Source organism: Anabrus simplex, chromosome 4 (assembly GCF_040414725.1).
Source record: "Anabrus simplex isolate iqAnaSimp1 chromosome 4, ASM4041472v1, whole genome shotgun sequence".
NCBI classification, from domain to species: domain Eukaryota; kingdom Metazoa; phylum Arthropoda; class Insecta; order Orthoptera; family Tettigoniidae; genus Anabrus; species Anabrus simplex.
Window position 1 is genome coordinate 58463736 of NC_090268.1, and position 144179 is coordinate 58607914.

The 144179-nt window shown below is 42.1% G+C and overlaps 1 protein-coding gene and 1 pseudogene across 1 annotated transcript; one reads left to right on the top strand and one right to left on the bottom strand.

The window, feature by feature from the left end:
• Positions 1-12674: 12674 nt before the first annotated feature.
• On the bottom strand, positions 12675-120814 carry lft (lowfat; the record flags this gene model as incomplete). Its single annotated transcript, XM_068227165.1, has 3 exons — positions 12675-17397; positions 26642-26782; positions 120644-120814. Coding segments are annotated over 3 exons (723 nt in total), but the record flags the coding sequence as incomplete, so codon positions are not given.
• On the top strand, positions 19672-19790 carry LOC136872998 (5S ribosomal RNA; annotated as a pseudogene).
• Positions 120815-144179: the final 23365 nt, after the last annotated feature.

Genomic DNA, 144179 nt, shown 5'->3' on the forward strand with positions numbered 1-144179 from the left:
TCAAGGCGTGGGTTCGATTCCCCACCAGGAAGTCGAATGTAAGAAAATATATTTCAACTTCCGAAACGCACTTGGTTCTTACTCGGAAGTTCCGGGTTCGATTCCCGGACAGGTCAGGTATTTTTACCTAGATATGAGGACTGGTTTGAGGTTCACTCAGCCTACGTGATTACAATTGAGGAGCAATCTGACGGTGAGATAGCGGCCTCGGTCCAGAGAGCCAAGGATAACGGCCGTGAGGATTCGTCGTGGTGACTACACGACACCTCGAAATCTGCAGGCCTTCGGGCTGAGCAGCGGTCGCTTCGTTTATTATTTATCTTCAGCAGTATGTACGACACTACGAGGATTTGACATAATTTGAGCTTCTATTTGTTTTCAATAACTTTGATCTTGGAAATATGGAATCTTGGCAATTACGTACTGAACAATGAGATGTAACGAGCGCTAGAGTGGAGAGATGAATTTCCAACTGGTAATTATGACTTCAACATTCTTGGTTACCGGTCTCTTTACTATGTAATCTTCACTCCTACAGCAAGAGAGGACGTTATTTAAGTTGCAACACCGTAGTGGGAAGGCGTAGTCACACATCAATAATCAAGAGAGGCCAGGCGAGCTGCTATATATATGTAAAACTCTGGCGTGGGGGACTTTGTTTTGCTTGATTTTTCTATATAATTTTTATTATATTAATTTTCCAGGCCTCATTATTGGACATATTAAGCCACATTCCAATCAGTGCGGGTCACTGCTCACTGGCTCACGAGTTATTATGCAAATCTGTGAGGCCACCGCCGCCAAGTTTCCTTTCCTTCTGCTCTTCTTCGTCGTCTTCTTATTTGCAATCGTAATTTCCCTGACATGCAAATCGCGCTAGCCCAAGCAGGGCTAGTCCACCACTCGCTACCCGCTGGTGTCATTGCCTACCATTAAACGTTGTGTACACGTATCAAGTGCAGTTGTGGTCCCCAATTTACAACCTGCGGCTCCTCATTAATACGCCACACTTTGTCAGGCCTCCCTTCAATTTTCAGCGAAAACAGCAAGTAACAATAATGGCCCTTGCATATTTGCACTTAGTGAAAGAGTGACAAAGTCCGCCTCCGTGGTGTAGTGGTTAGCGTGATTAGCTGCCACCCCCGGAGGTCCGGGTTTGATTACCGGCTCTGCCACGAAATTTGAAAAATGGTACGAGGGCTGGAACGGGGTCCACTCAGCCTCAGGAGGTCAACTGAGTAGAGGTGGGTTCGATTCCCCCCTCAGCCATCCTGGAAGTGGTTTTCCGTGGTTTCCCACTTCTCCTCCAGGCAAATGCCGGGATGGTACCTAACTTAAGGCCACGGCCGCTTCCTTCCCTCTTCCTTGCCTGTCCCATCCAATCTTCCCATCTCTCCACAAGGCCCCTGTTCAGCATAGCAGGTGAGGCTGCTTGGGCGAGGTACTGGTCATTCTCCCCAGTTGTATCCCCCGACCCAAAGTCTGAAACTCCAGGACACTGTCCTTGAGGCGGTAGAGGTGGGATCCCTCGCCGATTCCGAGGGAAAAACCGACTCTGCAGGGTAAACAGATTAAGAAGAAGAAGAAGAAGAAGAAAGAGTGACAGAAGGGAGCAGAGCAGCCGACGTTCTTTTGTAATTACCTTCAGAAACATGCCACTCGTCATGGTTGAAAATAGAATGTTTGTATAGAAGGGGCTATGTAAGGTCAGTCCTTGTTTACTAATTTTAAAACAGGTAAATTCGTGTCTTCATCCAGACGTGGTGCAGTTATTTTCAGGCACACCCCCAATGGAGGTGAACTCCATGTACCATTCCAACCACACACCAGCCTTCCTGCCATTTTTAAATGTCTGGCAGTACCGGGAATCGAACCTGGGCCCCCGAGGACGATAGCTAATAACACTAACCGTGCGCTACGGAGGGGGACTGTTTACAAAACATTATTTTATAGTGACCATCCAAATATAATTGAAACTCCACAAGCTGTTTCCAGTCATTCGACCGGATCAGGAATGGAATGAATGATCCCCCATCTAGCGGCGAGGATAGGAATTGTGCCGCCTGCCCAAGCCTGTCGCACTCCTCTAGGGCAATGATGAATTACTGACAGAAGAAATGAAACGGGGGTGTTACCGAACTGGTCCGACGGTCAAAATATTCCAAAGATATTTTTGTTCCATAACGAAGGTGTCAGAGGATGCAGAGTGGGTCTCGGCCCGCAAGTGGTCACGGCTAGTCCGTAGTCCGACAGCTGAGTAGTCCGACCGGCCAACTGAGCAGAGGAGGGGTGGACACGGCTCTACCGTCGCTCTACGCCTCTGTATTCGGGAGACGGGACAGGGCTGGACCTCACGGCTGGCCCCAACCGTCGGCTGTCCTGAGAATGGTTTTCCGTGGTTTTCTATTCTCTTACACTAAGGCGAATGCCGCGACAGTTCTTAGTATAGGACACGGCCACCAACCCCCTCACCTTCTCCGTGCATCTCCTTCACCGTAACAAATTTCCCGGCCTGAGAGACGGCGTTACCGGTTAGGAGGCCCGCCTCCCCCTTCAGGGGAGGAATGAAAACGGTAGTAGTAGTAGTAGTAGTAGTAGTAGTAGTAGTAGTAGTAGTAGTAGCAGAAGCAACATAATGAAAAGTCACGGTTTAACTGATCCGATGGGTATTTGGCAGGCAGAGGCAGGAATTACCGAATGGGTTACTAACCTAACCCCCAACGACTGTCTCATTTCTCTAGACTCAGTGTCAGTGCAGTGCAGTACTAGTAGAAGTGTACAATGTTTTCCGTGTTAAGAGAGAGGGCTTTAAGTTAGTCGTTTTTGAGGAATTTAAATATTCAAAAGGTGTCAAAAGTCAAAAGTGGCGACCTTAATCTAACCCAAACGAAAAGCCACTACATATATACGTTATCTAACAAGACCGAAAAGTCGCCACGTATATTAACTATATAGTCTTGTGTTACTTTATTGGGACAGTTGGTATAATATAGACCTATGAGCGGATGATAAGACTTCTTCGATCTTTGGTTTTGATATTTTAACGACAGACCAATTCGACCCCACCCCTCTGCTAAATGTGGGTGCAGTTCGACCCCACTAATTGGTTTATCTCCAAATTCCTATAACCATCGGACCAATTTGACAACATCCAATAGAATGATATTTGAAAATGTCGCCAGAATGAATGATGACAGAGAAAACAGGAGTACCCGAAGAAAAACCTGTCCCGCCTCCATTTTGTCCAGCACAAATCTCACACGGAGTGAGCGGGATTTGAACCACAGAACCCAGCGCTGAGAGGCCGGCGCGCTGCCGCCTGAGCCACGGAGGCTTATAACTTTACTACTGTATACTTTTAAAACTGATTTCGAAACTGTTGACGTAATATCACACTTAGCGTTCTGCTGGCATCTGATGCACGAATATCTGCCATTATGTACTCTTTTAAAGGCACAGCCAAAGGTTCAACCTTTACAATACTATTTTTTTAAATTAGCAATTAACAAATGTCGGAACATGTTTCGCCCTTCTTGGTGGACATCATTAGGCGAAATACTTGTAAGATAAGTAAAATAGACAAAGGCTTATCTTACAAGTATTTCGGCTGATGATGTCCATCAGGAAGAACGACATTTGTTAATTGCTAATTGAACAAACAAAAAAAATTAATATTGTAGAGGCGGAACCTTTGACTGTACCTTTTAAAAAGTATACTAACGACAATACGGGCTTTTCAATGAAATTCAGTTTACGCAATCTGCCATTGTGTTCTAGAACAAGATGAAAAACCAGATACCGGTCTCATAATCTTGTTTAATACCTCATCTTCACTCTCAGACATTTACCGCTGCACAACTACATTAGAAAGACAATTAATTGGAGAGGAGCGAGATAGCTTCAAGAGACTGATGATCAAATTCAGGAAATTAAGGGTGCGACGTGACAGCAGAATACAAGAAGAAATAGACGACAGAGAAAACGATGTGATGTAGAAAGAAGAAAATGATCAAAGATTATAGCCATAATGTTACTCTCGACAACTACTATTTAAGTCACCATCGTCGTCGTCTTTTTTGGAACTCTTTTAATCTCGTAGAGCTTATTATAAACGCAAGTTTTAGTCCGAATAGTGATATTAACTTCTAGATTAGATTGAAACAGTTGATAGTTTACAGTGATAACACACCTGTAACAAAAAATACTATTATATTTTTATTTCATACATTTGTTTGGAATGGTAAGATTAGATCAATTTATTCGGACGGTAAGTATTACTACACTGTTAAATTTAACAGTAATTCATCAGCGCGGACTATCGGTGAAGGCACTTAAGTGTCAACACCAATATTAAAGATGTTATTTCCTTTTAACGACGGACTTCTGTGTTGTTAGTGAGTAGGGGTGGGGAGGATGTGGATTGCCTCAAAGGACGTAAATTGTCTCCCATTTGCCTAGGACGTCGAATCCTCCAATCCGTCGAAGGAGTAAGAGAATTCACTGGCAATATTTTGGACCTCTACATACGTATCAGAAGTCCCCAGTTTCCAGTCTATGATACGGGCAGAAGAATTGTCAATTACAAGCACCAGCAACAACTGCGAATCCATGCCAAATCCAGAGTGACACTTATCTTTCACTTAGAAGCCTGGACACAAGGAATAAGTATGTTTTGTACAAAGAATTATTTAAAAAATAAAACACTTGCACTTAGACAACAACTCGAATTGAGAACTGTTTGTTTAAATACCTGCCTTTTTAAAGAAGTTGGTATTTAATACAGTAGAAGCTCGGTAATCTGAACACCATGCGTTTGAAATTTCATGTAATCAGAACAGATTCCGTGATAAAGGAAAACGAGAATAAAATGCCACTTGCAACGTAAAGAAAGGATTTAATCATAGTACAGTATTTAAAAAATCGGCTTCAGGCAAGAAACTCAGTGTCGAAAACCTCCCGGGATATGAGCTACGAATTTTAGGTAAATAAAATATTATGAAGTATGAGAATATAATCTTTATTCACTCCTAAACATTAAAATCCTTTCCTTAATTATCGTTATCCTGTCGATTAGATTAGCAGTTTGCCTTTTCCTACCGTTACGAGCGCTAATGTGAGTCAATGCATTGTTTCACTTAAGCACCACTACGAGCGCTAATGTGAGTCAATGCATTGTTTCAGTTAAGCACCACTACGAGCGCTAATGTGAGTCAATGCATTGTTTCAGTTAAGCACCACTACGAGTGCTAATGCGAGTCAATGCATTGTTTCAGTTAAGCACCACTACGAGCGCTAATGTGAGTCGATGCATTGTTTCACTTAAGCACCACCACGAGCGCTCATGTGAGTCAATGCATTGTTTCACTTAAGCACCAATACGAGCGCTAATGTGAGTCAATGCATTGTTTCACTTAAGCACCACTACGAGCGATAATGTGAGTCAATGCATTGTTTCACTTAAGCACCACTACGAGCGATAATGTGAGTCAATGCATTGTTTCACTTAAGCACCACTACGAGCGCTAATGTGAGTCAATGCATTGTTTCACTTAAGCACCACTACGAGCGCTAATGTCAGTCAATGCATTGTTTCACTTAAGCACCACTACGAGCGCTAATGTGAGTCAATGCATTGTTTCACTTAAGCACCACTACGAGCGCTAATGTGAGTCAATGCATTGTTTCACTTAAGCACCACTACGAGCGATAATGTCAGTCAATGCAGAGTTTCACTTAAGCCCTTATAACTACATTCGGTGATGACATTTAAAAAAATAAAAAATAACACATGAGGGTACTGAACCACGGAACACATTGCTGAAAGAATTATGTAAATCAGTTAATATGGCTAGGATTTCATTCAAAAAGAAAACGAGTAAAGAAACAAGCGATTTTAGGCTCTTTGTCCGGGACTGCATTCAGAACGGAAGTGATTTTCGATTTTTTTTTTAAATTGATAGAGCTGTCCAAGACACAATTTGAAACCTTTTTGGACCCTTTAGCCCTACAACGTTCGACACAATTGAGGAAATTGCTTAATTTTACGTTTTCTTAGAATGGGAACCCCTACTGTGTCTACTAAGAAATGTTTTCAACATTGAAACGATTAATAATAATAATAATAATAATAATAATAATAATAATAATAATAATAATAATAATAATAATAATAATAATAATAATAATAATAATAATAATAACAATAATAATAACAATAACAATAATAATAATAATAATAATAATAATAATAATAATAATAATGCTATTTGCTTTACGTCCCGCTAACTACTCCTTTACGGTTTTCGGAGACGCCGAGGTGCCGGAATTTAGTCCCTCAGGAGTTCTTTTACGTGCCAGTAAATCTACCGACACGAGGCTGAGGTATTTGAGCACCTTCAAATAACACCGGACTGAGCCAAGATTGAACCTGCCAAGTTGGGGTCAGAAGGCCGGTGCCTCATCCGTCTGAGCCACTCAGCCCGGCATTGAAACGATTATTTAAGCTAGAATTTAGCGGAAGAGAATCCAGATAGAGTACAGTATATTGTTCATTAAGTTCTAGTATACTGTATCTCTAATAGGGGCTGCCTGGCCGAGGCGGTGAGGCGTGCTCGGTTTACCCGGAAGGACGTGGGTTTGATTCCCCGTCAGGAAGTCGTAAAAATTTAAAAAACGATATTTCCACTTCCGGAGATGCACATGGCCATGAGGTTCACTCAGCCTACACCAAAAATGAGTACCACGTTAATTCCTGGGTGCAAAGGCGGCCGGGCGTAGAGCTAAGCACTCTACACCACCAAGTGTCGAGGTTATGGATAGTGGAAGCCTTTATCTACCTCCCCCCCCCCCAGGGGCCTTCACGGCCTGTACGGAAATGCTTTGCTTTACTTGTGTCTCTAACAGACGTCAAGCTTCTTCTTCTTCTTCTTCTTCTTCTTAATCTGTTTACCTTCCAGGGTCGACTTTTCCCTCGGACTCAGCGATAGATCCCACCTCTACCGCCTCAAGGGCAGTGTCCTGGAGCTTTAGACTCTGGGTCGGGGGATACAACTGGGAAGGATGGCCAGTACCTCGCCCAGGCGGCCTCACCTGCTATGCTGAACAGACGCCTTGCGTGGGGATGGGAAGATTGGAAGGGATAGATAAGGAAGGGGGAAGGAAGCGGCCGTGGCCTTATGTTAGGTACCATCCCGGCATTTGCCTGAAAGAGAAGTGGGGAAACCACCGAAAACTACTTCAAGGATGGCTGAGGTAGGAATCGAACCCACCTCTACTCAACTGACCTCCCGACGCTGAGTGGACCCCGTTCCAGCCCTCGTACCACTTTTCAAATTTCGTGGCAGAGCCGGGAATCGATCCCGGGCCTCCGGGGGTGGCAGCTAATCACACTAACCACTACACCACAGAGGCAGACAGACGTCAAGCTATTTAAAAAAATGTCACATGCTGCAAGCAATTTTGTATAGTATTCTGTAAATATCATGACTCAACAGCCCCGGAGGGCCATGGCCTACCAAGCAACCGCTGCTTAGCCCGAAGGCCTGCAGATTATGAGGTGTTGTGTGGTCAGCACGACGAATCCCCTCAGCCGTTATTCGTGGCGTCCAACACCGGCGTAGTGTTCTGTAAGTCTAACGTATGTACAAAATACGTTGGTTGCATAACTACATAATTACTCTATTTTACCTCATTTGGCTTTTAATTTATTTAACTCCTATATATTTATTTAAAAAAACCAGTAATTCTCACTTAAGCAGAAAGCGATCATTTTATTTTGGCGTAAGGAACAAAACCTGATATGTTGCCTTATGGTTACCAATACTGCCATTATAACTGTGTCCTGATCTGTACATACAAGAATTACATGCTTTTCTTTTTTCTGAACCGGGCGAGTTGGCCATGCGCGTAGAGGCGCGCAGCTGTGAGCTTGCATTCCGGGAGATAGTAGGCTCGAATCCCACTATCGGCAGCCCTGAAAATGGTTTTCCGTGGTTTCCTATTTTCACACCAGGCAGATGCTGGGGCTGTACCTTAATTAAGGCCACGGCAGCTTCCTTCCAACTCCTAGGCCTTTCCTATCCCATCGTCGCCATAAGACCTATCTGTGTCGGCGCGACGTATAGCCCCTAGCAAAAAAAAAATCTTTCTGATAATACGAACATGTTCCGATCCGAACAGACCACAGCAGCGTTACACTCCACGCACTGCTGCGCATAGCTTTAAAGCACGGATGCCTAATTTATTAATTGGAAACTTATTACCACATCCGTCAAAATGAATATATGTGCAATCAATAGTGTATGCTTTTTTTTTGCATCAATATGAAAAGCCGAGTACTCAGTAATTATTATAATTTTCGGACGAAAATTAACCATTAATCTAAACGTTGGTAAATTACCTTGATAGAATAGCATCATTCCTTTTAAAACAGGTGCTTAAAATTCTTCTTCGTCTCAGCGAGTGCAACTATAACAAGCTGTAGTCCGGAACGATGGTTCATTGTTCCTTTACCACAAGGTATTTTGTTGCTATAAAGAGTTATAGTGCAGTTAGACAGACTTGTTTCCAACATTTTTTATAAAAACCGTGATTTTTTCTGTTAAGTTGTAAAAACGGCGTGTGTGTGTGTACGCGCGCGCGCAAGCTGGCGGGTATCGGATCGAGTTAGTTTGGCTCCGGAACACAAGCACTATCCATCTCTCTCTCTCTCTCTCTCTCTCTCTCCTTGGAACTTGGAGATTTGCCAGACGAGTGGGGGACAACTTCTAAACAGGTTTGCCCTGTGCATCTGCACACATCCTTCCTCCTCCCGTACCTCACAGTGTCCCATGTGTCCTGTCTTCTTGTTGTTCGCATGATCTCTCATCAATATTAGAAGTCAAATCTACTTCGATGCAACATTTCTTTTTCTGCTTCACACTTTTTTGAGAACTTCGTTTTAAGTCTCTTGGAAAAGCCAATGCCCACATATGCCCTCCGTGCTGTTTGTAAAGAGAAAAGCACCCGATCAAGATGTCAACGGGAACCCGGAAATAAGTCACATTTGCTATATCTTTACCACTTCCGTAGATACGAGTATTTCTTTTTAATCTTCAGCTTGTTCCGGGTATTTGTGGGGTCACTAGAGCCACCTGACTAATTTTTGGTTTTGGTCAGGGGTTATTTATCAGGTGAAACTTACAACCCACCCTCGAGCGGGAATCGAAGTTTAACCGGGTAGAAAGCCACTATGCTAAATACGCACCACTGAGCAAGTTGGCCATGCGCTTAGGGGCGCGCAGTGGTGAGCTTGCATTCGGAAGATGGTGGGTTCGAACCCCACTGTCGGCAGCCCAGAAGATGGCTTTTCGTAGTTTCCCATTTTTACAACAGGCAAATGCGGGTACCTTAATAAAGCCAAAGCCGCTTCCTTTCCACTCCTAGCTCTTTCCTATCTCATCGTCTCCGTAAGAGCTATCTGTGTCAGTGTGACGTACAGCAAGTTGTAAATACGCACCCATCCCACCCTCTTCCGTAAAGAAATCAGTTTCGTGTGACAATTACAGCCTGGTGCAGTCCTTCGAAGAGAGATCCTTCGGCGATGGTAAGGGGCGTCTGCCGTTGGATGTAAACTGTGTGCGAGTCTAGTGCAGTGTGCAAATAGCAGTTGGGTATTCAGCCCGAAGGATGGTTTTACCCTCCTCAGCTCCGCCAGCACCTGTCACAGATAGCCTGAAGAGGCATACTAGGAAATGAGGAGTGAGGTAGTTTCCCGTTGCACCAGAAGGTGCTATTACATATCATTCTGCCAAGCTCACTGAAATGCATGCACCAGCCAACCCTATGAGCGATATTTTCACATAATTCGTAACAGGTACTGGCTGCATAAGGAATGGAATTACTAGCATCGCTCATACCTCGGTCAATTTAATATTGTCAAAACCAAGGATGGGCCTGAGACAGGTCAATGAAAATAACAAATTTATTCTAGCCCATACCAGAAGATATAGTGCAGTGTAAACATTACATGTGGCCAACATAATCTATATATATAAAATACGAGTTTTGTCTGTACATTGCTCAGAATTTGAAAAAAAAAAAAAGGTATTTCTTTATCGCTCATGTCCACAATAACAAGGAAATGCACTTCTTACTTTTCCGTAATGTCTGTCTGTCTGTCTGTCTGTCTGTCTGTCTGTATGTACAGGCATTGCGAGGAAACGGCTGAAGAGAATTTCATGAAAACTGGTATGTAAAGTCATGGGATGAGCCACTACAGTCTAGGCTGTAAATCATTTTACTCACGCTGAGTGAAATGGTAGTTTAGGGGAAGGCCTAAAATTTAATTCTCAAATATTTATATTATTAATGGTCCTATCGATAAATACTACTCCGATCATTTATGTCTTATACATTTTTGCCGTACCGGCTATGATAACACAGATATTCATGAATTTGTATTTTTGTTGCTAAGTCCATATCAACGCCAAGCCGCGAGAAAATGGGTTGACAGAATTTAATTAAAATCGGTATATAGAGTCGGGGAATAAGAAACTGAATGAAATTGTAGTTTAGGGGAAGGCGCATAAAATTTAATTCTTAAATATCTATGTTATTGGTCCTATAGAAAAGTACTACATAACAATAGCTATAGAGAATACAATTTCCGATCATTTATGTTTTATTCAGTTTTACCGTACCGACTATGATAAGAGTAGTATTTCAGAGTCGGAAGAAAACTAAATGTGAAGACCTACAAAATCGAAAGCGCATAACATTGATCAACAATAATATTACATTGACCATTGTTTGTTGTGATGTTCTTTGCCCTCAACTCCAATAGATAGGATTACTGTTGCGTATCGAGTATAGGAACTTGACTGAATATTGGCGAGAAATAGCTGGAGAGTTAAAAAAAAAACTTTTTTCTTTAGCAAGCCAATCCTCTGGTTCATACATTGTCTGATACTGCTGGTACGTAACACACTGGTTCATCATAGTATTCCAGCTATTCGATCCCTACTCTGATACGCTGTTTTGAATGAGCAGTGTGCATGTTTGGCAGAGGCTCACTTAGAAATACTGTACTGTAGTAGTATGACCTGGTCTAGAATTACAATTTAGGCCTATTCCAAATTATTCCACTACAATTCACTAAACAATTCAAAATTCAACCCTGAAAAGAGGCGTATGTTAAGAAAAGCGTCTTCCTCTTCACTTTTATTAAATTCTACAATCATTTTATTCCAAATTAGCAGTGAAGAGGGATTTTCTCCTCTGGCTTGGAGGAAAAAATTGCCACCAAGTCAGATAGATTTTTCCGCCGCCAGTGTACTGAAATGAGATTTTCCGACTCATCGGGTATTCCTAGGAAACAGATTAGTAAAAGGGTATAGATTTGCCCTGGGACTCTCCACTATTCGACCACCACCCCCCCCCCCCCCTTGGAAAAAAGACGAAAAGTGTTCACGGATCATGACTGTCTGCGGCTTGGTCATTCTTCCAGCTCTGGAACTTTGGACTGTTAGATCGGCAGCGTAGTAGCCTACTGTTCGTTAAAAGTGAGAAAATGCATGTTTTTCATTTGATCGAGTATTTCATATTGCTTTTAATCGCGCCATTCTTACTGACGTCATTGTAATGGCCTATGTTAATTTCACTTGGGAAAACCACTAAGACAGTCTTTCCGACGATGCAAAAAAGCAGGTGGAGAGTGAGTGTCTGCCATTATAATGAAAACTCCCCAACCTGATTGTGACTGATGGTAGGCAATCAGGCCTACCATTACAATTAAAATTCTCTAACCCAGTCTTCATATGAGAAAAGACGTTTGGTGACTTCCCCGTCGCGTTTCTAGGGTAACGTTAAGAGCTATGCAATATAATACAATCTTGCTCACTAAGTGTACACAATCTAACCTAGAATTCTGTATAAAATGTAGAATTCCGTAGCGAAGCACGGGTACATCAGCTAGTAACAAATAACCGTATGGCATACGCGGTTAAAATTCCACAACTCGACCAAGAATCGAACCTAGAACCTTGTGGTCCGAAGACAATGATGGTGACAATTTGGCCACAGAATCAGTTTCTTTTTTTATTGCTGGTTTAATGTCGCACTAGCACATAGACGTTTTTTTATTGTTTACACTAGATAATGAATAGTCTGTATTTGTAGAAATAATATCAGCGGCTTCAGGAATATCATCAACATGAGGCAGCAACACACATTTCAGAAACTTTCACGCTCACAACCCCACCAAGGATTGGGAAATAGGAGGGGGGGCGGGGTGGTAAATCCACCTCGTCATAGTGACTGGGAATGTTGCACTATTTCATCTTTGCTGAGACTGTTGACTATGAAATGTACGTCACGGCGCTGAGAGGGAAAATGGTATGATTTTTCCAATGTAAGGGCCTATTTCTTTGAAATTGTGATGCAAAGAGAACTGTAAAATACTTTTAGATGTTTATTACAATTCCACCGGTGAACCGGAGGAACAGAACAAGAAAGTGCTAAGGGCTCGAAGAAAGCCCTACGTTACTCAGCTAAAAGTTATAGAGAGCTACCTCATTCAGTTTCAGATTGTGATAACTACTTTTAATATTCATGTCATAATAATGGAGAAGTGTGAGGTCTTTTCATTACAAAATATGTTTAAGAAACGAAAATATTATATTCAACATTTATCGCGCTTTATTTTTCAGTAATTAAATTAACTTCCAAGCGACCAGAAAAACATTTCTTTAACGAAGCGATTTACAATATTAAAAAACAGAATTATAAATTCATGAGATCATTAATAAGTACACAATATTCATCTCTCCTTTCACTTTTAGCAAGGTTACAAAATATTCGTAACTATAAACAATACATCTCACTATTACAAATAAACATCAAAAAGCGAACATATCAGTGCACGTTTGAAAGTTATCGAGAGGATATCATCAAAATTTCAATCTACTAAAGCTATGTACAGTAGTAACTAGGGCTGTCAATCCATACAATGTTCTCACCTCGATGTCGATGTTGAGACCGTTCAGTCTTTTCATTTGAGAAAAGTTGAAATCAACACCGAAGAAACATAAAATAACCACAAATCTGAACTGAAATAAACAAGAGATTGGCGTGCGGCTAACTAGACTGTGCTAGGGAGGGTGAGCGTGTTCTGCCTTCTAGGACAGAGAGCTAATTACGTCACTGTAAGCTGTTGACTAATCGTGGAACGGCGAGAAAGTCTGCTCCGTCATTAAATTTGGCCTAATACTTCGATATTTTTAGTGGGTAAAATATTAAATATTTGAACTTCTTGCAATATCTACGTCAAATTTTAATTTTCTAGGACACTGCAACACGGCGTCCGCAATTCTGTTTGGGGGGAGCGGAGCAAAAATTAAAAATTTGAATTTTTGGAAATGTTTGTAGGTTACAGGCTAATAGCAATCACACTGCCAAATTTCAAGTTTCTAGCTCATGCCGAAGTGGGTAAATATTTATGTGAGTCAGTGAGCCATTGCGTTATATATATTCATAACAGAGCCAGGGAATGTGCACGCTAAATAGTGGAGACTTTCATTTGGAAATTTATTGCGGCCAAACGGTACGTCGTATCGAGGAGAGGATTGCGCATCAGACGACCTTTTACTCGTTTCGAGCTATTTTGTAGCTAAACGGTAATTGCTATCAACAAACGAATTGCAGAATACTACACGCGTTGAACGGCGTATGATAGGGTTAAGAGATATTAACTGACTGACAAGGAAACCCTTTCAACTGTAAGTTTCATATCTGATTGAGATTTCGTACAATGACTTCAGTGGAAATGTTTTATTCAGCCATTATCAAACTTAGATGCCATTCAAGGTAGAATACAATTCAGAACCTTAATTCACAAACAAAAATTTTCTGTAAAGCCCACCCGACGAAATACGGAATGGACTGATTAACGTAAAAAGGAACAAAGCAAGAAGATAAAGAGGCATTGGGAAGAGAAGAAGACCCCCCCCCCCAAAAAAAAAGGCTATTAAGTTCAAACACGCTCCTTAGTTGGGGATAACGAATCAAGAAGAAAATTAGATGTCCTATCTTATATTTACCACCAGTTTTGGGGTGTCAAAGTTTGCTCATTTGGGCATCGCATAGACAGGAGTGTAGAGGTGGGGAAGTAATGTATGTGTGTGAGAGAAAGAGTGAGAGCGTAGCAGATGAACTGGCCGGCCGCCCCGCCTCTGCCTGCTTCCCGCCGCTCACTCCTACCTATTCGGTGCTTAAAGGAGCAAACTTTGACGTCACAAAACCGGTACTAAGTATACGACTGGACATCTAATTTTGATATGGCTGAATGAAGTATTCCTACCAAAGTCGTTGTACCAAATCTCAATCAGATCGGAGATTTACAGATGGAAGAGTTTCCTTGTGAGTATTCACTCTGTCAGACTACCTCACCTGTAGTCAGAAGCGCTATTGATGTGTCAGCGAGAATAAACACAATAGAATGTTGAGATGGAACATCTTAAAAATATCCGAACCAACCAAGGTGAAAAGTGTTTATCTCAATTAATAATTTTACGAAATTTATAGATTAATCAATTTACATTTTATGAAGTTTCTCTTAAATGGAAAGGAAATTAAGTATACTTAATTATTCAACTTACAATGCCGATTAAAATATTTTGAAAAACGATATTCTAAAACCAATCACGGCTGATAAATTCTAACTTTCTAGACAAGCCAATGTTTTGCTTAGAAATTTATTTACCATACTTAGTAAGATGCCAAGAAGAGAACATGTCTAAAGTAAAATTCACCAGACAGAAAATTCTTGAATGAGAATACTACGTACATTTGTCTTATGCAGCAAAGTGTTACTCCTCCTGTTTTATCTCGACTCAATGGTAGTTTGTTTGCCTACTCCGTCAACGTACACGCAGGCTCCCGAGCACAGTTTAAGTCGTTCTGCCAACCTCTGGAATAAATAGTTGTTTTGTTATTTTTAGTTCTTCTATGTAGCGCAGAGTACCAAGCCTTAAATAAATTTATAAATTCAACAACTTTCTCCATATTTGACATAAGAGAGTTCTCAACATAGGCAGTTCTTCATTTGACCTTACTAAGCCAAAATTTCCCACCAGCTGAAAGCATTCCTCTTGGTTATATGCATACATCCTATTCAGCACTATACTGTGTTCAAGTGAGATTTTCAACTGTATAAGTGGTGTATTCAGCAAATGCGTGGTAAGATTATCATACTGATCATATTAAATACAATCTACTATATAGTTATCGTTTTTTCATGTATATCGCCTTCATTTAAACATTTTATACTGTCATTAAATGTCTGAATTCCGTATATTTAAAAATGTTACTAATCTTCTGCCAAATAACGTGTAATGTAAAAAATGGAATTTTAATTTGAAAAACAGTCTTGCGTTTCTAGAATACGGAATATTTCATTCCTATTAAGTATTCTACGATCTTAAGTTAAGGGAAATTATAATCACGAGTCACTAATACATTTGAAAAGTCTGGAGTAATACTACACACATTATACGACATTTTCACTGTATGATAATTATGATACCATTCAAGGCGCCACGCTACTTGAAAAAAGAAATTTTAGCAACAAGTAGATAAATAAGAGTATGATTGAATGAATTATAACACGAAGGAACTGAATCAACTTTTTCGATATGATATTTATTCAATGACCATAGGCTACTTTAAAATCAAATTTACATTAAAGCAATTCTACAAAGCAGCAAACTGCGGGCCTATTCATTGAATATTCTACGAGGTTATACAGTTATCAATTTCATCGAAATTTGTAAATTACTAACACTATAACGAAAAGAATGGAATATTGAAATTTATTTTATGACCTATACAGGCGTCAAGGTATAGTTTCTGCTGAAGATCGAAAGTGAAATCAATTATGTTGCACTTTCAAGCACATTATACTTTATTAACAATTTCTCTCACCACATATTTGTGAACATCCACTAATTCGCTGATGGAAATGTTAATGAAGAACTACTTATAGATATGAAATTTCACACGAGGAGTATCGTCACAAACCTTACTATGTACACCCATGGACAAAATTGAGTTTTATGCGGTTTCGTGTAGTTTTTCATGTGCTCTTTCATGCTTTGAAATTAAACTGTGTAACGCTGTATGTTGTCCTAGTGTAAACGAGACCTGAAAATTGACTACAATTTCATATCTATCGTTTCCAACAAAATGATTGGAGCAGACCGCGTTATGTCCAGGGACAAATTTTATTCGTTGGATACAATGGAAATTTGTTGCCACCTTACGTTGGATGTTCTGCAAATTAGGGACTATTCACTTACGACTACAATGGACAGACCGGGCTCAGTTGTAATGTGATGATGGAGCAAGATCTGAGCACAAAACATGAATGTCATTTTACACACGTTTTTATCTATAATATCAGTATTTCTTTTAAAAGTATTGAACCCATGACCTTTTAGACCATCAAGGGTTTAGTAGTCGTTTCATTTAGTTATAATAAGTTTCGTGATTTAAGTAATTCGATGTAATTGTATTGAATCCTATTACCATACTGTGTGGATCAAACAGTATTATGTTGGAAGTGCTTTTTTTTTTTTCGAAGAAAATCCAATTCTAAAATGATATTCTGTGGTTCCTGAGCGTATACAAAACCTGGAACAACTACGTTTTTACTACTTCGTGATTACTTGCGTAGTTTGGCTATAATTAGTTTTCTGTTTCTCGTGTCAAATTTGTTCAGTGGGCATAATAAGCTTTGCTAGATACTCATCACATCATCTGCAGGTTTAGACGGGAAGGCAGATGATACATTCGACTTAAGGCTTGTTGAACTCTTCTCGACTGTAGAACAGCACATCGACATCAAATTCTTAAACGAAGTTACCGACATTCTTTGTGACTGACATTGTTTTCACCAAGTGTGTGCATACAGACAGCCGCTTCCATCGTTACGGCAGTCTTAGTGGTCGCTCATTAGCTAGACAACGAGCCGTTGACCTGCGTGTGAGCGAGCATGAGGATGTCTTTCTTCTCCTTCGGGAAGCGCAGCTCCCGTCCGGCCAACCTAGCAGCCTCCAGTTCACGCTCCGCCAGGCCCAGTTCGCGGCCCAGCGCTCCCGCATTCTCCTGCTCGCGTGCGATCCAGTCTAGCGCCATTTGGGAGCGCATATCGTCGTCCAGCGCGCGATTCGAGTAGTGCGCTACCACCTCTTGACGAGAACATTGGCGCTCCCGCATCGCCTTCAGGCTGCCATTCCAATGTAACAACTGGAACACGGTCATCAGCTCCTGGAACTCCAACATGGTGCGGCCTTTGTTCGTTTCCAGCATGAAACGAAATGCGCCTATGCCCGTATTTGGATTGTCTGCTTCTTCTGGATCGCCCTGGAACAAGGAATACAAGCATGAACTACTAATATAAAGAAAATTGACAGCATAGATCAGTATTTCCCAACGTTTCTCCACGAAGAACCAGATACTAAACATATCTACACATGGAAAACATTACTCACCACATCATCTCAAAAACCTCCAAACCGAGAAGAGTGAAATATGACAAAGAAATTCCTATTACCTTGTTTGATAAAACAATAGCAAGAAGAAGTCAAAGACTCAAGAATCTTTGGTGAGAGTGTAAAGAGAAGGGTATCAGTCTGCGTGACGGAAGGAAGATTGTGTAAACGTGGCCCAAAGGTGGCCGTATCGATAAATAATAATTAATAATAATAAATAATAATAATAATAATAATAATAATAATAATAATAATAATATTATATTATATAATATAATATAATATATTAAAACATTATAAAAGAAGAAAAGTCCTTTCAGTTTTAATTATTGTGTTGATGGGCCTCTGCCTCAGTGGTGTAGTGGTTAGTGCGATTAGCTGCCACTCGCGGAGGCCCGGGTTCGATTCCCGGCTCTGCCACAAAATTTGAAAAGTGGTACGAGAGCTGAAACGGGGTCCACTCAGCCTCGGGAGGTCAAATGAGTAGAGGTCGGTTCGATTCACACCTCAGCCATCCTGGAAGTGGTTTTCCGTGGTTTCCCACTTCTTCTCCAGGCAAATGCCGGGATGGTACCTAACTTAAGGCCACGGCCACTTCCTTCCCTCTTCCTTGTCTATCCCTTACAATCTTCCCATCCCCCCGCAAGGCCCCTGTTCAGCATAGGAGGTGCGGCCGCTCCTACTCCTAGCCCTTTCCTATTCCATCGTCGCCATAAGACCTTTCTGTGTCAGTGCGACTAAAGCCACTAGCCAAAAAAAAAAAGTTATTTTGAGATTTTGATTCGATACTATAAGATAAAATTTTTACCTAACGAACAAAATTACACGTATCTTACAATTACATAGAAGTACGGCGTGAATAGCCAATTAAAAATAATTTAGTATTAGATAACACACTAAGAAACTAACAGACACTATAGAGTCTGCCAGCAGGCGAGTTGGCCGTCCGGTTAGGGGCGCGCGGCTGTGAGCTTGCATCCGGGAGATCGTGGGTTCGAATCCCACTGTCGGCAGCCCTGAATATGGTTTTCCGTGGTTTCCCATTTTCACACCAGGCAAATGCTCGGGCTGTACCACGGCTGCTTCCTTCCAACTCCTAGGCCTTTCCTATCCCATCGTCGCCATAAGACCTATCTGTGTCGCTGCGACGTAAAACCACTAGCAAAAAAAGAAAAAGTCTGCCAGATTGGCGAATGCGCGCGGCAAGTGGGTGAATCATACCTCAGTGTCCATGACCTTGGCAAAAAATATACCCCTGCTACCCTTCCTCACAGCACATGTAGTTTCCACTACTTGCTGTGGCGCTATACAAATCGGTTAGCCGCGACAAACGACATTTGGTGCGTATTTCCGCTAATAATTTTGTTAATAATCAAATAAAATGAAGGAAAAAGTAGCTGATAAGAGAACAGGGCTTGTACAAATTGCTTTTTTTAATAATGCCTAGCTTCAGCCTGCTAAATTGTAACGTTTTCTCCACGAAGTGAGGAAACTGACCCTTCACCCTCATAATCGTCGCTAGTGTTTATCTTCTACTAATTATTGAGAGACTGATATCAATCAGCACTTCTGGTTTGGTGAAAAAATTAACGGAGAATTCACTTCTCATTTCCTTATTCCATCTCTTCATTTCCATCTAGTCTAACTATGAAATCTGATGGTGAATCTATTAGGGATCGAATGAGCCTTTGTCCTCAGGATTCAACATACAAAGTCCAAGAGGATCTAAACTTGGGAGCGTGGGTTGGCGACCACGGGGCCCTTAGCTGACTTCTGGCATTGCTTCCACTTACTTGTGCCAGGATCCTCACTTTCATGTGTCCTATCCGACCTTCCTTGGTCAATCTTGTTCTTTTCCGACCCCGGCGGTATTAGGTTCCCGAGGCCTAGGGAGTCTTTCATTTTCACGCCCTTCGTGGCCCTTGTCTTCCTTTGGCCGATATCTTCATTTCATCTCTTCTGTTTTTTCTCTCCGATTAGTGTTATATAAAGGATGGTTACCTAGTTGTACTTCCTCTTAAACAATAATCACCACCACCACGACTTCAACACACACAGTAGTAGTAGTATGAGAAGAAATTTTATAGTTTCACGTGATTGTTGAAATAATGGGATCTCCAGTTTTACGTGGATTTAGAACTACTGCGCCAACGGCCAGACCATGTTGAATACACTGGTTTTCGTCCGAACACCGCAGTTAAGCAACATCGGGTGTGGTCAGTACTTGGATGGATGACCGCTAGGGAAAAACACGTCCCGTTGGCTCAATTTCCTTTCGCCAACGGCCGTAGCCGAGTTGAAACACCCGATCCCGTGAGATCTTCGAAATTAAGCAACATTGGGCGTGGTCAAGGTTTGGATGGGTTGCCACGCGCTGTTGGTGGTGGGTAAGGGAATGGAGGAACGGAAAGGATCTGGTCACCCTACCGTACGTAAACTCCGGTTCAGGCACACCTCTGCGATGGTTCGGACCTGCCTTCGGGCAGAATACACCCTTACCTTAGAACTACTACGACAGGACCTTTCATTTCAAAAACCCACATACACTGGATGGCATTCGAACCGAGATCACCTTGGTGAGAACCCAATCACAATGTCACTCAGCTGTCAAGCCCAATTTTATGTACCGGTAAATACTAGGTGAAAGTATGGTCGAGGTTGGTTCCCTGTCAATATAAGCATCTAACACTGAAACAGAGAAATATACAGTAAGTGTGAGCAGAAATTAAATTCAGAGCATGGTCGCAGAACTCACCAACATTCAAGAGAACTGCTCGAACCTACCTTCTTGGGAACTAGAGGGGTAGGAATAGGTTACATCCATATTTCACGACAACAAAGATAATAGAATAATTAATTTACAAGTGTGTTGAAGAGGTTGCAGTTCCTGCCAAGAATAACATTACTGGTTTGTCACATGTTCTCTTGACAACTACTACAATACTCGATAAAATGTACAGTTTCCTTTCTGTGCCAAGAATATGTCGAGCAATTAATTAGAAAAGGGCTATTTATATGGCGGACTGAAGTAATTCTGATTCCGTTCACTTGTTCACGTTCTTCGTGAGAAGCCCTGCTTTGTATGGGACAACAGCAGTGTGATGTCACATTGCACGAGACGCAAAATGCATACGTAAACATATTCAAACGTCGCTAAACGATTCAGGAACCTCCTGTTTAGCACTGTTAATTGACTGCAAGTCGTTCATTATGTTCAGACTACTTTCAGACAAATTAAATCAACAGCAGGTAGGTGAGTGGCTTCCTTACATGCCTGGGATGCGATGCGTGGCAGGTCTCGTTAGTTCTTTAAGCCAGTGATTCCTAAACTTTTCCGTTTTCTTTTCGCAAGCTGTTTTACGTCGCACCGACACAGATATGTCTTATGGTGACGATGAGACAGAAAAGGGCTAGGAGTTGGAAGGAAGCATCCGTGGCCTTAATTAAGATACAGTCCCAGCATTTGCTTGGTGTGAAAATGGGAAACCACGGAAAACCATATTCAGGGCTGCCGACAGTGGGTTCGAACCCACTATCTCCCGAATACTGGATACTGGCCACACTTAAGCGACTGCAGCAATCGAACTCGGTAAACTTTTCCAGTTGGCGGTGCCCCCTCTCCCCCACCTCCACCTCTGTAAGCTTGCAAGTTCCAATTTTAGGAAAAGTGTTTTTCAGAAAATAATAATAATAATAATAATAATAATAATAATAATAATAATAATAATAATAATAATAATAATAATAATAATAATAATAATAATAGTTGTACTGGGGTACACATTCTCCGTTCCGTTGAACTGCGCGCCTTCTTGAATGCCATCTGTGCTAGAAATCTTGAACTAATGTAACACAAGATACTTAGATCTTCAACCGTTAAATGTCTCTGCCATCGGCCGATGTGCCCCCTCTGGCAGCATTAAGGACAATTAATTCTGAAGGGAATTTCAATTTTTTGAAGGTGGTAAACCTTAAGTTTTGTAGATTGTTTTTTTAAATGTATCTAATTTGTCAACACTCGTACTGTTTCTTTCTTCCTTTAGTTATAAACCAGTCAGGAATTTCGTGTATATTTATCCAGCCAATTAAAATTGGGGGTTTGTACAGGCCTCTGGAATCTTCCCCTCTGAGATGCTATAAAAGCTGGGCGCTTTAGGGCGGTATTGTCATCTTCATCGCTCCGATCTAGTGTGTGTGCGGTGTAATGAGGAGGCAGGGGCTGCCTGGCATCGTTTGGAAGGCCCAACTACTCAAGGTAATGACCGAAATTTCTTAACTTGTGATAGCTCCAGGCAGATAACTTGAAGGGAAGGTTTCAAACTTCTTTCCTTAATGTAAAGTTCTAAAGTCATTGTTTAAATGTAAATTTTCGGCAAGTCTGTAGACTCTGTTCAAATCCCTGCAGGGAAACATGTAAATAAATGGAACAGAGAGTTCATCATCTGTCCAACGTGGTATGGGGTGACTAAAATTTTCTGAACTAAATTCTTCACTCGCCTTCGGCATTTAATATTCTTCGTTTAGTCATCCCTCTGCAGTATATGCATAGCCTCTGCAACGTCGGAACATAAGCCCATTTAGGATATTAAGTGTTTTTCTAAAAGCAACTGTTTCGCCTCCTAGCCTTTTGTTCATGGCCGATCGTCTTAAGACTCGAATCGCGGCTGGGTTATTTGTGACCCAGCTGTTATTTCTTTCTTCCCTATCTTCTACAAAAAATAAAAAAAATAAAAAAATAAAAAATAAAAAATTGTAGCATGTGTACAGCTACGAAATATTATGTATTACTAGCTGAACCCGTTGCTTACGTGTTATGTAGGTGAGAAGTAGATGATGATTATGATTATCATAATTGTGTGAAGTGCCATTCCTACAAATAAGCTATATGCAGCATAATGTACATCGTGTGTACTGATGTCAGACGATTGGTCTCTTAAAAATTGACGAGATGGAAGCCTTTCTTGCTGTACTGTACATTCGCGGTGCCATAGGAACAAGGGCTTAGAACTGGACCCACTGTGGGTCAGCGAAGTGGGACAATCCTATTATCCACATATTAATTATTTGTATGGTTAATATTCTACATCAAAATAAACTATGTGTATTAAATTTCCAAAAAGATATCCAGCGCAGGTACTGGTATATTCATTGGCTCTACACTTGCTACAGATAGTTCTTTTTCAAAGTATAGAGAAGAAAGAACTAACAGCTGGGTCACAAATGATCAGTCGCGGTTCTAGTGTTAAACCTTTTAATTTTACTTTAAGGCCATTTAGTATGGGCACTCATTGCCCCGGTTTAAAGTGTAATTATTGATAAACGAGCGCGTAACAGACTGGAGAGCAGAAGTGACTGCAATCACTGTTTTTGAATGTTGAATTTTTTAAGAAGTTTCAGCCCCTTAGAGGCTGGACTACAGTAAGAATGTAAGTGAGTCGAGCAAATGTGCTCTTGTAAAATAGTGTACCTTCACAATGCTCATCCCTTATACATTATCTTGTTGATAATTCTATCCAGTTCTTGTACCTAATTTTTGGACTCATAGTCCGCTGTTGTTATCAGAGCTGATGAGCTCATTGTTATTCCATTTAACTGTTATTTGTTGTTGTTGCTTGTTCAGATTTTCTACCTACCAAATACTGGAATTTAAAAAAAGAATGAAAGAAGTAAAATTTCAAGGTTTAGTCCTTTAACTTCTACTCTGGTCATTTCCCTGTCCACCCATTCACCCCAGCATCTTCTTTACACCTCTGCGTTCCACGAAATCCCCGGAATAATAACACAGTAATGATAATCATAATCACCATCTACTTCTCACCTACATAACAGGTATGCAACGGGTTCAGCTAGTAATATATGAATAAGATAACTGGATGCAATGTAATTAGGAAGTCCATTCATAAGACACCCATGGCAATTGTTGAACATGTGCCAAACCAGTGACGTACTTTTTACCGAGAAGCCTAGATCTTGATAGCATTCGTTTCGTAGAGGGTCGTGTGTGGCGTGCTTGTTAATGTACGAGTGTGTACAAGAGCTGTCACTCAAAGCTAGACGTGAGTAGAAAGCGAATTATCAATTAGCAGCTATGTGATTCTGCCACTTCAGCAAGATTCAGCAAATTAAATAATATTCTTGAAAATGTTGTACACGGAAAACTAAAAGGATGGTTGTTAATTGAATCGATTATTTCTGAAAGGGCTCAAGAGACAAAAATTAATAAAGAGTTAGGCACAAATTACTATTCCTTGGATCGTTTAGTGCAGAAACGAGTCAAGTGCCATTGCCGTAATGATGTTGAAAAGACGGGGGAAATATTGTGTTTATTATTGAGAGGAGTCATGATCGCTCTTGCCCCTTTCAAATCCAAACCGTTCTTACGTTGGTTGCACTACACTGGCATTCATTGTCTCTCTCAGTTTGTTCATTTGTTTGTTGTTTACATTCAATCAATATTTAGTTACCATTTTTTCGAAACATTTTCTCTGTTGTGGTTATCAGTAAAGGTCGTTGTGTTTGTTAGTTTAAAGTTTACAATGAGCATTTGTGTGAGTGGTTTTGTGTGATTAAAGCTGTGCGTACACGTTAATCATGTTGGGTTCAGAAGACGAAGAACTTCATCCTAGAAGAAGGCGTGGAGTGACCCACCAGGAATCTTACAAGCGTAATAAAATACGTGATGCAAGAGTAGGAGAGACATATGTTCATTATAAAAATGTTCAAGTTCCTCAAAATGTATAACCTGTAAGTGTCCTCACAAATGTAGTTTGAAAATAAATCAGTTAGTGATAGATGTTACATGGCATTCTTTATTCTTTAGAAAGCAAAGTTCTTCAAGATACGTATTTAAAAACATTGATAGAAGTTGTTGAAGTCAAACACAAAAAGGCGTAAGAATCCCCTACAGCCTGATGACGAGTGATGACAATGACAATGAAGTAGGCATACCGCTCAATCTTTTAAGAGAAATATTTCTTATGTTTACAATGTTAAAGTAAACGGTGTATTACAAGTCGTGTGCAAAAGTTATTTTTGCAGATACACGGAGTTGAAAAAGAAAAGGATAAGCAGGATTTGTAAACTACTTGGAAAAAAAAAAACCGAAATGCCAATTGATTAAAGAGAAAAGTACAAAGGAAACCATGCCAAGCCTGGCGAGATTAATGCTCGTATCCATGATCACATATCAAAATTTGAAGTCAGAGAAGACACATTACGGTGGTACGCCGAAGAAGTACCTAGATGCCGGATTAAATATTAAAGTTAAGCATGAGACATTTATTTCTGAAAATGAGGACCTAAAAGGTGAAGTAAATTACAACTATTACTTCACGTACTATAAAGAAAATTTCGGTTACTTATGCGGACGGCCACAAGTGGACGCATGTAATGTCTGCGAGAGCTTACATGCTAAAATAAAGGACAAGGCTCTAAACGAAAATGCTTAATGCTAAACTTGCCGCTAAAGCAGAGTTAGTTATTCATAAGCGAAGAGCTAAAAAATATTACTCAAGTATGAAAGCTGCCAGTACGAACAAAGATGAAGGTACTTGATGTCTATGTTTTGATTTCATGCAGAACCTTCCCCTACCGCGCATTCCTGTTCAATACCTTTTTTATATGCGGCAACTATGGGTTGATGTATTCAGTATACATGACTTGAAAACAAATAAATACAAGATTTATAAATGTATCACGAGGGGAAGCTAATAAATCGCCAGATGATGATGTGTAGTATGCTTTTAGACTGCATCAAAACAGAAGTACCCAGCAATGTCAAACACTTGGTACTGTTCAGGGCAGAATAAAAATCACACCGTCTCTCGGTTTCTGATGAATCTGCGTGATAAGGGAGTATTTACCACCATCACACACAACTTTCCAGTGAGGGGTCATTCATACTCTGCATGTGACCGTGACTTTGGTGGTATAAAGTGAAACATCAAGAACCTGGATCGAGTTTATACACCAGACCATTATTCTGAACTAGTGTTAAAAGCAAGCAACAGTAACCGTTTTAAGGTCCACCTGTTGACAATCACAGTCCTTCGTTTCAAGAAGTGGTGGCCACGATTCTATAAAGTGATGAAACATAAAACATTCCTTTTTTGGTGAGATACTTAGTATTCTCTGTACCCTAAGTCAAAACCATCATCAAGCTATAAAACCATAAACATATTCATATGAAACCTATGGCAGAGCAACACCTCAAGCCCAAAAGGAGAGCTGTAAGTTTTCTGCTTACAAGCAATTCCATTACAACAAAGAAACAAAAGGAAAAGTAGTGGTCAGTAAGTTCATAGACGGAGCAGTTAAGTCTACATTCATTCTGCTGAAAACCACAGAGCCTCCCAACTTACCAGAAGAAATGGCTAATTCAGAAGGAAAGGTAAGTGTTTTTATTAACATTTTATCACTGTTACATTGGAATCTTTTAAGATAATTAGATTTTAACTGCAAACATACAACAACTGCTTATAGGCCTTAAAGAGTTATATTGGTGTTCATTTTTAGGTACCCATACACGTAAGATGATGGCAGATCTGAAAGAAAATGGAACCTTACCTTGCTGCCTACGATGAGTTTTATAATCAGATTTTTGAATGGCCTACTACAAGCAAGGACGCTCCATTAGATGAAAGCATACCATAAACTGCTTGGACCATGAGATAGGCGTAAACTGTGTTTTTGTTTTTATCAGTAATGTCTTCTAGGTAGTGTGACAACAACAACCTATATTTAAAATGCAAATACACTATTGCATATTAAAATGTCATATTCTTTACTTAAAACATCAACAAACTGGTTAGACATTTTTTTAGAGTGTAAACAACTTCAACTTTTCTTGTTAATTACTTAAAGGGGTCAAGTTCACAATTTTCAAATACTTTTTTCTATAAAGTAGTGAAACATAAAACATTCCTTTTTTGGTGAGAAACTTGGTATTCTCTGTACCCTAAGTCAAAACCATCATCTACCTATAAAAAATTAACATTATGATTTGTGCACTTGACCCCTTCCGAAAATAAGCGATTGAATTGCGATTTTAAACCGATCTGACTCACGTGCATGCAGAAGAAGTTAATTTGAAAAATATGTATGTGTTTAGAAGTTACCTTAAAGGACGCTCTCGCTTCAGCCACCGCCTTCTCGATGAAGTCGTCCGATATCCTCCTAGATGGATGTTCATTGAATACTGAGTTCATGAGTGCAATTTTGGCAGCACTACGTCGGGCCTCCGCTTTCGTAGGGCAGTTCTGGAAAAAAAAAATCAAATTGCAATAACATATAAAAGTAATAATAATAATAATAATAATAATAATAATAATAATATAAATCCTCAGCCTGTTTTCAGTCAATCGACCGGGTTAGGAAAGGAATGAACGAAGTTCCGTCTAGCGGCGAGGATAGGAATTTTGTCGGTCTGTCATACTCCTCTGAGCAGTAATACATTAATGACTGACAAATGAAATGAAATTATACTAGAGAGCGTTGCTGGAATGAGAGATAACAGGGAAACATTAATTCTCACAATATGCTAATATTGTATATACTTAAGACTCTCTATAGGCATTGTGAAAAACTATTTTCGGCATGTCGTTTATTGCAGTGTACACTGAATTACAGACATTACAAAACAGTAATAGCAACCCGGGAGAGGGCGCGTAAAAATAATAGCGCGAGGAGGCGCGCACGGTGTTTTAGACCGGGTCAGGAAAAAAAATAGCACAAATTAAGCAAAAACTGTTTTAATGTTACAAAACTAGTAAATAATTTTGAATCAACTTGTAAATAATGTTGAAATGTATTTTAACAATACAAAAATTGGATGTTTAACAATCGACGTCCATTCTGCGTCATCACTTGATTCTTGACTTTTCGCACCGCACCGAACACATATCAGTGCCGAGGATTCTTTGCAGATAAGTCGCTGCCATACACGGCATCCAGACTTGTTTTTGTGTTGGTTTTTTCCAGTTGTAGTAGGCGCATCTTCCAGGTCCTTCTAGTTCTTGTGGAGCTGCAGAGGGCTGCACTTCTTTAAACAATCGTAACATGTGGCGAATCTTCCTTTTCTAAAAGTCTTTCGATTTCTCTTCACTATTTCTATCCATGATGAGTTGAACTTCAGTATATACGAAGGCACTATTTCATAAGAAAATTAAACAGAACTGACAATTCTTACTACATTAACTAAAAAGTAAAACGCATACGTCTTGGGGCGCACCAGCAGTTTTAGATCGGATCCGTCAAACAATGCACTCAGACAGAAACTGAGGAGTGTGAGGGGTGAATTGTTCACGCACATTGATAGTGGATGAGTACAATGTAAGGCACTGAGGGGATGGGAGCTAGCAGCGCGCTACGTTAAGAATTATAACTATTTATCCACGGCCGACTGGATACCTCGCTGCGCTCCGTAAGGAGCTAGCTAGAGCGACGCATCAAGTCGGCCGTGATTTATCTCTAAATCCGGTCTAACAGACCGTGAGGCGCCCTCTCTAGAGTTAAAAGCAACTGATGTCACAAAGTCTAAACGGCCCCAAACACTCTCAGACTTCTGGAAAACTTACCTGCACAGTCTTGCCTCCGGGAGGTATGTCGGAGTACGCAGTGGTCCACACACGCTCAGACTAAATGATTATTTACCGAGGAAGTTGAATACGACGCCCTCAGCTGTTTTCCGTTTAAGATTATGCGCTTCGGATGGTTGAAAAATGTATACGGATTTAAATTATTTAGATAGACGGTATAGAAGATGACTCGTTATTTGGACATAATGTAGCGCTCTGCACGAAGAAGACGCGCAAAGAAAGATTTCAGTTTTCATATTTGTAGGTTACCATGTTTACATTTTCTGCGCAACTCTGAGATAGCGCTTTCGTCGTAGTCTCCGGCTGAATTCAAGCAGCGCCAGAATGTCAGAGACTTGCCTGCAGACGCATACACACAGAGGCATGTCTGAAGAGACTGGTTTGCGCAGACTTATCTCCGACTAAGTTTGCGCGTGTATGGGGCCCCTGTTACGTAACTACCCACAGGTAGCACAAGAAGTCAAAATATAGAAATGCAATTTTTACACAACAGGGTTCCTTTCCGTGCAGCGGGTCACATATTGGTCTATTTGAGCTTTAACCAAGTCATATTTTGATAGTATTTCATTTTTCTCATAAACCTGTGAAGACAACCGTTTGGATATTTAATTCTTCGAACAGTGAAATATTGCTACATATTTCCGTCTAAGGGACGCATACCTTCCTTCGGCAGCACTACATTTCAAAGGCTTTTATGCCCTTTTCATCTCTTAATTTGTTAGTAAAAACAAATACATGTTCCATTATATTGTTGTGTAAACTAAGCTCATTGAACAAAAAATTAGTCACCCTAGTGCGCACGTACAGATGGATCGTTAAGCTGTCACAGCGAACGAGTCCAGTGTTCAACCGGACGCGCACTGCCTCTACGTGAACATACGACAATAGCGATCAGTGAGACATTGAAGTTTCAACTGGACAGTGTACGTCAAGGTAGATGTAAGGACGTGACAGAGTGGCAAAAAGGGGCAATCGTGCTTGGCCATACGGTGCGTGAAGTTGCTGGATTTGTTGGTGTTTCGAAGAGAAGTGTTCAACGTGTCTACAAACTGTTGTGTACTACACGTGGCCACGAAACACGACGTCAGAATTGTGATCGCAAAAAGATCCTGACTGAGAGGGACCGGAGACGCGTTTCACGGCTTGTGAATCAAAATCGCTTCCAAAACCGACAGGAATTGCTGCAGTCAGTGAATGAAGGTCCATCCCGACCTGTTAGCGATAGAACATTGCGAAGAGAACTGCATGCAATGAACATTTGGAGTCTGTCACTTTGCAAGAGGTCATTGCTCACACAAGCTGCGCGTCTTCAATGGGCTAGAAATCATCGAACGCGGACAGTAGCTGACTGGAGGAACGTAGTGCGGTCTGACGAATCACGTTTTGGCCTGTATTCCAATGACGCATGTCGTCGAGTTCACCGAAGGCCAAATGAAACATATCATCCTCGATGTGTGTAAGTCGGAGGTGGGTCTGATGTTTTGAGGGTATTTTGCGTATCATAGCCAACGGCCGTAGCCGTGGTGAAACACCGGATCCCATGAGATCTCCGAAGTTAAGCAACATTGGGCGTGGTCAAGATCTGGATGGGTTATCACGCGCTGTTGGTGGGGGTAAGGGAATGGAGGAGCGGAAAAGAACTGGCCAACCTACCGCACGTAAACTCCGGCTCACGCACACCTCTGCGGGGGTTCGGACCTGCCTTCGGGCAGGAAACACCCTTACGCCCCTTCGTATCATAGATTGGGTTCGCTCACTGAGGTGGCCACTAAGATGAAGCAGCATTCTGGATGATCAGGTGTTGCCTTTCAGTCAACATCTGCATGATGAGTGTGCTATCGATACCTCGATTTTTCAAGATGAAAACAGGAAAGTTCATCGGGCTGGACGCATATGAGAATGGTTTTATGAATGCTCCCTCACCCTATTATATCTCGACTGGCCCGAAAAATGACCTGAATTGAACCCCGCTGAAAATCTGTGGGACACGTTAGGACAGCGAGTAAAACGCACACATCAGCATTCCCGCAATTTGATGGAACTGCGCGATCAAATCCTCAACAAGTGGCCTAACCTGGATGCGACGCACTTGCACAACCTCGTGGACTCACTTCCTAACCAAATCCAGGTGGCCATCAAGTCCAGAGGCGGACTTACTCGGTATTTAATGATGCTTGTAATGATTTCTCCAGGGGTGACTAATTATTTTGTTCTTATGAATTCTTGAGTGAAAATAAAATCCACCAGCACACCTCTGAGGTATAAATCTAAGCTGCAGTATTTATAATTTTAAAAAACGTTCTGGTGAATAAGATCCCAGTGTGTAGAGCAGGCCTTTCCAACTCGAGCACTTAGTGCTAGGGCGCACCAGTGCTGCACTCAGCAGCACCTTTCCCCTCCTTCCCCACCTACCCCGCGCAGTGGTCGGTGCATGTGTGCGTAAGAGACAGTACATTCATTCTCATTCTCTGTGTATGTGTGTGTGTGTCATTCTCGGCAGGATCCATTCGATAGAACAGACAGTGGAGCAGTTGGTTTCTCCTTCGTCAAAAATGTCGTTTAATCCTTCATGGGTGGATTCATATTTTGTTCTCAATACCGAAGGGAAAGCTCAGTGTTTAATTTGTCATGTCATTTTAAGTGTAAAGTCTTCAACCGTGCGACGATACTACCACAATAAATATGTTTCCACATGTGATGACATTGTTGGCGCAGCAAGAACCGAACAAATTGCTAAGTTAAAATCGGAATTGCTAAGTTCTGCAGAGATACGTAATAACTTACTCATTAGGAATTGTTTTACTTGCAATTTAGGAGATTTGTTTTCGTTTTTGGTTTTGTATTATTAAGAACAGTTTAGAATTAGACTTAGTTTTGCTGCTAAGATAAAAAACACCGGGCGAGTTGGCGGCGCGGTTAGGGGCGCTCAGCTATGAGCTTGCATCCGGGAGATAGTGGGTACGAACCCCATTGTCGGCAGCGCTGAAGATGGTTTTCCGTGGTTTCTCATTTTCAAACCAAGAAAATGTTGGGGTTGTTTCTTAATTAAGGCCACGGCCGCTTCCTTCCCATTCCCCTACCCTTTTCCTATCCCACCTTCGCCATAAGACCTATTGCAAAAAAGAACCCACAATGATAATTATTTTAAACATTTTATCTCCCTGTCCCACAGATACTTGAATCCAACACTTTAGAAGGCTCAGTTCAAGGACGTTATGGGCTATTGTTGCTCTGAAAATTGCAAAAAAACAGATGTTTTCTATTCTGAATTTAAACAAATGGAGAACTAAGACTTCTTTGTCTGATGCGGACTTAGAGGCTATACTTAGAATTTCTACTGCCAAATCGATTGTACCCATTATTGGTAAATTAGTTGCCGCAAAACGATGTCAGTAATCGACTTAAACGTTAAATGTACATTAAGGCGAACGCAAAGTAAGTACAGAATAAATTGTGTGTTTATGTGTTTACAGAACTGTCATAAATACTATTGTTTTCATAAGCTGCGCGCTGACTTGACGACCTGTGGTTCTGCCTCTGCCACTTCCCCTCCTTCCCCCACCACCACAACGGTGCTATAGCACAGAACCGGGGCCGGCCGGGGCCGTGGGAGCACCTCAGTTGGAATCGCTTGGTGTAGAGTATGCAACTCAAAATCTTCATGTCGCACCGATACAGATAGGTTTTATGGCGACGAAGTGATAGGAAAGGGCTAGTAATGGGAAGGAAGCGGCCATCGCCTTAATTAAGGTACAGCCCCAACATTTGCCTGGTGTGAAAATGGGAAACCACGGAAAACCATCTTCAGGGCTGCCGACAGTGGGGTTAGAACCCACTATCTCCCTGATGTAAGCTCACAGACGCGCGCCCCTAACCGCATAACCAACTCGTCCGGTCAGTGTGAATTTGCAGGATGAAGTATGAATATAAACACCATAGCTCAATTGGTAGAGCAACCGACGCGAAATCGGGAGGTTGTGGGTTCGGATCCCACTGGTGTCCGGCTGGCCATTTTTGTTCTGTACTTAACATCTCTTCAACACGTACTGTACTGCATGTACGTAACACGACCTAATATGTTGAAAGTCTGTTTCGATTACAATGCGGTCGTGAAAATTCAATATTCATTGACATGCCCCACAACGGGCGACTTAAACGCACTCTACAGTGTGCTAGCAGCAGTGCCAGACCTGTAGCTCAGATCCTTTCAAACAGAACAAAGATGGTCTAGGCCACCATAGCTCAATAGGGAACATGCATGATCCGGGGTTTTAATTAAAAATATGCTAATCTGATTCAAAATTTCATGCAGAATTCAAAAATGTGATCAGAATGTACAAATAATAACTCCAAACGTGATAAAAATCTACGAAAATGTCACGTCACGCAAGCACGCGATCTCATTGGTCTGACGTCATCGTACAGGTTGACTGCATTAGCAGACGAAATAACACATAGTGTGCTGTGAGAAGCAGGATACACTTCGCGTATTTCTACTTTACGTTAGTGTCTAGTATGGTTAAATTCGAGGTCTATACATTGGATAATAATCTGAGTGGTATATTTTAGACTTAAAATGAATCCTGCGCAGACAGTGAGGCAGAAAACTTATAAATGGTGTAGAGTTCCGATGTGCAATAGCACATCGCATACCGTACCAAACAAATTGTTTATAAATGTTCCAAAGACGCTAAAACGAGGGAGAAATGGATTTTGGCGAGCCGGAGAAATGCTGGTGATATATCGAAAAAGTCTACAGTTTTTTTTTTTTTTTTTTTTTTGAAGATTTTAACGTAAGATGAATTTGTTTGAATTTTCAAATCACTTTTCCATGTCAGCTGTTCTAGTGGTAAAACTTTAAATTTTAATGTATGATGCTTTATTTAAATGCTTCAATTACATCTTGGAATATGAAAGTAAAAAACAGTGCATTAAATAATGCTGATTATTAAAGTATTCTCCAAACCTAACCTATGTTTTTGGTGATCCATGTCAAGATAATAAATCAAAGGGGTTATGGACCATTTTGACAGCTCTAATTCTACCAATATATCTTGGCATGGGACAGTTATGTATGTCTTTATTGAAGAGCTTAATTGGTAAAGAAATTTAGGCTATATCTAAAAACTCTATAATGTAACGAAGGATAGGCGTGTACATTATGAAAGGAAACAACGTGAATTTAACAAATGTATAACTCTACACAAAACCAATGCTTGTCTGTTGGGGTCTTATAAGTTAACAATGCTCAATTATAATAATTATCATAATATTAATGAAATAAATAACATAATTGCACACAGGTGAAAATAGTGATGTAGGTGTTTAAAATATTATCCAACTTAGCCTAAGTTTTAGGTTATACAAGCCAAGTCAATAAACCGAAGGGTAAAAATACCGCGCGAGTTGGCCGTGCGGTTAGGAGCGCGCAGCTGTGAGCTCGCATCCGGGAGATAGTGGGTTTTGAACCCCACTGCCGGCAGCCCTGAAGATGGTTTTCCGTGGTTTCCCATTTTCACACCAGGCAAATGCTGAGGCTGTACCTAAGGCCACGGCCGCTTTGTTCCCATTCCTAGGCCTTTCCTGTCCCATCGTCGCCATAAGACCTATATGTGACGGTGTGACGTAAACAAAAAAAAAAGTAAAAGTCACAGCACCCAAAGACATTCCTGTATTGAGCGACTAAAATGTCACCGGGACACTTTTCTTTCCTGATATGCTCAGCTTGTTAAAAGCCAAATGTAATTAACGTTATTGGGTTCACGGCCCGCTAACTACTTCTACGATTTTCGGAGACGCCGATGTGCAGGAATTTAGTCCTGCAGGAGTTCTTTTACGTGCCAGTAAATCTACCGACACGAGGCTGACGTATTTGAGCACCTTCAACTACCACCGGACTGAACCAGGATCGAACCTGCCAAGTTGGGGTCAGAAGGCCAGCACCTCAACAGTCTGAACCACTCAGCCCGACTTGTGAAAACTAGATGAAGTCATATTTATCTTTATCATGTTTAACTTTTTCCCTCCACAAAGATATTTAATTCTCTTTCATGGGCCCTGGAAGTGGGTAGGCCAGTTGTCCCAACCATAAATATATATTTTTTGGGAATGATAGATTATAGCCCTATAGTACTATGATCTTTCTTTCTTTCTTTCTTTCTTTCTTTCTTTCTTAATCAGTGTATCCTTCAGGGTTGGTTTTCTCTCGGACTCAGCGAGGGATTTCACCTCTACCACTTCAAGGCCAGTGTCCTGGAACGTGAGACTTTGGGTATGGTGATGAAACTGGTGAGGAGGGCCATTACCTCGCCCAGCGGCCTCACCTGTTATGCTCAACAGGGGCCTTGTTGGAGGATGGGAGGATCGGAAGGGATAGACAAGGAAGAGGGAAGGAAACGGCCGTGGCCTTAGGTGCCTGGAGGAGAAGTAGGAAAATACGAAAAACCACTTCGAGGATGGCTGAGGTGGGATTCGAAACCTTTCTACTCAGTTGACCTCCCGAGGCTGAGTAGACCCCGTTCCAGTCCTCGTACTATTTGTTTTCAACTTTCATGGCAGAGCCGGGAATCGAAACCGGGCCTCCGGGAGTGGCACACATTAACCACTACATCACAGAAGCGGACTAGTACTATAATGCTACCTATATGTTTATGTTAGTGCTAAAATCCGATTTCTTACTTTACTAATGCTGAAAGCCCGAAAATGTAATGTTATTCTTTAATAGGGGAATCAGTCTAGAAGGAAATGTTGAAAGTGATGTGATATCTATCCAGGTTCGTTGTTATCCTAATACTATGGGTTACAGTACATTGCACGTATATAAAAGACGCCACTTACAAACTTGCTTGTTATCCGCGAATTTCTGCGGCCACAAAAGTCACATTTTTCAAGAATGATGACATCTACACATGGTAGATTGTCTGACTGTGCTGTTTAGAACCTTTCTTCTGTCATTTCGAAGTTATTCGCGATCGTGAATAATAAACAATCGGCTTTTAGCAACGGCTGATGCACAACGGCTGGTAGAGCTCCATGCGGTACTGGATCGTGACGTCACAGCGCGCCGCTTACGTCAGAGGCCGTTTCACTCGCCTTGCGGAAAGGCACTATTAAATATTTTTTTAATGGTAGAAAACAAGGCAACATACCACAATGTAATACGTTTACGTACTATTTCATTGGCGTACTTTTCAAAAAAAATATTTTTGAAAATGATGCATGTTCCCAATTGGTAGAGCAACCGACGCGAAATCGGGAGGTTGTGGGTTCGGATCCCACTGGTGTCCGGCTGGCCATTTTTGTTCTGTACTTAACATCTCTTCAACACGTACTGCATGTACGTAACACGACCTAATATGTTGAAAGTCTGTTTCGATTACAATGCGGTCGTGAAAATTCAATATTCATTAACCCTTTGAGTTGGTATTTAAATGTTTGTTTTGAATCCAATGTATAGTCAACTGCAGGATGTTGTGGCAGGGTCTACAAGCTCATCGATGGCCTCAGCATTATTTCCGCTTTCTTGTGTCAGGCTCCTCACTTTCAATTTTCCTATCTGATCTCCATTGGCAAACTCTTGCTCTCTTCCAGCCACGACGATATTAGATTTGCGAGACCCGAGAGTCTTGCATCTCAACGCCCTTCGCGGCCCATCTCTTTCATTTGCCGTTACCTTCATTCTTTGAGGGGTTCGACCTCTTCGCTTCTGATCAGTGTTAAGAGAGCTTGGTTGCCTAGTTGCACAATAATCACAACCACGCCACCACCAAATACTAAACTGTTTTCATCTTTATTATGGTCATAACTACTCGAATGCCCCGAATGATATTATCACTTCCAATGGCGCACACATCTCTCTCACAGCATCCTTTTTAATAGGACTGAGGTCGGGTGACCTCAGGGGCCAGGCAAAGCGACCCCATGTGCATGGAGTGCTCATGGAACCAATCAACCACAATTCGAGTGACTGAACGGGGCATTGTCTTATTGTATGTATAGGTCTCCAGCAGTGTACTGGAGGTGAACAAATGGGTGGACATGAGGACATGATATGACAACAGGTTCCTATATCGTTCGTAGGTGAGGGACGTTCTCAGATTTCATCCCCTTAGCAGATTTGGACTTGTAGAAATTCAGAGATATTATGCACAATGCTAGAAATTGGTGCATACAACATTACTGAATATATTCTCCATTTACAGGCAAGTTGCAATGAAACTGTTATAAGGTAGTCAATATTAGACATAAACATGTATGTATGTTGGGTATTCAGCCCGAAGGCTGGTTTGATCCTATGCAGTTCCGCCAACAGCTGTCATAAATAGCCTAGGCGTCACTGAAGAGGCATACTAGGGAAATGAGGAGTGAAGTAGTTTCCCGTTGCTTTCCTCAGACATAAACATACACACTGCAAAACTAAACTACCAAAAATGTGTTCGTAATTTCGTCCCCCACCAAATGTATGACGAGTACAATTAATATATTTTTTCTTTCCAACTTTGTCAAACACTTTTCCCCATAAAGAATTACTTGAAGGCCATTTATGAAAAAATGTTTTCTTGGGATTCTTTTTAACATAGTCTTTTAGCGTTGCTTGTGGGATGTCAAACTCTTAAATTGGACGTTTTTAACCCATTATTTTGTACCTCGCTGCCTTAATAGTCTTTTTCATAGCCTCCTTATCCCGCTGCTTGCGTTTTCCCATCTGAAAATAATAATAAACTTCATAAATCTTATAAATAAAGTTATTCGTGTCTGTTTGTCTGTTTGTTTGTTTGTTTGTTTGTTTGTTTGCTTGTTCCACCATCACGTCGAAACGGCTGGATAGATCTCAACCAAACTTCATATTTAGAGTATACTCACCCCGGGCAAGGTTTCGATATGCATATCATTTTAAAATCTTTGAAAAGACGGGGGTTTTATAGGAAAACCACAACGGTTTTATACTATTATAGGCAAAATATCGAATTTGTCGTATAAGGACGAGACAAAGCTCAATTTAATCCTCTTGACGCAAAGAACAAAACTCGGTAAGCCCTACGGGCCCGAAAACCATGTTTTAAGGCCCTAAAAACAACCGTTACGGAGATATTGGCACCACACTACCCCTGCTCTAGGAATCGGATAAAGAAATGAACTGCCGTAACCATGGCAACGTCAGCTCCAGGATTCTAGAACAGTGAGATTATGTATGTACGTTTGGGCATAGCTGCCAACCAAAATTGGTACAAATAAGACTTAATATCTGGAAAAAATATACTGTTCTGTTAAGGCACTCATAGGACTCCTTTGGGCCGGGATGGAAAGGGGGTGAAGTACGAGTATAAAAATCTTACTATATATAGAAATGGAAGTGTGTGTGTGTGTGTGTGTGTGTGTGTGTGTGTGTGTGTGTGTGTGTGTATATATATGACACATCTCCTCCTAAACCACTGGAGAAATTTCAACCAAACTTGGTACACGTATTACTTACTATCGGGAGACGATCACTGTGGGGGAGGAAGCCATCCCTAGCGCCCTTAAGGGAGTGGGTCAAGGGGGGGGTAGTTACAATAATAATCGAGAATAGTGTCGAATTCATCGTTTGCGGGGTCGCTGAGTTGAAAAGTAATACTCTAGAATTTTTTTAAGTCCAGCCCCCTTTTAGGTGGGGAGCAAAGGGGGGGGGGTGAGATATAGAAATAATTAAAAACAGTTTCGAATCCATAGATTTCAGGGTCTCTGAGATGAATAGTATTACTCCGGATTTTTTGCAAGTCCAAGTGGGGATCGAAGGGGGTGAGATATAAAATTAATCGAAAAACTACATATAAAAATATTATCTTCTTCTTACTATATATAAAAATTGATGTATGTGTGTGCGTGGGTATGTGGGTGTGGGTGTGTAAATGACACATCTCCTCCTAAACCAGTGGAGCAATTTCACCAAACTTGGTACACTTATCAATTAGTATCAGGAGACAAATCGCGTGAGGGTAAGACACCCCTAGCACCCTTATGGGCAGGGGGCTAGCGGAGTGGTATAAAATAATCTAGAATATTATCGAATCCATAGTTTTCGTGGTAGCTGAAATAATTAGTGACACTCCGAATTTTTTAAAATTCATGTTCAGCCCCCTTTGGGGTGTGGATGAGGGGGAGTGAGATATAAAAATAATCGAAAACAGTGTCGAATCTACAGTTTTCTGGGTCACTGAGATGAATGGTGACAATCCAGATTTTATATCTCTTAGTGGTGGAGGGCGGGAGGGGGACAGTCTCATTGACAGTTGAAATCCTGTACATCGTATCTATAGTGCGACGGCTAAATACATATAGTTATCACTTATTAATTTTTGACAGATCAAATACTTCCCAGTCGATTCGAGCTTCCATAAGGACGAAGTTTTACTCGAAAATGAAATAATCTAAAACTTGAAATCAAACACATCTAAATAATTTTGAAAGTACATAATAGATCATAACATATTAATCTGCAAGTCAAAAAGGAATTCTATAAAAATTCACATCACACATAACTAACTGGTAATGCAAATGTTAAAGGTAAATATTCAGAAACTATCCGGGCAACGCCGGGTACTACAGCTAGTAATAAATAAAATGAAGGGGGGGACGAAATTACGAACATTGTCTGATTTATTATAATGACCGTTACAGTAAAACTCACGCCAACCATCACAATGTAGCCATTACACGCCAGGAATTACACCACACGACTGAAATGCAGTTCGGTATTGCACACACATATCAGTGCTCACTCTAGGAATAACAGGTCCTTCATTTGAATGCTGCACTAACTCAGATCAGCATGAAAAATGAATCCTCCTTGTACACGGAAACTAAATGTGGTGCATACAACTAACTCTCACAACTAGACAACGGGATGAGGCTACACGTGTCCGCGCACCTAAACATTAGGTACCAACCGTGCAAAGTGGAAATCACTAGGGAGACGAAATTAGGTAAGGTGACGGAATTTGGCCCCTACCTTACCAGGGGTCCTATTTCATCCCACATAAACAATCCCCATACTACGATATAACCATCTCCGGTCTCAACTGTACCCTGTTGACAAGAGAATACATTACCTCGAGTGTTTGATGACGTACTCCCAAACTGCCATCAGCGTATACAAGCCGGTACCACGATTCATTTGACCAGGCGATCTTTCTCTATGCTTTGAGAGTTCAGTGGTGGTGTTCCAGTTCCAATGTCATTCTATATGTCTTGTGGCGTGCGGTGAACAGTGGTAGCCAAGTGGGACAGTGCCTCATTGCGAGGTGGTGGTCCTGGATGGTGCGGTTGCTCAACTGCGACCGCTCTTACTACCCAAGTCAGTCGACGGTGACCCCTGTCAACAACACGTTTTGCTGCACGGCAATTGACTCTAGCGACGGTGGTTATGTCCCAGTCGGCGTATTCATTGTGCAGTCTGGACACGGTGGTCCATGGAAGGCCCACTGTCTGCACTACTTCGTAAATGGAACAGCCTATACCTATGGCACCGACTACGTGGCCGCGATCAAACGCGCCGAAATTTCGTGTCTTACCCATCCTATGCTCACCTGCTATTCATATGACTAGTACGAGGTCTGACGTCACGCCGGACTACTACATTCGCCAGGCCGACCACAGCGTCATTTCCTAAAACAGCAGCTACGTACAGTATCTCTAATTCAATTGCTCATCAGTGTAACTGATCGTCACTTGCGTGCATGTTCTTCAGGTTTCGGTAAACGCCTACGTTGACTTTATTTTGCCGTGCCACAATAGGCTAAAGGATGAGAAATATAGGATTATAAACCTAATTCATTGGAAGTTCAAAGATCTATACTTAATTTCGGTACATTCCAGCAATTAATATGGACCTCTTTCATGATATTTCTTGGAATTGTCCACAAATGTCGGAAAGGCGAACTTATTGAGCTAAATTACGTAAACATTTTAATTTATTCGGAGTAATTTACGAGGAAGGAAGCACTGATCTTTGGACCATGCTCGGCATGCATGTAACGTCAAATCGGATCAAAGAATTATAATTAACTAGGGGACCCATGCGAGAAATCTCGCATGTTCATAAAGTACTGTATGTGGTGGAGTAGCCCTCTGGTGAACTACTGATAAAGTCAAGAACACACAAATCAGTACAATATTAGACAGTCTTACTTAGCCACTTAATGCAATCTTTGATTTTTTAACATTTATGGTATCCACTTGAACGGAAGCAAATGCAAGTGCATTATTATACTGACGAATGTACCGAAAGTAACTTTTTTGTTTTACTATCATTCTTTTTAAATGATAATTACAGCATATTATAATGACATAAAACAGGCGTCCCAGCGGCCAAAATGTGAAGTGGACAACAATGATGACGCGTATTTTCCTACAGCAACAGTATTTGCAAATCGCACACTTCGTACAATTTTTACACTCATTTTAAAAAGAAATCAATATTTATGAAATGAGAGTGCAATTCGTCACTGCTAATATCTATTATCTTCCTTTTGAATGTTCATTTGTCACGATCGGTTACTTGTGAGCGCCGCAAAAGGGATCTATACTACTGAAGTAATATAAATGATTTTACTACTACTACTACGGTCATCTGAAGAAGAGTCGCATGGGTGCGGGGTAAGAGGTGTGAGGGGTTAGCATGGCTGCTGGCATGCGCCTATGTCAAGTCTTAAGGCCTGACAATAAACATCTGTTCCGTCCGCGGTGACTCTTACGAATGGGGTGTTGTCGTGAAGTTTAATAGCAGTAGTGCAATTGTGCCTTAGTTATACATGTACGTATGTACTGCATAATGCTGCTTGCTGTCATTTCCTGATGGAAGTAGTACTTTTGCATCCATCTGCTGGCACAGGCCAGAGCAAGGTATAGCTTCCATTGAAATCCCAGTCTCATCCATGGCTGTGACAATACGGAAGCTGCTGGGGTATGGGTGGTGCTGAGTAATGACATTCAGAGCGAAACCAGTGTCTCTGAGTGTTGTGAAAGGTGTTGCTCACAGGGTTAGTCGTGCTGCTATAGCACTTTCTTCTCCAGAGAGGAAAACAATGGCAAACAACCTCACTCCTCATCTTGCCCAGTGGGCCTATGTCTCATTTTGGTGCTGCCGTTGATTCTTGTGGTATTCCTATAGCTGCATAGACTTTGGTGGCGCTATTTGAGGATCCAACCAGCCTCTCGGCTGATGACTTAACAGACAGACAGACAGACAGACAGACAGACAGACAGACAGACAGACAGACAGACAGACAGACAGACAGACAGACAGACAGACAGATTGCATAATGAACAGTTTGATAATGAATATGCATTGAGTCAGAGAGCTCAAATTTCTGCCACGACTAATGTTTGTAGCTAAGAGTGTAGTATCTGCTATCCGTGCCGTACCTACAAGCTGCCGCGACTTATCTTCACACGCAGGTGGTAGTAGTAGTAGTAGTAGTAGTAGTAGTAGTAGTAGTAGTAAAAGGAGGAGGGCCGGCTGAGTGGCTCAGGCGATTGAGGTGCTGGCCTTCTGATCCCAACTTGGCAGGCTCGATCCTGGCTCAGTCCGGTGGCATTTGAAGGTGCTCAAATACGTCAGCCTCGGGTCGGTAGATTTACTGGCACGTAAAAGGACTCCTGCGGGACAACATTCCGGCACCTCGGCGTCTCCGAAAACCGAAAAAGTAGTTCGTGGGACGCAAAGCCAATGACATTATTATTAAAAGGAGGAAGAGGAGGATGTCCTCTTGTTTGGTCGAATTTGGTGTTAGCTACGATTGCGCAGGGCTCTAATTATACTGACTTTGATTTATATGCTTGGTCAATTCTAGGGTTGGTTCTATACAGTGAATCGACTTTGGAGCGCCTTGGTAGATTAATCACCGTTTTCATCACCCTCTTCAGTGTAACACCACCACCATCAATTACGGAGCATTACTCAAATAGCTAGTTTTGAGTCGCCACTTAATGACCACGAAACATGTTATTTACTGCAATGCACCATTTCACTTCTAGTTCTTGTACCGGATTCCTTTCCGATATGGAAACACGGTCCACAGTGATCGTTAAATTACTGCGTGAATCCTCGATATTGGATTCGCAATGCCTGAAAATGTGTCGTAGTCCCTGTGAAACAAGTTGTGTTAGATCAGTGGTAGAGTGTAAAACTCATGACACAAAGTTCGCGGATTCAATTCCGCTCGATGGAGTCGATTTGTAAAAGGTGCTTGACCCTTTAAATCCCAGTGTACTATTCTGAGGAGAGTCTTTCAATCCTACTTTTTCAGAAAATTGCAAGGTCCTAATTAATTAATGTATTCCTGAGTTCTATAACCATATATGTTTTAGTGATAGTTGTGGAAATTAAGACGTTGTTTTATCAATAATAAAGTAAGCCTTCAACAAAACTGAATTTATAACGAACATTAAAAATATTCCAAATCAAATTATGATGGACTTACAAGAAATCCAAAAGACATACAGTTATAAATACATGAGACCGTGCGAGTTAGCTACGAGGTTGAGTCATGTAGCCATATGCTTGACTAACAAATAGAAATCTGTGAGTTTGCATCCGGGAGATAGTGGGTTCGAACCCCACTTTCGGCAGCCATGAAGATGGTTTACCGTGGTTTCCCATTTTCACACCAGGCTGAACTTTAATTAAGGCCACAGCCGCTTCCTTCCCATTCCTAGGCCTTTTCTATCCCATCGTCGCCATAAGACATATATCTATCTCGGTGTGACGTAAAGCAAATAGCAAAATAATAATAATCGGAAGGAAGCAGCCGTGGCTTTAATTAAGGTACAGCCCTAGCATTTGGCTGGTGTGAAAATAATAACCAGAGCTCGGTAGTTCAGGCATTTATCATCATCATCATCATCTGTTTACCCTCCAGGGTCGGCTTTTCCCTCGGACACAGCGAGGGATCCCACCTCTACCGTCTCAAGGGCAGTGTCCTGGAGCTTCAGACTCTTGGTCGGGGATACAACTGGGGAGAATGACCAGTACCTCGCCCAGGCGGCCTCATCTGCAATGCTGAACAGGGGCCTTGTGGAGGGATGGGAAGATTGGAAGGGATAGGCAAGGAAGAGGGAAGGAAGCGGCCGTGGCCTTATGTTAGGTACCATCCCGGCATTCGCCTGGAGGAGAAGTGGGAAACCACGGAAAACCACTTCCAGGATGGCTGAGGTGGGAATCGAACCCACCTCTACTCAGTTGACCTCCCGAGGCTGAGTGGACCCCGTTCCATCCCTCATACCACTTTTCAAATTTCGTGGCAGAGTCGGGAATCGAACCCGGGCCTCCGGGGGTGGCAGCTAATCACGCTAACCACTACACCACAGAGGCGGACCTCAGGCATTTATTTTTGCTAAAATAGACAGGCCAATAAGCACTTGACATTTAGGAAATAGGCAGCAAAATAATTAAAATAGGCATTTATAATGTCAAAAATGGGCACGAAAATAATAAAGATGCTTTTAATGTAAGCTGCGTAACACATCACATTTTAGCAGGCCCTACTTAATCTTACATTCCCCTGTGGGACAATTGAGTCCTGGGAAGTCTTTCGTCTTCGTGTTCTTCGTGGTCCTTTCCTTTCTTTTGCCGATACCTTCATATTTCGAAGTATCGGCCCTCTTCCATTTTCGTTCTCATTAGTGTTTTCAGAGGATGGCTACCAAGCTGTTCTTCCTCTTAAAACAATAATCGCCACCAGCACTTAATTTTACGGAGCAAGGATGGAACCTGGCAATCCTCTCGATCATTTGGCTTGTGAAGTTTTCAGTACAGATTTGTGTTATATGAAAATATAGTTTATGTAAATGCTATTTTTTATCTATTAAGTTAAAATTATTTTTCTTTATTATTAATACAGTACAGTGCGACAGGCTTCGGCAGCCGGCACATTTCCCATCCTCGCCGCTAGATGGGGGCATCATTCATTCCATTCCTGACCCGGTCGAATGACTGGCAACAGGCTGTGGATTTTCATTAATACAGTACATTGGAATTATATTTTTCCTTCTATTGATTAATTTTAATACATAAATAACAGCAGAAAATATCTCCAACAAATTAAGAAATGGCAAAAAAGGCATGAACAAATGGAATACGGAAGCTAAAATAGGCAAAATAATAACTGGTCCTGCCGTTCTCAAACGTACGGAAACATGTTTGTCTCTACGTGACACTTCGATATATCCACCCAGATAGTAAAAGGCATTTTGCCTAACTGTCCGCCTCTGTGGTGTAGTGGTCAGCGTGATTAGCTGCCACCCCCGGAGGTCCGGGTTCGATTCCCGGCTCTGCCACGAAATTTGAAAAGTGGTACGAGGGCTGGAACGGGGTCCACTCAGCCTCGGGAGGTCAACTGAGTAAAGGTGGGTTCGATTCCCACCTCAGCCATCCTGGAAGTGATTTTCCGTGGTTTCCCACTTCCCTTCCAGGCGAATGCCGGGATGGTACCTAACTTAAGGCCACGGCCGTTTCCTTCCCTCTTCCTTGTCTATCCCTTCCAATCTTCCCATCCCTCCACAAGGCCTCTGTTCAGCATAGCAGGTGAGGCCGCCTGGGCGAGGTACTGGTCATTCTCCCCAGTTGTATCCCCGACCAAGAGTCTGAAGCTCCGGGACACTGCCCTTGAGGCGGTAGAGGTGGGATCCCTCGCTGAGTCCGAGAGAAAAGCCGAACCTGGAGGGTAAACAGATGATGATGATGATTTTGCCTAACTTCCAGACTCTAGTCATAATCTTCAATGGCATGAACGCGAAATTTGAGTGAATTATCTGCATCAGTTTTTATTTTATCAATATTTTTCTGTGTCAAGTACGCTCAAATTACGGGCGGGAAAATTCAATCTGATTCCAAAGTCAACAATACACCCATTTATTATTACTTGAGAGGGTTTTGATTCCCCGGTGCGAAGGAAAAACCAGAATATGACAAGAACATCATAATCATCCCAAGGTTAGCTGGGAGAGAAAACACACACGGTGTTGAGCTCATAAAGCCAAGCCACGAGAATATATTACATACTCTGTCAACAGCACTAGTATTTACTAAACTCATTAAAGGGCTTAATTCGTAGAGAAGGCGGAGGAATACACTGATTTATGGATCTCTGCGACATGTATTATTTGCATGATCACATGCTTGATCGAGACGACCATGGCTATATATCCAACAATTGAGCTGGGGGAATTATATTGTCAACACCTGCTTCATTCGACTCCTCCCTCGTACGCAATTAATGGGCACAAAAATAAAGGATATGCATTATATGAAAAAACATTTCTTAAGAATACTCATAGTTCTAAGTTGTATCATTATCCAACTTGTGCTCACGGCCATTACGAATATTAGCTATTTGTTTTACGTCGCACCGACACAGATAGGTCTTATGGCGACGATGGGACAGGAAAGACCTAGGAATGGGAAGGAAGCAACCGTGGTCTTAATTAAGGTACAGCCCCAGCAGTTGCCTGATGCGAAAATGGCAAACCACGGAAAACCCATCTTCAGGGCTGCCGACATTGGGGTTCGAACCCACTATCTCCTGGATGCGAGCTCACAGCTGCGCGCTCCTAACCGCACGGCCAACTCGCCAGGTACGAATATCAGCAAAACTGGCTACATTAACAGTGTTCTATACTTCCTTCCATGTCTGAGGCCTATTTTATTCGACAGTAGGAGAGCAAGTGTGGTGCATTCTCCCTCGAACGTAAGCAGCTATTATCTATTTATTTCTATTCTAGTCGATCTGTATGTTTTAAAAGACATTTAATAATAATAATAATAATAATAATAATAATAATAATAATAATAATAATTTTCAAACATTCGCGTGGCTATTCCTAGCCTGGTGCAGCCCTTGTAAGGCAGACCCACAAACGAGGGCGGGCGGCATCCGTCGTGTATTCTGTAGGAGCTGCTTGTTTTTGTTGAGTAGGATAGTGTTGTGTGTGAGTTACAGGGTAGTGATGGGATAATCGAATACTTTTAATAATCGAATAACCTCCATGCCGCCTCTGTGGTGTAGTGGTTAGCGTGATTAGCTGCCACCCCTGGAGGTCCGGGTTCGGTTCCCGGCTCTGCCACGAATTTTGAAAAGTGGTACGAGGGCTGGAACGGGGTGCACTCAGCCTCGGGAGGTCAACTGAGTAGCGGTGGGTTCGATTCCCACCTCAACCATCCTAGAAGTGGTTTTCCGTGGTTTCCCACTTCTCCTCCAGGCAAATGCCGGGATAGTACCTAACTTAAGGCCACGGCCGCTTCCTTCCCTCTTCCTAGCCTGTCCCATCCAATTTTCCCATCCCTCCACAAGGCCCCTGTTCAGCATAGCAGGTGAGGCCGCCTTGGCGAGGTACTGGTCATTCTCCCCAGTGGTATCTCCGACCTAAAGTCTGAATCTCCAGGACACTGCCCTTGAGGCGGTAGAGGTGGGATCCCTCGCTGAGTCCGAGGGAAAAACCGACCCTGGAGGGTAAACAGATTACGAACGAAAGAATAACCTCCATCCGATTACTTAAATAATCGAATGAATAATCGAATAAAATAATCGAACGAGTTTCAAATAAAATTCAGTTGTAGTGATGGCATAATCGAATACTTTTAATATTCGGATAACCTCCATCCGATTATTTAGATAATCGAATAAATAATCGAATGAGTTTCAAATACAGTATCACTCAGTTGTGTCGCATAGAATATTCGGATGCCAGCGAAATTAACGAATTATGGTTAAAATTCCCGATCCTGCCGGGAATCGAACCCGGGAATCCTCCGTCCAAAGGTCAGGGCGCTAACCATTTAGCCACGGAACTGGACGTAATACGTGCTGGGCGGCTGCGAGGCAGCTTATGACCAACAGTAGCGGCGATTGGGAATTAGAAGTGGGGCCACATAAATGTATAGAAAACAAACAACAACAAAAAAGTAGTACAGGGGGCCTGGGGAATATAGTCGGGAGTAGAAAACAAAACTGGAACGAAATAACGACATAATGGTAAAGTATTAATGCTCTGAGCAAATTTCGACGGAGAAGTAAATAATAGTTTTTTGAGATTTTTATTCAATAATATACAATAAAGCTCTCACCAAAGGAGTGTCTGTTCAAAAAGTGTTATTTCGACTTCCAACAGATGAATCAGTATTTCGTCCACGTCCATTACAGTAGTTGTATATTATCGACTGCCATGAGCAATCCAGACTACAAAAATGTGATTCCTTAAAAGAAGTACCAAACCAGATCATGGGTACGTTCCACGTGCCTTTTATTTTACGTTTCTTGCACTTTTCCTGAAACCGAGCTCGATAGCTGCAGTCGCTTAAGTGCGGCCAGTGTCCAGTATTCGGGAGATCGTGGGTTCGAACCCCACTGTCGACAGCCCTGTAGATGGTTTTCCGAGGTTTCCCATTTTCACACCAGGCAAATGCTGGGGCTCTACCTTAATTAAGGCCACGGCCGCTTCCTTCCCACTCCTAGCCCCTCCCTGCCCCATCGTCGCCATAAGACCTATCTGTGTCGGTGCGACGTAAAGCAAATAACAAAACAAAACAAAAAAACTTTTCCTCAACTTTCGTAAAGTGGAAATAGCTCCTTTAGAACAGTCACTCCTCAATTACACACGTGGGCAACTATTCGCACTTCAACACGCTGATGAGCGTGACTCTACTACCTGCCGTGACACCGAAAAATCGTTTAACTGCGTCGAATAACATTTTGTGCGTAATTCTGCAAAGTATTCTTTTAATCTATACTATTAATATTGTACCGGTTACGACCTGTACATAAGTATTTTTTGAGCATAAGTTACGTTTATTTACCACGCGTAATGTTCCGAGCGCGCCTGGTTTGTTCACCAGCAGCGAGGACCAGCTAGCGAGTGTATGACGACTGTGAGCTGTGACGTAGCCACAGGGGCTAGCTAGACCGCCCGCTCGTCTCAACACGTGTTACCAGCCTTGACTGGTATTTTCTGGATTCCACGTCATTTGTTCTAGAGAGTTCGATGGAGAAAATTTTGAAATTTCTATAATAATGATGCTAGCGAATCGAGCGATATGTCATCTTGTTTGGGATCACCTAAACGTCCCAATGCTCGAGTTTCAAGAAAATCCATCGAGGGATTCGGGAGATATTCAATCAAACCGTATTATGACGTTAGACATCCCGGATTGAATAAAAGGAGGACCTACTGTAGCCTATTCACACAGTCTCAGCTGAGTAGTCAGCGGGGACACTCTTGCTGCTACTATCATCGTGGAACTCTGTCATTATACAAGTGTGGGAAGACGATTCTTCCAAGTACTATAAGTGGACTCATAAGACTTCGAGTGTTGTAGAAAATTTTCTAAGTCTTCGTAAATGAACTTAGAATATTTACAAGTGTTAATTAAATGGACTTGTATTATTTACGTGTCTTCGAAGCTGGGATTTTTCTAAGTGTTCGTGAAATGGACTTGTATTATTTACATGGGTTCGAGACCAGAATTCTTCTAAGTGTTCATTGAATGGACTTGTATTATTTACGTGTCTTCGAAGCTGGAATTTTTCTAAGTGTTCGTGAATGGACTTGTATTATTTTCATGTGTTCGAGACCAGAACTTTTCTACGTAATCATTGAATGGACTTGTATTATTTACGAGTATTCGAGATTGGAATTTTTCTAAGTGTTCGTGAAATGGACTTGTATTATTTACGTGGAATATTTGAGACTGTTGAGGATCTCATCCTTCTTATAGACAGCGATTGATTAACATTACTAGTGATGAACTTTAACTTTCCAACGGCTCTAAACAAAGTTAGGATTTCACTTGCATTTACTCAAAGACTTGTACAATTGCCAGTGTTGGTTTAAAAGACTCATAAATTTCGTCAGTGAATTTATTTATGTGGAAGGACTTGTGTTTCCGTCAGTGGTCACTCAAAGACTTTATGAATTTCACCAGTGATTAACTTTAAATATATTCAAACTTCCAAGTGAATGGACTTGTGTTTTCATTCGAGTTTAGGCAAAGACTTGAACCTTCGCCAGTAATGAACTTTGAGTTTAACTATAATTTCACAAGAAGGGACTTGTATTTTTCGTTGCCAAAAGTTATTCAGGGAAGGGGATTTTCCTAGTGATGAACTCATATCGTTTTAGGAGTGTTGGAAGTCTTGATGTACAATTATCAAGAACTCTGCTTATAAGTTGATCATCCAAGGTTTTCATGGACTCAGTGCTAATAGTGACCTTGGGAACATCAATCCTCTCAGTCTCATTGCCTCATCGCCTGGATCACCGGGGTTCGACCCGGGCCTCAGAGTTCGAGAGATCTCTACTTGCCGTCAATCCAGACAGTCCAGCTGCCTCTGTCTGGAGTATCTGGATTCCCTGGAATCCCTGGAGTCTTCTGGAACGTGCTTCAACAAGCTTGGCTTGGTGAGCTGGAGAACCCGAGCCATACTATTAGAATACGAGGAAGACAATCCATTTCTACTTAGAGGTGATGTGCCAATTCATGACTTATTTGAATAAACTCTTGTGCAATCAGAGTCAAAGTTTTTCTGTAGATAGGACCTACCTCCTGTACCGAGCCCTAGCTACAATTAATCCAGTTTTTCGCCCTGAGAACTATTGTTATGCTACTTTAACATTTAATCTGAGAGTCGGGCTCTTTTACCGGTACAATATATAAAGAGGTAAAATTTGTTTGTATGTAATGGTTTATCTCTGGAACTACTGGACCGGTTCTAAAAATTATTCCACTAACAGAAAGATACGTTATCCCTTACTGCTATAGGCTATATTTTATATTCAAAATCATTCGAGGGCGGGAGTGGGGGGACGACGACGACGTGGTCAGATATAAAAATACTAGGCTAATATAGGCGAAATATGGAATTTGTCTACAAGGACGAGAGACAGATCATTTTAATCCCCTTGACGCAAAGAACAAAACTCGGTAAGACCTACGGGCCCGAGAACCATGTTTTAAGGTCCTAAAACCAACCGTTATTGACATCATACTACCCCTGCTCTAGGAATCGGATAAAGAAATGAACAGCCGTAACCATGGCAACTTCAGCTCCAGTATGCTTACAGCAGCGAGATTATCTACAATATATCACAAGAACCAAACGTGTTATGGTATTTGGAATCTCCCTTAAAATAAAAGAACACACATTTTTGTTTTCAGAAAATCCACTTAAGGGGTGAGGGTTGAAAAGAAGTGAGGAAGGAGGATACATATATCTCAGAAATGGAAGATGTTACAGACATTAAAATTGGTAGGCCGTACTTGGAATCTCCTTTAAAAAGAAATGAACGCACTTTTTCTGGAAAATCCACTTAAGGGGGTGAAATTTTTTTTAAAAAGCGGGTGATATTTTAAAATGAGAATATATTCTTCTCTTCTACCGGTTTTCCCACACCTGTGGGGTCGCGGGTGTGTCCCACATGTGGGTTTGACGCTGTTTTACGACTGGATGCTATTCCTGACGCCAACCCTATGTGTAGGGATATAATTACTATTGCGTATTCCTGTTGTGGTTGGTAATGTGGTATGTTGAGTGAATATGAATAGGAGAATGTTGGGATAAACACAAACAACCTGTTCTCGAGCCAGAAGAACTAATCACACGCAATAAAAATATCCGACCCAGCCTGGAATAGAAACCGGAGCTCTGTGAAGCGAAAGCCTCAACGATGAACTCTCAGCCAAGGAGTGGGACAGTATATCTTATAAACTTAACGTTACAGGCGTGAAAATTGGTATTTGTTATCTCCTTCAGAAATAAGGAAAACCCTTTTTTCTGACTGTTTCCCTTTTTTCTGACTGTTTCTCACATGTAGAGTTCCAAGTCGCATGTTCCAGATTTAGCTCTGCTAGTAACTTGGTCTTCTTTTCTCGTTTTCATTCCCCGTCCGAAGGGCGAGGCGGGCCCGCTAGAGAGTGACGCTCTCGCTCGGGCCGGGAGAAGTGAAGAGAACTGGGAGGTGTGAGAATTGAGGAAGGTGAGTAGTGCGAATTGATATTAGGTGGAGAAGTGATTAGGGCTTCTTGGTTGAGAAGATGTGGGCTAGGGAGTAGTGAAGGTTCAAACTGGAGTTCCGATGTGTGAAAGGAGGAGGTGAAGCGTGGCTGAGATGTTGCATAGGGAGGTGGTGAGAAGTCGGAGTAGGTCAGCTGTTAGAGGTGATGGGATGAAGGGGGACGTTGGAGGAAGGGGTTGACTGACACTGGTGGTGGAGGTCGATATAGGGTGGCAGTTCGGGGTCGATGACGTGAGGTGTGTGAGGGTCTGGGAGGGGAGCGGGAAGGTTTCACGGTGAGTTGTCGACCATAGAGGCGTGCGCCGTTGGTGATGAGGCGTTGGACTTCCTCTTCAGTTTGCAGGTGAAGACGGACTAAGTATGTTGGTCCCGAGGTATTCCAGATGCGGAAGGCTCGCCGGGATACCTTCGTGGTTGAGCTCGTAGATGACGTCTCGGTCAGAAATGAGGGGATCCACGCCGCGGAGGACACAACTATACATGATGTTGCGGGCTGGTTGTAGCTGTGGCGATTGTTGTGCCGCATCTGCTTGAGGTGGTGGCTGCGATGCTGGTGGCGTCGTAGAGCTTTCTTCGGCGTTGGTTGGCAAATGGTTGAAGTCTTTCTTTCTTTATTCGTGTCAGAAGTATCAACTTTACTTATAGATATTTAACAAAAAGCAACAAGATGTCTACATTCCTACTATACAAATATACAAGTCTATTATACAATCACAGATAGAGCAACAATATTCGAGAGCTAGATGATGCTTGCCCAGTATTGGGCGACGTCAATAGCGTTGGGGGAGGCTGCAATCAAGTCTTTCATAGTGCACGTTGAAGGACATAAAACACACTGACATAGGTGTTGGATCGTCTGCTGCTCTCCGCAATCACAAAGTGATGAATCACTTGAGAAGCCCCACTTCCGCAAGTTTACTTTGGTTCTGCCGACTTCTGTACGGAGTCTGTTAAGGGCTTTCCATACTGTCCACTTCTCCTGGTGTCCACATGGAAGACTTTCCTTTGGCTCTATCCAGTTGGAAAGGTGGTGGGTGAAGTAGCGGGGAGGGATGTAAAGAAAACTGGGTGGATAAGGGTATGTTGGCTAAGGAAGCGTCGAAGTAGCAATAGGTGAAAGGAGGGAGGACGTAACAGTTGTGATAGGAATGGGAAGAAAGGTAAAAGCGGAGGTCGTGGTTGCGGTGGTGGTGGTGGTTGTGGTGGTCATGATGGGTAGGCTAACTTCCAGTGCGGAGTCGGCCTATATGCTTCATTGGGTCGGCGGGGAGCTGACAGTAGAGATGAATGAAGAGGCACCCAGCCGATCAAAAATGAAGAAGTGTTGCGTCGGAGGTCGGAGACGTCCAGTTGCAAGAGAGATCTCACTAAAATCAGAGATGCGATGCTAGTAACTTGGTCACTTTAGCCCCATAACGCGATGCCACAAACGTGGTTTACAAAGAGGTTCTTGCGTAAATGACATGCAATTTTTTGGCAAGTTTTTATACTTTAGGGATTCTCAGATAATGTATTAGTGCAGTACTGAGGAACAATTCTTATCAACTTACTAAATCCTCGCCAGGGAAGCCGTGGGTAACAGCTAGTATAAAATAATTGAATGAGTTTCAAGTGCAGTATAATTTAGTTGTATCGCATAGAATATTCGGATGCGTCATGAATCAATTTTTCGGTTTAAGTGTGTCGGATGGATAATCGATTGAAATAAGTTAATAGATGAACTCTTATGAAAAATGGAAATACGCCTTTTTCCAAACGTATCTCCAAATATAAATTGAAATAGCGTATGGCTTTTAGTGCCGGGAGTGTCCGAGGACAAGTTCGGCTCGCCAGATGCAGGTCTTTCGACTTGACTCCCGTAGGCGACCTGCGCGTCGTGATGAAGATGAAATGATGATGAAGACGACACATACACCCAGCCCCCGTGCCAGTGAAATTAACCAATTAAGGTTAGAATTCCCGACCCTGCCGGAAATCGAATCCGGGACCCCTGTGACCAAAGGCAAGCACGCTAACCATTTAGCCATGTAGCTATCTCCAAATGTTGAAGAAATACGCCTTTTTCCAAACGTATCTCCAAATGGTGAAACTAAATGAGTGAATCAACTGACTTCATAACATCACTTTCTATTCGATTATTCGCTATTCAATTGCCTCATGCATTAGAATGCAGTTTCGAATGAATAATCGAAAAAATAATCGAATGGAAAATTCACTATTCGATTGTCTCATTGATTGAAATGCAGCTTCGAATGAATAATCGAAAAAATAATCGAATGGAAAATTCACTATTCGATTGTCTCATTGATTCAAATGTAGCTTCGAATAAATAATCAAAAAATAATCGAATGGAAAAATTGTCATTATTCGATTGCCTCATTCATTAGAATTAATAATCGAAAAATAATCGAATGGGAAATATAATCGAAAAACCGAATAAAATAATCGAATAAGCGATTATTTTGTATTCAATTATCGCATCACTACTCGGGTCCTTCAGTTGTATATGGAATACTAACCAGAGGGACTTTTCATTTAAAAAATCCCACATGCAATGGTCGGGACTCGAACCATAGCCGCCTTGGTGAGAAACCAATGATTATACCGCTCCCCTATCATCACACCCTCTGATTTAAGAAAAAAATCACTGCACTTATCACGTAAGATCATGAAAAGCGAACACATTCGGTGAAGAAAGCAGTTCAGGATCATCATCTTTGTACAGCGCGATGATTTAATATGCGTTCCTCAATAGTGGCTACATATCATTAGCTATTAGACTATTATTTGGCCAGGATGAGTGGCTCTGGCCTTCTGACCCCAACCTGGCCGGTTCGATCCTGGCTCAGTCCGGTGCAGTAGCGCCGATTGAGATTTAGAAGTAGGGGGAAAAGAAATGCACAGAAAACAAAACGTGCCCGGGTATGTGGTATACAGCGCGGGGGAGGGGGGGGGGCATATACATGAAAATTGAAACAACACGTTAATTTTCTTATGTTCTCTGAGCGAATTTCGACAAAGAGGTAAAGGTTGATTTTCTGATTTTCATTCAATACTATACGATAACATTTTCACCAAAGGAACAATATTACACATGTATTGCAATTAGAAGTACGGTGAGATTAAACAATTTAAAATCATTTGGTATTTGACTACACACTAAAAAACTAACGGACACTAAAGAGACTGTCAGACTGACGAGTGTCTATGACCTTGGCAAAAAAGTATACCCCTGCTACCCTTCCCCACAACACATGCAAAGTTTCCACTACTTGCTGTGGCGCTATACAAATCAGTTAGCCACGACGAACGACAGTTTGTGCGTATTTCTAATAATTTTGTTAATAGTTAATGAAAATATTTTTTGCTATTTGCTTTACGTCGCACCGACACAGATAGGTCTTACGGCGACGATGGGATAGGAAAGGCCAAGGAATGGGAAGGAAACGGCCGTGGCCTTACTTAAGGTATAGCCCCAGCATTTGCCTGGTGTGAAAATGAGAAACCACGGAAAACCATTTTAGGGCTGCCGACAGTGGGGTTCGAACCCACTATCTCCCGAATACTGGTTTTCCCCACTAAGTGGAGGGGCGACTGCTCTCCTCGCCCTCTTTAATCACTGCTACTGGTCCGGTGGTATTTGAAGGTGCTCATATACGTCAGCCCCGTGCCGCTAGATTTACTGGCACGTAAAAGGAACTCCTGCGGGACTAAATTCCGGCACCTTGGCGTCTACGAAAACCGTATAGTAGTTAGTGGGACGTAAAGTCAATAACATTATTATTCCATCATTTGGCGTAGAATTCCTGTATAGTTTCGTTCCATTGCTGGGGCCTTCGGTAAAAATCTACGTGATCAGACTTCCTTCAATAATTTCACTTATTCTTCTCCTTCTTCTACCGCTTTTCCCACACTTGTGGGGTCGTGGGTGCGAACTGTGTCGCACATGTGGATTTGGCCTGTTTTACGGCCGGATGCGCTTCCTGACGCCAACCCTATATGAAGGGATGTAATCATTATTGCGTGTTTTTTGTGGTGGTAGGCAGTGTAGTATGTTGTCTGAATATGAATTAGAAAGTATTGGGACAAACACCCAGCCCCCGGGCCAGAAGAATTAATCATACTCGATTAAAATCCCCAACCCGGCCGGGAATCGAACCTGAACCGAAGGCCTCAACGCTGACTATTCAGCCAATGAGTCGGACTCCTTCAATAATTTCACTACGTACGCTTAAAAAGGCCCAAAGAATCTATCCAAACAGCTTTCAACGTCAGATGGCGCAATTATGAGCGACGCGTGTAACATCCATTTTGTGGTGAAATCGGAGCTCGTAGTGTGCAGTAAAAGGTGTAGGACCGCAACTGGATAGCATGTGCCGAGTTGTAGTTCGTTTCGTCTATGCAAGATATATAGATATATGTAACAATATTTGTGGGAAAACGTCGTTAGGTACGCCAAAGTTGTGAAATAGTTGTTTCTTTGCGTACATCTCCGAAATGTCTCAGTACCTTAATTTAAAGAAGGTTCAAGCCTTGCGCAAACGGTAAGAAGAAAAAAAGAATGAGTCCAAAGAAAGAGAAGAAGCCAAAATATCCGAGGCTAAGCGTAAGAGAGCCTACACACAAGGTGAGAAAGTCGTCTGGGTCTAATGAAATACTCCCGTCTGGCCTACATAAGTAGATACGCTCATAATTTCTCAAGAACCGGGCGAGTTGGCCGTGCGCGTAGAGGCGCGTGGCTGTGAGCTTGCATCCGGGGATAGTAGGTTCGAATCCCACTATCGGCAGCCCTGAAAATGGTTTTCCGTGGTTTCCCATTTTCACACCAGGCAAATGCTGGGGCTGTACCTTAATTAAGGCCACGGCCGCTTCCTTCCAACTCCTAGGCCTTTCCTATCCCATCGTCGCCATAAGACCTATCTGTGTCGGTGCGACGTAAAGCTCCTAGCAAAAAAAAAAAAATTCTCAAGAAGATGTAATCGAATTGATGAAGATGGGAAACAGTGTGATTTGAAAACATTCGCCGAAGGAAAGCCCAGGTAAAGGAAAGAAAATCATTTTCTAAACCTAAATTCAGGGCGTTCACGTATTTCTAACAACCAAGCGACGTATTCTATCTAGAGCCCTGCGCGGATATGCAAAATATTATCCGCATCCGTATCCGCGAATATTATAAATATTTAACTATATTATACCGAAGGTATTAAAATGGATATATCTGTTAACAATAGGCCTTATACCTGGCACCAGATCCCCTACAATCACAGGTATATGAGGGATTTCTTCTCGCGACAGCTACAGCTATATTGAGCAGTTTTCTTTCGGAACCATTGTTCCTTCCTTCAACTAGCTGCAGTGAGGATCCAGTTAGGCTTCGGTCAGATTTACGGCTTCATGGACTCTCTATACATCACCATTCTCACACATCAATGTAAAGGGTCACTTAATCGCAAGCAAAAATAAAAAGAATACCTTGGTAAAAATCAATAAATTTCATTAAATTATCCGCAAAATTATCCGCACTGCCACACAGTCCGACTTATTGGCTGAATGGTCAGCGTACTGACCTTCGGTTCAGAGGGTTCGATTCCCGGCCGGGTCGAGGATTTTAACCTTAATTGGTTAATTCCAATGGCTCGGGTGCTGGGTGTGTGTGGCGTTTTTAGCATTAGAAATCATCCTAGGTAGGGCCCTCATCTTCACAGACATGCAGGTCGCCTAATAGGCCGTCTACGAGAAAAAGACCCTCACCAGGCTTCTCCGGAGGCCATACGCCATTATTATTATTACTGCCATACAGATTGCATCCACTAAGATACTAACTTCACGGAAATCCGCATCCGTCTATCTATGACCCCAAGACCTGTCACCGTGGCTCCCTGGTACAGCACCCGCCCATTCTTTATTGCTACCTTTTTTTCATCTCCCTTTCCAAGTGTCCTAATTACTGCCTTGCTTTTATTCACACAGATTACCATTTACTCCATCAATATTTTCTTGGGACTTCTATGCCATTCTTTTTTTTCTTTAAATATGATATCATCGGAGACTAGTACCATGTTCATGATAATCCTCTGACGTGTTACATGTATATAAGATTTATAATTTAATCCTACAACACATGACACCGTAACGAATATAGAAACAGGCAGCATGGCATTAATTATTAAAGCCATATAATTCGTCAGCAGCATGACACATAATATGTAACTTTAATATTACCAAATCACTATCATCAGCAACAAACGAACACACCTTTATCACTGAATTATGACAAGGCGACTGAGTGTGTTATAATTTAGCATCTGATACTATAATGACGGTGTAAGGACCACTTTAATTATACCGTGATACTGTAATACACTTCGCACAAAAGTTTTTCACCTGACCAGTAGATAAAGTATCTGCCACGAACCGTTACTGTATAATAAAACTTACACTTTGTGGTAACGGAGAGTTGATAAATACGCCATCGAGGACTTCTAAAAATAAGCGTTACTAAACAGACTGATAAACCTAACCTAACCTAACTCCATGGCACTACAGCCCTGAAGGGCATTGGCCTACCAAGCGACCACTGCTCAGTACGAAGGCCGCGTATAAATGGCGATTTACCATTGACTATGAATTACGTAACGGTTGAATGCTAATACAATCAACGCTCGTTAATACTTGTTTATAATATCACCAAACTCTGAATCATTGATAAGATTCTTTCCTTCTTTCTTTAATCTGCTTACCCTACAGGGTTGGTTTTTCCCTCGGACTCAGCGAGGGATCCCACCTCTACCGCCTCAAGGGCAGTGCCCTGGAGCGTGAGACATTGGGTCGGGGGATACAACTGGGGAGAATGACCAGTACCTCGCCCAGGCGGCCTCACCTGCTATGCTGAACAGGAGCCTTATGGGGGGGGATGGGAAGATTGGAGGGGATAGACAAGGAAGAGGGAAGGAAGTGGCCGTGGCCTTAAATTAGGTACCATCCCGGCATTTACCGGGAGGAGAAGTGGGAAACCACGGAAAACCACTTCCAGGATGGCTGAGGTGGGAATCGAACCCACGTCTACTCAGCTGACCTCCCGAGGCTGAGTGGACCCCGTTCTAGCCCTCGTACCACTTTTCAAAATTCGTGGCAGAGCCTGGAATCGAACTCGGGCCTCCAGGGTTGGCAGCTAATCACACTAACCACTACACCACAGAGGCGAATTGACAAGTTTACGCAACATAAACAATACTGTACATATATACGCATGATCTAAGTGATTTGATAGAATCTGAGGATGTTCTTGTAGAACGAAACATGTCATTCTTTGAATAATAGTGTGTATTTTTATAATGGATGTTATAGTGTTATCATATATATTATTTCAGAAGTATAAATCCCTTCCGCCTGTTGCCATTTCTTGATGGCTGGAGTATTTTTGTATCCGTCTCTTGGCACAGGCCAGAGCAAAGTGTAACTTTCACCGAAGTCCCAGTCTCATCCATGGCTGTGACACTATGGAAGCTGCTGGGGTGTGTTGGTGCTAAGTAATGAGTGATGACATTTGGAGCATAACGAGAGTCTGAGTGTTATGAATAGTGTTGGTCATAGGATCAGTCATGCTGCAGTACCACCTTCTGGTCCAATGGCAAACTACCTCACTCCTCATCTTGCCTAACACGCCCCATTTATGCTCTGCCATTAATGTTTGTGGTTTCCCTATAACTGCATAGACTTTGATGGTGCTATTTGAGGATCCAACCAGCCTCTGGGCTGATGACCTAACAGACAGACATAGATCCCTTTTGCGGCGCTCACAAGTAACCAATCGTGACAAACGAGCATTCAAAAGAAAGAGAATAGATATTAGCAGTGATGAATTGCACTCTCATTACATAAATGCCAACAATTTCTTTAAAAAATAAGTTTAAAAAATTGTACGAAGTGTGCGATTTGCAAATACTGTTGCTGTAGGAAAATACGCGCCATCATTGCCGTCCATTTCACATTTTGGCCGCTGGGACGACTACTTTATGTCATTATAATATGCTGTAATTACAAAACCCAGCATTTTCAAACTCATTTTTTTTTTTTTTTTGCCGCATGAGGTGTGATAGGTGATCTTAACTAATTTTGGTTCGCTGAACATGAATCCGTTGTCCGTTTCTACGTATCACGTCAGGTTTTCTCGCAATAGGTATATCGAAATAAGAGATAGACCTGAATATTGCATATAGAAAGTACTGAAAAATGTTCATAATTTTGGAATATTGATAATTTTTTGTGTTATTATATCTATTTTGAAACAGTTGAATATTGTCTTGAATTATTATATAAATGAATAATTACTGAGTGTACAGTTACAATGAAATATTTAGCATTTATTGTAATATCATGCTGATTTACACAAAAACACATAAACAAACGACTCTGAGGCACTGTTAGTGTTGTAACCAAGGTTGAAATTTACAAACACAACTTTTATTGCTTCACTTTATGATATTTACACAAATAACTGAAATTTATTTTGAAGCAAAAAGGAATATTGAATCTTGAGAAAAGTCTATCTTTATACAATATGTACAGGTTTGCAGTCTTTATATACACTTCTATCTTGAAAAGATAGTCTTTGTGAATTGACACGTTGATAGTCGAAAACTATCTGGCACACTAACATAAATGTCTTTGAGAGTCCTTGTTGGTTGAAGTGCCTGAATTCCTAAAAAGCAAGTTCAATTGATTGAAGAAATTCCACCTAGCGAAACTAAGGGAGCTTGCATAAATTAGGGAATGAAAATGGCTTGTAAAAGAATTACGGAACATAGGCAGCGGAAACAGGTAAGGGAGCGGTGACCAGAGGTGAAACCTCGTACTGCCAGAAATTCAGTCCACCTGGTCGAAGCACATTTTCAAGAGGAGTAGCCTCCGTGCTCGACGTAGGGTGTATTCTGGAGCTGGACACCGGGCAAGTGGGCAATTGAGCAGGCAGGGAGCTCCTATTTATAGTACACTCGATGGTCAGGCACGCGCACTGAGGGCTGCGCGTCGAAGCTAGCAGAATGATACACAGGCGCGCGTGCAGCTGGCTGACGGAGCGAGAAGGGGAGCGCCGGACATACAACAGTTAGCAATTTATTTTGATAATTAAACGTGATATGCAAGCAAACAATGTAAGTTTTATTCAGCATCTTTATGAATTCATAAATGTGAACAAAATAAACTTTAACAGTCCTAGATGTCCCCTTGGCTGCCCAGCGTCTGACTGCATCAAGTTTGTCTCTCCTTTCCAAACACCAACAGTAGCTGGCCATCATTGGTTCATCCCACCTCCCCTGGTATCTTCTTTCTGCCTCCTTGATGCCCTGGTGGAACCTCTCTCCCATCTCTTCACTAACAGCCTCAAGATTTTCCGGAAAGTGATCGAGATGAGAATGAAGGAAGTGCAGTTTCAGACTCATTGTACACCCCAACTCTTTAACATCATCCAACATCCTTTTTTACTATTGTTTCATATTGTTCGTCCTTTATATTTCCTAGGAACTTCGTTATGGCATCTCTTATTGAATTCCATGCAGCAAGTTCCACGGCATTCATAGTCTGTTCAAAGTTTCTGTCTTTCAGAAGCTGTTTAATGTGTAGTCCATTAAAAATGCCTCCCTTGACTTTTGCATCACATAAATGTGGAAATTTGCTTGCAATGTACTTGAAACACGGGTTACTTTTGTCCAAGGCCTTAATGAACTGCTTCATGATTCCCAGTTTGATGTGTAGCGGTGGCAAAATAATTTTTTATGGGTCAACTAAAGCAGCATTTGTAACATTTTTCACACCAGGTGTCAAAACTTGTCTCTTGGGCCAGGAAGGTGTAGACCAGTATTTGTCCCTAGCTCTGCTGTCCCATTCGCATAAATAACACGGCAATTTAGTGTAGCCTGTTTGTTATCCTAATAGAATACCACACACCTTCAAGTCACTACACACATCCCACAGTGCTCATGATATTTGATTTTATGAACAGTTTGCACTGTGATATAATTTTCTTTTAGTGAAACGGAATGAGCCACAGGAATCGAAGCTAGAATGTTGCCGTCATGAAGTAGTACAGCCTTTAAGCAAACCACGGCCACCCTAACAACAGCCGATTCGCTCTTATCACAAAGGAGCACTGTGCCGCAATGACACATTTTCAGATAGTAAATGGCAAATAACACGAAAACTAGATGTGATACAATAGAACCAATGACATTTCTGAAATCAGGAGACCTCATTTAGTTAAAATCGCGTATCAGATGCTTTGCAGCAAAAATCATGCTGAGTAGTGTTATCAGTTAAGAAAAGAATGATAGTAAAACCAAAAATTACTTCCAGAACATTCACACTTGCATTTGCTTCCGTTCAAGTGGATACCATAAATGTTAAAAAATATCAAAGAATACATTAAGTGGTGAGACTGATTTGTGTATTCCTTATTTCACCAGTAGTTCACCAGGGGGCTACTCCGCCACATACTTTATGTACATGCGAGATTTCTCGCACGGGTCCCCTAGAAATGTATATTGAAATTGTGTGCTTGACAGACTGGAGAGATTTTATGTTACATTTAACTAAGTTGACACTGGAAAGTATGACTCGCTTCTCAACAAAATATCTTCAGTAGAAAAGCCAGGTCCGCCTTTGTGGTGTAGTGGTTAGTGTGATTAGCTGCCACCCCCGGAGGCCCGGGTTCGATTCCCGGCTCTGCCACGAAATTTGAAAAAGTGGTACGAGGGCTGGAACGGGGTCCACTCAGCCTCGGGAGGTCAACTGAGTAGAGGCGGGTTCGATTCCCACCTCAGCCATCCTGGAAGTGGTTTTCCGTGGTTTTCCACTTCTCCTCCAGGCAAATGCCGGGATGGTACCTAATTTAAGGCCACGGCCGCTTCCTTCCCTCTTCCTTGTCTATCCCTTCCAATCTTCCCATCCCCCCGCAAGACCCCTATTCAGCATAGCAGGTGAGGCCGCCTGGGTGAGGCATTGGTCATCCACCCCAGTTGTATCCCCCGACCCAGAATCTGAAGCTCCAGGACACTGCCCTTGAGGCGGTAGAGGTGGGATCCCTCGCCGAGTCCGAGGGAAAAGCCGAACCTGGAGGATAACCAGATTAAGAAGAAGAAGAAGAAGAAGAAGAAGAAGAAAAGCCAGTCCGGAGACAAACTAACAACTAAACAACCGACAGATTGAAAATGTAACCAGCTCCTAATATGTGGGCGCTATTATCCCGGTACAACTTGATCCTGAGAAAGAAGTGAAACAGAGGATGCCAATATAACGAAGAACGTTTACAAAAATATCTTTCAAAATGACCGCCTACATTTAAAACTTAGGCAAAAGATGATGAAGTGCTATGTCACTCATCCCAGCGAAAAACAAGATAAGTCAAAAAGTTAACGTTCTCAGGGGAGGCATTTTGTTTTTTGTTTGTTTTTAAAGAGTACGAAATCACCGATTCATCAAATGTTGTCAAACCATTCTGAATTTTATGAAACCGCTTTTTAAAATAAAGGGGCTGCCTGGCCGAGGTGGTAAAGGCGTGCTCGGTTCGCCCGGAAGGACGTGGGTTCGAATTCCCGTCAGGAAGTCGTAAAATTTAAGAAAAGAGATTTCCACTTCCGGAGGTGCATATGGCCCTGAGGTTCACTCAGCCTACACCAAAAATGAGTACCAGGTTAATTCCTGGGGGCAAAGGCGACCGGGCGTAGAACTAACCACTCTACCCCATCACGTGCCGAGGGTAACAATGGTGGAACCCTTTACCTTCCACTCCTCCAAGGGCCTTCATGGCCTGTACGGAGGTGACTTTGCTTTGCTTTTTTTCTTTTTAAATAATGGTTTTGGTTGGACTTTGTTTGATTCAAAAAATTAATGAAGTGTCTGCTTTGGATCGTGAATGAAACTAGCTTGACCTATATTGCCCAGGAATTATTTTCTGATGTGGATTAGTAAAACAGAAGCTGTGTAAATTCACTGCCAATAATTCATTTACAGGATAATAATATCCACGTCCACAACAACCAGAGAAAATGTATTACGCATAAGACAATCTGTCTTATCTGGTGGAAGGCACTTTTATTAACAATATATTCGGAATATTAACAAGAAAACTCAACTTATCTGATTCTTACCGGCGACTCTTTTGTATTCTCGAACTATATGGAAGTAAAATTTGACTATTTTTTCATTATTTTGACGAAATGACTTATCCTGTTAATGTCAAAGCATAGCGAGCATTGACCTTAGTAAGTTATTGCAAAAATTAAAAACTGAAAACATTGACTTGTCTGGATTTTCCCAGGGAAGAGTGAAATATGATCAATTTTTCTCTATAGTGTGGAAACCTGAACCCTCCAGAGCATATCAGTAAAATGGTTGGAAGTTTTTGAAATGTGGACCGACCACAGGATACTCAGAATTTCGTGGCTTGCTCGACTAAGGAACCAAGAGGTGCTCAGATCGGCAAGGGGAGGTCGGGAACTCATTCGAACAATAAAGCGGCGCAGGATTTCTTAGTCCGCCTCTGTGGTGTAGTGGTTAGCGTGATTTCCCAGCTCTACCACGAAACTTGAAAAGTGGTACGAGGGCTGGAATGTGGTTTACTCAGCCTCGGAAGGTCAGCTGAGTAGAAGGGGGGGGGGGTTCGATTCCCTCCTCATCGAAGTGGTTTTCCGTGGTTTCCCACTTCTCCTCCAGGCAAATGCCGGGATGGTACCTAACTTAAGGCCACGGCCGCTTCCTTCCCTCTTCCTTGTCCATTCCTTCCCATCTTCCCATCCCTCTCACACGGCCTTTGTTCAGCATAACAGGTGAGGCGGCCTGGGCGAGGTATTGGTAATGGTCCTGTATCCCCAGACCCAAAGTCTCACACTCCAGGACAGTGCCACTGACGCAGTAGAGACGGGATCCATCGCTGAGTCCGAGGGTAAAACCAACCCTGGAGGGTGAACGGATTAAGAAAGAAAGAAAACAGAAGGATTTTTTACCTTGGCCACATCCTCAGAAATTACCGTTAACAGCTCTCACAACGGACTGTACAAAGCAAAATACAGGGTCGAAGATGGAGCCGAACTCCATGGCTAGGGAACATTAAAGAATGGAAAGGAATTCACAGTACTCACAATACTAAGACTTCCGTATGGCAAAAGAACGCACAGCATCCGCCACAGAGATCGCCAACGTTACGAGGATCTAATGTGGCACTTTGATAAAAGAAGAAGGAGGATATATTCCATTGGAGCTTTGTCCGATTAGTTGGCTGAACGGTCAGCGTACTGGCCTTCGGTTCAGAGGGTCCCGGGTTCGATTCCCGGCCGGGTCGGGGATTTTAACCTTAATTGGTTAATTCCAGTGGCACGGGGGCTGGGTGTATGTGTTGTCTTCATCATCATTTCATCCTCATCACGACGCGCAGGTCACCTACGGGTGTCAAATAGAAAGACCTGCACCTGGCGAGCCGAACCCGTCCTGGGATATCCCGGCGCTAAAAGCCATACGACATTTCATTTCATTTCATTGGAGCTTTGAATAAACGTTAATACTCCCGACATTAGAATTTTCAGCACTCAGTTCGACGAACAAGGACGTTTTGACAGACAAACTACGTTCTTCGCACTCGAAAACCTACGTCTGATCACCGAGGTAAATAATGAAATCCATAGAGACGTAGGGCTACACTATCCTCAACACACACACAGTGCATCGAAATTTGGACCTGATTACTGGTCGTGGCGACAGGAAGGTTATCTGACATCAAATCCTCGGCCATATCCTGAAGTAAGACTGGTTGGTCCACCGAGCCTACGTGGGAAGGCAGTGTTGAACATTATTTATGTCTGTAGGTAACCAATTGTTCTCGAGGTCCACACTTTCTCGCTCAGTCTATTCGCTAGTTCTGTCCTCCTCTGGTGAAACGTAATTTCTCTGACGGGCTGCCATACCCATTCGTTTAAATTCATTGTCTGATTATGCCCTTCTCCATGGCTAAATGGTTAGCGTGCTGGCGTCCCAGGTTCGATTTCCGTTCAGGGCGGGGATTTTACCCTTCAATGGTTAATTCCGATGGTTCGGGGCCTGGGCGTGTGTGCCGTCCTCATCATCAGATTTCATCATAAGTAGGGCCCCATCTTCATAGACGCCCACGTCGCCCATAAGATGTCAACTCGAAAGACCTGCACACGCCATTATTATTAATATTGTTTGATTATGACGGAGAATTTAATAGAATGTCCGGCTCCTTAACTGAACTGTCTGAGTAGTTGTCTTCGGTTCGGAGGACTCCGCGTTCGATTCCCGGTCCCACCGGGGATCTTGGCAACATCCGATTAATCCCGTTAGCTAGACGTGAGTTCGTCTTAATAACTCTATTTTATTTATTTATTTATTTATTTTTATGTTTATTTATTTATTTATTTATTTATATTTTTATTCTCAGTATTGTCCCAATGAGCTATTAGCTATTGGCTTTACAATTCGCGGTAAAAGAAGTTTAATATTCTTAACATAAGTTATATTTAACTGTGATAATAATAATTAGTACATTTCTATATATTTTTTTGTTAAAATTACTTCAAAAGACTTCGTAAATAGTGAATTTAAAAAATATTTAACTTAATTGGCAATTCGTTATACGATGCTGCGGCAGAATAAGCTGTACTTTTTATACTCATCCGCACCCGCGGATAACCATTGTAACAAATTTGATTATATTATATTCTATTCTAGTTTTATGAGGGATTTCCACTTGCGACAACTATCGACATATTGATCGGTTCTCTTTCGGAACCTTTGTGCCTTCCTTCTACTGATTGCGAGCCGGAGCCAGTTAGTCTTAGGTCAGATTTACGGCTTTATGGTCTCGGGACTCTTTATGCGTCACCATTCTCCCATAACAATGTCAAAGGTCACCTCACCATAAGCAAAAATGATTGTATGAAATGTATGAAAGACTAACCTATCGAGATTTATAGAGTATACCTGAGCGAAAAATCAATAAAAATCATTATTTAAAAATTATCAGGAAAATTGTTCGCACTGCATTACAGTTTGCATCCGCCAAGACACTAACTTCGCGGATAATCCGCGGATATCCGCATCCGTGCAGGGCTCTACTTATCTGATTATTGGCTTATTGGTAGTTATCAATGTCTTTCTTGTACCTAATTTCTGTGTTTAACGAGATCATGCCACTTTTAAGTTTGTACATGAGTAGTGCTTCAGAGTATGTCTTTTGCATTCTGACAGGTAAGATGTTCGTGTCCCTCTGTATCTAAATGGAACGTTTCAAACAGTTGTATTTGTAAATTAATCTTTAAAGTATGTCAAGATCATTTATTTATTTTATATTTCCATACAACACTTCACATTGCATTACAAGACTACCACAGAAACACGCAATAATTCTTCCACATGGAGTTGGCGCCAGGAAAGGCATCTCGGCGTAAAACTTAATCTACATTGCCCATCTCAATTAGGTGGGAAAAAGACCACAGGAATCGAATACGAATGAATGTCTTTGAAATTCCACCAGATAAAACTTAATGAAATGAATATTCCCCCCACTGCCTTTGAGTACTGATTTATCGACAATTTCCCCCATTCTTTCGATTACGTTTCGTTGCGCTGGCCAATGTAGCTTAAAGCTAATGACAGTGAAGTCACATTTACATATACAAACCCTAGCGAACTACGTATCTTTAACACCCAGTGTGATATGTTTATCACACACATAATTCGAGGTACAGCATACTGTGTATAAGACATAATGTTTCCACTTATTCCCCACTGCGACTGTTTTAAAACAGCCCTTTATTGTTTTCCATTCTTTATGTCCAGGCAAATAATATACTCATCAACAGGCATTCCTCCGGTTAGGTTATCTATTGCATATTCTTTGGTAACACTTGCCTTCAAAATTAAATATAGTTTGGCTCGGGGGAAAATAAAACTCAAATTCATCAGTAATTCATCTATTCCTGACCATGCAACACGGTAATCTGGAAACGTACATATCTCTAGAATGAACAGAGTGAAGTATGGCACTAATGATGTATTGTATAGGGCTATAATAGCATTTAAATCCATCCCAGACTCGATAAAAGCTTGTCCTTACTTCAATGAATTCAAACGAAATAGTAGGAAACATTTATGGACAAAATGTCAATGCTCTTGGATTTAGTCTATTTAGATGAACTTATTATCAGGTTTCATTTCGAGCTATGTTGTTCTGTTTATTTAAATTTTAAACACTCAATAATTGTGTTCTTAAAAAATGTTGAATTTTAGATTTAAATTATTATAAACATTTATCAGCTCTGTATTATGACTAATTCAAATTGCCTTTAATATTTTAACCGTACCAGCTCTTTATCAGTAACAAACATTAGCTTATGGTACCTTTGAAACAATAATATAAATAAATAAATAAATAAATAAATAAATAAATAAATAAATAAATAAATAAATAAATAAATAAATAAATAAATAAATTATAAGTAGCCTGTGGTGGAAATGTTTTTAAAATTCGTATTAATTCATTTATAAAGACCGCCTTTTTGACGTGACAACGTCAATAAAATCAGGCTACATACATTTGAATTTCAGTGTAACAAAATCATGTGTTCACATTCGAACGTGTAACTCCGTAACTAAACATTCGATCCGAATCTTTTAAGTATATATTTTATTGGAAATGGGAGACATGAGAGAAAATAGTGTAAGACACTCGGGAGGCCCCAGTTAAATACGGGGAGTGGGGTAAAAATCCGAAATACATACAAGAGAGTGAATATATCTGAAGATAGAGCACCTGACGCCCTACATTCGCATAATAAAATGGCCCGAACCCCTAAAACACGGCATGCGATGTAGTCCAATTTTGAAGTTGATTTTTTTTTTAATAATAAGCGATTTGACCGACTAAATGTCAATTCCCCTATATTTGGGTTACCATTAGAAAGCCCTCTCTGGCCTCGACATGACGGGCTGTTGCCCTACGACCATTAGCGAAAAAGTTATACGGTGGGTCGAAAATATTAACTTGTCTTAATTTACTTCATACCGATTTCTGAATTACAAGTAACAAGCTTTAACAGCTTCATTTTTTAAACCGTATTGAATTTAAAATCAAGTAGCGGATATTTAAGAATACGCTCAAACATTGTTTTTAAGCGGTCCGCCTATTCGATACATAAATGCAGTCGAACCCGTTTATTGCGACATCGCTTTTAACGACGTACTGTATATAACGGCGAAATCTAACGATCCCGTCTAAATCCTGTATAAAAACTGCATTTTTAAAAATTCGCTTAGTACGACGTCGCTTATTACGACATATCGCATACAACGACGGATTTTGATCGCATTTTCAGATAAATGTATCGGCTATAACGTCCAATCTTGATTTTTGATTGTTATGTGTTTGGGGATTGCTGCCAACAATGTAACCCTTATTACTGTAGATTTCAAATCAGTCAGCCTATTAAATAGTCAAGGCAAGTATCAATGTGAAGATGTCGCAAAAAAAAAAAAAAAAAAAAGGAATGCGTTTAATATATAAGAAAAGTCACACATAACATGGCGATTAGAAAATGGAGAAACACATTGCAGCATCGGGAAGGAATTGTGTGTATCACACTGAACGATTTCTACAATTTGGAAGGACAGAGAGAAAAATACAGCGAAGTGGGAAACCACGGAAAACCATTTCGAGGATGGATGAGGGAGGAATCGAAACCCCCTCTATTCAGTTGAGCTCCCGAGGCTGAGTGGACTCCGTTCCAGCCCTCTACTTCTAAAATTTCGTAGCGGAGTCGGAAATCGAACCCGGGCGTCCGGGGGTGGCAGCTAATCACACTAACCACTACACCACAGAGGCGGACTCTTGTTACATTAACTTGGAATTTTGAGAGAATGTTTCAATATGTACAGGAATTAAAAGTAGTTCTGCATCGTATTATCAACTGAATATTACCTTCATATTTTTGTTCCTAACATAGCACCAAACTAGATTTTTGCTTATTATATGAATAATGAAAAACATGGGAAAATTTTTATCTCCAGTAGTTTATACCTGACTTAAAAACCCAGTATATGAGTATTTTGACAAGTCTGCCAAATTATAGCCCAAAATAATTAAAACTGTACCGCAAGGAACATTTTTCATACAACATATAAAAAATGAACATTATTTGTTAAAATCATTGCTACAAATTCATGAATCAATTTAAATTTTTTGTAGTGCTCTATCTTATTAATATATGCTCGTATTTTAAATTTGTCGTGGTTAGCGTGACTACCTGCCACCCGGAAGGTCCGGGTTCGATTCTCGGCTCTGCCACGAAATTTGAAAAGTGGTACGATGGGTGGAACGGAACACCCTCAGCCTCGTGAGGTCAAGTGAGTATAGGGAGGTTCTATTCCAAACTCAGCCACCCTCGAAGTGGTTTTCCGTGGCTTCCCACTTCTCCTCCAGGCAAATGGGGGAATGGTACCTAACTTAAGGCCACGGCCGCTTCCTCCCCTCTTCCTTGTCTCTCCCTTCCAATCTTCTCATCTCCCCACTAGGTCCCTGTTCAGCATAGCAGGTAAGGCCGCCTGGGCGAGGTACTGGTCCCAGTTCTATCCCACGAACCAAAGTCTCACGCTCCGGGACTCAGCCCTTCAGGCGGTAGAGGTGGGTACACAGATGAAGAAGAAGAAAAATAAGTTTTAATTCTGATGAATTGTAGAAATTCCAAATTTCAGCCATAAGTCCCCGTTATAAGATATGTGCTACGAGTCAATATTTCTCCAACCATATAGTGATAGTCACATAGCGTTCTTCGCAGGCGCAAGGGCGATATGCTCGAGCTTTATAATTAGCCATCCGTGTCGGAACCTGACCAACGCAGTAACGTAACAAGCGAAACTATAAAATCAGCTAGGCGGTTTTTATTTATTTAATCGTATTTATTACTCATTACGATGCCATTCGCCTCTAACTGTATGTAGTTATTATCGGCCACTGTCTGGCCCCATGGTTAAATGGTCAGCCTGCTGGCGTTTGGCTCAGGGGGTCCCGAGTTCAATTTCCGGCCGGGTCGGGGATGTTATCCTTCACTGGCTAATTCCAAAGTCTCGGGGACTGGGCATGCATGCCGTCTTCAGGATTAGATTTTATCATAGGTAGGGCCCCACCCTCACAGATGCGCAGGTCGCCTGTACGGCGTGAACTCGAAAGACTTGCACCAAACACACTACACTTTGCGAGATATCGTAAGACATTGATTGCCAGCGCACCTAGCGGAACGGACTTAAAACTGAGTGTAGTAGCACTATACATTATGCATTATGCTTAAAGTGTCAGGTTCCAAGTCGTCTTTAATTAAACACTGGTTACAGGAGTTACCCCATTTCACAGTCCGGCTCCAGGGCTAAATGGTTAGCTTGCTGGCCTTTGGTCACAGGTGTTCCGGGTTCGATTCCAGGCAGATTCGGTAATTTTAAGCATAATTGGTTAATTTCACTGACATGGGGGCTGGGTGTATGTGTCTTTTTCATCATCATTTCATCCTCATCACGACGCGCAGGTCGCCTACGGGAGGCAAATCAGAAGACCTGCATCTGGCAAGCCGAACTTGTCCTCGCACACTCCCGGCACTAAAAGCCATACGCCATTTCATTTACCCCTATTTCATAGAAACTTTAGAAGATTTCAGTTAAGCTATTTAAGACAATATTGTAAATGTTCATTTTCTATGGTTATGCTGTATTAGTTTGTTATATCTTACAGCAATAAGAAGATTTTAAATCATTTTACCACAGTTTGAAACATGCAAAAACACGCACCTGTTTCAATATAAACCTGTACAATTCATCAAGTGTTTGTAAATAGAACATCAAAGCCACACCATTGACACTTCATGCTATCATACTAGAGATCATTATGAGTATACGCGTTATTCGAAACAACAGATCTGATGTATTAGAGAACAGTGCAAATGAACTTTTAGACGTAATTTTAGACCTGGAATTTTATATCTCTTATTTGAAGCAAGTTTAATACAAACTGTATTGTACAGACTTAGAAATAAGTAGTTTTAAAATATTATTAGATATGTTGTTATACCTATTCCCAAGAAAGCCGGTGCTGACAGGTGTGAAAACTACCGCACCATTAGTTTAGTATCTCATGCCTGCAAAATTTTAACACGTGTTATTTACAGAAGAATGGAAAAACAAGTTGAAGCTGAGTTGGGAGAAGATCAATTTGGCTTCAGAAGAAATGTAGGAACACGTGAAGCAATCCTGACTTTACGTCTGATCTTAGAGGATCGAATCAAGAAGGACAAGCCCACGTACATGGCATTCCTAGATCTAGAAAAGGCATTCGATAATGTTGATTGGACCAAGCTATTTATGATTCTGAAGATGATAGGGATCAGATACCGAGAACGAAGAATTATCTACAATCTGTATAAAAATCAGTCTGCAGTGATAAGAATCGAGGGCTTTGAAAAAGAAGCAGCAATCCAGAAAGGAGTGAGGCAAGGCTGCAGTTTGTCCCCTCTCCTTTTCAATGTTTACATAGAACAGGCAGTAAAGGAAATCAAAGAGAAATTTGGAAAGGGAATCACAGTCCAAGGAGAGGAAATCAAAACCTTGAGATTTGCCGATGATATTGTTATTTTATCTGAGACTGCAGAAGATCTCGAGAAGTTGCTGAATGGTATGGATGAAGTCTTGGGTAAGGAGTACAAGATGAAAATAAATAAGTCCAAAACAAAAGTAATGGGGTGCAGTCGAACAAAGGCAGGTGATGCAGGAAATATTAGATTAGGAAATGAAGTCTTAAAGGAAGTAGATGAATATTGTTACTTGGGTAGTAAAATAACTAACGATGGAAGAAGTAAGGAGGACATAAAATGCAGACTAGCACAAGCACGGAAGAGCTTTCTTAAGAAAAGAAATTTGCTCACTTCAAACATTGATATCGGAATTAGAAAGATGTTTTTGAAGACTTTCGTGTGGAGCGTGGCATTGTATGGAAGTGAAACATGGACGATAACTAGCTCAGAAAGAAAGAGAATAGAAGCTTTTGAAATGTGGTGTTACAGAAGAATACTGAAGGTGAGATGGATAGATCGAATCACAAATGAAGAGATACTGAATCGAATTGGTGAGAGGAGATCGATTTGGCTAAATTTGACGAGAAGAAGAGGTAGAATGATAGGACACATCTTAAGACACCCAGGACTTGTTCAGTTGGTTTTTGAAGGAAGTGTAGGTGGTAAGAACGGTAGGGGTAGACCAAGGTATGAATATGACAAGCAGATTAGAGCAGATGTAGGATGCAATAGTTACGTAGAAATGAAAAGGTTAGCACAGGATAGGGTGGCATGGAGAGCTGCATCAAACCAGTCTATGGACTGATGACTCAAACAACACATGTTGTTTCATCGAATAAGGTTCTTCAGCAACTGAAGATGGCCTGTAATAGAGACCGAAACCAGTACTGCTAAATGTATTTGTAATATAAATACATCAGAATTAAATCAAGCACTGATTAGGTGGGAAACTCATGTTCATAATATTGTGATTGTTGAAACAAACAAAAACCGGCTAATGAAGCTAATAAATTACGATATCGTCGCTGTGAGGTAGTTTCCCATTGCCTTCCTCACCGAGCCAGAAGTTGCTTTACATATCCGTCTGTCAAGCCCACTGAAAATAATGCACCAACCGCTCCTATGAGCGATATTTTCATACCATACCTGAAAAAACCGCTATGTGATAATGTCGTGGAATAAATACTGACCCACAGCACATATGTCATCCAGGCCGAAACGTTTTGAAAGTACAGTCGAATCTCTATATCTCGAACCTCCATTACTCGAATTTTCAGTATTTCGAAGTAACTTAAATTTCCCTGCCGTTTGTCCTATTCTTCATGTATTACTCGAAATTCGATTACACGAATTTCTCGATTTCTCGAAGCAAACATTTCCTCCCTTGTAGCAAAAAAAACAACAACTCTGTAACTCAAATTTTGTGCAAAATAAGGCATTTGTGGTTTGTTAGGAACAGTTAACAAGTAAAGGAAGGTTTACAGTGATGCTGGGAACCGAAAAACTAAAACTTCTAAAGATCGAAAATCGGCGAAGCCTCGCTGTTTCTCGGGTGTGAATTAATTACCGGTCACGTACAAAAGCAACCCACGCTGTCGCGGATGACAAGTTGCAATTAATAATCTCGCTTGCGTGGTATTGACGAGAAGTTTCAACGTGAAGGGAGGAAAGGTTAACAGTAACAATTAGAAGAGACTAACGGATTTTTTCCAAAGGTGTTGACCGAGGTATGTTTCTTGTTTCACTACTGTATGTACTGTATCGTGTCTTTTAAAAAGTTACTGTAATAAGGATTATAATTAAAGTGATGCTGTAAAATAGAGTTTGTGTGTACATTTATAAATACTGTTAAAAATAATGTATTCAGTATAAGCCCGTAGATCAGGGCCTCTCAGGGTACATGCGCTGTGCACGGTGCAAAAGACGACTTCCCTTGGTTGACCAGAGTGCAGACCCCCCCCCCACTCCTCGATTTAGAGAAATAGCGCTTACTCTCTTTTTCCTCACGCCTGTGTCGCTGCTCCCCCTGTCTCCCTCTACCACACTTGCTCCGTAGCGTTCTAAATCCGAGCTGACTTGAGCCGAGTAGAGCCGAGCTTAGCCGAGTAGCCTAGAGACGAAGCATTGGTCCGAGCTGAACCGAACGCGACCGATGCACAGTGCACGGAGCTCTTGCGCCTCGATTTGCACGCGTGAGATTCTGGGCGTTTGAGAGGCCCTGTCGTAGATACATAGGATTCAATTATGAGGTATACATGCTCTAAAACGGTATTCTCTATATCTCAAAATAAAATTCAGCTCACGAGGTGATAAGAGAAATCGAGGTTCCACTGTACTTACACAATATTGAACTTTACATGACAGAACCTTACCGGCCAAAGTTCAAAGCTGAAATATTTCACGTAGCGGTTTTCTCAAGCGCAACGACGTTATAGTGTGCATGGACTGTTTCTTAAAATTCCAGAGCATATATATGCAATATATACATACAGGTTAGTCAGACAGAACGTGAAATGGGTATATTAGCGTTAGAGGGTTGGTCACACTGGTAAATAATTTGAAAAATGTAATTAGATATCCCGCGCCATTGGTGTTTTATCAGCTGCTGAATTTAGCCAATCAGATCGCATCGCGCGCGACTTCAGATGGGCTTTGCGAGGCGGTGTTGCTAAATGTGGACGTCGCTTATGACCGTCTTGAGAGCGCCAATAGAAGAAATAATCTCCAGGAGAGGGACTTGAACACGGGCCTCCCTGCTGACAGGCTCGGCCCATAGCAAGCACGCTACAGTGGCATTGGCTAAAACCCACTGTGCGTTAGTGTTTGATGCTCATTTCTCGGCATGACTCCCATGTCTGACCAAACCATGTGGAGATTTAGCAACTCCGCCTCGATAACCACATTTGAATTCCGTCGCGAAGCGATCTGATTGGCTAACTTCAGCAGCGCGAGATATCAACGTAATTTTTTTCAAATTACCTATCAGTATAACCAACGTTCTAACGCTCGTATACTCGGTTCACGTTGTTTCCGACCACCCTGTATATATATTTAGCTCCAAAATAATGTTCCAATGTTTTGAATTTACATGTTTCTAATTACGAACTGATGAAAGAAAGTTACTTCTGAAAAGAGTTATCGTTCAATGTTTTCAATTTACATGTTTCTATTTACGAACTGATGAAAGAAAGTTACTTCTGAAGAGAACTATCGTTACGTCATTTACTACGCACTCATAAAATATTCCTGGGTCAACGGAAGGATATTAAACTGGAGAAAGAGTTTTTACTGAACACGAAAGAATAAGTTAAAGTTCCTAGAAGTAGGCTACAGTAAATTCTGGATAAGCCCTGTGAGAGTTATCCCGTTTGTAGGATATTAGTGCACCCTGCACATCATCATCATCATCATCATCATATTGAACCAGCTCCTTCCCGGGTGCGGTGCATGAGCGCTCGTCATTTATTATCCGTGAAACTTTTAGTGATACTTCGGCTCCCTAGTGCTGAACCGGTAAACCTCAGCTATCTACGAGATTCGTATTGGCAACCTCCGACACAAAAATATGAATCGATTATACACTTACTGAGCAAATGTCATGGGATAGCGGAGCACTGATGCGCAGGTGTGTTGTATGCGCACCACAAGTCCCCTGTGCCAGAGGCAGTTGTATAGGAGACCTTGTGAACAGCAGCTGTGCATGTGACAGGTGTAACATGGAACGTCGTTGTGAGCTGACACCGTTCGAACGGGGTATGGTGGTCGGTGCCCGACGGATGGGAAGTGCGATTTCGGAAGTGCTGCGGGAATTCGGCTTCACACGATCAACCGTGACCAGGGTGTATCGTAAATGGTTGAATGCGGGTGCCACCGTCCACAACAGACGAATGACCGGCCGTCCAGCCACCCTCGATGACCGTGACCGGCGACATCTGAGACGGATTGTCAATAGTGACAGACATGCAACCGTGCAACAAATCATGGCTCAATTCAACACAGGCAGTGCTAGACACGTCTCCCAGTGGACAATCCATAGGAACTTGGGTTCTATGGGGGTATGGGAGCCGGCGCCGCACACGGGTGCCACTGTTAACCCACCGTCATCGGGAACAACGACGCGCATTTATCGCCAGTCACCAGGGATGGATACTGGAACAATGGCGTAACGTGATATGGTCGGACGAATCACGATTTAAACTGCACCATGCCGATGGGAGGCACCGTCTATGGCGCAGACCACATGAAGCGATGGATCCCGCCTGCCTCGAAGGTGTGGTCCAGGCCGCTGGTGTCTCTGTTATGGTCTGGGGTGCATTTTCCTGGTATGGAATGGGCCCCCTAGTTGTTCTGGAATAGACTTTGAATGGTACGCGGTATGTTGCTCTGCTCGGAGACCATCTCCACCCATTTCTGACCTTCCAGCGCCCAGACGGTTCTGCGGTGATTCAAGATGATAACGCGCCACCACATCGCTCCCACGTCACCCGGGAATGGTTCCAGGAACATGCAGCGGAAGTCCAACGACTGACATGGCTACCCAGGAGCCCCGATGTGAACCCTATCGAGCATATCTGGGATGTCCTGGAACGCAGGCTCCGTGGCATGGATCCTGCACCCACCAACAGACCAGCATTGGCGGCCGCTCTGCAAACAATTTGGTGTCAGCTGCGTCCAGAGGACTACCAGGGACTTGTCGACACACTTCCACGGCGTCTCACTGCAGTTCGCAGGGCCAGAGGAGGCCCCACACGCTATTAGGTGACTATCCCATGACATTTGCCAAGTTAGTGTACATCGCCGTGAGACAACTGGCGGTATAATTGCAACACTTCAAATACTCTTCTTATTTGCACAGCAAAATCAAAATATAAGTTAAGCTTGAACATGAGTGAGGAAAATCAAAGTACATTACAGGAACAACTTAGAACTTCTACACGGAAACGTCGGTTTAGAAAATTCATATCGATCGATCATACTATCGATTCAATTCAGATTTCATTTCCATTTAGTTGGCAGCATTACCGGAACCGTTGTAGTTCCCTCCTCACTCCCGTAAAACGAAGTGTTACTAGAAGTTTCGCGGATAATACTTCTGTCCATGTAGAGGTTTTCTTCCTTAACCCGCTGCAAATCTCGACCTCGTCCAGCTAGATAATTTCTAACTTGATCGATCCATCTCTTCCTTGACCAATCTCTTGATCTTTTGCCTTTCGATTTCCTTATCAAACAACACACTCTATCTGTTCTTTGTGTGTCCATTATTTTGAGATTTCAGCCTGGCTTCGACACAGATCTCACTAAGGGATTTTTGCAATTGGACAAAATGGCGTATCTCATCGCTTCTTATTTTGTCCCTCCTCGTTTTCTGAATCGTAGTTCCTAATAACTTCATTTCCACTGCTTGTAGTCTGCTGATATTTCTATTGGTTTGGATGCAGGTTTCTAGACTGTATGTGGTAACTGGTACAAAAAAGCTCCTGTATGGAACTTGCTTATCCCAAAGAAGTTTCCTCACAATATGATATAAACTGTGCTCCATTCTGTACTCTACTAGTGATTTCTGCAGATGGTCAGCTATTTGTTGTTACTACACTGCCAAGATAACGAAAAAATGGACTTGCTCCAAACTGGATCCATCTAGAGTGATGTTAGTACGTATGTTCTGTCGACTAACAGGCAACATTGTTGTTTTGAACATGCTTATCTTGAGACCAAATTGCTTGAATTAACATTCCAGCCATTCACCTTCTATTGTACTTCAGCCCATCACCCCATATCACCACATCATCCGCAAAGGCAGAGCTTCGTAGCGCTCCAAATCCGAGCTGAGTTGAGCCGAGTTGAGTCGAGCTTAGCCGAGTAGCCCAGAGACGAAGCGTTGGTCCGAGCCGAGCCGAGCGGGACCGATGCACTGTGCACAGAAACTCTGCGCCGCTGTTTGCACGCGTGATATTTTGGGCGTTTGAGAGGCCCTGCCCTATTTGGACACAACTCTGGCAGTGGTCATATAGCATTTTGACTTAATTAATTAAAACACATGGTATAGATCTATTCTTAAGACATTCCCAGATTTTTGGTCTCTGTACACTGTCGTAAGCCTTCGCAGTATTTAGGAAAATAAAGATGACATATTTTCCTTTTTCCCACTGCTTCTCCATGATCCTCCTTCTGATTTTTGCCTACTCCTTCTAAAACCATACTTCTCCTCTTCAAGCTTTGGTTCAATGATGGTTCTTACTCTCTGTTCTAGTATTCATTCCAGTGTTTTGAGTCGATGAGATAGAAGAGTGATTGATGCCCCTGTAGTTGCTGGGTTTTCGTCTGTCTCCTTTCTTTCCTTTAGTCCAGTCTTCGGGTAGATTTTCTTCTTTCCAAATGGTGTTTAGGAACCTAAACAACCACTGCAATCCTTCCACAAGAAAATGCAACCTACACAATGAATTCGATGAATTCAAATATATATATTTTTTAAATAATACTTCACTGATCATTTTGCCAATTATCTGGGGTGGGCACTAATGTGCATTAAGCCTATTTTTACGGCTTTTCCTGGAGCCGACCCTATGTGGAGAGATGTGTTCACTATTGCGGGTGCCTGTGGTGTTCGGTGGTATAATATGTTGTATGCAAAATTATTTGTATTAAGACAATCAGAATCAGCCAGCTCCAGACTAGAGGAATTAACCAAACGCGGCTAAAATTCCCCGCCCGACCGGAGATTGAACCCAGGGTCCTATGAATCGGAAGCCAATACGCTAACCATCCAAGGGGCCGGATAAATAAATAAAATAAATAAATAAATAAATAAATAAATAAATAAATAAATAAATTTTATCCGGTGTAGGGGTAGTGTGCCTGCCTCTTACCTGGAGGCCCCGGGTTCGATTCCCTGCCAGGACAGGTATTTTTACCTGAATCTGAAGGCTGGTTCGAAGTCCACTCAGCCTACATGATTATACAATTGAAGAGCGATCTGACTACCTGTCTACAAAGCCAAGAATACCAGCCTAGAGGATTCGTCGTGCTGACCACACGACACCTCATAATCTGCAGGCCTTCGGGCTGAAGACTACCGCTTGGTAGGCCATGGCTCTTGGGGGCTATTGCGCCATGGAATTTGGTTTGGTTTGGTTTATTGATGTATTATAGAGTACATTATGTTCCTCCTCTTTTCAACTAGGCTTTCTGTGAGTTGTGTAGTCAAAAGGTAGCTTTTACGACAGCACTAAACCCTGCACCGTCTAACAATAGAGTAGTGGTCCAATATCATCGACGCTGTGTCTCTGCGGAGACTGAAATCAAGCTAAGCTATTTTCCTGTTGTTAAGCAGTCTGTGTGATCGTTAGTTTTGTTTCTTCACTGCAGAAAAGCGTAACATATACGTTTTAACAATAAATAATCGAATATAATAGAAAGAAAATTCGAGAAGGAAGAGTCAGCTACTAGTGGCAAATTACGGAATTATTTTTACAAATATAAGACGTGGTTCGAGGACAGAACAAAAACATAGTGAAAGAATGAAATAATATTGGAAGGAACCGAGGAGAAAACAACAAAATATGAAGAACTGGATTGAAATTGGCACGTGGTCCTTAGCAGGGTAAACGTTTTAAGAAAGAAGGAAAGAAAGAAAAAAAGAAATGAAATGGTGTATGGCTTTTAGTGCCGGTAGTGACCGAGGACAAGTTCGGCTCGCCAGGGGCAGGTCTTTTGATTTGACACCCGTAGGCGACCTGCACGTCGTGATGAGGATGAAATGATGATGAAGACGACACATACACCCAGCCCCTGTGCCAGCGAAATTAACCAACGATGGTTAAAATTCCCGACCCTGCCAGGAATCGAACCCGGGAACCCTGTGACCAAAGGCCAGCACGCTAACCATTTACCCATGGAGGCGAAAAGAAAGAAAGAAAGAAAGAAAGAAAGAAAGAAAGAAAGAAAGAAAGAAAGAAAGAAAGAAAGAAAATAATAATAATAATAACAATAATAATAATAATTGTTACGGGGTTACCCCTTGAATTCAGAGGTGAAAGAAGGTGCGGGCTGGAATGGGTCTAACTACAAAGCCGAGAAATGAATTAAAATTTCATTAAACGTTATATTTTCAAAACAGCCAAACTTAACAGTTTTGATACATAATTTCCAACTTTAACCAATAACAACAAGTAATAAGGTACCAGTAACAAAATTTAAGTCTACGAATGATAAGATTTGGTGGTATAACAGAACTTAGGCTTCAAGCCTTCACTTTACATTTTCTGAGCTCTCAGCTCCCAAACACATAATTACAAAAGGGCAGAAAACCCCTAATAACATGGAGCACTTGCTCCCACCTTCGAATATCAAGCCTCTCCGAGGCACTTTTACCACAAATAAAAGAGCTAACCCGCTCTCAATTTTTCAAGCTTATAAAGGTAATACCAGACTTTTACACATGATTGCCATCAAGGCACAACTTACAATGAAACAGGGGTATCTTGTACCCAACCTATTGGGCCTTCAATGAAAAAAATAGGTTAAGTAATTGGCCCAAAATGCAAAACTGAATGAGGCGAAAATTTGCACTCCTACACGAAACTTCTTAAAACCTAAGAGGCACTAGGCCGATGAAGCAGGGGCTATTCCCAAACTATGGAGGTGACTCGTATACAGAATAAATTTAATACATTACGGAAGAGTAGAAGAACGGTTACGAAAACGTAGTCACCTCGATTTCAAAATGAAGGGGAGCTCGAGAGGGTAAAGCACTCTCTATCCCCGATTTTCATTTAAAGTTATATGAAGATTTACAAAATTTTACATGTTTAACAGATAGGTTACATAATAAAAAGGTATCGGACCTTCCCCGAGGGTTAAACTGCTGAGCTAGCAAGAAAATAAAGATGTTAAACGGCCATTACCTTTGTGAAGAGCTGCTGCCCGAAGGAAGAGGCGGTATCCGCCCCCTGCTACACTTCCATACACTAGGCTAGATGTTGTTCGAGTGGCCCAGAGGCAGGAAAATCAGCAGTTTTTATACGCTCGGGGAAGATTCGAGACCGTTCATGAATAATTAAGACACACCCACAGGCGTTTATTGGGTAGCTTACGGTTACACATCCAAACCTAAGAAGAAAGACACGATTGGTCAAAAATTATTACAGAAATTCTGGATTGGCTAAGTTCAAAACTGGCGGAAAGAAAAGATTTATATTGCCAACCCACAAATGAAAGAACGAAATTTAGTAAAGAACAAACTTACGAATACAAAATTTCTTCAAATAAAGTTCTTCCACTTCGCACCAGGGTGCATGGTCATATTTTTTTGTAGAGACATCTATCAGAGAATGTCCACACTTCTTGATCAATAGAAGACAAAACAAGTTGAACTCCACACAGTACTGACAACTTCGTAATCACAAAATTTACGGTAGTGACATCTTCTGAGCAAACTTATGAGTTGATACAGTTGTTAAAGTTCAGAGTTTCTCCTGTAGAGGAGTACTTTAAGGCGGAAAATTCAAATGTGTGGCGTAGAGGTGTGCCAACCGGTACAATAATAATAATAATAATAATAATAATAATAATAATAATAATAATAATAATAATAGCCTCCGTGGCTTAAGCGGCCGCGCGCCGGCCTTTCACCACTGGGTCCCGTGGTTCAAATCCCGGTCTCTCCATGCGAGATTTGTACTGGACAAAGCGGAGACGGGACAGGTTCTTCTCCGGCTACTCCGGTTTTCCCTGCCATATTTCATTCCAGCAACACTCTCCAATATTGTTTCATTCCATCTGTCATTCATTATTCATTGCCCCAGAGGAGTGCGACAGGCTTCGGCAGCCGGCACAATTCCTATCCTCGCCGTTAGATGGGGCTTCATTCATTCCATTCCTTGCCCGGTCGAATGACTGGGAACAGGCTGTGGATTTTCATTTTCAATAATAATAATAATAATAATAATAATAATAATAATAATAATAATAATAATAATAATAATGGTTTTACATCCCACTAGTTATTTTTACGGTTTTCGTAGACTGAGCACCTTTAAATACCATCCAACTGAGACGGAATCGAACCCGCCAACCTGGGATCAAAAAAGCGAAACTCTACTGTCTGAGCCACTTAGCCCGGTATCCGCGAATAAAATGGCTTATACGCACGAATCCCATGATGTGCACCCCTGGAGCAGTAGGCCTACTGTAATCATATCCTGTTCAAAAGCAATGTGCACAGGAAAAGCCAAATTGTATTCCAAACAAATGTAGGAAAATTCAATATTCTTGATTTGCAAAAGGGCCACATTTAAAAGGAACAAGGGAAGGCCTTGTTTACTTTCAATCAATCAATCAATCAATTATGTTGTTTCATTCCCACTCGTCATACGAGGAGTGGGTGGGCCGTCATCTATACTGGTAGCTCTTTGGCCTTGGGAGAATATTAAAAGAACGGAAAAAGTCGAAAAATGGGGATGTATGTCTTGTACGTACAGTGAGGTACGTACAGTGCCTGCAGTAATGTTTGGAAGTCAATCAACCAATGTATGTCTGCTTTTTGGATTATAGTAATAAATCTTTCGACAAAGTTCGTCAACGATTGCCTCATCGAAATGCTCAAGAATAATAACTTGGACGTGAAGGACATTCAAATCATCAGCAATGTTAATTACAATCAGACTGATATCATAAAGGAAGGTAGCGAGTTCTCTGAATAAAACGTGGCGTTAGACAGGGTTGTGTCCTGTCTCCTATGCTATTTAACCAATAAACAGAGGAAATAACACAAGCAGCTTTAGCGGAAGAAACAGCAGGAATTAAAGTTAATGGAAAGGTAAGGTAAGGGTTCTGCCCGAAGGCAGGTCCGAACCTCCGCAGAGGTGTTCCTGAGCCGGAGTTTACGTGCGGTAGGGTGGCCAAATCCTTACCGCTCCCCCATTCCCTTACCCCCCACCAACAGCGCGTGACAACCCATCCAACTCCTGACCACGCCCAATGTTGTTTAACTTAGGAGATCTCACGGGATCCGGTGTTTCAACACGGCTACGGCCGTTGGAGTTAATGGAAAAGCAATCAACAAATTAAGATATGCAGATGCCACCTTGTCGGCAGGTAGCCTACAGGATTTACAGCGACTGACCAGCTGAGTTCGTAGAAGCAAGTGGCCAACGGGGCTTAACACTTAATGAAAGAAGAGATTTTTTATGGTAGTATCCTGAATACAACACCAAGGCCCGGTTTCACCAACGTGGGTTAAATCTACTCTAAGCCGGGTTTGTTAACTTAGGCTTAGTATTTTAACTCATTCCTACCATCCACGCGCTTCACCAAGCTATTTCGGCAGACGGTTTAACTAAAACCGTATTAACTCTCGCCAGAAACACCTGCCGTACGAATCAAGGAGGCAGTGACTAAAAAATCAGAAATTATGAACACACTTCTTGCGTGATTCTTTTGTTCATTTTTTGAGCGTAATTTCCTTTTCTTTCTCAGTTCTGTGGTAGATATTATTCTTTCCTGATCGTGATAGAACTGATTGCAGTGATCGAAAAATGGAAGAAGTTCAGGAGAGAAATAGCGGCACGAATTTTTCTGCTTTAGAAAAAAACATGACTTGGGTACTGAATTAGCCACCAAGTACCAAAGCATTATAGAATGCAAGAAAACTGACGGCGTAAAATTAAAAGAGGAGGAGGACACCTGGGAAAAAATAACGGGGTAATTTAATAGCGATGCCCACGTTACAGGCCATCTTACAACTATATAACGAATTTTGAGGTTAGAATCACTAATAATAATAATAATAATAATAATCGTACGGCCTCAGCTACCGTGTGCAGACATTTCAATTTGACGCCATCTGGCTGTCTGCTCGTCAATTTCGACGTTCCGTTTTACTCTAGGCCCCCACTAGATGGCAGACCGAGTAAACCGAAACTCTCTTGGGCGTCTATGGCTGAGATTTAATGAATTTTGTCGGGTAAACACCAAATGTGTCACCAGAGATCTTTTACATGCCGACATCGTACGACATGGAGTGTCGAATGGACTTTTTCCGCCCTTCAAAAATCCGACTACCTCTGCCGGGTTTGAACCCGCCATCTTGGGATCCGGAGGCCGACACTCTACCGCTGATCCACAGAGGCAGCTGTTAGAATCACTGATTACTTGACAATTAACAGAAAAATAACCGTTGTTGTCTCCGACCATTACTGTATATGAAACAACCGTATGGTACAAACCCTTAATATAGTACACACACACAGAGAGAGGGGCCAGTTTCGGTCAGCTGTGTATTTTAACCTCTCGCGAATTTCATCGATGACTTTACTGACGACGGTTTTTGATAGTGTGCACCTCTTCAGAAATTGTTTAACGGCGGCCATTTTGCTTTTAACCTCGAGTTAACAGTTTAACTGAGGTGAAAGTGGGGTTTAACTTAACTCCGGCCTTAACCTAGAGTTAAAATGAACCCTCCTTGATGAAACAGAATTGAGAGTTAAAACTGTATAACTCGGGGTTAAGGTTTAACGCACGTTGATGAAACCGGTCCCAAGAGAGCTTGAACAACAATGGAGAGACAGTGCAGCAAGTGACAAAGTACAAGTATTTAGGAACAAATGTGAACTACAATATTGACTGTACTCTGGAAATAAAGTCCAGGATCGGCCAGCCCAGAAATGCATTCAATAAAATAAGGAGAGTGTTCTGTAGCAGACCTTAGTTTACATCTAAAATTTAGACTTCTGAGATGATACGTCTTCTCTACCTTGTTCTATGGAGTTGAGATCTGGACCATAAAGGAAAGAGAAATGGACAGATTAGAGGCATTTGAGTTATGCGCGTACAGAAGGATACTGCGGTTGAGTTGGACAGATAAGGTCACAAACGATGAGGTAATGAGGCGAATGGGAAAGAGAAAGGAGATATTAAATACTGTCAAAATCAGAAAGCTCCAGTATCTCGGTTATGTGAAGCGAGGAGAGAAATATCATCTACTGCAGCGAGTCATTCAAGGGAAGATGCAAGGCAAAAGAAGACCAGGAAGAAGACGCATTTCTTGGATTGATAACCGGAAAACTTGGTTCAACTATTGAGCTGCATCATCTAAAGGAAGAATTTCTATGATGATAGCCGACCTTCTAAGAAGAGATGACACTTGAAGAAGACGACCCCATACATTTGCGAAGTAATGAGCTTGCACTGGGGTAATGTCCTAAGAAGCAACCGGTCTGTGCAACTGCATTTTATGAATGCAATTGAGCGAGTCTTAGCTGCCAATCCACATTTGTGTTACAACGCAGCGGGGAATGTTCGTGGAAGTGATTCTACTCGCCATCTTAGGAGTCTCGGTTGAATGCTTAATATGGCTGCAGTACTCAGCGTTGGCGGAACAACCATGCAGAATGTGTAAAATATTCAGGCATGCTGTTTTACTGAGGATGCAGTAGTAATCCCATCTATCGGAGATGAGTGGCAGCAGAAGAGACAGCTATATGCTGTACGTCGCACCGACACAGATAGGTCTAACGGCGAAGATGGGATAGGAATGGGAAGGAAGCGGCCGTGGCCTTAATTAACGTACAGCTCCAACACTTGCCTGGTGTGAAAATGGGAAACCACTATCTCCCGGATGAAAGCTCACAGCTGCGCCTCTAACCGCACGGCTAACTCTCCCAGTGTAGAAGGGACAAATCACATCACAACAATGGTCAATTTAATGTTATTGTTGATCAGTTTTATGAACTTTCGATATTGCACGCCTTGACATTTAGTTTTCTTAAAACAATAATCACCACCACCTTTCTTCTTTCACGACTCCCTCTTGTCTTATTCTTCCAGCGATCGTTCGTTCCTTTACCATTTTTCTCATTTTTTATAATCATCTTCACATTTTTCCTTGTTAATACGGACCGATGACCACGGGGTTTTACACCTTAAGACAATCCTGACAAAAACCATCGCCAGTTAACATGATTAAACAATGAAATGAAATGGCGTATGGCTTTTAGTGCCGGGAGTGTCCGAGGACAAGTTCGGCTCGCCAGATGCAGGTCTTTTGATTTGACACCCGTAGGCGACCTGCACGTCGTGATGTGGATGAAATGATGATGAAGACGGCACAAACACCCAGCCCCCTTGCCAGCGAAATCAACCAATTAAGGTTAAAATTCCCGACCCTGCCTGGAATCGAACCCGGGACTCCTGTGACCAAAGGCCAGCACGCTAACCATTTAGCCATGGAGGCGGACGATTAAACAATACTTCCAGGTTAACAATACTCGGCGTTGATATGGAATAAGCAACAAAATTTTAAATTCATTATTCAATTATCATAGTCCAAACCAAACCAAACCCCATGGCACTACAGCCCTTGAAGGGCCTTGGCCTACCAAGCGACCGCTGCTCAGCCCGAAGGCCTGCAGATTACGAGGTGTCGTGTGGTCAGCACGACGAATCCTCTCGGCCGTTATTCTTGGCTTTCTAGACCGGGGCCGCCATCTCACCGTCAGATAGCTCCTCAATTCTAATCACGTAGGCTGAGTGGACCTCGAACCAGCCCTCAGGTCTAGGTAAAAATCCCTGACCTGGCCGGAATCGAACCCGGGACCTCCGGGTAAGAGGCAGGCACGCTACCCCTACACCACGGGGCCGGTAAATTATCATAGTCGGTATGGTAAAACTATATAACACATAAATGACTGGAACTTGTATTCTCTATTTTACTGCGTATGTAAAACTTTTTGATAAGGACAATAACATGGGAATTTAAAAAAAAGTAGATTTTAGACACCTTCCCCTGAACTTCCATTTCACTCAAAGTTCATCATCATCATCATCTGTTTACCCTCCAGGTTCGGCTTTTCCCTCGGACTCAGCGAGTGATCCCAACTTTACCGCCTCAAGGGCAGTGTCCTGGAGCTTCAGACTCGTGGTCGGGGGATACAACTGGGGAGTATGACCAGTACCTCGCCCAGGCGGCCTCACCTGCTATGCTGAACAGGGGCCTTGTGGAGGGATGGGAAGATTGGAAGGGATAGACAAGGAAGAGGGAAGGAAGCGGCCGTGGCCTTAAGTTAGGTACCATCCCGGCATTCGCCTGGAGGAGAAGTGGGAAACCACGGAAAACAACTTCCAGGATGGCTGAGGTGGGAATCGAACCCACCTCTACTCAGTTGACCTCCCGAGGCTGATTGGACCCCGTTCCAGTTCGCGTGCCACTTTTCAAATTTTCGTGGCAGAGCCGAGAATCGAACCCGGACCTCCGGGGGTGGCAGCTAATCACGCTAACCACTACACCACAGAGGCGGACTCACTCAAAGTTAATAAAATTATTTATACCCTAGACTGTAGTGCAATCATTCCCCGATTTTACATACCGATTTTCATTAAATTCTCTTCAATCATTTTGTCGTGATGCCCGTTCGTACAGACAGACAGACATGACGGTAAATTAAAAAGTGCCTTTCCTCGTTACTATAGACACGGCCGACATAGAAATACTTCTTTTTAAATTCTGAGCAACGAACAGACAAAACTCTTAAAAGAGGTAAACTTTGATAGTATGTAATGGCTAATTCTAAAAATATTTTACTAATGTAGACATACATAAAGGGGCTGCCTGGCCGAGGCGGTAAAGGCGTGCTCGGTTCGCCCGGACGGACGTGGGTTCGAATCCCCGTCAGGAAGTCGTAAATTTTAAGAAATGAGATTTCCACTTCCGGAGGTGCATATGGCCCTGAGGTTCACTCAGCCTACACCAAAAATGAGTACCAGGATAATTCCTGGGGGCAAAGGCGGTCGGGCGTAGAGCTAACCACTCTACCCCATCAAGTGCCGAGGTTACGGATAGTGGAAGCCTGTACCTTCCACCCCTCCAAGGGCCTTCATGGCTGTAGGAAGATGACTTTGCTTTGCTTTACTTTTAGACATACATAAACCCTGAGGGACATGGGCTGTATTTTACTTTCAAAATAATTCGAGGGAGGAGGGCGATCGGGGGAGATATAGGCGAAATATTGAATTTGTCGTACAAGGACGAGACAAAAGCTCATTTTAAGCCCCCTGACGCAAAGAACAAAACTCGGTAAGCCCTACGAGCCCGAATACCAACCATTATGGAGATACTGCCACCACACTACCCCTGCTCTAGGAATCGGATAAAGAAGTAACCATGGCAACGTCAACACCATTGTTCCACAGCAGCGAGATTATGCCTGTACGTTTCTGGCAGAGCTGCCAACCAAAATTAGTACACATACGACTTACGATCTGAAAAAAATATACTGTTGTGTACGACACTCATAGGAGTCCTTTGGGCGGGGATGGAAACGGGGCGAAGTATACAAATTAAATTTATATAAATACTATATTTATTACATCTCCTCGTAAATCACTCGTGCCATTTCAATCAAATTTGATACACTTATGACTTAGTATCAGGTGAGAAACCGAGTGGGGGTAATACACCCTTAGCACACTTATGAGCGGGGGGGACGAGATGGTAAGTTATAAAAATAATCTATGCTGAACAGGGGCCTTGTAGAGGGATGGGAAGATTGGACGGGATAGACAAGGAAGAGGGAAGGAAGCGGCCGTGGCCTTAAGTTAGGTACCATCCCGGCATTTGCCTGGAGGAGAAGTGGGAAACCACGGACAACCACTTCCAGGATGGCTGAGGTGGGAATCGAACCCACCTCTACTCATTTCACCTCCCGAGGCTGAGTGGACCCCGTTCCAGCCCTCGTACCACTTTTCAAATTTCGTGGCAGAGCCAGGAATCGAACCCGGGCCTCCGGAGGTAGCAGCTAATCACACTAACCACTACACCACAGAGGCGGACGGAAACTATATCACCACACCTAAACCGATGGCAAAATTCCATAAAATTTTGCATAAAACATCCTAGAGGTAGAGTGATCAGACGTTCTCTTTTATCCGGACATATCCTCCTTTTTGAGCCATTGTCCGTTGTCCGGGCGGATTATTTTTAAAAAATCCGAATTGCCCTCCCTTTTTAGTGAATCTGCTTATTTTGGGGCAATCTGTTTGAATACTTCACTTTTACAAGTATTCTTCACTATGCGACGGTATCATCGATATAGTACCGATACATCGAAATCTGACTATGAATATACAGTACATGCGATTGTTCTATTGTGATAATAGAGCTCTGCATACTGCATGCTTCCCTCTCAGCAATACCATATCTGAACATTGGCAAGCGACAGGAGATAACCGGGATTTGAAGGAAGCCCTTTTGGATGGCGCTGAAATGAGATATTGATTGTGATGTTGAAAAATGCATTCTGTATTTGCAAGCTAAAGGATGTGACATTTTTTGATCAGTTCTGCAAAGTGACAAGTAATGACCCTGAATTTAACAAGTTACTTTGTAGTCAGAATTGGGCAAAATATTTCAAGTACTGATTGTAGTTCAGTGTTATCAAAAACTACAGAATACTTTTTTCTATACCAGGGTACAATGCAAATGTAAAAATAGAGTATTTTCATTGATCTCAGCACAATGGATTGATAAAAGGAAACGTTTCAAAGTAGGTTATGTGAAAATCCTCTTCTTCTCCTTCTTCTTAATCTGTTTACCCTCCAGGGTTGGCTTTTCCCTCGGACTGAGCGAGAGATTCCACCTCTACCGCCTCCAGGGCAGTGTTCTGGAGCGTCAGACTTTGGGTTGGGGATACAACTGGGGAGGAGGACCAGTACCCTGCCCAGTCTGCCTCACCTGCTATGCTGAACAGGAGCGTTGTAGGGGGATGGGAAGATTGGATGGGATAGACAAGGAAGAGGGAAGGAAGCGGCCGTGGCCTTAGGTAAGGTACCATCCCGGCATTTGCCTTGGGGAGAATTGGGAAGCCACGGAAAACCACTTCCAGGATGGCTGAGGTGGGAATCGAACCCACCCCTACTCATTTCACCTCCCGAGGCTGAGTGGACCCCGTTCCAGTCCTCGTAGCACTTTTGAAATTTCGTGGCAGAGTCGGGAATCAAACCCGGGCCTCCGGAGATGGCAGCTAATTACACTAACTAAAAAATCCTTTTACTAGTTCAATATAATCTGGCGTATCTTTTGATATGTCCGCCTCTGTGGTGAAGGTTAAAATCCCCGACCCGGCGAGGAATGGAACCCGGGACCATTTAACCATGGAGCCGCACGACTAATGATGATGATGATGATGATGATGATGAAATTTAAATCATGGTTTCATCATTCATTCTATAGGTAGAAGATATGAAGAATACTGCCGAGGTCAATGCCCTGCCAGTCAGATGAATGAGCAAGTTGTGTTTTAAAAAGGGTGGAGTGGTGAACAACGCTGTAACTACTTCGTAACAACAGGTATGGAGGGAATGTGATAGTAGCTACCACGTCCGACAGATAGCACAAGCGCCCACCGTTATATTTGCCAAGGAAGTCCAACTTAGACTGGGACTTGTGGTAGTGTTACTGTGCCCCGCCCAGAAGGTGAGTGTACTATGTTATTGCTCATGGTTTCGATAGCAGGCTTCTTGCCACCTTCTCTCAAGTAGATCACTTACCTTGTTTATCAAGCACTTTCACTCCAGAGTGAGGCTAGAAAGATACACCGCTCGGATAACCAGACGTCGTATCCTGGCATTCTCAATGTTATATCAAACAGTTCGGATAAGAATAGGACAGAATTTCTCGGAAGAACCTAAAATTGGTGAATGGATTAAATAGCATCCATCAGCCATCCTGGAAGTGGTTTTCCGTGGATTCACACCTTGTTTAATATATACCTTGAGGAAATAACTCGAAATTGTTTTCAAAGTACGCAAAGTGTTAATGTGGGAGGAAATAAAACTGAGTGCATCAGATATGCTGACGACATGGTGATCCTTGGAGAAACTGAGAAAATGATGAATATCATGTTACAAAGATTGAGCAGATCGTGTGAAAAGTGTGGTATGAAAATTAACATAAAGAAGACTAAGGCAAAGATTATGAGTAAGAAGAAGGATGTAACAGCAAAGATAGCTGTCTCAGGTGAAGAAATAGAACAAGTTTCTGCATTCAGATATTTAGGAAGCACAATCAGAAGTGATCTATAATGTTTGGATGAGGTGAAAAGCAGGATCGCCATGGCCAAGGAAGCATACATGAAGCAAAGGGTACTGATGAGTAGGTCACTGAATATGGAACTTAAGAAGAGCTTAGTGAAGTGCTCTGTATGGAGCGTTGTTATTTATGACTTGGACTTTGAGATGGGAGGAAGAAAGAAGATTGAAATCTTTTGAAATGTGGGTATGGAGAAAAATGGCGATCAACTGGCAAGACAAATTAAGGAATAAAGTAATATTGGAAAGAGTAGGTGAAGAAAGGACGACAAAACTGGAAACCATTCAAAAGGGAAAGAAGAATTGTTTACGAAGGAAATGTTTATTAACACAGGCGATGGAAGGAGAAGTTACAGGGAGAAGGTAGAGAGGAAGAAAGAGGTATCAGATGATGGACAGTGTGAAAACAAATGGAAGATACTGGATGACTAAAAGGATGGCAGAATTAAAATCGGCTTGGAAAATGCATGCGAAAACCTACTGATAGGCAGCGAACCGATGACGATGATGATGATGATGATGATGATGATGATGATGATGATGATATTTCGTGACAAGAAGTGAGAGTACAAGTCGTGTTATATCGGGTCCTCGTAGTACAAGTCACTGATTTAATTTTCAAGAGTTAGCAGAAGAAAAAGATTACTTTAAAAAATGAAAATACAATTTTCTGAAATATGCTGATTCCAAACCCTCTGCAATTACTACTATCTCTGTTTCTAAAACTTCAAACTTATGTCCTGAAATTCAGCTACTTTTTACTTCTACCCTTTAGCCCTGGCACGAAATATATATTTCCCGATATGTTATGCAGTGTGGTGGTTCAGCTGGCAGACCGCTCGGCCTCTGAGCCTATGACAGTGGGTTCGAACCAGGCTCAGTCCGATGTTATTTAAATATACTCAAATACGCCACCCTCATGTTGACAGGTGTCTAAATGGTTAACGTGCTCGCCTTTGGTCACAGGGGTCCCGGGTTCAATTCCCAGTAGGGTTGGGAATTGTAACCATAAATGGTTAATTCCTCTAGCAAGGGGACTGTGTGTATGTGTCGTCTTCATAATAATTTCATCCTCATAACGACGCGCTGGTCGCCTACGGGAGTCAGATCAAAATGCTGCATCAGACCTCCCCGGAGTCCACACAACATTATTATTATTATTATTATTATTATTATTATTATTATTATTATTATTATTATTATGTTGATAGATTTAACGGGAAGGAGCAGTTAGTGGGACAAAAATTAATAACATTATTTTAGAAATTGTTTCGGCCACTTACGAGTATGACCACGGTTAGACTTGTCAGTCTTTTTGAATTTCCAGCATTCCATCTTCGATGAGAATGCGGTTTTCTTCAGACCAGTTTGCTCCAGTTTCAACATAGACCTATCCTGCTCGACAACGAGTACATGGAAATAAAATGTTTAAGAGGTTTTTAGTGTTTGAGCAGAACGCGTATATGGCCGAGAGTATTTTTTTAATTTACGATTATGTTTAATGTCATAATTGGCAGGGTTTTACGTGGTTTCCCATTTTCACACCAGGCAAATGCTGGGGCTGTACCTTAATTAAGGCCACGGCCGCTTCCTTCCCATTCCTAGGCCTTTGCCATCCCATCGTCGCCATAAGACATATCTGTGTCGGTGCGACGTAAAGCAAATAGCAAAAAAAAAAAAAAAAAAAAAACAATTGACAAATAAAAGACGAGGCTACCTCCGCAATAAATAAATAAATAAATAAATAAATAAATAAATAAGAAAGAGAAAAAATCTGAAAAGTAGCTTACATGAAATAGCTCTTCAAAGTAAGGCAAAATTTGTGCTAAATAAGGCAAAATTTGTTCTAAATATGTGACGTAACACGCATACTCTGTTATTATAAGATGGCCGCACTCTCAGTTGTAGGTCAACTGTCGTTGTGAATACATCGTGGTCAGTTGTATAGACTAACAAATTTAATAATGGAAAGGCAGTTCATTTATTGATCTTACTTTTACTCGTAATTATACTCCCGAGTTCTTAAATTATTTCTCATAATACAGAGCCATACTACACCGAGTTATTACCCTCATTCCAAGTGTACCACGTTCTGTTTAATAACATTTGTCTTATTTCTACGAAATCCTCTAAAACCTGCGGCCGTTAAAATAGCGACAGCCTATCACCAACATTTTTTTCTTTTTTGCTAGTAATTCAACGTCGCACAAATACATCGAGGTTTTTCTTCGGCGAAGCAAGGAAGGGAAAGGACTAAGATTGGGAAAGTAGCAACCGTGGCCTAAATAACGGTACAGCCTGGCCTGAAAATGGGCAACCACATAAAAAAGAATCTCTTAAGATGCCAACTTGGGGGTGAGAATCCTCCATCTCCCGAATGCAAGCTCACAGCCACATGACCCAAACCGTGCAGCCATCTCGCTGGGTGAACACTTCTACTTCTCACTCTTTCCGTAAGATCATTTTTCTTGTATAACCAGGTCCTGAACGTCCTTGAACCTGTGTCTCAGAGACTCCGATCAATGCAGTTGCCCATGGAGTGATACCGTTTCAAGTAACGAGAGAATCAAGAGTTTTTAGTGACTTTCTAGTTTTAGGAATTCGAGACAGATGGCCGTAAAACATTAGACGACGCCATAACAATGCGTCTCAGTTCGTGCTTCTTATTATCTACGAAAAGAGTTCAATATATAATATAATATATTCCTGAATCCTTTTGCTACAAAACCCTATTTTTCAATATAATCTTCGTTCAATGTTACGGTCATACGCCACTGTAATGTGAAGGTCTGTATGCCTGCATGGTACCACTCGACTGGTCGATGTCGGAGCCAACGTCGTGCTGCATCGATAACTTCCCCATCATCCACGGAGTGCATCCTTCATTGGGCTAAACAGATGGAAGTCAAAAGGTGTGAGATCCGGGTTGTGGGGTGGATGAGGAAGAACAGTCCGCTGAAGTCCTGTCGGATGCGCAGACTTGTGTGAGGCCTTGCATTGTCGTGAAGAAGACTCACCATGCTTTTGTCCACTGCCAGACCTCCGTAGACATTCAGCAAGCGCCTATGAATATCTGTGATGCTCTGGATCTCCGCCAAAAGAAACTCAATAACTGCTCTCTGTTTGGTATGCATCTCCATTACAGACGCCATTTTGAAGGCTAGTTATAGCGCTGCCACCTATCAGAAATTAACGACACGAAGCGGGAATATTCAAAGATGTCCCAAACAAAATTTCAATGTTTTAAAACCGAAATTGGCCGAGAAATAAAATGTGTTACGTTATATGTAAAACACCCCTCATCCTAGCATATATGCCCCTGCCTCGGTACGGTATTCTACCCTGTACACGGATTTCTACACAAATTACTGCACACGCAGTGAATGAGATTATATTAAATTGAATTTCTCTTAGCGCTATCCGAGAAACAAAACGGGGATAACTCCAGACGTCTGTTTCTGACGCAAGGTGCACGTTAGGGACTTTGGTGATAACGGCAGCCGGATAGGACAAATACGTAAATACCAAGCCGATGTACTGGAAGAATGAAATGTCCCTCACTAAATTGCGATGATATGAGTTACGGATCTAGAAAAGCGGCAATGGAGAAATTTATGCGCAGGGATGCTTACGTAAACAGATAAGAAGAAGACTTACGGTGTTATTAAGCCTTCAGAGGCAAGAAATTAAAGCAGAAAACAGAAGTAGAAGAGAAATTCAGTAAACATTATAGCATATGTCAGAAAACATTTTACTGTGTGAAATAATGGGCTACACTCCGCGACACTGCTGAATTATTAACAGCCACCCTTAGACCTATTCAAAGAGACTTTAACTTCCAACGGTATTCCGCAAATATCCCGCAGAATGGCAGCTTGACGTCTCTCTCGCCTTCTACCCACGGAACAACCACGAGTTTACAGGAGTGGTGACGAAAATGGCATTACGCTACTTCCCTGTTGGCAAGCAGCCAGATACGTTGCCATGGTAACGGGCAGGTTCGTTGTCGCTCTGCAAGGTGACCGTCATCCATCGCAGAAAATAGTAATTTTCTCCGTCATTTGAAGAGTAAGCGAAATTATGTACATAACAAAAGTTCCTTAAAATGAAGTGTTGTTTCACATATAGTATACGGATTTTACAGGATCAATAGCAGAAGAGTAAATTTTAAAAGTCTGTTCTGGTTTTCCTGTAAACCCCCAGGTTATTTAGTGATTTTAAAATCATATGCTTATCTAAACCTTCCCCTGGATGAGTGTACTCTAAATATGAACTTTGGTCGAGACCTCTCTAGCCGTTTCGCCGTGATGATGGAACAGGAGGACAAACAGACACGAAAGCTAAAATCCAGTGATACCGTCCTAAGTTGATCTAAAACGGATAAAGATCTGAAAAATTGACAAAAGAAACGAAATTACAGACATCGGACTCCTACAACTTTATTTATATAGGCTAGCTGTACAGGTCTTTGATGGAACAATAGCATGCGCATGATTAATTTTTTGTCCACTCCTCATACTGTTCCACAAATTCTGCGGCACATACGTGGGTAGACCTCTCCCTGCCAGTAGCTTATCGTGACGTCTCCTTGCTGTCTCGGGCCCTTTGCAGTTTCATATTTCTTTTCATTGTTGCTGATCTTGATCGATCTCTTCCTTCAGGTATGAAAGAGCCAAGTATCGAGTTAATATTAAAGAAATACTGACAGATCTACAAAGCCTTCAAGACGTTGCCGAAACGAACTCCACAGCTACTCTCTTTAGAGTCTACAGAGCTACCGGTAGTTCTTGAACTTTCATAGGTGTTTAAAAATTTCATATTAGGGGCGTTCCCCTAAATTACCATTTAATCCTGTGTGATTAATTATTTATAGCCTAGACTGTAGTGACTTATTCCACGATATTACATACCGATTTTTCATTTTTTTCACCCATTTTCACGTAGCTCCGAGTTGAAAGGACTTAGCAGCCAAAAAAAAAATCATGAATATATCTGTTATCACAGCCCGTGCGGTAAAAAATGAAGAAACCGGGCGAGTTGGCCGTGCGGTTAGGGGCGCGCGACTGTGAGCTTGCATCCGGGAGATAGTGGGTTCGAATCCCAATGTAGGCAGCCCTGAAGATGGTTTTCCGTGGTTTCCCATTTTCATATCAGGCAAATGCTGGGGAACCTTAATTAAGGCCACGGCCGCTTCCTTCCAACTCCTAGGCCTTTCCTATCCCATCGACGCCATAAGACCTATCTGTGTCGGTGTAACGTAGAACCACTAGCAAGAAAAGAATGAAGAAGGCAAAAAGATGGGGAATTTAATTCTGTATAACTTTAATTATGTATATAGGCTAAAAATATTTGCAGGTGATCCACTGTCTGTAATTTCGTTTATTTTGCCATTTTTTCAGGTATTTATCTGTTTTAGGTCAACTCAAGTTCGTATCCGTGGTTTTTAGCTTTCGTGTCTGTCCGGCTGTCTGTCAGTTCCACCATTACGGTGAATCGGCTAGATGAATTTCGACCAAACTTCAAATTTAGAGTATATCTACTCATCCAGTAACAGGTTTAGATATGCATATCATTTAAAAATCACTGAACAGACCGGGGGTTTATAGGAAGAACAGAACAGGTTTTTTCAATTTTCTCTTATACTAATGATTTTTTGTAAAATCCCTAAACTATGTGTAAAACGTACTTTCATTTTAAACCACTTATGTACAAAAATTCGTCGAGTGACGGAGAAAATTATTATTTTCTGCGGGTTTCATGCTCTGCATTGAATGACCGACAACGAACCTGCCGGTTACCATGGCTGCTTGCCAGCAGTGAAGTAGCGTAAACCGGGCGAGTTGGCCGTGCGCGTAGAGGCGCGCGGCTGTGAGCTTGCATCCGGGAGATAGTAGGTTCGAATCCCACTATCGGCAGCCCTGAAAATGGTTTTCCGTGGTTTCCCATTTTCACACCAGGAAAATGCTGGGGCTGTACCTTAATTAAGGCCACGGCCGCTTCCTTCCAACTCCTAAGCCTTTCCTATCCCATCGTCGCCATAAGACCTATCTGTGTCGGTGCGACGTAAAGCCTCTAGAAAAAAAAAAAAGAAGAAGTAGCGTAATGCAATTTTCGTCGTCATTCCTATTCGTTGGGTAGAAGGCAAAAGAGCCGCCAAGCTGCCATTCTGCGGTGTATTTCTCTCTTTATAATGAAAACTCCCCATCTCCATTGTGAATGGCATTAGGCAAGTGAGCCTGCCGTTGTAGTAGAAATTCCCAACGCCACCGCACATCGGAAGCAACGTATGCGGTCCTCCCAGTGGTGTTTCTCGGATAACGCCAAGAGACATACAATTTAATATTATCTTCCTCACTGCGTGTACATTAATTTACGTAGAAATCCGTATACAATGTAGAATACCGTAGCGAAGTACGGGTACATTTGCTTGTAAATAAATAAATAAATAAATAAATAAATAAATAAATAAATAAATAAATAAATAAATAATAAGCTTACTAATACAATAAATTATGACACACAAAACAGGAGTGAGGGAGATCAAGAGCTCATGGATACAAACATGGTGAAGCAGTCACTAAATCTTATTGCTAGTGCAGGTAATCAGCTTGTTTATTGGATATTTTGCGCTTGAAGAAAACAGCACAACAAACCTAATCACACTATTCGCGCGATCTAGAAACGAAATCTGAATGAGGTTCTTGTTCCTTTGGTGAGGATGTGTGAAAGCTAATGTAATGATTGAGTCGTGTACTGAACGTTCCTCGTTCACGCCTCCTCTGTCATGGGAGGCTGAAGCGTGTCGGTTCATTTTGCTTACAGGCAACTTTTTTTCTTTTATTTCACTAATGCATGTGTTGGTAGAATTTCACTATCCTAACAAATACAGTAGTATATGCCATATACGGAAATACGCGTGGTTTAACGTCACACTAAAACATCGAAGGTTTTCAGCGGTGGAAGAATGGGAAAGAGAAGGTCGGCCGTTGTCTTGATTAAGGTACAGCCCCAGCATATGCCTAGTGTGAAAATGGGAAACCGCTGAAAACCATCTTTAAGATTGCCGACGATGGTATTCGAACCCATCACACCATTAACTCACTCAGTAAGTCATGGCAGTTTCCCTGTTATAAATTGATGCACCCTGTTTCAGAGGCAGAGGTCTTCATATTCCGAAGGAATTTTTTTTTGTACGTTGCACCGACACAGACAGATCTTATGATGACGACGACGACGACGACAGATTAAGACTAGGAAGGAAGCGGCCGAGGCCTTAATTAAGGTGCAGTCGCAGCATTTGCCTGATGTGAAAATGGGAAATCTTGGAATGCCATCTTGACAGTTTCCGACAGCGGGGCTCGAACCCTGTATCTCCCGAATACAAGCTCACAGCTACGTGATTAGGACCACGTAGCCAACTAGCTCGCTGGCAATACTCAAAGAGAATACATTTTCGAAGTCGCCAGTTGTAGGTCCACGGTAATGTAACCGGCGTCTCTTTGTATGCATCATATACAAATGCTCCTGATCATCTGACGCAGGACTCCGGATTCCTTTTGCGGCCAAGCCATGGGAATTTTTAGTACCCACCACGCACCATCCACAGGATATTACGTTTCTCGATGCTACTTGCCCTCTCTAAATCCAGTAGCATCCATCGTCCGTCTTCCTCCAGGAGCTGCCCGATGACGGCACGTGCCTCGTCGGTCCGCACACTGACCGGTCGTCCCGAACGTTGCTGATCACCGGTTGCCACACGTCATTGCCGAGGCGCGTGCGTTAAATGACGCCACGTGAACTATGCAGACGTTATTACCAAATGCGTCCAAACAGGACCAATGTGCTGTTATTTTGTTATTGGCTGCCGAAGGACAAACACCGGTGGAAATCCATCTGTCATAGCTGTCGTCGAAAACTCCCGTTGTGGAATGGAGCACCAAGTTCCGTGTGGTTCACGTTTAGGTCAATCTGAGGGCCCATCCTTCCATCATGGACAACAAAAAGCGGCGGTGGACACTCGAGGACCCGCCCTATAGTCCTGATCTCTCCCCATGCGAACGTCAGGTCTTCTGTCCCCTCGAAAAAGGCCTTGAAGGATCGACGCTTCCTGTTGGATGAGGATTTGTAGCAGGCGGTTACGGACTTCTTCACGCAGCAGCACACAGTGTTTTATCACACGGGGATCTTCAACCTGGTGCGTCGATGGGATGAGCGCCTCAATGCTGACGGCGATTTTGCCTGATTGGCATCCCGATTCAAGACTGTGCGGCCGTCGAACGGAAACTTTTTCATCGCCCCTTAAAGCAGTTTGTGATCCGCTCATATATCTGCAAGAAATAAATAGTTGCAATGACTTTTGCCCCAACCCTCGTATTACGTGTCAGTAACGCATACAACAACCGACAGCGTTCATCTCAGTTACTGGCACTATAAGGCACGTCAATACTAAGAGTAGCTTACAGTTCATTCGCCAAACCTTGTCAAAGTCACAGATAAGACTAACAAGGGGAACTCTTTGGACTTCCACACCGATGCAATGAAATGATCAGTTAAGATATTACTTTGCCGTACAATGATACTGACGTGTTTGAAAATAGTAATTTGTTGCTGAGGAAGTTGGCGTATCGAAGGTATCGATGGCAATGAAACATGATAGGACGATCAATTAAGACAGCTGGCCCCGCGGTGTACTGGTAGCGTGCCTGCCTCTTACTCGGAGCCCCCGGTTCGATTCCCGGCCAGGACAGGGATTTTACCTGGATCTGAGGACTCATTCGAGGTCCAGTCAGCCTACGTGATTACAACTGAGAAGCCATGTAACGGTGAAATGGCGGCCCCGGTCTAGAAAACTAAGAATAACGGCCAAGAGGATTCGTTGTGCTGACCACACGATACCTCATAATCTGCAGGTCTTCGAGCTGAGCAGCGGTCGCTTGGTAGGCCATGGCCCTTCGGGGCTGTTGCGCCATGGGAGGGGTCTCAAATGCGAAACGAGGCGCAGAGGCTCTGTGCACCATGAATCCCTCCGACTCGGCTCGGTTCGGACCAGCGTTTTGTCTCGGGGCGACTCTGCTAAGCTCGGCTCAACTCGGTTCGGATGGTGGAGCGCTGCAGAGCGAGTGAGGAAGGGGGCAAACAGGTGGAGCGAGCGAGACAGGCGTAGGGAAAGAGAGAAACACGGCTATTGCTCAAAATCGAGGAGAGGGGATCTACACTCTGGTCAACCTAGCGAAGCCGTCTTATGCACCTTGCGCCGCGCTATGCACCGGTGCATGCACCCTGAGACGCCCTGAATTAAGATATCAACACATCGATAAGCACCTGCCGTTTTTACATAGGCTGTCTATAACATGCAAAATGAGTGATTCCGAGAAGAAGTCTGGTAATTTCCTCTTCTGTGACAATTAAAGCTTACCTACATTAATAGCATGCACGTTTATTTACAGATGACCGGGCTGATGAGCTCAGACGGTCTAGCGCTGGCCTGCCGAGCCCTACTTGGCATGTCAATCCTGACTTAGCCCGGTGGTATTTAGAATATTTAGATATTCATTTAGATTATCGACGGGGCGCGAGCAATACCTGGTATCCCACAATGCTTTTCCGACCTATTATCTTCCTTAAGAATGGTCACGCCTCCCAGCCACATGGATATGCAGTCCATGTGTTCATTTTCCTGTGTTAATGTGTAATGGAAATGTATCCTTAAACTAGCAAATGTACCCGTGCTTCGCTACGGTATTCTACATTGTATACAGATATCGACGTAAATACTGTGCGTGCAGCAAATGAGATTGTTTTAAAATTGCATGTCTCTTAGCCTTATCCGAGAAATAGCATGGGGAGGTCCACATACGTTGTTTCCAATGTAAAGTGAGGGCTGCGGAGTTGTGATGATAACGCCAGGCTCACTTGCCTACTGCCATTCACAATCGAGTTGGCAAGTTTACATTATAATTGCAGGCCCCAATGCCTACTGCGCGGTCACAATCGATTTGGGGAGTTTTAGTTACAATGGCAGACCCATTTCCTACTTTCAGACAGGTTACAGTTGAGGAGTTTTTATTATAATACCAGGCAACTTCCCTACCACCAGTCAAAATTGAGTTGTGCAGATATCATTATAATGACAGTCCCTTTTTACTGCTGCTAGCCAGCTTACTGCCAGTCACACAGAATTAGTGAGTTTCAATGAAAATAGCAGGCCACTATGCCTAATGCTAGTCAAATTTTAGATTGGAACATTTGTTTATAATGGCGGGCACCCTGGCCTAGAGCCAAACACAATAGAGTAGGGGACTTTTGAACAAAACTGCATGATCCCTTGCCTTCTGCAAGACAAATCGAAAAGTGAATTATTCATTAAAATGGTAGGCCCTCCTTACTAATGCCAGTTACACAGGAGTTGGAGAAGGACCCCATTCCTACTGCCAGCAGTCAAAGTCGGTAAAAAGTGAAAAATTTGAACATCTTGGAATTTTCCCGTCGGTTAGGGACCAAAAGCTATAATTTCACCAAATTTCAATTGTCTACCTCGTCTCGCAGGGTGTGCCGCCATCTTGATTTGGGGGGATGGGGGATAAAAATGAGGAAATTCCCGAAAATTTTTAAGCCCACGAAACCTATAGGTTATCGTTTTCGATATACTATACGACTGTGTTCTTATGCTGAGCCCAAAATTTGAGCCCCCCCAGCGTGCCCCCTTCAGGGAATTTTGAGAATTTCCGATTTTTCTAGGGATCCTGGGGTCATCAGTTTCCCTCGTACCAAGTTTCAAATTTCTGAGATTTCTGGAAGTGCCTCATTAATTCACGTCTTTTTTCATTTTTAAATATTTATATATACATCGCTCCAGCCCGACTTGCTTTTATATGTATAGATGACGGATAAGCATTAGCACGTTGAAAAGTGCAGGCTTCCACTTCGAGATTCATATCTCCGAAACGGTTTATGATATTAAGAAACGGTTTGCGCCATCAGATGCCTCATGTATCGCTCTACATGTTTGTTTCTAAACCATTTCCTCGTATCTCCCATATTAAGGGGGTAAATTGAGTTTAAGTTTTGAATAGCGTGAAATTTGGGTGCATTTTTAACATTTTATACTACTTTTGCCTACTTATGTATAAGCTAGAATCATGAAATTTGGTACACATATGTCCCTTAATCGTGCCAATGTGCGCACCCAACGTGATGATCCTACCATCCTTATAAGTATGTCAAACAATGAAATATACTTATAAAAATCACCTAATATGCGAACAATCCAGATATACGGCCAAATTTAACGTATAAGGGAGAGAGATACGACAAAATGTCACAGGACCAAAGTTGTAGATCACTCCGAATTGAAGGGACGTCGTGCCATCCGTTTTGTGATACGACTTACCGTTTAGCCAAAAAATAGCACAAAAGGAATGTCTGCACAGTCATTAAAATTGCCTCCATATTTCGATATCTTTGGTGGTAAAAAATGGAAAAATTTGAACATCTTGGAATTTTCCCGTCGGTTAGGGACCAAAAGCTATAATTTTACCAAATTTCAATTGTCTACCTCGTCTCGCAGGTTGTGCCGCCATCTTGATTTGGGGGGATGGGGGATAAAAATGAGGAAATTCCCGAAAATTTTTAAGCCCACGAAACCTATAGGTTATTGTTTTGGATATACTATACGACTGTGTTCTTATGCTGAGCCCAAAATTTGAGCCCCCCCAGCGTGCCCCCTTCAGGGAATTTTGAGAATTTCCAATTTTTCTAGGGATTCTGGGGTCATCAGTTTCCCTCGTACCAAGTTTCAAATTTCTGAGATTTCTGGAAGTGCCTCATTAATTCACGTCTTTTTTCATTTTTAAATATTTATATATACATCGCTCCAGCCCGACTTGCTTTTATATATATAGATGCATTATACCGTAGGAGTGCGTAAATACCTCATGAAAATATACATTCCTACAGTACGGTACAATAAGGTTCATTTTCCTTTACATATTCCCATTTTCATAAGAAAATAAACGGAACGAACATTGTTCTGATGGACTGCATATCCATGTGTGGCTTGAAGACGTGACCAGTCTTAATGAAATTAATGGATAGCACTGTGGGAAAGGAGGTATTGTTAATTGATAATGCACCTGAGTTTCATTGAAATCTATTTGATCCAACCCAAGCAGTGCCTTATGAGGAAAGTCAATGAAACACATTGCCCATACCACAAGACAAAGTACACTGTAAACAATGTGTCTTACCAGAAATTGATCTGGGCTTCGATATCAAATTACGTTCGAATTGGGTACGTAATTTTCTTTGTTAGTGAGACTAACTTTTCACTAAGCTGACATATCAATAATATTAAAAATTCTATTAAAATTATTTTTTTAAAGAGAAGATGACTTTTCTGATATAGTCTTATTTCTCGTCGAACACCGTTGCTAGAAAGGACCTCTACAGGCGTATAAGCAATAAAGAATCAACTAGGGTGTAGCAAGCTCACGTGTCGCATTAAAATTTCTTGCTGCGTTGAGGCCTGCTTCTGGGGTCGCTGTTCGTTTAATCACCACGATTACCCCCAGTTCCATAAACATGGAACAACCCCAGTCTACTATAAAAGGAAAGAGAGTTTAGTTTTATTAAAGAAGCCGTCCTCTCTCTTCTGGTGATGAGATGGCTCTAACAGTTAGTAGTACCTCACCGCAGTAACCTCCACTTTGGGAGGAAAAAAACAACCTCCTCCATCTTCCTTATTAAACAGGTGCCAAACGGTACAAGATATACTTTTCACTAAAAATAAAAAAGATAGTCCTCAGTATAAACAATACATTGAAAACATTCAAAAATAATATGTAGCAATATTTGTGCGGTTATAAGCCAAGTATGAAATAAGCTTTAATAACCTCCTGAGACCCCCTGTCCATTTGAATGGACATCGTCGTATTCCTTCTAATATTCATAATATTCGTTAATTGGCACAGAGACCTAGTGTCCAGCCAAATAGACTGTATGGTGCTGCTATCTGTTGAAGAAAATTTGAGGTATGAAACAAAACAAACTAGGAATAACGTGTTTCCATGGAGCATCATCATTATAGTAAGTGTTCTACATTCTCTATGGAATTAAAAATAATGTAATGGTTCTAAAATATGTGTATTGGCATAAAATGAAAGTCATAACTATATATTTTAGTATTTTAGTAATTACTATGAGATTTTAATGCAGTAAGTTGATGAAAATACAGGTTAAAAGGTGTGTCCATTTTATCGGACATGGGGACATGGTGAGGTTATTTGTTGTTCTACCATAACCACAACTTTTATACTGTACACTGATGCTTTAGTAGCCACTAAGATTTTAACCCAATAAATAGATGAAAATGAAATGAAAACCTAAAACCTGTTTTCCAGTCATTGACCGGGTCAGGGATGGAATGAATGAATCATATATAGGCTATTAGTACGATGGGGTCGCCACTCCCAAAGTGATTAATTAATGACTGACAGATGCTATGAAATGAGAATGGAGAGTGTTGCTGGAATGAAATATGACAGGGAAAACCGGAGTACCCGGAGAAAAGCCTGTCCCGCCTCCGCTTTGTCCAGCACAAATCTCACATGGAGTGACCGGGATTTGAACCACGGTATCCAGCGGTGAGAGGCCGACGCGCAGCCGCCTGAGCCACGGAGGCTCCCTCCAATAAATAGATAATAAACAAAAATAATGGGCCGGAGATGTGAAAATTACTTCTGCATTACTACAAAAAACGACCATTTCTCAGAGTTTCATGAAAAGTGATGACTGATTGAAGAGAAAAATCAAGTCATAAAACCTCATATTATCGCATGCTCTATGTAATATATGTTCTTTTCCTTGGTCAGTATTTACATTTACATTGAAAATGAAAACCTACAACCTGTTTCCCAGTCATTGACCGGGTCAAGGATGGAATGAATGAAACCCCCATCTTGCAGCGAGGATAGGAATTGTGCCGGCTGCCGAGGCCTGTCGCACACCTCTGAGACAATGATTAATGACTGACAGATGAAACGAAATGATAATGGAGAGTGTTTCTGGAATTAAAGATCACGGGGAAAACCGAAGTCCAGCACAAATCTCACATGGAGTGACCGGGATTTGAACCACGGAACTCAGCGGTGAGAGGCCGATGCGCAGCCGCCTGAAACACGGAGGATTTATATTTACATTCTAATTGATTATTTTAAAATATCCATTACAATAACAAGTATTTGTAGCAACTATGTAAGCAATTCCAATGTCTTCTTTTTAATTTTTTATTTAATTTTTGACAAATGTCTTGTATCACATTTTGTTGTTTCATGTTCATGAGCCTGTAAATTTACTCGAATTCCCTTTATTTTCTGTAAATTGATTGATATCTATTGAAATTCAATAAATAGTGCAATATTAATAATTGAGAAGTAAATAAGTTCACTCACATTTTTGCCGAAAGAAGACCCAATGTCCACTTAAATGGACAGTCTTCATTTAAGCCCTTGGGCAGGCATAAATATAAAAAAATTACTCCATAACACTTCTTATTAAGCTATTTCAGTACGTATAAACAAATTTCATCAAAATCTCTCAACGTGTACTACGTTGGGTCTCAGGAGGATAATTATGTTTCCAACTCTGACTATATACATTTCGAACTCGTTCATATCATCATGTAAACGAACATGAAGGGAATTTCTGTACTGACTTTCTAATCCGCCCACAGTGCTTCTTATTTACTAGCACGTAAAAGAACTCCTTCAGGACAAACTTCCAGCACCTTAGCGTCTCCCAAAACCATAAATGTAACTACAGTCTAAATCGGTTATAACGACACCGAAGGGACCGTCAATCAACGCTCGTTATAGCCGATAGTCGTACAAACCGGGTTTTTGGTTTTGTTGCTAAAAATGTCATATTTGTATATTTAAACTGCACACTTACATGGTTAATTAACGGAATTAATTTAAATATTAAAAAAACGTAATTGAAAGTTGTATTTATAGAATAGTATTTGTGGAGTGGGACGGCGAGGAATTTCATCGGCTTTCAATTGAAGAACAGGTCCATTCATCGGCACATTACTTGTTCTTTGATGCTTAAACCATTTCAGTAAAAATCTTTGTGCTCAGATATTCTAGTACGCTTGATTTTTAAATAATTTTCTTCGAAATGAGACTAGATTAAAACACTTTCCTTTAACTTTGCGACGTCTTCACAGCGGTACTTGCCTTGACTATTTAATAGACGGACTGATTTGAAATCTACAATAATTGCACTGTTGTCAGCAATCCTCAAATTCGTAACAAACAAAAATCAACAGCGGACGTTATAGCCGATTAATTTCTCCGAAAATGTGATAAAAATATATCGTTATATGCAATATGTCGTAATAAGCGACGTCGTATTAAGCGAGTTTTTAAAACAGTGTTTATATAGGATTTGGACGGGACCGTTAGATTTCGCCGTTATATCCAATACGTCGTTAAAAGCGATGTCGCAATAAACGGGTTCGACTGTAGAGGGTCGTACAACTAGTTTTTTTAGCCTTCATTTCGGCCCTCTATGGACTACGTTTGACAATCTCCTTCTCTGCCCTCACTCTCTGCCAGTATCTTTTCATTCTTTCTCTTACTTACTTCGTCTGTATACGATCTCCCTGTCCTCATTAGTGTTTCCGCAATCTCGTGGAAACCACGGAACTTTCTGACGAGTTGTCTCAATCGATTTCTGTCCACGATGTAATCTTCCGAAACGCCCATCTAGTCACGTCCAACCTCACTTCGCGAAATGTCTGGATCCATTTCTAAATGACCTTTGGACATAGGGGTCCCGGATTCGATTTCTGGCAAGGTCGGGAATTTAAACCATCATTGGTTCATTCCGCTGGCACGAGGGCTGGGTGTATGTGTCGTCTTCATCATCATATCATTCATCCTCACCACGACGTGCAGGTCGCCTACGGGTGTCAAATCAAAAACCTGCATCTAGCGGATGCTCCCGGCACTATAAGCCATTTCATTTACTTCCCGAAATAATTTCAGTCAGATTTGACTTCATCTTTCGGAAGAATTCAAGGATTATCGTCGTTAGTTTGTTACTGTCCATCCTCAACACCTGTTCATAAAACTGTATTATTATTATTATTATTATTATTATTATTATTATTATTATTATTATTATTATTATTTCGAATAACCCATTTGGAGGGTACGATGAAAGAACTTTGGTTACTTTTCATTGTGTTCGATTTCATTTGCGTCCAGATTTCCTTCATCCTTCGAGAGTGTCGTTCCTTCCCTTCTTGCGTCCACTTTCTTCTAGTTGTTGGTTTCTTCCGCTCCTGAATTGTTTTACGTCGGCTGGGCTGAGTGGCTCAGAATGTTGAGGTGCTGGCCTTCTGACCCCAACTTGGCAGGTTCGATCCTGGCTCATTCTGGTGGTATTTGAAGGTTCTCAAATACGTCGGCGTTGTGTCGGTACATTTACTAGCACGTAAAAGAACTCCTGCGGGAAAAATTCCGGCACCTTGGCGTCTCCGAAAACCATCAGAAAAGTAGTTCGTGGGACGTAATAAAAATACTATTATTGTTTTGTTTTCATGCCTAGGGGTGGAAAGGAAGCGACCGTGGCCTTAATTAAGGCACAACCCCAATACTTGACTGGTGTGAAAATGGAAAACCATGGAAAACTATCTTCAGGGCTGCCGACAGAGAGTTTCGAACCCAGTATCCTCTAAAAAGCAAGCTCACAGCTGCGCGGCCCTAACTGGTATACACGTTCGGTAATAACAATAATAATACTCATTATATGCACTATACATGCCATATTCACCTGTTCGTCAAAACAACATGGATTGTCGAGCTCATCAACTAAGCAGGTCTAGTTGTGTCCAGGGCAGAGGCGCGTATTTCGCAGGTTGAACGAGTTCTATGGCCGCGTGGAGGCGGATGGAAAGAGCTCACCCGAACCAACCAGACCGTGGTTCCCCGAGGCCGACTGCCCGTCCGGCGTACACATAATGGTAGTCATAACCTTAACTTAATACATATCCGTATTATTATCGATTTCGTTATCCACAGCGGTTTATAGCCAAGCCCGTGGGAAGGAAGCAGGAGCACATAGTACACAATGGAGTCGAGACAGACAGGCAACATCTTCTTGTGTTTGTTATACTGACAGCTCATGATCTTCATGATCCTTCAAGCGATGACGTCAGCGCCTCTGTCTGGCTCCCTACCTGGCTTCGAAAGAAAAGAAAAAGAAACGAAAGAAAAAAAGGATTAAGGAAAGGACAAATTACTCACTTACCTACTCACTCACTGCAACAGGCGCAGCGCAGATTTGCTTTATCCCATAACATTTGTTTGGAGGTACAGGTGTCTTGGAGGTTAGACCATCAATTATTTTTACATTTCGCCAGAGATTCTGGTTGCAGGTGGGTTATATTCTATATAAACAACGTATAGTGAAGTGCTCCTTCTGCTGCTACTGCTGCCTCTACTACCTCCCATCATTACTTGACCACTTTATTTCTTAATAGCTAAGACTTTAAAAAAACCTAATTATCTTCCAGTCTAGATTGGGACACCGTTATGGGAGGAGATGAGTGCTAGACTTCCACTTTACTGGTAACATTCCTTCAGTCGCTCAACAATCACTGGCAACCAAGCGAGCTAAATTAGAACGGTAAAACACAGGAGAAATTAGCTGAACACATTCGAGACGGCGTGTACCACCGCTGACATACACACGTCGTTCTTAGACGCCGACATGCACTAGCGGTGGTATACACACGTCATTCTCACAAGCCGCTATGTACTACCGGTGGTATACACACGTCATTCTCACAGGCCGCTATGTACTACCGGTGGTATACACACGTCATTCTCACAGGCCGCTATGTACTACCGGTGGTATACACACGTCATTCTCAGAATCCATCATGTACCACCGGTGGTATACACACGTCATTCTCAGACGCCGCTATGTACTACCGGTGGTATACACACGTCATTCTAAGAAGCCATCATGTACCACCGGTGGTATACACACGTCATTCTCACAGGCCGCTATGTACTACCGGTGGTATACACACGTCATTCTCACAGGCCGCTATGTACTACCGGTGGTATACACACGTCATTCTCACAGGCCGCTATGTACTACCGGTGGTAAACACACGTCATTCTCAGAAGCCATCATGTACCACCGGTGGTATACACACGTCATTCTCACAGGCCGCTATGTACTACCGGTGGTATACACACGTCATTCTCACAGGCCGCTATGTACTACCGGTGGTATACACACGTCATTCTCACAGGCCGCTATGTACTACCGGTGGTAAACACACGTCATTCTCAGAAGCCATCATGTACCACCGGTGGTATACACACGTCATTCTCAGAAGCCATCATGTACCACCGGTGGTATACACACGTCATTCTCAGAAGCCATCATATACCACCGGTGGTATACACACGTCATTCTCAGAAGCCATCATGTACCACCGGTGGTATACACACGTCATTCTCAGAAGCCATCATGTACCACCGGTGGTATACACACGTCATTCTCACAAGCCGCTATGTACTACCGGTGGTATACACACGTCATTCTCAGAAGCCGCTATGTACTACCGGTGGTATACACACGTCATTCTCAGAAGCCGCTATGTACTACCGGTGGTATAGGGCCTACACACGTCATTCTCACAAGCCGCTATGTACTACCGGTGGTATACACACGTCATTCTCAGAAGCCGCTATGTACTACCGGTGGTATACACACGTCATTCTCAGAAGCCGCTATGTACTACCGGTGGTATACACACGTCATTCTCAGAATCCACCATGTACCACCGGTGGTATACACACGTCATTCTCAGACGCCGCTATGTACTACCGGTGGTATACACACGTCATTCTCAGACGCCACTATGTACTACCGGTGGTATACACACGTCATTCTCACAAGCCGCTATGTACTACCGGTGGTATACACACGTCATTCTCAGACGCCGCTATGTACTACCGGTGGTATACACACGTCATTCTCAGAAGCCATCATGTACCACCGGTGGTATACACACGTCATTCTCAGAAGCCGCCATGTACCACCGGTTGTACACACACGTCATTCTCAGAAGCCATCATGTACGACCGGTTGTACACACACGTCATTCTCAGAAGCCGCCATGTACCACCGGTGGTATACACACGTCATTCTCAGAAGCCATCATGTACCACCGGTGGTATACACACGTCATTCTCAGAAGCCGCCATGTACCACCGGTTGTACACACACGTCATTCTCAGAAGCCATCATGTAATGCCTACCACCGGTTGTACACACACGTCATTCTCAGACGCCGCTATGTACTACCGGTGGTGTACACACGTCATTCTCACAAGCCGCTATGTACTACCGGTGGTATACACACGTCATTCTCAGAATCCGCCATGTATGAGGGTAACTCACATGAAAACCGAACACTCGCATAACACACACTCCGCGCGAAATGTGGCAACACTCCCGTTACGTCTCGATGCTGACATCGCTGTGGTAGGAGAACTACATAGTGACAACTCACAGGTTTACGCAGTTGTTGGGTTATGTCTTTGTTGCTGCGCGGACTGGGGCCTGTTCCACGAACGAACTTTGCAACTTTTCAACTTTGCACTTTTCACTTTTCAAATTTTGCAAAGTGCAAAGTCTTTCTGTTCCACCATGGTCTAGGTTGTACTTTTCAATTTTTTCGCAAAGTGAAAAGTCTTTGCGAATGAGTGATACGATCGAGTTTATTCCATGAGCAAACTGTATAGGCCTAGGCCTAATACTCGACGATTTTAATGCTTTACTTTTCGCGGCGAATTTGACGGTATAATTGTCGTACAGTTTACGTTTTTATCATGGGAAAAAAGTTTATTACAAGTAGCTGGCTGTGCTGGAAGTTGTCAAGGAGAAACTTGACATACTTTTTCGACAACTTTAAAGATAACCTCTCAAATTATGACACATGAATATTAACGAGAGTAGGCTGCCGTCAACACATTCACACACAGAAGGAAATTCACCCTTCATTAGAAATGGATTATCAGGCCAACGTACTGTTAGGAAATATTACATTTACCTATAACATCTACGACTTTGGTAACAGTTCGCAAATAATTGTTTTGATGTCCCATACATTGGTGTTACACCGTGCAGCTGGGCACCATTTACTAACCAATGTAAGCATATAAGAATTTGTTCTTTTCCGGAAAGGGATTGACTTCTTTTTGTTACATGTTTCAATAAATGTCCGATCATTTCAAGAATATAATGAGCCTGTGTTGGGGTAATACGAAATCACTCGCGAAAGTCCGTCGAAGTGAGGTTATGAAAATTAATCTCGTCTTTGTACGTTCTCTTATTGGATTCTTCATCACTGTCCTCACTTGATGCTAATAAAAGCTCACGTCGTAACGTGTTTATATCACTAAACCAAATTCTACGCCGAGAAACTAGTGTACATACTTGTTAATTAACATATGAAAAGGGAATCATCTCTTTGCAAGATTTATGAAAACTTTTCACTTCATTTCTTTGCACTTTGCATTTCTGTACCAATGGAGGAACATAACAGGCTTGAAAAGTGAAAAGATTCCTAACTTTTCACTTTTCACTTTTCACTTTGCAAGTTAAATCTGAAAAGTGATGGTGGAACAAAATCTGAACTGAAAAGTGCAAAGTGCAAAGTGAAAAGTTGCAAAGTTCGTTCGTGGAATAGGCCCCTGGTCTAACGTGTTCATCCAGCTATATAAATAGAGGCAAGCAAATATGAACAGAGAAGACTGGTTCGTCATACCGAATGCCGTCACTATCAATAGGGGCGGCCGGACGACAATAATAAATAGAAATAACTCACGAAATCACCGATAACGGAGAGAGAACTTGACGAGAGAACAAATATCTGCAGTCTTATTAACTCTGTTAACGATTAGGAGATGAGTTAATGCTGCTAAAGGGAAGTGATAGTCTTGAAGAAGAAGAAGTAGATCGCGTGTGTACCACTGGCAGTCCATGCTCTGCTTTCCCCTTGGCCGTCGTGCTCTACGGGTAGTATCCGAAGAAAAACAGGCGAAAAGGGATTGAAAATACACTGCCAGCGCTGTTAAAATGACGTATTTTTCTTATATCATTCACAGCAATACACAAGACAGAAAGTTTCCACTTATGGTACGAAGGAGAAAAAATAATATTAAACTGCGTCGTGAACGTTTTTATTACAAATGAGATAGAAAAGGGAGTTTCTTTTTTACAAGTTGATTTACGTCACGCTAACAGACAGGTCTCAACGGCGACGATGGGACAGGAAGAGGCTAGGAGTGGGAAGGAAGCAGCCGTGGCCTTAATCAAGGTACAGCCCCAGCCTTTGCTTGGTGTGAAGATAGCAAGCGATGGATAACCATCTTCAGGACTGCCAACAGTGGGGTTCGAACCCACTATCTCCCGGATTCAAGCTCACAGCTTTTAATGGTAATCAATTTTTGTGTCACTTGTTTTTGCCTGAAAGTTTTCGATCATAGCGAACCAAATATTTTGAGTCCGTAGAAGGTCATTATTTCCACCTCTGTGGTGTAGTCGTTAGTGTGATTAGCTGCCACCTCCGGAGTCCCGGGTTCGATTCTCGGCTCTGCCACGAAATTTGAAAAGTGGTACGAGGACTGGAACGGGGTCCACTCAACCATCGTCGAAATGGTTTTCCGTGGTTTCCCACTTCTCCTCCAGGCAAATGCCGGGATGGTACCTAACTTAAGGCCACGGCCGCTTCCTTCCTCCTCTTCCTTGTCTATCCCTTCCAATCTTCCCATCCCCCGACAGGAACCCTGTTCAGCATAGCAGGTGAGGACGTTTGGGCAAGGTACTGCTCCTCCTTCTCAGTTGTATCCGCCGACCCGAAATCTCACGCACCGGAATACTGCCCTTGAAGCGGTAGAGTTGTGATTTCTCGCTGAGTCCGAGGGAATTATTAACCCTGATGGTGAACAGACTGAGAAAGAAAGAAAGAGGTTCATTATAGCTGGAGTTGTCGAGACGGATGAAGAATATGGAAGCTATGACAGCCATAAGCGGACAGTTTGTTTAGAAAACTGTTCAACGTAAAGGCATATACATTGGCTGTGATTGAAACTACAGTCGCTTCAATGGGAAGTTAGCGGCAATGACTTAAAACTATCTTGACGTGTTTTGAAGAAAACCATTTATTTCTCTATTGGTGTCCTACGATATTTTAAAATCCCAAAGAAAACGATGTAGTTTTTAATTTTAATTGTTGCTGCTATGAGGAAAGCAATGACAAACGACTTCATTCCTTGTTATCTTTTGTATACTACATTATGACGCCTCCATAGGATTTTTTCGGTTTTCCGATAACTGCAAAACCTTTGATGGTGCTATTTTGAAGATCCAATTAGCCTCTGGACTGAAAACTTAACATTACAACCAAAGGTAGCCCTTTTAAGGCAGGCCCACTAATGAGGGTGGGTGGCATCTCTAAGATATGGGAAGCTGCATGTTACAATTCAATCTGCTTTCAGTCGCACCGACACGGATAGGTCTTACGGCGACGATGGGATAGGAAAGGGTTAGGAGTGGGAAGGAAGCGGCCGAGGCCCTAATTATGGTACACAGCCCTTGCATTTACCTGGTGTGAAAATGGGAAACTACGGGAAAACCATCTTCACAGTTGCAGATATTCGGGTTCGAACGCACTATCTCCCGAATGCAAGCTCACAGCTGCGCACCCCTAACCGCACGGCGAACTCGGTCAGTCCATCTTACTCTAGTAGAGGATTGTGTTGCATATAGGCCTAATGTGTGAGTAGCGGGAATACAATCACCCATTCACTAAGCCAAGGGAGTTAACCGCTCATGAATACAATCCCACGATCCAGCCAGGAACTGAATCCAGGGTCCCTAGGCTCGAGGTCAAGACACTGACCAATGGGACATACTGTAGCAGTTACTGACGACATTACCTAGAACTTATAAACAAACATAACACTGACTCTCAAAGTATGACCTTACAGGTTATAATGACTGATATTTAGCATGCATCGAGAATACACTGTGGCTTGTTACAGCTAGAAGGGTACATTTACGACTTGAAAATGACTAAGTGGTTGAGGTCATGAAGAACATCCGAGTCTTTAAAAATAGCCCAATAAGGAGTTCCGCTTGAGTGACTTAAGAGCCACAGGGTACTTACCTATGTGTGCAATTATCGTCAATCTTCAAGAGCATTCCTCATTTCTTTATTCATAGGGGACAAGGTCAACTTTGTCAAGAGAGGAGATATCTCACGCAAAAAAAGAATGAGGTGGCAAGAAGGTATATTTAGTGAGAACAAAATCAGTATTTTAACATTCATTCATAGGAATTAGACACAATTGTAGTGTAATCGTAAATTAACGTGTATCACTTACTACTCCCTGTATAACCCAACATACCTACTACAGACAAGCCTAAAACTGGGAACTTTGAATGCCGGTTTGAGATGTGAAATGTTAAGATATAGAAAAAAATTAGTATGGTCAAGGAAACTTAAATTTTTATATAAAAAAGAAGTAGCAATCCATAAAGGAGTGAGGCAAGGTTGAAGTTTGCCCCCCCCCTCCTTGTCAATGTTTATATAGAACAAGCCGTAAAGCAAAGAGGAATTTGGGAAGCGAATCACAATCCAAGGAGAGGAAATAAAAACTATGAGATTTGATCATGATATTGTTATTTTATCTGAGAAGGCAGAAGATCTGGAGAAATTGCTGAATAGTATAGACAGAGTCTTGGGTAAGGAATACAAGATGAAAGATAAATAAGTTCAAAACAATATTACCGGAGGAGTGCAGTGAAACGAAGTCAGGTGATGCAGGATATATTAGATTAGGAAATGAAGTATTAAAGGAAGTAGATGAATATTGTTACTTGGGTAGTAAAATAACTAACGATGACAGAAGCAAGGAAGACATAAAATGCAGGTTGGCACAAGCAAGGAAGGCCTTTCTGAAGAAAAGAAATTTGCTCGCTTCGAACATTGATACAGGAATATATTAGAAAGATGTTTTTGAAGATTTTCGCCTGGAGCGTGGCATTGTATGGAAGTGAAACATGGACAATAACTAGCTCGGAAAGAAAGAGGATAAAAGCTTTTGAAATGTGGTGTTACAGAAGAATGCTGAAGGTGAGATAGATCGAATCACGAATGAAGAGATACTACTTACTACTCCTTGTAGAACCCAACATACCTACTACAGACAAGACTAAAACTGGGAATGATAGGACACATCTTGAGACACCCAGGACTTGTGCCTTTGGTTTTTAAGGGAAGTATAGGCGGTAAGAACGTTAGGGGTAGACCAAGGTAGGAATATAACAAGCAGATTAGAGCAGATCAGTCTATGGACTGATGACTCAAAGAACATGATATTCAAAGGAAAGCATTTTTAGAAAGTGGAGATGCAGGTCCCCGCTTGTGCACTGTAGTTTGCAGAGGTGTTTCAATGACGTACTAGCTGCTACCTCCTTGGAAAGGTCCAACTGATGAGCCCACGGCCATACTGGCGGGAAACGCAGGTAATTTTTTCGATGCAAGAAGCCTGGCTAAAGATCTTCAACACATTCAATTTCATACACAAAATATTGGCTGAGGCTTTAATACATGTTTGTTCAATACACACTTTGTCAATAAACGTCTGTAGATTTACTGTGTAAGAAAAGTGACAAACAACCGAGCAAGTGGCCACGCGGCTGTCAGCTTTCATTAGGGAGATAGTGGGTTCGAACCCCATTGTCGGCAAACCTGAATATGTTTTTCCGTGGTTTCCCATTTTCACACCAGGCAAATGCCAGGGCTGTATCTTAAGACCACGGTGGCTTCCTTCCCACTCCTAGCTTTTTCCTAGGCCATCGTCGCCTTAAGACCTGTCTGCTCCGACACGACCTTTTTTTTTTAAGTGACAAATATCACATCGCTCTACAAGCACCAGAGGGAAGTATAGGCGGTAAGAACGTTAGGGGTAGACCAAGGTATGAATATGATAAGCAGATTAGAGCAGATCAACCAGTCTATGGACTGATGACTCAAAGACCATGATATTCAAAGGAAAGCACTTTTAGCTTTTTCCTAGCCCATCGTCGCCTTAAGACCTGTCTGCTCCGACACGACCTTTTTTTTTTTTTTAAGTGACAAATATCACATCGCTCTACAAACACCAGAACGCACCCAATTATTGATGAAGTGTAGATAAATCTCCGTGTATTAATTAGCCAAGAAATCTCGGTAATTATGTACTCCTTCCTTTTCTGTCGTGCTTGTACTCTGGAACGTAGATCTAGTTTTCACACCGTGTCACAGTAGCTACAAGCCATCCGCTTCCTTATCACAATGAGTTTTCTGTATTACTGGGAAATAATAGTCATTCATTCATTCAAAATGTATGTTGAAATGAAATGCCTAGTGGCCTCCAAAGAGGCCTGCTTTTTTTTTTTTTTTTTTTTTTTTTGCTAGAGGCTTTACGTCGCACCGACACAGATAGGTCTTATGGCGACGATGGGATAGGAAAGGCCTAGGAGTTGGAAGGAAGCGGCCGTGGCCTTAATTAAGGTACATCCCCAGCATTTACCTGGTGTGAAAATGGGAAACCACGGAAAACCATTTTCAGAGCTGCCGATAGTGGGATTCGAACCTACTATCTCCCGGATGCAAGCTTACAGCCGCGCGCCTCTACGCGCACGGCCAACTCGCCCGGTACAGGTCTTTTGATTTGACTCCTGTAGGCGACCTGCGCGTCGTGATGAAGATGAAATGATGATGAAGACGGCACATACAGCCAGTCCCCATGCTAGGAGTATTAACCAATTATGGTTAAAATTCCCGACCCTGGCGGGAAACTAACCCGGGACCCCTGTGCCCAAAGGGCAGCATGCTAACGACTTAGCCATGGAGCTGGACAATGTATGTTGTAATTGTAGAATAACTCTATAAAGACTGATGACACAAAAGCAAGCAATAACACAACTTAGGGAGGGTAAGATACATGTTCGTCCTGGACTATAGAACTCTGTTAACGTCTATAAAGACTGATGACACAAAAGTAAGCACTAACACAACTTAGGGAGGGTAAGATACATGTTCGTCCTGGACTATAGAACTCTGTTAACGTCTATAAAGACTGATGACACAGAAGTAAGCACTAACACAACTTAGGGAGGGTAAGATACATGTTCGTCCTGGACTATAGAACTCTGTTAACGTCTATAAAGACTGATGACACAAAAGTAAGCACTAACACAACTTAGGGAGAGTAAGATACATGTTCGTCCTAGACTATAGAACTCTGTTAACGTCTAGGAAAAATAAATATAAATAATGATATTAATAGTGATATTTGCTTTACATCCCATTAACTACTTTTACGGTTTTCGGTGACGCCGAGGAGCCAGAATTTAGTCACGCAGGACGTGCCATTAAATCTACCGGCATGAGGCTGACGTAATTGAGCACCTTCAAATACCACCGGACTGAGCCAGGATCGATCCTGCCAAGCTGGGGCCAGAAGGCCAGCGCCTCAACCGTCTAGGACACTCAGTCCTGCAATAAATATAAATAAACGTTCACGTATATGACTATTTCCTCTTGTTCTAACAATTCCGCGAACATCGTCAAAAGGCGATAGAATCTAAAACTGTCATTCGGAAGGTACTAATTACAATAAGTTAAATGAATCAAAGCCATCTCGGCCATGGAAGCTTGTGGACGAGTGGAAGATAACAATAAATGAGACAAAGTGGTTATCTCTACATCCGGTCGCCTCTACTAGCAGGAATTAACCGCGTGCTCATTTCTGGTGCATGCTGAGTGAACCTACGGGCCATGTGCCTCTCCAGATTTGGAAATTTCGTTTCAAAATTTTTCGAATTTCTGACAGAAAATCGAACTCGCGCCCTTCCGGGTAAAGGGAGCAAGCTTTTACATCGTCTATTACAGTGGTTCTCAACGTTTGTGGGCCTGTGCTCCATTGGTATCGGTAAATTATTTCATGCTCTTCTAATAAGTTATTGATTTACACAAGTTCTACTTTATTAGTATTATTATTATATATATAATTCGCTAGGCCCATCACGGACCGCGTTAAGTCTTCTTGCATTTGACACTGAACTTGGCCTTCTTTACAGCCCAAATTTCCCTCATTCTTTGTGAGTGGGCCTGCTTACGCTCCTCTGTCCAAGGGGCACCGTGTCTTCTCTTCGGTTGCTCGTCTCGATTTAGCCCGTTCGTCAATATTTTCTTTCGGAAGCGATCTCTATTAAGGGCATCTTCTGCTGGGATATGTAGCATTTGCAGGTCTTCTTTGGTATTTCTAAACCAGGGAATTGTGGTTTTGGGATTTGAATAAAAAAAGTGAAAGATCTGTTTCTTCCGTCCATTCTTTTCAGATGACCGTAAAATCGTGCCCGCCTTTTGCGGATTGTGTCAGTAATTTTCTCTATTTTGCTGTAGACTTCTTCGTTGGATCTCTTTTGATGGATTCCATTTGTGTACTTTGATCCCAAGATTTCTCTCACAATTTTACGCTCTTTTTCTCCAGTTCTTCAAGGAGTTCTTTGTTGGTATTTAGAGACAGGGTTTCGGCTGCATATAGAACTACTGGCTTCAGAACTGTTGCATAGTGACGTATATAGGCGTTTTGGAAAAGGTATTTTTTGTTGTAGATTGTGCGGGATATTTGGTAGGCTATTTCCAGTTTGCGTACTCGCTCCTGAAGTGCTTCTATGTCCAGTCCATTTTTCATGATGATCTCACCCACGTAATTGAATTTGTCTACTCGAGTGATGTCTGCCCGATGGGATAGGAAAGGTCTAGGAGTGGGAAGGAAGCGGCCGTGGCCTTAATTAACGTACAGCCCCAGCATTTGCCTGGTGTAAAAATGGGAAACCGGGCAAACCCACCTTTTTTTTGATAGTTGCTTTACGTCGCACCGACACAGATAGGTCTTATGGCGACGATGGGACAGGAAAGGGCTAGGAGTTGGCAGGAAGCGGCCGTGGCCTTAATTAAGGTACAGCCCCAGCATTTGCCTGGTGTGAAAATGGGAAACCACGGAAAACCATTTTCAGGACAGTGGGGTTCGAACCTACTATCTCCCGAATACTGGATACTGGCCGCACTTAAGCGACTGCAGCTATCGAGCTCGGTAAAACCACCTTCAAGGCTGCCGACAGTGGGGTTCGAACCCACTATCTCCCAGATGCAAGCTCACAGCTGCCCGCCCCTAACCGCTCGGTCAACTCGCCTGGTAAGTTCTACTTTCCTCTTAGGGTTAATAACCCAAAAATATTTTATAATGCGTTAGTATTATTATTATTATTATTATTATTATTATTATTATTATTATTATTATTATTATTATTATTATTATTATTATTTACTATTATGAGTGCTTACTACATAATATTACATGTTTCAAAGTAATACTTATAATGCAATCACCTTACAAAAATGTCATGAAAAACACAAATAATAATACAAGAGAATAAAACAAACAGACTACAGTAAATATATTACGGAGGATTCTACACTCACTGCAATTAACATTTCAAACTGCAACATTTGATTTGATTTGATTTGATTTTGTAAGAGCAGAATTAATGATTAATGAGAGGGCTGGCACTGTTTTTCTTTCACCATTTTTTGATGTTTTGTTCCAACTGTGATAGTGCACACCCCAAATCACATCTAGCCGTGCTCGGTATTTTGATTTCGTGAAAGCCAGCGATGGAAACCCAGATTCACATAGATATGTTTATGGAAACTGCACCAACAACCTTCCAGCTTCCATAACAACTTGTGGATTTAGTGAAAAATAGTTTAACCATAACTCTTCATCAGTCAAATATAGAAACTCAGCTTTTGCTTCGGAATCCCATTTTAGGTCGATTGCCACCTCCTGAAGGGAATCAGGAATCAAATCCTGTTCTATTTTGAACGGATTTCGTGTCAACTGAAATTGCCAGCTATCAGAAGGCTCATCTGATTGGTCAATCTTAAACCAATATATGCCATCTCCACTGCCATTATCATCGAAATAAATTATTTTCCTTCTTACATCAACCGCAGGAGCCCTGTAAAAGGACAGGCACCTTCTGCACCGTCTTACATTCATGACGACAACAGCGGGAATAAGCAAGTTGTAACTTGCACGCTTCCTCTGCGCAAGCGCACCGGCAACGATAAGGGACTTTAGCTTTTGTCGAGAGAATGTTATAAATGCCGACCTCCCTATATAAGACAGGCCGGACGAGTATGAGTTCTGGAAAGTAGCGTCCAACTTCGGCTTTCAAGGATGACAAATGTTCTGAAAACTAGCTCTTCAAGTCACTTTTCCAATGTAATGGAAAATTGTGTGTGTCATCCAGAAGGTTGCTAAGTACCCTAATAGAGAATATTTTAGTAAAATCTGTTTCCTACCAGTACGATTTAGCGGCGATGAAGATAACTTTTTGTAGTAGATTCTTTTCTTTGTCACAACTTTTCACTGTTTAGGAAATTCGCGTGTGTTTTGCACTGTTCACTACGCCCTCCCCCGAAATTCTCCAACGCCTCTCCAGAGGCCCCCCCCCCACAGGTTGGGAACCGTTGCTCTATCAGGTAGTCACTCATTACTATAAATGAAATAATATCGTGTAAAACTATACAACACTTCAGAATTATCAAACTAGAAGTGAGAGAGGTACTCACCTGGAAGCTGCCGAAGCAGGAGCCGCCTGGAAGGGTGACGTAACAGACGTACGGTGGACTGGAGGATGGGACGGACTCGTAGATGACGAGAGCTCCGTTCCTGAGATCGGCCCCTCTCGCCTGCTTCATCTGCCAGAATTCCTGAAGCGCCTCGACCACGTTTACTGTGGAAAGAACGGCATGCAATCAGCTTCATATTACAAAAATACAAAAGGAAGTAAACGGCATAGTATTAATGTTACATTTACACATTCATGAATGTTTCCGGCTTCTCTGCCATCTGGCAAAGAAAAGTAGAACTTCGAAATAGACACTCATTGAGCCTAAATGGCGTCGAACCTGGCAACTTGGGCTCAGAAAGCCAGCGCTACGATCTGAATGACACAGCTTAAGTTAGTAAGCCTAGTTGTTCCATTATATTATCACAATCATATGATCTCAGCTACAGTGTGAAGGCATATAGATTTGACGTCATTTAGACTTCATGAGTGTCGATTTTGATGTTCCGTCTTACTCTGCCAGATGGCAGAGAAACCTGAACTCTACTGGGCAATTTATTTTAAATTCATTCTGTCTGCGTTTACATGCTGACAACGTACGACACGGAGTGCCGATTGGACATTCTTCCGCGTTTCAAAAATCCTACTATCTCTACGGGATTAGAACCAACATTCTTGGGAACTGGAGGCCGACACTACCGCTGTTCCACTGAATTACCTATAGATTTGTTCTAACAGTGTACCAATGCATCCATTTTGAGACAGAACATGTTAGGTCCAATCGTCTGACGTGAGGGTATAACAGTTCGCTGAACTTCGCCATTCGTTCCTAATCCACTTTCTACCGAGATAGTTCTTCAACAATCCAAATCCGAACTAATACGGGTATGAGCGGTGCTAGGTCACAAGAGAAAAGTCCAATACATTCTGTGAGCGACAGTGCTGTGAAGCACTGGTGTTGCTGTCGTGTGTAAGCTGTCGACGAATGCAGAACAATGCAAGTGACCAACGAGGGACAGTGAATGTGGACTGCCGTGTGTATACGAATTCTGTACCACGTAAAGACTTGTAGGTCCAATACCTTCCAAGAGCAGCGCTGAGCCAACTCAGCAGTCCAATCCCTGAGCATGGCCTGTTCTTATCGTGCAATAAGGCGACGCCAGTTCACAATATTGTGACAATGTCTACAATTTTAATGTGCGGATTTGGGAGAAGCAAGTTGGCCTAGCTTCAGCCGCGACTGACATTGCAAGTGACCAGTCATCAGAGATAAGCTATGCGCGTAAAGGCAGGCCCCGTTGCCACTGTCGTCGCTAGTCGCAGGCCTCTCTGACAGTGCGAGAGGAACCCAGAGCTTTCTGATTCCAGAAATTTCAAGGGTCTTCTACTGTCGCGAAGTATCTGGAAGGACCGAGCAAGTTGGGCGTGTGTCAGGGGAAGATGCACAGAAAGTAATAGAGCGGCCGGGTGACTCATTTGCTGAGAAATACATTGCTTCATGACCGGCTAAGATGATCTAATGTCGTACGGTAGCGATAACCATTGCTACACAGCAATAGTTTAGTTTAACATATGTTGTACTGGTAGCGTGTTCATAGTGTTCGCTTTAAAATAACGTAGTTTCTGTAGGAATACTAAAGTAATCGTATGTTTAACGACTGATGCACACAGTAAAACAGCGTGTATTCATTGTGTTGTGCTATGCGAAGCATTCTTCTTATACAGAATGCCACTTTCGATTCATTCGAAAATTTCCTGGCATCTTCCCTCCACATAGGAGTACGGTACCTAAATTAGTAAAGAAGTTACGCACCATCGGGTCCATTCTTAACAAGAAATCACACAGGAGACGAACCGTTTTAATAAAGGAAAAGCTTGACGAAATAGGAGCTCTCTTGGAAAAAACTCCAACACAAAATTCCCGGCGCGTCTCGCCGTACAAGCTAATGTGTCATTATCTTCTGCCCACAAAGCAACAAAACTGTTAAAAGCAAAACCGTTCAAACCCACCCCTGCCCAATATTTAAGAGGACCTGACAGTTCCGTTAGAGTTCGGAATTGTAACTAGTCAATACACGATGGGTATGTTGACCCAGAACTTTTATTTTATAGTGATGAAGCATGGCTACACTTAAGTGGCTATGTAAATAGTCAGAACAATCGCTACTGGTGTGCAGAAAATTCCCACCAGCTGCATGTCCGTCCACTTCATGACGTAGAGATAGGAGTTCGGTGCGCAATAACTGCTCGGAGTATTATAGGACCTATCTTTTTCCGTAAAACAACAAATGCTGATCGATATATAGACCTCATTCTCAGACCAATCTTTCAGGAACTGACGGAAGAAGAAAGGAGTAATGGTTACTTTATGCAAGATAATGCGACGGCACACACTGCTAATCGGTCTATGGAGGTAATACGGGAAGTTTTCGAAGATCGTGTGGTTAATTATCCCCCTAGATCTCCTGATTTAAATCCCTGTGATTATTACCTGTGGGGGATGCTGAAGGGAAAGGTGTATGTGAACAATCCTCACACAAGAGAACATTACACAAGTTATTTCGAAAATCACACGGGCTGAGATTCGCCGAGTGTCTGCAAACCTATTTACGAGGTGTCAGGCGTGTTTGACAGCTGAGCGACAACATTTTGAACATCAAATGTAATGCCAGGTAGGTTTTAGACCAATAGTTTCACGAGAAATGGATTTCTATAAGTGTGAACTGCCGTGAGTAGTGAGGAGGAAAAGCGCGCATTATACCGGCTAGCGACCTAGTGTCATTGCGCCAGCCGTGCAGTGCTCTGAGTGGTGCTGCGAAGCGAGCTAAAACAAAAAAGACCCTGTACTTGTACACTGAATTTAATCGTGAACTGCCCTAGGGTGCAAGTGACAGTTGCAGAAGTGTGTGCAGTATAATTGTTTAGCATGTGAGTGTCAGAGTGAATAATAAGCGTGACTGAACATTGAGAGCAGAGGTGGAAAGCGTTAACTAGAGTTCGTGTGCCTGTGTAATTGTGTAGCAACTAGTATTTTAGTTGATAAATATTAAAGTAAACGGTACTAGTCGTGCATCTGTTTACCTACTACGCGCCTAAACGTTACAGTATCTTGGGTTGTTTTCTACGACTTTGCCATGTGTATTTATGCCCTCAGACGCAGAAGTCAGATCACATAAAGCACTCTAATGTTTGACAATTTTCTCTCCATCCTTGAGTTTATGATATGGTTCAAATATCGTGAGATGAAGTTGTGGTGTATCTATCTGCTCTGGTTTCGGGAGAACTTGGAATGAAATACGAGACAATAAACATACGAACTGCCTTATCATACACATATTTCCGGATCCAAGAGACGTCGGAGTGCCAGCATTTACGCCTGGAAGGCGTTCTTTGAAAAAAAACCACATTCCTTTGTATATAAGCAACGCTAGAAGAAAAATGTAAGTCTGTACAGGTCAAGAAGACCAATTCAATACGGGAAGTTTCTTAAAACCGTGGCACTTTGTGGAATGTAGTGTCTTCTTCATTTTAAGAAATTACCTTGAAACTGACTTCAGTAGTGAACTGTACTGAGTCCGAAGATAATGTTTCACTGCGAAAGTAGTACGGTGAAAGCCTGATAAAGCGCGCGGTTATTTAGCTATTCCTTATAATAAACGTTTTCCCTCTGGTCCCTTGACACTAGTTATAAAAATCCTGTATAAAACACTTGCCCATTTAAGACGTTCTTTCGTGGGAATGAACTTCACTTACTTTTTGTTAATAATTATTTTGATTTTGATTTATTTGGGAAATCAAAACAGCGAGAAGCTGAATTACAGAGTTCCTCAATAAAAATATGTTCAGAATAGAGTAGCACAATGCAAACTTTTAAAAAATAAGTGTTTTTTTTGCGAGTTGCTTTATGTCGCACCGACACAGATAGGTCTTATGGCGACGATGGGACAGGGAAGGCCTAGGAATGGGAAGGAAGCGGCCGTGGCCTTAAGGAAGGTACAGCCCCAGCATTTTCCTGGTGTGAAAACGAGAAACCACGGAAAACCATCTTCAGGGCTGCCGACAGTGGGGTTCGAACCCACTATCCCCCGGATGCGAGCTCACAGCTGCGCGCTCCTAACCGCACGGCCAATTCGCCTGGTAAAAAGAGTGAAAGAACAATGAGGAAAAATCATCTAATGATAAAAGTAACGGAAGAAAATTAAAATGAACAAAATATCTATAGAGACACAACAATTAATAATAGTCCGACTCATTGGCTAAATGGTCAGCGTTGATGCCCTCGGTTCAAAGAATCCCGGGTTCGATTCCCGACCGGGTCGGGGATTTTAATCGCCTCTGATTAATTCTCCTGCTCGGGGACTGGGTGTTTGTGTTTGTCCCAATACTTCCTTCTTCATATTCAGACAACGCACTACACTACCGCCCACCACAGAAACACACAATAGCGATAACATCCCTCCATATAGGGTTGGCGTCAGGAAGAGCTTCCGGCCGTAAAATAGGGCCAAATCCACATGTGCGACACAGTTCGTAGCCGCGACCCCACAGTTGTGGGAAAACCAGGAGAAAAAGTAGAAGACACAACAATTAATAATAATACATAAGGGCAAAAGAAAAGAACGAGGAAAATTAAAGATTGAAAGTAAAATGAAGAACTTAAAGCAAGGCACCATAACATAAATACAGATATGACACATGAGTAGCGATATAGTACAGTAAAACAAATATTACATTATGTTTAATAAAGGGGACAGCAATGAGAAGAGAGAAAAAGAAATATGAAGGAAATGGGCTAGGTTAAGTTTAGGAAGAATCGATTAAAGGAAGCATACGAAGAAAAAACATCTAAGTTCCTGTCAGAATATAAAGAGTTTAGCAGGGTTGGAATGCGAATAAATAAAGTTCTTTGAACAAGGGAGAGTCGGGAATACGGAATATGACGGGGTGGATTTATTTTGGTTTTGCGAGTTGAGACATGTTGGGAAAAGACGGATACAGGTTCAGGAGAACGAAATAAACCATTAACAGCGTTATACAGGAACCTAAGGTCGGCTACTTTCCTGAGAGTAGATAACGGGCGAAGGTTTAACTTATCCAGTATCTGATTGCTGCTCAAGTTTCGACAATCAGATACTCTGACTCTAACACTGGCATAGAAGAATGACTGCACGCGTTCAATTTGATCAAGATTAGTGGGTGAAGAGGTAGACCAAATGGGAGGCGCGAATTCAATAATCGGTAGGATGCAAGATACATATACTCAACTCTCGATTTACCGCAATCGGATCAACCGCGTTGCGGCTTAACCGCGAAACAGAAACACCAAAAATGCACGAGTATTAGGAAAATGAATGAAATGGCGTATGACATTTAGTGCCAGGAGTGTCCGAGGACATGTTCGGCTCGCCAGGTGCAGGTCTTTTGATTTGACACCCGTAGGTGACCTGCGCGTCGTGATGAGGATGAAATGGTGATGACGACACATATACCCAGCCCCCGTGCTAGCGAAATTAACCAATGATGGTTAAAATTGCCGACCCTGCCGGGAATCGAATCCGGCACCTCTGTGACCAAAGGTTAGCACGCTAACCATTTAACCATGGAGCCGGACACGAGTGTGTGGAGTTACAGTAATACAAGCACAACAAACAGTTACGCATGGGGCTGCCTTGGCAAATGTCGAGTCATTGCTGTAGTACATCGGGAGCCAGGATGATGCTCTCATCACCGAAAAACTTGTTTTGAGAAACTTGAGAAGCAAAATAAAGAAGAAGTGTTTCTCGGCACAAAAGAAGAAAACCTATGACTGATTATTTTGAAAAACAGTAAAGTTAGGCAGGCTGAATATTTTTCTTTGACTTATTAGTTTCAACGAGAAGCGCTGTTCATTTTTCCACTTATTAATTGTGCTAAGTGCTACTTTCACTGCAATGTATTGGGTAAGTTGATCAATACAGTAGTATCATTTATTATCATTTTAACTGTACTTTCAGTACGCCTGTTCTGTTTTTACATGTTTGTGGGTTAACCGTGATTTTACTTGTCCGGAAAGCCTTAACTCTAACATTATCCCGGTTGACCGAGAGTTGAGAGTAGTAGGCTCTGAGGGCGTGGTTATCAGTGATGTCAGAAAATCTATACAACAAACCCAAAGGTGGCATTGCTCGTGAGGTTATCTTTTGTATATATGAGGGACAAAACAATTTACTGACAATTTACTGGATCTCACGTTCATATTTCCGATCCTACCTCTCTTGGTCCAACTCCCGTTCTCTTCAGACAACAGCAATAGGGAGTCTTACAATTCCTTCCTTCGTGATCCTTCCCATTCCTCTCTAGATACCTTCATTCTGTCGAGGCATCTTTCTCTTATAATTGGTGATAAAAGGGTCTGATAACCCCCGCTGTTTTGACCCTTAATGCAAACAATCTGCATCAATCATCGGATTTTCAACGGCTTAATTCCCTCAGTGACACACTGTGTGATTAGTGGGAGTTTTATTAATGTAAACAGTCGACTCTTCCTTTCCACAAAGGAGAGATATTGCGAAAGGGCAGGAGAAAGTGGATGCATAAACTATCAGGTACTGGCTAGCATAACTTGTTTCTTTTCTTTCCACGGAAGGTGTGTTCAGAAAAAAAAAAAAAGAATACAGTTAGATTAATAAAAATGAACATGTTACTTACTATTCTTTGAAGCAAAGGGTGTAATTATGTAAATATCCAACTACCTTTTGGTGGAGACCTACGCCCGTTCAATGACCACAGCACTGATAAATTAGGTTTAAAGAAGGCCCACAACTCAACTCACAAGTACGAAATGTGTTGGGGAGGAGTGTCCAGGTGGTGACAAACCCACACCGACTGCTTAATCTCCTCAGCTATTTCTAATAAAATATGATAGCTTTAATTTCATTTCTTCGTATTCAGAGTTCTTCTCCTGGAGCACCCAGTGCATATAAGTCTCTGGTAAGACCCCAATTAGAGTATGGTTCCAGTGTATGGGACCCTCACCAGGATTACCTGATTCAAGAACTGGAAAAAAAATCCAAAGAAAAGCAGCTCGATTTGTTCTGGGTGATTTCCGAGAAAAGAGTAGCGTTACAAAAATGTTGCAAAGTTTGGGTTGGGAAGAATTGAGAGAAAGAAGAAGAGCTGCTCGACTAAGTGGTATGTTCCGAGCTGTCAGCGGAGAGATGGCGTGGAATGACATTAGTAGACGAATAAGTTTGAGTGGCGTTTATAAAAGTAGGAAAGATCACAATATGAAGATAAAGTTGGAATTTAAGAGGACAAACTGGGGCAAATATTCATTTATAGGAAGGGGAGTAGGGATTGGACTAACCAAGGGAGATGTTCAATAAATTTCCAATTTCTTTGAAATCATTCAGGAAAAGGCTAGGAAAGCAACAGATAGGGAATCTGCCACCTGGGCGACTGCCCTAAATGCAGATCAGTATTGATTGATTGATTGATTGATTGATTGATTCCCAAACTGTGCTCCGCGGACCCCTGGGGAGCCGCGACGATAATTCAAGGGATCCGCAATAATTATGCAAGTTGTAAATATTTGAAGAGTGAAATTATAATGCACACGCACAATTCATAGACCATCATACTAAATTTAGTAAATATGTATTCACTGTTGTATAACTTATATACAGTATATGTAACTCTTAATTTGGCCGATAGATGGTACAAGTCAGCAGCGGAAAAAGAAGAAACACTACAAGGCAGTGTAAACGATGTGATTGTGAGCCGTAAATCATATTTTCCGCCTCTGGTTGAAGAAAATCTCGTGGATCGTAAATCCCTCCTTTGAAATTGAATACGAACTGCCCTCCCTTGAGAATGAAGTATCTTGGCAGAGAGAAAGTGAAAATAAATTGAATAAATAAATAAATAAATAAATAAATAAATAAATAAATAAATAAATAAATAAATAAATAAATAACTTTACAAAAGAAAATATTTATAAAATCCTCCTATCAATACAAGTCAAGTCATCTGTTAGATGAAGCAAAGTCTATACATGTTTCAGCCTAATCTCAAGGCCATCTTCAGTAGTAAAACAATGATTACATAATATACAAACAAATTAAAAATCGTAATGATATGAAGTGACAGTGATCATGATTAGTGAGTTAAAAACACATTGAGGTACAAAGTCCTCTCGTCTAATAGATCTTGCTGACTGTTAAATAAAAACACTATGCTGAGGAGTGTAGTGAGACCGTCAATACTACGAATAAAACGTGTATAACATTTGTAACTAAAAGTTGTCAATGTGACTTGAGACCGACAAGGTCACCTCCATTCGAGACGACAATCAGATGGAGTGGCATGTTTGGCTCCAGGAAGTTCCAAGAATGTATCTCAACTCCGCGTCTCTGATCGACTTTTGGATCGATAACATCCCCTATACCCTACAATTTCCAGAAAGCAAATATTGAGTTTAATGCATTTCATGACAACATACCTATGTGAGTGTAGGTTTTCTCCTCTCTCATAAATGAAAACGAAGTACAGAAACAGAGCTAATGTAGAGGCTGATCTTCGGTTCGAGTGACTACGCTTGTAAAACGCTTGGTCTTTGGAAAACAGCATCATTGATCCAACAACCGCAACAAGTGTATTTTTTCAAGTAAGTTTTCAGATCCAGGCTATTGCAATCATTAGCTAAGTGTCACATTCTCGTATAACTTCTGTGCATTTATAAATATTATCTGTATGTAAATGAAGTTAAATTAAACTTTCAAAGTTACTCGTAAATTATACTGTAACCGTAAAACAGGGTTACAGATTTCATTCAGCATTTATTATTATTATTATTATTATTAATAATAATAATAATAATAATAATAATAATAATAATAATAATAATAATTAATCCGATTCATTAAATTTTATATTCTGATTTTCATCATTTAGACTGTAATATAATTAGGTATCACGCATATTATGTCATTTAATCATAGGATAAGGCAATTTTGTTCTTAATTATTCTGTACATAAATAAGTGAGATTTGTTGATTTGAAATGGTCATGCTGTGACTTGTAACTGTGGGTAGGTGAGCTTGCATGATATTTTTCAAGCGAGGCTATGTTTAACCGAGACTGTATTAGGCAGGTAAATTTTCCGCTGACACATCTTTGTAGTCATCGTTTGGATGTGTGGGGAATGTATTAAGACACATGACTACTTTTGTATAGTGCGTGGCCACGTGGTTTTGATAGTGTGTCCGTAGTCGCCAGCTACCGTGTGTCGATGTGGAAGGGATGAGCAGATATTAGGGAGACGAGCGGTCATCGTGAGTTTATATACGTCGATGTAAGATTGATGGTCAGAGCTAGGAGGTGCTCGAAGGGGTCTAAGAATCGTCGAAGAGGTGTAAGAGTGGGGGTCTGATCCGAGACTTGCACTGGGCTGATAGTGAAGCAGCAACATCTAATTGCGAGGTAGAACTTTACAATGTAAGTTTATTTCAGTAGATTTACCAGAGATTTAGTGCCGTGGTCTGCAGAGGTATAGGAAATATATATCGAATTTAACTGATATATGCAGTTAACAGTCGTCATGGTACTTCGAATTCTTTACTGAATTCTACTATGCAATTTGCGAACTCTGTTCGAGAATTGAATCGAACGTAGATACATCTAACATTGAGATAAGAGTCATGCTCTCCAAATTTTGTTGCCTATTACAGCAACTGGTGCTCAACCAAAATACAGTATACTTTACTCTTCATATTTAGACAACACACTACACTACCAACCACCACAGAAATACGCAATAGTGATTACATCCCTCCGTATAGGGTTGGCGTCAGGAAGGGTATGCGGCAGTAGAACAGGGCCAAGTCCACATGAGCGACGCAGTTCACACCCGCGACTCCACATGTGTGGACAAAGCGGTAGAAAAAGATGAACGAAGAAATTGATGAAATTAAATTATGGTTTCCTTCTAGGAAAAGTATTTTTTGATATAGGCCAAAGGCAGTTAATTATACAAGTGGAGGCACATGCCTCCCCTAGTGCACCGTCACTGCTTTGTGCTACATTTGTGGTGTCTCAACGGCGCACTAGCACCAGCATCATGGAAAGGTGTAGCATTCCAACTGATGAGCGCACTGCTACACTGGGGCGAAACGCTGGTAATTTCACCATCGGAAAAGCCTAAAGAGCTAAAATGTATTTAATATTCATCTACTTCACGACTTCATTTCCTAATCTAATATTTCTTGCATCAGCTGACTTTATTCTACTTTTGTTTTGGGTTTATTTATTTTCATCCTGTGCTCCGTCTCCAAATCTCTATCCATACCATTCAGCAATCCTCCAGATATTCTGCACACTCAGACACAATAACAATGTCATCGGCGAATCGAAGGATTTTCATTGCCTTTGTGTTAACTGCGATTTTTTCCCCCAAAATTCCTTTTTGAAGCTCTATAGAAGCTACAGAGTCGAAATTGAAATGACACATTTTTGACGGTTTTCAAAGACGCCGAGATGGCGGAATTTTGTGCCGCTGGAGTTCCTTTACGTGCCAATAAATCTACCGGCCCGAGGCTGACGTATTTGAGCACCTTCAAATACCACCGGACCGAGCCAAGTTGGGGTCAGAAGGCCAGCACCTCAACCGTCTGAGCCATGTAAAATAACTAAGCGTCTCCATAATCTTTCATTTCCAATTACCACCATGACCTCATTTTGCTCCATGCCATTCACCTTCAAAGCATTAAAAACCGAGTCTAATCACCATCACCTTGTACTTTTTCTGCTTCATGATTGAATCCATTATTCTCCTGCATTTGCTCACATGATCCGACCACTGAAGCTTGTTCCTACGTATAGCTTCATCCATCAAGTTTATTCCTATATTAGCCTGTATTTTCTCGTTGCGAGTTTCCTCCTGTCATTGTTCCCACGCGTTTGACCCGGTTTTAAACGTAACTTTTTATTATCTGCCCGTCATCCCTTCTTATAGTTTTTCTTTGGTTCGAATGGATCTAGGTTCGATTCGCGTTCGGCTAGGTGCCTTTTAGCCAAATCTAGTTAATTCCACTGACTGGGGGATTGAGTGTTTTTCTTAACGCACACCTGTTCATACTGTACACTCTCAAGACACCACACCACCAACCGCCACAGAATATGAAGAGGAGGGTTTTGGGACAAACACAAACACCCAGAATTAATCAGACGCGATCAAAATCCCCGACCTAGCTGGGAATTTAACCCGGGACCCTCTGAACCGAAGACCTCAACGCTGAACATTCAGCCAAGGAGTCGGACAACTTATGCCACTTAACAGGTTATTTTAATGATCATTTTACTGTGTAATATATTTGCAGCAATCTCCTTCGCCTATTACCCACCAAAGGGATTAAGAATCCTATGTAATGAATTCTCTATTCTTGTCTCCTTTATGTCTCGGAATTCTCCCTTCAAAATTTTCTCGGGGTTTCATGGTAAGAATACATTTTAACTTTCACGAATCGTTTAGGCCAAAGAAAATTAAATAATAATAATAATAATAATAATAATAATAATAATAATAAAAAATTATTATTATTATTATTACTATTTTCTTTACGTCCCATTAACTACTTTTACGGTTTTCAGAGACGCCGAGGTGCCGGAAGTTTGTTCCACACGAGTTCCTTTTACGTGGCCGTAAATCTGCCGACACGAGGCTAACGCATTTGAGCATCTTCAAATGAATGGCTGCTCGCAAAAACGGGCTAACCAACATTTTGTCAGAACAGAGATAAATCAACTTTTGCAAATGTCAAAAAACAAAAATTATACCATAAAACTAATATTTGTTTCATTATTTTATCTTGATGTAGTACCTTTAAATTATCAATACCATATATTGGAACAGTATTAAAAATGAAAAGTGCTTGGAAAAATAGAAATATAAAAATGGAAGAAAACTAACTTGTGCGTTGACCTAGCTATAGTTAATAGTTTACCTTAGATTCGTAACCAAACTTTATTTTATGATCATACAATACAAAAAAGGCGTTTCATACAGCAAACTAGACATAAAGATGCCGGCCCCCGTGGTGTAGGGGTAGCGTGCCTGCCTCTCGCCCGGAGGCCCCGGGTTCGATTTCCGGCCAGGCCAGGGATTTTTCTCTCGACCTGAGGTCTGATTCGAAGTCCACTCAGCCTACGTGATTGGAATTTAGGAGCTATCTGACGGTGAGATGGTGGCCCCGGTCTCGAAAATCCAGAATAACGGCCCAGAGGATGCGTCGTGCTGACCACACGACCCCTAGTAATCTTCAGGCCTTCGGGCTGAGTAGCGGTCGCTGGGCAGGCCAGAGCCCTTCCGTGGGCATAAGTGCCATGTGTTTTTTTAGACATAAAGATGCTTCAGACTTGAAATATGACGTAACCTTCTCTCATGGTGCTGCCACTGGTTTTTGCGGTTTCCTTATAACCGCATAACCTTTGGTGGTGTTATTTGAGGATCCAACCAGCCTCTGGGCTGATGACCTAACAGACATGGGACAATCATCAGTCTTATGGGTCATATTCTAATGCATTGGAAAATGATTCCTCAGTCACCTCTTGGCCATTGCCAGCTGTCAGTTCTCTGTAATACTGGGACATATTCAAGTAGCTCAAGCAAGTCCTTAAGCTTTGCTGGCTTAATTGGCCTTGTAACACTGTACTTTGGTGACAGCTGAACACTAGCAAGTGATGGCCGACCACCATTACTGTTCCTTTTGTGAAGGTCAACACAACCATATTCCTCAACAATACTATATAAATATTTTTAAAATACTTAAATGGTACATCTTTCATAAATAGTATGCCTGAAACTTTACTAACTAGTACTCTTTGCTTATTTACAGATACCATTCTCTTGGTTAATTTTTCTAGCAAAGGTTAAGTGCTCACAAACTTATCACTTGTCATTTTTACTACTTGAAATGGCTTTCTTATTCTAGCTCTTTTTACTAAATACTTCCATTCATCTGGCACAAAAATACAAGAAACACCCACAGCCCCTAGTATACATGGGGATAAGGTTTGCTAACCTACATATACAGCAATGCCATCTTTACGGCCTGCTCCGTAAACGTCTGTTAGCCCGATTTTGCAATAACAAAATTGGCCTAAATAAAATGGCATAAAATTCAAAGCGTTGTATCTCATCACACAGGATTGCCTCATGTTAGCCCTACTTACAGAAGATACTTTGAACCTTCCGCAATTGATGGCAGCACATAACTCTTTTTTTTTTCAAATTTGTTGGTTAGCCCGTTTTTGCGAGCACCCATTCAAATACAACCGGACTGAGCCACGATTGAACCTGCCAAGTTGGGGTCAGAAGGCTAGCGCCTGAACCGTTTGAGCCACTCAGCCTGCCAACGAGAATTATAGGCTATCGCTTTGGAAAGGTGGTCTCCCTCTCAATGAGTACTTATACCGTTTTGTTTCTGAATCCCAATTTTAAATACCCCCTCAGCTCGGACACCTCGGGGAGTTTTGAAAATTTTCCATTTTGCAAGGGATTGTGGGAGTATAAATTTCTTTGATACAAAGTTTTACATTTCTAAGTAGTCTGAAAGTGTCCCATTAATGTAGGCCTATTTTCATTTTAATAACCATATGCATACATCGCTACACTTCAAGTCCATATACTGAAACAAAAAATCCCATTGTCCCAAGGTACCAAAAGACTTCGTTCATAGACAGATAGCAGCAAGTTATTTGAAAGTTGACAAGATAACTAACTACATTATGAGCCCACAATGCGCCATCGGAGGCAGTACTACTCCTGAATCACTGATGGGCGATGCTTTACGTGTAGTCAGATGAGGCTGTTGACTTTTGGGGTCGTCTTGTGTGGTGGGAAAGGCGGTACGGTGTACCTTGTTCAAGCAAGCAGGCAGGTGGGCGTAGCAGGACCAAACAAGCAAGGCGTAGCGAATGTCTCCATTTGAAGACGATGTCGTAATGCGCAAGCACGCATGGACCACGCAATAAATTTATTCACCTCTGGTTTATCAGATACCACCGACCATCCACACATCCAGCGAATTGTAAATATATCACAATAAATCAGTCATTTGCTCACGTGAATTGAAGATCACAGCGGGAAAAGCAAGATAAATCCATTTTAGGATTATGAAGCCATCTGCTACAGGAATGGAAATTCACAGGCCAGTGAAAAATAGTTTGATTTTTTCTTCTGCATCGTTTTAAGTGTTTTCAATGTTTCTCGATAAGCTGAGTTTACGTAAGGTTCTTCCACAAAGGGAGGATGAATAAACAGAAAAATCGCAAATAAAATACAGCAGAGACAAAAAAACCTGACAAATTTAGCTGTATTTTACATTAATAATGTGTTATGTTGGTCATAGCTGCCATAATGTCGCAAATCTTTATAATGTTTCTTCTTGTTCTCCTCGAAGGTCCGTTTAGAACGTGCACTACTTGCGGCAGCTCCCTATGCAACATCCAGCAGTAGTCTGCTAACATGTTGACGTTCCGCCGGGCCTGATACCTCCGTTCCATTTTCTCTACGTCTTGATGGAATCTCAACCGCCGTTCTCCACTCAAAGCGCCTAGACTGTCTACGAAACAGCTAAGATGGCAGTTCAAAAAGTGGAGCTTCAAGCACACTGGCCACACCGAGGCTCTGAAGTTCTCTAGCATGTTTGCTACGATGTTCTTGAAGTCAGGGTATTTCTAATTCACCAAGTAACCTCGTTACGACTATTTTAAACGATTTTCAAGCCGATCGTTCAGCGTCCTCCGTGGTAGTTTCAATGTTATCGCCTTTCATAAGTTTTCTAATGTCAGGACAGGACAGATAAAAACGCCTTCCATCAGATTGGATTCTGACAGCCATGAGGAACGTGCTTGCCAGTTACTTAAGGCTGATGACACACGGAGCGGTTTTCGCCGAGTCGGCAGCCGAGTCGGCGCATGTTTATATTGTATCAGATGGGATGAAACAGACAGAGCGGTGCTCGCCGACAGGCGGCAGATTTGCCGACTCGGCCTGTCGTGTAGCTGGCGGTGCAGCGAGCGTTTTGAAGACTTTGTGCGCGCTCTAGCGCCATAGATTTAATACATTCAGCTGAATCACGGCCGACTTGATGCTTCGCTCTAGTCGGGCGTGGCTGAATTTACGCGGCGATTGCATCATTGGTAGGTATTCTTGTATTAGATACCATGAAGTATCTTTGAAATTCAATAATATACACGTAAAAGGACATATAGAGTAAGTAGACTTTTGGAATAAGAATAAGAACAATCCTTTATTTTTCGGTAATTTTACCTAGCTTCCTCACCTAACGTCACGCTCACTAATGTGTTTTGTCCACTGCCTGCTCGATACGCACCCGATGACTGCTTATAAGCAGTCATTTTAGATGCAGTTCGAGCAGGCAGTGGTTTCGTCACAGTCGGCAAAAGCCGCTCTGTGTATCAATCACAGGCGGCGGCCGACGCGGCTGCCGACTCGGCAAAAACCGCTCCGTGTGTCATCAGCCTAAAAGTGTCGATAGAGCTCTCAGAAACTACTCCATGATGCCCCAAGTTTGATGAGAAGTGGAGGCTGGAGAACTTCGAGTCCACCAAAGATTCGAAGTGCATTTTATTTCCTCCTTCCTTTAAAGTGCTGGTTGGTCCCACCTTCTCAGTCCAGTACGACTGTCTCATGTACAAAGGAAACAAGGGTGCTGGGTGCAGCAAACCTGCTGACCAAGGATCATAATGCATCATTTTCAGATTGCCACTGGTGCTTCATTTCTTCTCTTCGTAGCTAATATTGGACAGAATAAAGACTACATTTTCATACCCCCACCGGTATACAGGAGTATTTGTTGCCGCTGTGAAGCAGGACAGTTTTCGGACTACTTTTTGAGGAGTCAATGGAGTGTGTCCAATCTTCCACCTTATGTTGAATTTAATAACATACATCATTTATTGAAATACAGAGGAAGAAAGGCTCACCCGAATGGGCATCAATTTTTACTGTATTCACTAAAAGATTTTGAGGCACGTCGTTACACCTTTGATTGCATAGTACAAAAACATATTTGTCACTCGGACTGTGGAATGATGGCTGAACATATCTTATGGTGGAAACCATGAATGGCGAGTCTCTTTATTATGTGCCTTTGATCTTGATTTTCGCTGGCCCACGTTCTGTCCATCATGGCGTCAGCAATATAAAAGTATTGATCGATCTCTCTTCTCTGTGCTTGTCTACACTCTAATAGGTGTATAGATGGTCCTGTAGCTGGCAATGAAAATTTGAAACATTATCCTCAAGCAGGGGACATCGGAGCCGTACGCACATTCACAGTCTTGAGAAAAGTAAGGCTTCGAAACCGATGGAAAGAAGTTCCATGGTCCAGCATGTTGTTCTCCTCAGTCTAGAGGCTAGCAACTGAGCCGGCTATTTTGGAAGGCCCAGATCTCGGATCAAGTCCTTCAATTCTGCTTGTGGAAATAGCTGCGGCTCACAGCAGCCGTCTACTTGGAACAACTCGTGATCACTGTCAGCTGACCTGAGGCTGCAATCACATCGTCTAGCTTTCATGGAGATACACATATGGGAATTCCAGGTCCGTGAGGCACAGGGTAGATTTAAGGTTCGGGTATAAGATCTCTTTTCTGTTATTGTTTTTTATAAGATGTACCGCTGCATTTATAACACAAAGGGGGGGGGGGAAGCAGCTCAGAAGTTATAAGTATTGGAGATACTACTTTACAGGGGAGTAATTTGACAAGTGCACGTGAAGCAGGTTAAACCTTTATAGGACAAAGTTGAGTAATTGGTTTAGAAACTTTCAGATAGGCCTAATTATTTTATTGACTCCTGCCGATAATGTTAAATACAAAATATCAATATTTTTCTCTCTTATATAGCAGACTGATAAAATGATGTAGCACTGCCTTTTCCAAAATGAACACCCTATCAACGAATTTTGACAACCTCAATAGTAACTAATTAAATGAAGCATTATTATTGATACAACAGCTGAAATAAAATATAAGTTATTATTGGAATACATGAACAAATTTTCAGATTTCCAAGAGTTAATTGTAAACTATAAAAATATCTATCAAGATGTAGAACCTGTACGGAATATATTACGAATATAGTATATGTTATTTGTACTTAATCATCTTTCATATACCTAAAATTATACCTAATGTTTTCCGAATCACCACAATATTCCATTCTGTGGTCGCATTCGTCTGGGTAATAAACGAGGTGTTGATAAAAATGAAAAGTTAAAAATGGGGTTAATGATGGTACCAGTCACCTATGAATGGTTAAGGCGATAATGGTGATGATTGTTGTTTTAAAAGCCAAAAAACTGAGGTCCAACAGTATGAGATGTTATGAGCGCTGAGAGGCACCTTCCAGTACTTCCAAACGCCATCTCAATCAGGTTAAAACCAACTATTTCCAGAATAGAAGAGAAGTTATTGACTGCGTCACGCAGATCGGCAAGATTTGGAGTAACTAACGAGGTATTGTGGTATAGAAATAAGTGAAAATCTACAAATATGAAAAACCCACGTAGATAATCTGTAAAATGATAGTAACCAGTCACTTCAAGAATGCATGAAGCAATATATTTCTATATTGATAATAATTTCACATATACAGTATAACTGAATTTCGTGTCTGAACTATCACAAATAAGGAAATCCCATTTTGCTGTACACTTCCTATACTGCCTGTATACGAAGGTCGATCAAACATAAAGGGGATTTTTGTTCTTGAACATCAACAGTTGGTAGGACTGGCCCCGTACTTCTGCTTTGCTTAGGCGGGAGCGTTAGGAGTGGGGACAGCGTGATGTTAGATATTTTCCGCCATTTCGTCAGTAACGCTCACGATGTCGGAGCAACACGTGCACCCCTCCACTGCACAACGCATAATTTTAAAATGTTTCGCTCGTGAAGGATTTACAGCGGCGGAAATTTGCCAGAGATTGAGTGCACAGTTCTTGATCAAACATTGTCAAGGACGCGTGTGTGTAAGGAGTGGCGGAGGAAAGGGGAGACAGCACCAGTGAAAGCCAAGACTCGACTGTCAGCTGGCAAGGTTTTTGCAGCAGATTTTTCGATCGGCGAGGCATTTTGCTCAGTGATTTTTTGCATGAGCGACGCACAATCAATACTGCTAACTACTGCGAGCTGTTGAACAAGGCGAGGGTTGCATATCGCCGCAAAAAACGAGACCAACCGATTCGACAATACTGCAGCTCTGTCTCCAAACTACAGGAAATGCACTGGACTACACTTGAAAATCCTCCTTACATCCCGGACCTATCGCCCAGCGATTTCCATTTGTTCGGACCGCTTAAAGAAGCTCTTGGAGGGCAACGATTTGAAGATGACGAGCGTAAGGAATACTTCGTACGCAACTAGCTGGTGACACGACCCTGTTCTTTTTACGAAGTGAGCATCAAAAAGCTGCCCATATGCTGGGAGAAATGCATTTACAAAGGAGGAAACTATGAGTAAAATTAAATTGTAATTGCCTTGTGTTTTTTAATAAATGAATTTAAAAAAATTAAATCCCGTTTACGTTTGATCCCCCCTCGTAGACCAGGTCACTGGCGAATGAAAAAATAACTAGGCAATGTTTACGAAATGAGATGAAAAGTTCACTTGAAGATAGATAATTAAGCAAGGTCACTGCAAAATATATCTCTCAGTAAGCTCAGCGGGTAATCGGAACAAGACAAGGTAGCTTCAGTCGTTTCCGAAACCTATACACTGAAATTGCGTGGAACAGCTCTGGAAGTTCACTAGAGTATCACGGTTGTACTTACATTGGATATATTGAATCGAGCGAGTTGGCTAATCGGTACGAGTCTTGTAGCTGAAAGATTGCGTTCGGAAGACATCGGGTTCGAGACACATCGTCAGCAGCCCTAGAGATGGTTTTCTGTGATTTCTTATTTTCACAGCAAACAAATGCCGAGGCTGTGCCTTGGTTAAGGTCATGGCTGCTACCTTCCTACCTCTAGTAAAACGATTTGCGTCCCACACACTTCATGATAAAATTACCTTGAAACTTAAACGGGGACATAGCCGATGTGCAACGAGAAGACCACGTGTAAAAAATAATTAGAAAAGCTGACTGTGTCCACTGCAAGGCCCCGAAATCGAAGCTAGAGTTCTACGCGGCGCAGCTGGACATCCTGGCCTCGCTGACGAGACATGTGGACCTAATTTCGCGGCTTTAAACTCGCCGTTCCACTGCTGGCTTGCCCACAGTGAGGACCAAAGAGGACATAATAGGACAGAACTTAAAGTCCATAATAAATTTCGGTTCCAAGACAGATGACCCCTTGTAGTTTCAGTCCACAATCAGAGATTGCGCCGCAGTGCGCATTATATGCAATACTTTACTATTATTATCAACAGACAGCGTAGAGAAGTGACTTCCGTCGTAGTGACGTACATCCGGTTATGCTCACCACAACCCTTGCCTCCCTCCACCTTCTATTCTATTCACCCCTCCTTCACACACACCTATCACCTTTTCTTTCTTTCTTTCTTTCTTTCTTGATCTTTTTACCCTCCAGGGTTGGCTTTTCCCTCGGACTCAGCGAGGGAACTCACCTCTACCACCTCAAGGGCAGTGCCCTGAAGCGTGAGACTTTGGGTCGTGGGATACAACTGGGGAGGATGACCAGTACCTCGCACAGGCGGCCTCACCTGCTATGCTGAACATGGGCCTTGTGGGGAGATGGGAAGATTGGAAGGGATAGACAAGGAAGAGGGAAGGAAGCAGCCGTGGTCTTCCTAAGTTAGGTACCATCCCAGTATTTTGCCTGGAAGAGAACTGGGGAACCATGGAAAACCACTTCTAGGATGGCTGAGGCGGGAATCGAACCCACCTTTACTCAGTTGACCTCCCGAGGCTGAGTGGACCCCGTTTCAGCCCTCGTAGCACTTTTCAAATTACGTGGCAGAGCCGGGAATCGAACCCGGGCCTCCGGGGGTGGCAGCTAATCACGCTAACCACTACACTACAGAGGAGGACCCCTCACCTACTATGGCGATTATAATGCAGTTCTACTAATTCCATTCCCAATGCATTATAATTCATATATTTTTATTTTAAGTAGGCCTAGGCTATCTGCTATGCCCTAAATAACGATAATGATCTGATACCCTAGTTCGTACGGAAACTATGTTATTGTCCGGCTCCATGGCCAAATGCTTAGCGTGCTGGCCTTTGGTCACAGAGGTCCCGGGTTCGATTCCCGACAGGGTCGGGAATTTTAACCATTATTGGTTAATTTCGCCGGCACGGGGACTGGGCGTATGTGTCGTCTTCATCATTTCATCCTCATCACGACGCGCAGGACGCCTACGGGGGTCAAATCAAAAGACCTGCACCTGGCGAGCCGAACATGTCCTCGGACACTCCCGGCACTAAAAGCCATACGCCATTTCATTTTCACTATGTTACTGAGAGCATAACCTCACACAACAAAGTAGCTTTACCTTGAAATGATTTTTTTTGCTAGTTGTTTTACGTCGCACCGACACAGATAGGTCTTACGGCGACGATGGGACAGGAAAGGGCTAGGAGTGGGAAGGAAGTGGCCGTGGCCTTAATTAAGGTACAGCCCCAGCATTTGCCTGGTGTGAAAATGGGAAAACACGGAAAACCATTTTCAGGGCTGCCGACAGTGGGATTCGAACCTACTATCTCCCGAATACTGGATACTGGCCGCACTCAAGGGACTGCAGCTATCGAGCTCGGTCTTGAAATGAATGACTGACACATTACCACAAAGGTGATATTATGACAAATTATAAATTCCTTCAAAAGCAAGACAGCAGAGCGTAGCATACGCAAGATTTGGGCATCACATCAGTATCCAAGTACCACATGAAAAATAAAAATAACAGAATGAAGTGCACTGAGACAGGATATATATATTGTACCCAAGCAAGAAATACAGGATTTCAGGAGGACTGGCGAAGATATATTTCTAATAAACTAACACAAGCAACAAAGATTTACAGCATTTGTAATTCAAACAACACAAATACTATAGCATCATGGGAACTATCACTTAAAATCGACATTTGTTCGAGCAAGGTTAATCGGTTGGGTAAAGTCGGATTCAATGCAATCCAGCAATATTATCTCCATAATACTTGACGTTATACGACTGATTCTTTGTCAAAAGGACCCACTGATTGAGGTTAGACTTGAAATACTTCCCGGTCCTTAATTACAAAAAATCGCTCTTTTCATTGCTTGTCATCTACAGAACCTTTCTACAACTATCGACACGTTGTGAATGACCTCGAGCGCCATCTAAAAATTAGAACTGGAACTACCTGAAGCTAGCTACAGATTGGAAACATAAGCCCCATTAGACTTTCTACGGGGTGGTGAGGACTTCACTTCCCTATTACTTATATGCCAGTGGCTAGTCACGGAGCTGGACGGAAGGAGTGCTTTATCTACTACTTCATTAAACCATTAAAGCTCAGTATTGTATTTAGAAGACTGAGCATTAATCCTATTTTTAAAATGATGTCTAGGTCTCAATTAGTAGTCGGTAGATGCAGAGTGGGTTTCGGCCCTTGAGTTTCGTTCCTTAAGAGGCCACGGCTTGTCCGTGGTCCAACAGCTCTGTACTCTGACCGGCCAACCGAGCAGAGGAAAGTTGACCACGGCTCTACCGTGGCTCTACGCTTCTGTATTCGGGAGACGGGTCTGGGACACAGTGCCGGACTACACGCCTGGCCCTGCCTGTCGGCTGTCCTGAGAATGGTTTTCCGTGTTTTCCATTCTCCTGCACTAAGGCGAATGCCAGGACAGTTCGTAGTGTGGGCCACGGCCGCCCACCCCTCACCTTCTTCGCACATCTCCTTCACCGTAACAAATCTCCCGGCCTCAGAGACGGCGTCACCGTCTAAGAGGCCCGCCTCTCCATTCACGGGAGGAATGAAGACGTTTAGTAGTAGTAGTAGTAGTAGTAGTCAATTAGTAAATATGTTACTGAATCGTATAAAGTAAGATCTTCAGTAGTCCAGTGGAAGCCCGGTTAAACGTGGTCCGATTCACTGCGGATTCGGACTGAACGCAGTACAAAGTATTCTTATCTTTTAATGTAATAACGAACTGCATAGAGGAATTCTGCATTACAATTTATAACTGTTACCGCAAAACCAGAGACAAAGACATCTCCGTACAGGCCATGAAGGTCCCTGGAGGGGTGGAAGGTAAAGGCTTCCTCTATCCGTAACCTCAGCACTTGGTGGGGTAGAGTGGTTAGCTCTGTGCCCGGCCGCCTTTGCCCCCAGAAATTAATCTGATACTCATTTTTGTTGTAGGCTGAGTGAACCTCAGGGCCATGTGCACCTCCGGAAGTGGAAATCTGGTTTCTTAAATTTCACGATTTACTGACGGTGATTCGACCCCACGTCCTTTCGGGTGAACCGGCAGAACTTCAAGGGATGACTGGTTGGGGTTATAGAAACTGTGTGCCTGTATATTCACAGAAATAACAGGACGTGAACAATTGGCCAAGCTTTTGTGTACACAAGGGAAAGTTAAGATTACCTTCCCCCGTCCCACTCAACAACTTGAACTTGTTTGCCTGCACCCACGCTTACAAAACAAATTACCGTGTTTGCTTTTAGCTCTTGTCAATCTCCTATTTAAATCTAGAGCTCAGTGCAGGTGCTGTGATATCACAAAGAAGAAAAGAGTACTCTGTGAACGAAAAATCGAAGATAATCGATCGTGTGAAGACGGGGTCCACCTCTGTGGTGTAGTGGTTAGTGTGATTAGCTCCGGAGTCCCGGGTTCGATTCCCAGCTCTGCCACGAAATTTGAAAAATGGTACAAGGGCTGGAACGGGGTCCACTCAGCCTCGGGAGGTTAACTGAGTAGAGGTGGGTTCGATTCCCACCTCAGCCATCCTGGAAGTGGTTTTCCGTGGTTTCCCCACTTTTCCTCCAGGCAAATGCAGGGATGGTAGGCTACCTAAACTTAAGGCCACAGCCGCTTCCTTCCCTCTTCCTTGTCTATCCCTTCTGATCTTCCTAATCCTCCACAAGGTCCTATTCAGCACAGCAGGTGAGGCCACCTGGGCGAGGTACTCACCATCCTTCCCAGTTGTATTACCGAGATCCAAATTCTCACGCTCCAGGAGACTGCCAATGAGGCGGTTGGGAAGACATCCCTCACTGAGTCCGAGGGAAAACCAATCCTGGGCAGTAAACGGATTAAAAGAAAGGAATGAAAGTGCCGTCTCTGTGGTGTAGTGGTTAGTGTGATTAGCTGCCACCCCCGGAGGTCCGGGTTCGATTCCCGGATCTACTACGAAATTTGAAAAAGTGGTACGAGGGCTGGAACGGGGTTCACTCAGCCTCGGGAGGTCAACTGAGTAGAGGTGGGTTCGATTCCCACCTCAGCCATCCTGGAAGTGGTTTTCCGTGGTTTCCCACTTCTCCTCCAGGCAAATGCCGGGATGGTATTTAACTTAAGGCTACGGCCG